A 144,179-nucleotide genomic window follows, 5' to 3' on the forward strand; every position below is an offset into this window, starting at 1 on the left:
ACCCTCCAGTGCTGAATGCCATGAGAGTGGGTCTTCAGCAGAACGCCACCAGCAGACACTGCCCCTGCTTCTCCACGGAGCACCACTACGTGCTGGCTCATCCTACAAGATAAAAAATATTTCCGTGAGGAAAATAATTCTCTTTTCCAGGAAAAGCTCTGGACCCAGAGCAAACCACCCTGGGTGGTTTGCTTACTCGCTGTAGCCAAAGCCTTAATGTATGCTCTTAGCTTCTGTACTCCAGATCTGTGTCATCCTAGAAAGGAGGAGACTAGTTGAGAAAGCTCCATCCTTGGGACATGGTTCCATTCGTTCTAGAAGAAGAAGTTACAGCAGTCCTAGCGTTGAGGAGTGTCATTCAAGAGAGGCAGCATGGCCCAGTTGACAAAGGATGAGCTACAAAGCCAGAAAGACCTGAGTTCAAATCCTAATTCAGTCCATTCATAGCTGGATAATCTTGGGAAAGTTACTCACCCTCTCTGGGCCAAAGGATCCTCATCAACAAAATGGGGGATACTTTCTATTTTGTAGGATTCTTGTGAGGATTAAGTGAGAAAAGATGTAAAGTGCCTAGCATGGTGCCTGGCACATTAAATAAATAGTGACTACCATTGGCTGGGATAATAGTCGTTTTCTACTTGTTAATTGTTAACGTCCTTGCCTTTCATGCAAAGTGACCCCCCAAAGCAACTCATAGACCCTTAGACTTTGAGTTGGAAGGGTCAACTACTTTAACATCCCCACCTTCCCAAGCCCGTTCCATAGAGAACTACAGAAAGCCAATTGGGCAGAATGTGGGGATACTTCTGAGACATCCAGTTGGCTTAAATCTAGACACATTAATAATAGTTTGCATTTAATGAGAGTCACTCTGTGTCGGGCACTGCACTAAAACCTTCATTAAACATGAAGTTATTTCTAAGTTAATCCTCAAAACAGTCTATGTTGTAATTCCTACCATTGCCTCTCCCCTATTTCACAGATTATGAAACTAAGGTTCAAAAGTGTTAAATGACTTTCCCAAAGTCACATAAGCCCATGAGTGGACTCAGAATTTGACCCAGGCAGCCTGATCTCAGAGACCCCGCTCCCAACCCTTATATTGTAAGGCCTTAATACGTGGCTGCAAGACACAGCATGGCACAACCACATTCCAGGATAGCTATTTGGATTGAACTGATGAATTAACCAGCAAAGCAAGGGATCTGATTGATTTGGGCATGCTGCCTCTACCAGAGATATAAGTATAATCACTCAGAGAGCTTTTCCAAAAGTACCAATTCCTGGACCTCACTGAAAGATTCTTATTTAATTGCTCTAGGGAGGAGTCTGGGTGTAGAATACAATTGAAGCTCCCCAAGTTGTTTTAATGTACAGCTGGTGTTGAGAACCACTGGTGTAGACTCTCCTTGCCCTTGATGGGCACTTGATGTTGCCACTTACTCTTGGAGTCCCTTAGGGATGGTCTGTCTTGACATTTAGTTCCGAATTACTCCTCATACATTAGGCAATAATACATTGTGTAAATTCTGACTTACGATACCGCTTTGCCTAGAAACATGAGAATTTCCAAGGAGAATATTTTTCTGTATTACTAAGTGTAGTCAAGTTTTCTTTGGAAAATGGCAACATCCAAATCCTTTCCTACTAATCATGTATTACAAAAAAATTGCTTTGAAACATTGCAAGGCAGCCAACCTCATTCAGTAAATTACACCATGTAACTGGCTTAGGCCTCATTAGGCTTGCCCTCTTTGGCTTTATCAAGGGAACAGCCACTTCTCTTTGCAATCCCTGATGGGAATGGATTTCTTCACTTTTCTTTGAAAGGTCAGTACATCCCGCTTTCCTGTATCCCTCATCAAGTAGTGGCAGCTCAGTCTTTTGTTACCTTCTTGTGCAGCTCCCTTGGGGATGCATTTTACTTACAAATAAGAGATGTTTGCAATTTTAGATAATCTATATTTGAAAAAGAAAGAAAACAATGTTATTTTTTTAAGATTTTTTTTTATATGGACCATTTTTAACGTCTTTATTGAATTTGTTACAATACTGCTTCTGTTTTATGTTTTGGTTTTTTGGCCATGAGGCATGTGGAATCTTAGCTCCCCGACCAGGGACTGAACCTGCACCCCCTGGCATTGAAAGGCGAAGTCTTAACCGCTGGACCGCCAGGGAAGTCCCCAGAACAATGTTATTCTGAACAAGGGTACTTCTGGTGAATCCTGTTAGTTCTCTATCCAGCATTTCCTTTCTTCTTTCCTACCAGGACATGGTTTTGTTTGGGTATCATTCCCCTCCCTTGAGCAGTCTGAGTGTGCTCAGTATTCCTTCGTGCTCACTATTCCAATTGCTCCTCCAACCGCATTTTATCCTTCTCCACTCTGACCTAGGGCCTGGGTGCCTGACCTGGTGATGGGCATGCATTGGTGGCATTAATGGCTCCTGGCACTGTGGCTTTCAGCAACTGGAAGACGAGTAAGGTTGGGGTATTTATTCTGTTGGCTTCATCCGTGGCTAAGTAGTTGCAGGTAGACAGCATTCCTTTATAAACAGACAAAGATCCTCTTGGTCAGCCCTCTCCATCCCATTCTCTGTGTGTACGCTCTAATAAGAGCTCCCTACTCCTCAGGCTGAGGGGCAGTAGTGGCTCTTTGTAGTTGCTAGCCCCTGGGCACTGCACCATCCCTTGCTGAGTTCCTTCAACTTTGCCCACAACTTCATAAACAGTCACTTTATTAAATTTTCCTCATTTACCTAGTTTTAATATGTCATCTGCTTCCTGCTGGGACCCTGAACTAAGACATCACGTGACTCACATCTCCAGTTTCAGGGGCTGGATCCTGATTAGTCTAATCTAGTCACAGTATCCCATTTGCCAGCAATCAGTTCAGACAACCAGGATTGAGGCAGTCAGTGCATGGTACTCCCTTAACAAATGTTTCTGATCCAGAGATGAGCACCTATCTTATGTAGGCCAATCAGATGGAAGGTGTTTCTTATTCTGTCCAGGCTGCTGTAAGAAAACACCACAGATTGGGTAGCTTATAAACAAGAGAAGTGTATTTTTCACAGTTCTGCAGGCTGGGAAGTCTGAGATCAAGGCGCCAGAGTTCTAGTGAGAGGGTTCTGTGCAAGCCCTCTTTCTGGGGCATAGCTGGCATTTTCTAGCTGTTTCCTCACATAGTGGAAGGCGAGGTGGATCTCTGTGGGGTCTCTTTCATAGGGACACTAGTCCCATTCATGAGGGCTCCACCCTCATGACCCAAGCACCTCCCAAGGGCCCCATCTCCTCATACTATCATCTCTGGGGGTGAGGGTTTCAACATATGAATTTTGGGGGGACACAAACATTCAGACCATGGCGGAAGGGAAGAACAAGGTCTTCAGCTTCTTTCAGTAACCATCCCGTGAGCATGAGGGATGTCATTGTAAAGACAAAGAACACTCATAGGGCAAAGCCAAAGTAATGTCACTGAGGCCCCAATTGTCACATCTGTGGACTTACTGTTATGGGAAATTATAAATCCTCTTATAGGTTAAGCCAGTTTTAGTCAGTTTTGCTTTGTAATTTGCTGCTGAAAGCATCACAACCAATATAGTTTATTAAGTATCTCTTTTATTTGTCTAGCAGCCATAGGGCCCATTTGATTTTACATGTCAGTAAACATGTGAATGATTATAATAGTAGTAATAACTAAGGTAATATGTACTAATAATAGCTATGTGCCAGGGTTATTCAGAGCACTCTATCTATAAATATTAATTTGGTTAATCATCACAGCAACTCTATTTGGTAGGTACTATTGTTGATCCTATTATCCTTTTTAGGATTATGCTTTTAAATGACAGACAGAAGGCACAGAGGTATAAAATACATACTTCAAGTCACCCAGCTGGTAGGCGGCAAAGCTGGATTTGAACTCAGGCAGTCAGATCCTGGGGTCTGTGTTCTTTATCACTATATTCCAGCACACTGTGGATTAGGGACAGTAGGTTTTATGCCCATATTTCAAACGGGGAAACTATGGTTCAGAGAACCAAAGAGCTAGTTACGAGAAGACTCAAGACTCACATTAGAACTAGTGCTATTTCCACTATGAGGCTTTTCCCTCCCAGTGAACTTTCCATCCAAGGTCTTTCTAATAATTTATGGAACAATCAATGCAAGTAAGAGTTCTCTACCCTTCTAAGCTGTCCTCAAGTGGAACTGGGAAGGGACTCCCTCTAGGGGCCACTAAATATAAGGCAGCCTACAGATAACACACAGTCTTTATTGAAACTTTTATCTCACACAATCCCTAAAAGAATTCTTTAAAACCATATACCCCATATATATATATATATATATATATATTTTTTTTTTTTTTTTTTTTTTTTTGCGGTAAGCGGGCCTTTCACTGCTGTGGCCTCTCCCGTTGCGGAGCACAGGCTCCGGACGCGCAGGCTCAGCGGCCATGGCTCACGGCCCCAGCCGCTCCGCGGCATGTGGGATCTTCCCAGACCGGGGCACGAATCCGCATCCCCTGCATCGGTAGGCAGACTCTCAACCACTGCGCCACAAGGGAAGCCCCCCCTTATATATTTTGAAGTTATTATTTTATCATATGTTGCAAAGAATATAATTCCTGGTGTATTAAAATATTGATATTTAAAATAAAACTGTAGACCATACTTCTATAGGTATCTAATGAAATCCGAATTCCACTGCAATTTGGTACTCATAATCCATTCAAAATATGTGAATAAACACTTTGCTCATAGTTAGAAAATGTATATCTTTCTGTTTTTTTAAAAAAAGTCGTATTTCCATTCCATATTGCATGCAGAATTTTATCCTAATGCAGTATACTTCATTTCTTAAAGCATTTTATTGATCTTTGCAACAAAAATATGAATATAAATTAAAAGTAAGTATGTTTTTTAAAAAATTTCCGGCAACTATAAGATCCTAAGGGTTAAAATATTTCTTTTGGATTGAGTAAAATGTACAAATATTATTAATACACAATTTATAAATAGTTAAAATCTACAAAAGTTCACTTTAATTGGAAACGCATTTATTAATTAGATAAATGAGGGGTTTTTTTCTACCTCCATTAGTTCATATAGACCTAGTTTACTTATTGCTAGAATGAGTCAGGAACCAGTATTTTTTTTTTTTTTTTTTCCGGTACGCGGCCCTCTCACTGTTGTGGCCTCTCCCGTTGCGGAGCACAGGCTCCGGACGCGCAGGCTCAGTGGCCATGGCTCACGGGCCCAGCCGCTCCGCGGCATGTGGGATCTTCCCGGACCGGGGCACGAACCCGCGTCCCCTGCATCGGCAGGCGGACTCTCAACCACTGCGCCACCAGGGAAGCCCAGGAACCAGTATTGATTCTATTTGTGTGTTTTAAAAAATGTTATAGTTGTAGGTACTGAGAAACCTTATTGATGTAAGTAGGCAAATGAGAATATGAGGTTTATTATAGTAATGTCCCTCAATTATCTGAACACCTTCAGATTATTTGCCAAAAGTATAGAGTGATCTATCATCAGAAATTATTTTAATGAACAATCAGATGTTTATTTTCTTCATAGCCCTTATCACACAAAATATTGGGTTGGCCAAAAGGTTCGTTCAGGTTTTTTCCATGAGACGGTACAGAAAACCTTGAACAGTGATTCTGTTAGGACAGGGGATGAGGGAAGATTGGATGTATAGGTGACTGGGTTCTCCATGAGCTCAACTATTGAAACTTCTTTCCTCTCCATAAGTAACCTCTTTGAAGTACACTGTTGTTTCAGTAAAACAGAGATTCTCTTCCCATCCTCAAATGTGAAGCAGGGGCAGCTCTCTGATTCTCCTATAGCTCTGGCCTCAGGTACCTTGGCAGCCCTCCCCTGTCTGCTCCTCAGTAGGTCTTCTTGATAGATCTCCCAGTAGACTGAATGGCCATCTATGGTGTCCTTGGGTAATTTTAGGGTGTCTGGTATGTCCACCAAACTTTGTTCATTTCCCTACTGTGTGCCACAGCTTCTAGAAGGCTCCACTGGTACCTTAACTTACATTCCCTTGCCGTTTGAAGGTCTACAAGTTGCATTGTCATATGTGAGTTTTATTCTTACCCTGGCTTTGTGAGGTGGACAAGACTGGTTTTATCATCCTTAATTTAAAGATGAGGAAACTGAAGCCCAGGGAGGTGGAGAAACATGCTCAATATCACATCATTAGAAGATGGCTGAGTATGGGTTTGAACGCCTAGTCTAGAAGCAGTATAGAGTTCAATTTAAATCTAGTCCGCTTTAGCAATTTACTAATGGGACTACAGTACTAGGAAAGTAACTTAGCTTCTCTGAACTTCAGTTGAGGAAATTAATGTATTTACAGCTTTACCACTCACAAGTACATTGCCTTCCCTGCCATGCGGTATGCGGGCCTCTCACTGTTGTGGCCTCTCCCGTTGCGGAGCACAGGCTCCAGACGCGCAGGCTCAGCGGCCATGGCTCACGGGCCCAGCCACTCCGCGGCATGTGGGATCTTCCCGGACCAGGGCACAAACCCGTGTCCCTTGCATCGGCAGGAGGACTCTCAACCACTGTGCCACCAGGGAAGCCCTATCCCCATTTTAAAGATGAAAAACTGAGGCATAGCATAGAAGGGTAGTATAGCCTCAAATAGTATGGGCTTTGGAGTCAAGCCAGCTGAGCTCAAGTCCTGTCTTTGTCACTAACTAGTTAACTCACCTTGGGCAAGTTACTTAAAACCTGCCTGGCACAAGGTAAAAGTCAATATATGTCAAATAATGTAATTAGGCAACTTGTCCAAGGCCAAAAACAAACAATGGCAGTGCTAGGGTTCAAAGCTAGTCAGTCTGATTCCAGAGATTATGCTTTGAACCATGATACTATGTTATCTTTAGAGCCAGAAATTTGGAAGGAGATAGGAAGGTAAATACGAGAGAGAGAAAGAAAAGTTTCACGGGGTGTGTGTTTGAGAGATATTAAGTACAGGAGAGAGAAAGGAGAGAAGTTTGTGGAGTATCAGGGTATTTTGTTGTAAGGAAAGAAATAGTTTCCTTTAGATGCCCTTTCCAAAGATTCCAGTAAGGAATTAAATTGCTCAACAGTGCTTCTTTATCACCAGTATGATGTTTCTTTAGAAAGCAATACTGTGATAAGATAGGCCATAAGGCAGTGCAGCTCTATTTGGGTTAAAATTTCTGAAAGAATTCCAGCAGTTCACTCTGAATAGGGCCTCAAATGTGGGCCTTTGGAGATAAGGGGCAGAAATTACTAGGGCAGATGCCAGTGTGTGTTCCACCAGCAGCAATGGGACCTGCGTATCATGGATACTCATTCTATCCTGGGAAATGATCAACCGGCCAATCAAGATTTCTACCCGGTAAGAGTGTCGAGGCAGAAGCCATGCTCCTTCTCTGTTCCTATGTACTTCCAACTCAGTGCCACACTAATGAAACCCACTCTTCCCTCTGGCAAGCTGCACCCAGAGAGCCCTGCCTCCCCTTCCAAGGTAGCTAGGTCCCTGCCCACATTCTTGGCCTGGAGAAGAGAGATGGTCTCCTTTTTTCAGCTGGTGCTAGGTGTTACCTATGGCTACTTGCTGGGTGAAAATGAATAGGCTCTGCACTGGCCTGTAGCCTTAATACCTTCCATCAACTAGCTCTACCTTTCGCTTGTAGTTCCAACAGCAACACCAGCGCCAACAATCATATCTAACACGTGCTGAACAAATGACTACATTTGCTTGCTGAAGCCAAATATGTGTGCTGTAGAGTGTTACCTCCCTTTATCTCAGAGGAATGCTGTACTGCCGGATGTCTATGGTCTCCTTCCCGTGTCCAGATTCTGTAAATGTATTGTATACTATACGGTCCTTTATGGTTCCTCTACAAGATGTTGTTATTATTATTAATAGTTAAAACGAGGGCTAACATTTCTTAGACACCATATGCCATTGTGTTAAGTACTTAATAGGTATTAGCATATTTAATTGCTAAAAAAAACCCTGTGAGCTATGTATGTATGTATGATTATCCTCAATTTGCAAATGAGGAAAACCAAAGTTTAGCAAGATTAAATAAATTTCTCAAGTTTACACAGCTGGTTGTGAAAGAGCCAGGATGAAATCTCAGCCTGTCTGACTACAGGCTACGAACTCTACTATGTGGAATTTTTCCTTCCCAGGAACTCATGAACAAGAGAGTTCAATTTCCCTTTATCTGTACGTCTGGGGTTAGAGTTTGTGCAGTACATGTACATTGGCCTAAATCCACGTTCACATTTCCAGCCTTAATATTAGGAAAGATAGGGGTCTGCCTACATGACAGATTCCTGCGTGCCAGGGACAATAATTGTATTTATTCTCAGTGCAGCTGAGAAGCCTGCCTGGAGTCCCATGTTAGAACTTTGGAGAGTGTAAATTGTAAGCTCTGGAATGAATTTCAGACAAACAGGGTGATAGTGGTCCAAACTGTGTCCATGCTTGGTTGCCAGATGGTGGCGGTTGTCGAGAGCTTATATTTTCCTTGGAATCCAAGCAAATTTAAGAAAGAGAAATGAAGACATCTGAGTAAAGCGAGAGCAATTACATCATAGAATAAGGTTTAAGGATGGTGATTGTGGAAGAAAATATAGAAGCTCATGTGAGCATCACATGGCACCACCATAGTCATCACTGAAACACTATATTCCTCTCTTACTTTGGGTTCTCCCAGAAGAAGAACCCGAGAAAAGGATTCTAGTGCAAATAGTTTTTAGGAACTGAAGATAGAAAATTAGGAAAGAGAGGTGGGGAAGGAAAGGTAATCATTAAAGGGAGTGTTATCGAGCAGCTCTTACTGTGGGCGACTGAGCTTAACCTCACTGAAGAAACTCTGAGAGCCAGTGTATATATACATTTTAAAAAATCCTCTACCAACTCTTATTGGTCATTAGTAGAAGACTGATGGAGGGTTATTAATTTCTAGGCATTTTTGTTCTACCATAGGGCAGGCAAAGTGCCTTAGAATCCAGTTAAAACTTTCAGGAAAAGAAATGCAGGAGCTGGCAGCTGGGAGTCAGCCTTCCTGCACTGAAGTGGATAGGGCACAGGGATATGGGTGGATCACTGAGAGTGTCTAAGCAATTTTGATTTTAGAGGGCAAGAGAAACATAGTAGCTAACACTTCTTAATGATTAGCCTCAATTATCACAGCCACTGTATAAAGTGGGCACTATTATTGTTGTCATTTTGTAATTAACGAAAGGTACAGAGAGGTAACATAATTGCTCGTATGTAAATAGCTGGTAAATGGTAAAGCCAGGAGTTGAATCCAGTGGGTCTGACTCTAAAACCCATTATCTTATCGCATCTAAGTAGGCAGACTGTAGCTTCAGGCTCCTTAATCAATTCCCATTTCTCTAGCTCCATCCCTCTTGGTTATGCTGGGTATTTTTATCCAGAAAAAAAAAAAATCCAAGTTGCTGCCAACAGTTTTCTATTGCCCCTTGATTAGCATTTTTCTAGGCAGCGCCACAGATAATTAATGCTGCCACCTAGCACTCTCCTAAACTCTTTAGAGGTTTACCCATGAGGCATTTCCTGTCGTATTCCCACCTTACTGATGAGGAAACAGAAGCACAAGGTGGTAATAATTTGCTTGAGGCCATATATTCAGTGGATGGGAAAACCCAAGTTTCAAACTGACTTGACTCCCTTGCTTAGTCGCTATGTTCTGCTGTCTTCTTAGAAAGATTTACAAGAATGAAGTTTTGAGTAGAGGCTGCGGCACTTGGCAATTCCAGGAACTACCTTTAAAAAGAGACAAAGTTAGTGAGTATAGCCAATCCAAGGAAATGGTATCTCTACTCAGTTTTGATTCAGAAAGTATGAACAAGGAAATACAATGATATGCCTCTGGGCGAACTTGTGTATTTCTGAGCTCTTGTTTTAAGGCATCAATAGATAGGCTGGGGGCTTCCGTGGTGGCACAGTGGTTGAGGGTCCGCCTGCCGATGCGGGGGACGCGGGTTCGTGCCCCGGTCCGGGAGGATCCCACATGCCACGGAGCGGCTGGGCCCGTGAGCCATGGCCGCTGGGCCTGCATGTCCGGAGCCCGTGCTCTGCGACGGGAGAGGCCACAACGGTGAGAGGCCCGCATACTGCAAAAAAAAAAAAAAGATAGGCTGACACTGAACTTAGAAATGTCATATTCATGTAAATTTCCAGCTGGGACAAAGCACCCTTAGCCTTGGGAGCAGGTTTGGATTCTAGACAGCGGATCCTTGTTTCCAAGGACTAAAAGGGAGAGATGTATCAGTAATTGACATCTTCATGTACTTGTTTTTTCTCATTTCAGTGGTATTTGTTTCTACAGAAAATATTGAAATAAAGAAAATAAAATCAACCAAAAAAGTTGAAATTTTGTCTTTAATTGCACCATCTTTTTTCTTTTCTTAAAGCCACTATATAAGGTGAAGAATGAGAGCAGTCTCTGACCCCCTATCCCAGCCTCAGAAGTAACCACTGTCAACATTCTGGTGCTCACGAGTCTGTTTTTTCCTCTGTGATCGTAAAAATATACCTATAAACTAAGTACACACATGTACACCATTGACAGCCTTTTTTAAAAAAAATGAAAATGTGATCATGCTTTTTTTTTCACTTAACCATATCTCCTAGACTTCCCTGATAGTCAGTATTTACAGATTTACCTCATTTTATTTTGAGCCCCTGCACAATGCTCCAGTATATAGATTATAGTTTATCTAAACAATCTGTTATCGATGGACATTTGGCTTGTTTCAAAATATTTATTAATACAAAAAGTGCTACAGAAATCACCTTGGTGTATTTTTTTACATTGCCCAATTCATGTTTTTTTAGAGCATTTAGCACTTGCCTGAAGGTGTCAGATGGTTGGGATTTCCACCCCCCTTGAACCACCCAGATACAGCTTAACTGAATATTTTCTTTTCAGAGTCCTAGACTCCCTTCCACAAATACTTCCTGCTTCTGATCCTAGTTTAGATGCCCACAACCAGTAGCAATAATTTAAATTATAAATCCCTAAAAGCAAGAGTGTGTCTGCATTCCCATTCTGACACCCAAACGGGAAGAAAATCCAGTGGGCATCTTCCCTCCTCCCTCCTCCCTTGTCTCTCCCCGCCCCGCTCAACCTGGTCATAGGTCCAGCCTTCCACCCTGACCACTGTCTCCTGGGCCAGCCCTGAGTACTTTTGGGGTTCGCAGAGATCAAAACCTTAGAAGATGCTGCTCAGTTGAACTGAAATATGCTTCCCGTGCTTCCTGCCATCCACCGACCCCAGATACACAAAGAAAGCTCCAGCTCCTTGAACAAAGGTTATATCGGTGGAAAGCTTCTTCAGACTTGTATGAACAGGAAGCCTTTTTCTCCTTGAGCTCTGCCTCTACACTTAGAATGGAAACCAGTAGAGAAGGCCAATCTGAAGCAGAAGGATCTCACGTTCTCTTCCCACCTTCCAACAAAAGGCAAGCACCCCCAGACCTCAACCCCCAGCTGGGCCCTGGTAACCAGGCCTCCCTCTCAGTTCTTTCTACAGGACCTGGGGATCCTGGGATCTGGAAAGAGAGGAGGTGGGCGTGAGGCAATCACCCAGTGGTTGGCGAAATGGGGACACTGGGACGAAAGACTAATACGGGTGAGGGAATTCCACACCTGGCCACCCCTCCCCACAAAGAGCCATGTTAAGAGGGATGGGGTGTGGAGGGGAAAACAGAGGGACTGAGCTTACCTGGGAAAGCTCAGCGTCCTGGGAAATCTCAGCTCCACTGCACGGAGAGGCTTCCAGAATATCTCTCTCCCTTCCCTCACTTTGAAGGGAAGGGGTACCTTGATGACTTGGGCAGCCTTTGACAAGGCAGCAGCCCTGGGGGGGGGGGGAAGCAAGGTCACCTTCACCCTGTCGTCTCCTGGGTCCTGCGGCCGCCTTTTCCCCTCTGTCATCTCCCTGGGTGCTGCCTCTCGGGCGCGGAAGCTGAGCTCCCAGCGCTGCAGACCTCGGTACTCATGGGGCGCCCCTTCTTGGCTCTCTGGTTCTGACCCTTCATAGGGCACTTAGCTCAAGGCGGGACTCCAGGCTCCCAGAAGTCACCGTTGGTGGTGGGGAGAGCAGAGCAAGAGAGGGCCGATTCCGGAGCCACAGTCCTCCCGGGTGGAACTGGAGACTGCCCCGGGCTGGGAGGACAGAGGGACCTGGAGGCGGCAGCTCTCCGTGGTCCTGCCCGACTTCAACGCGCGGATACTTAAGACCAACAGCATCCCGCCCATCTTCCGCTAAAACGGATGGAGTCCGGGGCTGTGGTACCGGAAATGGTTTTAATTAACCCGCTTGTAGGCGGGCTAATTGAAGTCTGCGTGCCGCGTTTCCGCACCCTCCCAACCGTGTGTCAATTGCCAGGGCGGATCTGAAAGTTTCTTTTCACTTCCCCCCCTCAGTGCTATCTCCCCTTGTGAACTAAAACCATGTGGACGCTTCCCACCCTCTCACCCTGCTTCCTCCTCGAAGCAATTCCGCCTCGGGCACCCTTACCTGCCCTGCCTCTCTGTGCAGGCGGAAAAGCGGAAGGTGAGGGCTGCGTAGCCACGTGCTCGTTTCCTGCTTTACTCGCGATCCCCAAGCCGCCAACCTGGTCCTGGAAGCTGCAGGGTGGAATGAGTCTGGGACTGGCTTAAAATCCACGGCCCTGGTCTGTGTGTCGGGGGATGCAACTTTAATTTCACCAAATAGAAACTAGATCTTTGGATCGGTGGGGTTTGAACCCCTTAAAAATGGAGCATGTGTTTCGGTTCCGTCCGACGGGAAGTGCTCCCTTTTAGTTCGGCGAGCTCCTGGGAGGGAAGAGAAAAGGAGGTTTGGAAATGGGGTGGTGCAAAGGTGGAAACACACCAGCTAAACCAGCTTCCGCGTTGTCCTCGCAGTAATCATTTTAATGAGCCTGGTCCCGGGCTGAGCAGGAAGTAGACAGGCAAATAAATACTTGTTGAATAAAACCCGAAAAGTGTAATAAATTGCGTTTTAAAGCTTTGTATATTGGTTGATTCTTTCTTCCCTCTGTCAAAGTATACAGCCGATGGCAGATTTTGGAGACATTTATTCTCATCTTTTATGACGATGCTTTCTTACAACGTCCGCATCTTTGAGGGACTAATTCATTCTCTTCTATTTTGCAAGAATTGTTATTTCCATTTGGCCCTCTACATTGGCTGTTTCTTGGGTCGGCTTTGGAGCAAAATGTTCAGAGCGGGAGATGGCTTGACCATAGTACCAACTACTATTATTTTAAAAATTGGTCTCTACTTCCTGCCCCTGGAAAGACAAAAAGCCTGCCAACTCCCATGTCCCAAGGCGACCTTAAAATTGGGCAGCAAAGTGAAGGTAGGTTTTCTTGTGTTGGTTCCTCAGTAAAACAACATATCTAGAGAATGACGATTTTCAAGACAATTTCGTTTATATTAGCCATGTCACGGAATGAGCACAGCAGGATATTCCCAGCAGAAAAGAGTGGCATTAGCAGCAGAGTGAATGCTGGCCTTTTGGAGGTTATGGTTTAAAAGAGTGCTGGTAATGCCATAGGTCCAGAAGGAAAAAGAGAGCACCCAAAGGTGTGGGAATGTCAGAAATGGGATTAAAGGAGTGAAGGTCTATTGCGAGCTTTAAACAGGAAATTTCCATCTCAATCTCCAAAGTTATCTTTTTCAAGAAATAGTTTTAGCTTCAAGTTGATGCACATTTCATTATTTTATTGCTCACAGCTTTAAAGTATATAGTATGTACAGCTGGATTGTGTTGAAAGATTTAAATTCTGCTTTAGTCAAACTCCTTTCTCAAGTGTAAGCCAAAGAGTCTTTATGTAGGGCACCTCCACAATCATCCATCTCTTTGGAATGATGGGGTCAATTGGGATCATTTTGCTGGACCCAAACAACCATAATAATAATAACCAGTTCTTATGGGAGTTCATTTGTGCTTTATGCCAGCATAATAAACATTTAAAATTGTTAGAATGTTACTGAAAGTGGTTGAGAGGCATCTATAAACAAAATATGTTGTTTGATTTTTGTGACAATCTTATAAGGTAGGCATTTCTCTTCCCCATTTTACAGAGGAGGAAATTGAGACTCAGGGAGATTAAGAGTCTGTCCAAGTAGGTTCAACTTGATGGAAAAACTGGCACTTGAATTGGGGTCGCCAGAGCAGTGCTACTGAAAGATGCTACATCTTCCGATCTCAAATAGTATCATGTGGGAGTGCACCACTAACAAAAACACGATACCCAAGTTTCATTTGTATAAAGTGCGAAACACTGGACGTTGTCACCAAGGGGACCGCATCACACTTGTCCACTTTGCCTTTCCAATATTCAGCCAAAATTTATTCAGAGTCTGTAATGAGGAAGACTACCATCAGAGTCATGCCTCTTGATCTTTGTACTTACTCCTTCTAGACTCTTTACCCCTCCTTACTTTTGCTTAGTAAAAGGATAGACTTCGGGCTTTTCCATCCTCTTCCAGGCCAGTAATTTCCATGCTGGGTGTGGGTACTGTCCGTGGTGCTGAGAAACGCGGCTTAGGGAGGCGCGGTTAGTCTGTTCCTCTCCCTCCTCTCCAGCCTCAGGCACGTTCTAGCTCTCTTACCTGGCACTTCACTGTCATAAAACCGCTCTTTTATAATCCCAGCCTGCCCTTTGCACTGGGAAGCGATTTTTTCTCCCTGTCGCCAGGACATTCTGGGAATGGAAAGTTTGGGAAAGGTTCTGTTTCCTCCTTCCTCACTCGAAAATTTGATTTTTTTTTTTTTTGGCCAATTTTAGATAGTTAATTTTTATTCTGTTTAAGGGGCAAAATTCTTGTCCATAAATATAGTTCCGCAAAGATCATCTATTTCTTTTTTTAAAAACATCTTTACTGGAGTATAATTGCTTTACAATGGTGTGTTCATTTCTGCTGGAAATTTGATTTTTTGTTAGGCCAAAGAAACAGAGCTCATTGGGCTCCACAGCTTTAGGGCTGGCAGTGTGAGGAGTATTTGGACACTGGAGGAGACTGAAAGCCTTCCTAGGCCAGCAGTTACCCTTTGCAAGTAATGCTGTTGTTCCAGGCTGATTCTCTACTTCTGGGTGGTGCCAATGGCTGGAGGCTCTCTAAGAAACAGATTTAAAACATGTTCTCCTTCAAATATGTTCTCTGTGCCTTCGTTGGCAGAGACCGCAACTCAGCCCCAACTCATCTTTTATAAAATCTCTTAGAGGTCAAAGGAATGGTGTGCGTATGTGTGTGTGTGTGTGTGTGTGTGTGTGTGTGATAGGATGAGTGACTTTTCAAAGAAACCCAAGGGCTGCAATTTTGAAAACAGAGACATAAGGGAGAAACTCAAAAACACAAAGGAATATACATTCCTGATCACTTCTTTTGAAGTCCAAACTCCACTCTCCCCTGACAACTCACAAGGAATAGTGGAAATCAGCCTTTTGCCAGCACTCTCTCCATTTGAAATGTCATTGCAGAAAAGGACAGGATGCAGCTGACATTTCTTTGAGAACCTTTAGGAATAAAGAGGCCTCAGAGAAGACTAAGTTTATTTCTTCTTTAATAGATATTCCTTAATTTGCTTCTGGGAAGAATAAACCATAGACATCCAAAGTATGCACTAATTTTAATAACCTCCATGAAAGAGACTGATCCACTTACTCTCATTGGGCATCACCCACCTCCTAAGAATGATCTGAGGAAAAATACAGACTGCAGTTCAAGCGAATCACCATTCACCTTTCATCCACTTTGACAAACCTGAAAATGAGCAGGTATTATGCTTCCTGCAGTATCATCTCCTTCTTCTGGAAGACTTAAGTCCATCTCTCAGAGAAGCACATCTTCTTGTCTCTTTATTTTTCATAAATGTTCTATTATTTAGAGATTGTTTTCATAAAAGAAACCATGTGCAAGAAATATACAAAACAAATATTGTTAAAGAGTACCCTGAACAATTATGAATAATGTTATAGAGGAGAGTTGTATATACCCTGGAGGGCTAGAATCCATCTTCTCCGCAATTGCTTATCACTCTGAGCTTATTCTTTAAAGCAGCGGTCCCCAAACTTTTTGGCACCGGGGCCGGTTTCGTGGAAGACAATTTTTCCACGGATGGGGGCGGGGAGCGGGGTGGGGAGGGAGGAGGGTTCAGGCGGTAATGCAAGTGATGGAGAGCGATGCGGGGCGGCAGATGAAGCTTCGCTGGCTCGCCTGCCACTCACCTCCTGCTGTGCGGCCCGGTTCCTAACAGGCCGAGTATCGGTCCTCGGCCCGGGGTTGGGGACCCCTGCTTTAAAGGAATTGTGCTTACTACAGGTGAGAAGGTAAATTGTGCCTTGAAGCTAGCGAAGTTGCAAGATTACAAATGAGGAGAAAATTCAAGGCACAGAAACTACTAGGTTCATTTATAGCATGTATCAAGCCTACTACTGTTTATGGTTTTTGAAACTGAACGGGAAAGCTATTAAAAAGCAGTGACTGTGTGTGTAGGTGCAGACTCCGTTGAGAAGAGAAAGGTTTGATCACATTTCTTTCTTTTTCTATTGAAAAGTCCATTTTTTACTAAGCTTTCTTCTTTTGTCTCCTCTGTGCTTTTTTGCAATTATTAGGCAAGTCGTTCATGGCTTTCTGACCATTTCAGCCCCACTGTGGATAACTAAGAAGTTTCACTGATGCAATTTTGTCCCCTTTATTCATTGACATTTATTAAGCACTACCATATGTCAGTTGTTGAAGCAGTATAAATACAAACTATCTAGCCATAACCTAGCCTATACAAGGGGTAATATCTTTCTTTAAAAAAGAAATCATAGCTTAGACTAAGATGCAAAACTTTCAATAGCTTTTAAAAGGGAAAATTGCACGTTTAGTTGTTTATCAATTTTTTCTTGCAAAGTAGTTCGTGAGAGACAATCTTCACTACACTCCCTGTGATTCAACTCAGAAAAAATTTTAAAAGATTTTGAGCACCTACCATGCGCTACGTGCTGAGGCTTTCAGAGGTGAAGAAGATAATCAACGCTGTTGTATTATGAAGCTGCTACTTTAGTGGTAGATTCTTTGAAGCACAACTAAATGATATAACTTAGAAATCTAGAATTAAAATCGTTTCCTCCTTTCAAAAACTCATTGAACACTAATGTTACACGGTTTTAATATTCTTCCATATATTCCTTTTGTTTGGACACACCAAGATTAGCTGTCAGTAAAACATTAATATTGTTTCTTTCCAAACTGCTCGCTTATTATATATTAAATAGATACTAATACTAACACATGGAAATATATTGAATTCCATCGCTATAGCTTTTATATCCAGATAAAAAGTACTGAGTAACACATGAAAATTTCAGAGACTATATCTTCCATTCAGTGTGTAACTTCTTCCTGCCAAAATTACAACCTAAACCTAAGCTCTGACTTAGAACACACTAAATTATCTTCAGTAGGACTAAAAATCACTATAAAATAAAATTTCCAGTCTAAAATACTATACAATATTTCAGTTCCAGAGTCAAGAAATTTTCTAATTTGCATTTAATGTAAAGAAACATTTATCAAAATAGTCCCTTTGCAGAGTGTTTGGGCACTAAAGGAACACCAGAGAAAAAGCCCGCTTCCACTTTTAGAATCAGTGCTTGTCAATGGGTTCTTCAAAGGCATGAGGAAATACATACAGACAAGAAAATCCCAGCTTCAAAGCAATGAAACCTCAGACACATTCAGACCAAATTGCTCTTTCCACCCTGCTGGCATACTTAGGCGGGTATTATTACACCCTATTAATACATTAGGGACAGTTGTTTAAAGACACATGTTAGCATGTGAAATGTATTTCAAGGCTGGAAGGGATCTTGAGTCATCCAGTTTAACGCCTCATTGTTAGAGTTAAACTGAGGTCCATAGAGGGGAAGTGACTTATGCAAGGTGACCTAATTGGCAAGTGGCAGAACTGACCACCAGAAGTCAGGTTTTCTCAAACTTGATGTACCCAGTAGATTTGACTGAGCATAAAAGAATCGCTTGGGGTACTTAAAAACACAGGTCTCTGTGTCCCATCCCCAGGTATTCTATTTGGGTAAGCTGGGATGGCACCTAGGATTTACTGTTGATGATGATACAACTGGTCTGAGAATCACACTTGAAGAAGTACTACAAAAATCCTTTAACTATTTCCAAAATAATACGGTAGAGTGGTGTGAAAATTTAAAGCAAAGCTTTTAAGGCATTGTTACTCTCCCCACTGTTTCTCATATTCGTGTGAAATGCACAACCAATAAAAGTAAAAATCTGTTGACCTGACTTGGATTATCACAATGAGCCCCTGCGATGGGTTGGAAATCTGGGAATCGGATCATTCTTTCAGCACAAGTTTATCCAGATAATATATTTCTAAGGGCAGTGAGAGGACTATTTCATTCCAGGAAATATTTGAAACTACAAAATTGTGTAACCCCTAAAGTTTTTTTAAACATAATTAAAATTCTCACATCTGTTGAAGATTTGATGTTTAATAATGCATTCCTCTATTCATTCAATGAATATTTACTGAATATCTACCAGCCAGGCTTTTAATTAACATCTATTGCATCTTAAGGGTCTTCAAAATGTCTCCAAAAGCAGACTTGACAATCAACTGGAGAGTGACACTGCACGTTGCAGGAGTTAGATGGGGAGCTCTACTACCCTCCACAGTAGCATTTATGATTACAATAAAGCATACAGAAATATTTTGATTTTACACTTTGAACTTTAATATTTATAACTATTTTAATAGGCTCCTGAATTAAAGAAAATCTCCACAGGCAAAATAACAAAGCAGTAATTAGAATCATAGTTCCCTGAAATAGAAAATGATCTTTGCCACAGGAATAAAGACGCAGACATAGAGAATGGACTTGAGGATATGGGGAAGGGGAAGGGGAAGCTGGGACGAAGTGAGAGAGTGGCATGGACATATATACACTACCAAACGTAAAACAGATAGCTAGTGGGAAGCAGCTGCATAGCACAGGGAGATCAGCTCGGTGCTTTGTGACCACCTAGAGGGGTGGGATAGGGAGGGTGGGAGGGAGGCACCAGAGGGAGGGGATATGGGGATATAAGTATACGTATAGCTGATTCACTTTGTTATACAGCAGCAACTAGCACAACATTGTAAAGCAATTATACTCCAATAAAGGTGTTAATTCAATTCTGACAGACTTGTGTTTCACAACGAGTGATATATACTCCTTTAGGAATTCTCTAGAGCAAATAACAAAAGTATTTAGGAAGGTTGAATGAAGCAGGTCCTGAATTTTCATTAACTCTGATGAAATGTGACAGGTTATTGATTTTTAACTCAACCGAGAGTATGGGATTATCATCTCTAAATCAAAGATGACCCCAAAAGATCTACCATTATGCTTTTGGGTATGTATTAACATGCTGTCATTTCAGATTATTTTGATTTATTTGTTGACCCTCCATCTTGTTCTAGAAAGGATTCAAGGCTGTTATTTTGAATTAAGGTTTGCTTTTCAGACTTTTTCAGATGAAATGAAAGAAGTAGTTGGATTTCCATCAACAGATTCTCAAGTTGACAGATCAGGTTCAGTGCATGGCTTCACTTTAATTTCTGGAGGGCACTGCAAAGGATTCCAACTTCACCTACAAAGAAAAGCAAAGGAGCCACTCATACCATGAACAAACACCCTTCAAGTGTCCACAGTGTGTAAAACACTAGGGGGTCAGTGGGGTGTGTGGATATACTAGGTACCACCGCAACCTTCAAGGAGCTGGCATCCTAGGATTTGGGTTGTCACAGGCGATTCCAAGTTGTAGGAGGCACTAGAGCTATTAATGTAATTAGTTTCCCTTTTCCATAGGCTGTTTCTCAGGGAAGGAGTTAATCATTCTCTCCCCGGGAAATCACTAGCTGTTCTGTTTCTCTTTTACATGACCAACCACAGATGCTTGCAAGGAGCTAAGCCACAGAACCTAAGCCACACAAACCCGCTGTGTCGGAATCACCTGGGGCCTTATTACAAATACAAACTCCTGAGTCATATCACGCATTCAGTGAATTTAGTCTGGGGATATGACACAGGACTATTAATTTCTAACTAGCTCTCCAAATGATTTCTAGCTCTCCAAGTGATTCTAAGGGACACGAGGTTTGAGAAGGCATGGTCCAAGCAGGTAAGTCAGCCTAGATTGCCAGACCACTGGACTAAGGAGGGTACGATGGAGCTGCTTCCATTCATGACATGTTCTCACATGCCAAGGGGCCACAGGGACACAGACTCTTCACAGAAGTGGAAGGGGCCTTGGAGACACATCAGCCTCCCTCCTTCCTAGATCCTGAGGAAAGTACAGAGTGGTGATGGGGCCTTATATTAGGTCACGCAGCTCTAAGGACCCTTCACCTCCTAAATTTGCTGTTCTGTGATTTTAAAAATTTCCTTATAAACAATAGTCTTTTGCTTCCTCGGGGGAAATGAGAGAGAGAGAGCAAACAGCTACGGCCTGACCCTTCCATCTCACACCCCAGCCTCCGGAGCCCTTGGCTGGCCTCTTTGGTGAGCAGATCTGTTCCAGCCGAGTGTCCAAACGGTGTCTATGGGGGAGAATCAGCCTTGGGCTTTTTCAAGATGGCTGATTGCAGGGGGCCATACCTAAGGAGGAATGACTATAATGGGCTAGCTCTACGTCTTAGAAGTGGCCTCAGGCAACATAAGAGGGGTAGGAGAGGGATACTTCAAGCCCACCTGCCCTTTTGGCCTTCGTTAGCATTGTTTGAGATAGAAACCTCCACTTGGCCTAGAGCTCCTCCCTTTAGGCTTGATCCTTTGGTGGTTTTAGCCATTTATTCAATAGCTCTTGAGTACCTAATATGATTTTTAGGAATAGGGCTAACTGCTAGGGGTTTGACAGCAAATCTGACGTGGCCCTGCTCAGGTCTAGTTGGGGAGACAAGTAAACAATTACCAAATTATAAAAAAATGTAATGATAAATGCTCTGAGAGAGGGATCTGTGGGAATGCCAAGATGTAGGAGGGACACCCAAACCAGTCTTCCTATCAGAAGAGATATCTATGAACGATTAAAAGATGAACTGGGGTTGGGACCACTAAATGAGAGTGGTAAGGAGACTATTTTAAACAAGAACTGTATGAGCGAAGGCCAGGGCCCAGGGGAAAGCATGGTGGGTGTTGCTGGAAGGGAGTCTGAAGGCTAGAAAAAAATCGGGCGATGAACAAATAACACTGTGATTTTTTAAGAGCAACTATGATAACATCCTCATTATCCAGGAAGAGTAAGTCAATAGATGAGCTACTCTATGGTTGATAAAGTAGATAGAACCTATTCCTTAGGGGTTGGTATTCCAGGCAGAGCAAGATCCAGTGGACACTTAGAGAGAAAGAGGTGAAGATGCAAAGGAGAAAGAAGGATGTGGCAGCGACAAGCCAGAGTGGAAAAGTGGTGTGATGGTAGGAGGTGGGGTGAAATCTAGGAAGGTCAAAGGAGAAAGGACACGCAAGGCAATGCTGGCCTTTTTGCCAAGTTTTTCTCTTTCAGTAAATCAGTGGCTTCCCTGGAGATGCTTTTCTTCTTAATTAAAGATTTAATACATCTCTTATCGTTCCTATGGTGAAGGTAAGAAGACACAATCCTCTAGTTATGGGAGAATGGCCTCAAAGGGTGTAAATTACTTACTATTGATGGAGTCAGCCAAAATCGTAAGTTGCTGGGTATTGTCCAAGACCTCGATCCTCTGGGCGTATGGGTCATAACGAACTGAGAAGGGCCGTGGGATTATAGCAGCAAAGTTCCTGAAACCAAACCCATAGATCTAAGTGAAGGGTACCATTCGGGGAAAAATAATTTTAAAAGGTTTTTCTGTTGCATTTCACTTGGCTCTTGGTAGCACTGAAACCTCACTAGAACAGGGGCTTTAGAACCAGGCTGAGAAGTGAAATGGAACTTTAGTGAGGTCCTCTTGGGAAGCCAGTGCATTTGTGGGCTAGCATTTTGCCTTTGCTCACCTAAGCCCAGTGCATTGAAAGCTGACATGCCCAGCTTCACAGGATCCCAGAGGCTTATACGCCTCATGCTTTTTATCCATCACCGATAAGGTATAAAACAAGTGGTAAAAAATGGCATCATGGTTGTCCTGTGCTGGTAGACCCTCTGCCTGGCCTGCCTCCTGCTGGGAGCAGAGTGGCTCAAGCAGGTTGATGGCAAGGCCATCATCGCGGAGGGCTGAGAGTCTTAGAGCCCTGGTACCACTCCATCAGCCTCTTGCTGAACTGCCTCTGAGACTGGTACATTCGTTAATTCCTTACTGAGGGCCGACTATGTGTCAGGCGCTGTGCTAGGGTCAGGGAAAGAGCAGGAAACAGAGAAGACCAAAATCCCTATCCTCGTGGACCTTAAATCATACAAGAGTTTAGACATTAATAAGTGCTAAGGAGGGGGCTTCCCAGGTGGCGCAGTGGCCGATGCAGGGGACACGGGTTCGTGCCCCGGTCCGGGAGGATCCCACATGCCGCGGAGCGGCTGGGCCCGTGAGCCATGGCCGCTGGGCCTGCGCGTCCGGAGACTGTGCTCCGCAACGGGAGAGGCCAGAGCAGTGAGAGGCCCGTGTACTGCAAAAAAAAAAGTGCTAAGGAGAAAAATAAACCACAGAAGGGGATAAGGAGTGCTGGCGGGAAAGGGCTGGGTCGTGACTGTAAATAAGCTGGTTAGAGAAAGACACACAGAGAAGGTTAAATGCCGGTGAAGATTGGAAGGAGGGGAGGGGACGAGTTATGCAAGTATCTGGGAGAATAAAGCGACAGGGACTTCCCCATGTTAGAAGACTTCTAGCGCTACTCGGTGGGCGGACCTCTGTGGCCGCCCTGTACATAGGAGAGTTCAGGTGTGGACTGGGGGGCGGCAATGAGCAAGGATCGGCTGGCAGGCTTGTCTGCAGGGCTCAGCACAGTTCAGCCAATAAGCTATGAAATAGGGTCCCGCGAGGAAAGAACTTCTCTCAACAGATAGTGAAAAGAGACAAAGGTGGGGAGGCTGGGAGATAACGCGGTCTGATGCATGCCCTTGCTATAGTCATTGGAGTCCACTCTCCAGGCCACCCACAGATCAGGGGCACTAGGGCAAATCAGGAGGGTCCCAAGAGCCGTTGACCCACCTTGGTCATCACCTCACCTCACTTTCTCCTTGGCATCATTAAAGCTCTCAGCCACGTAATACAGGGGCTGGAACTCTGTGATTGTGTACTGCTGGAGAGCCGTCTTCTCCAGTTCCAGAGGAAGGAGCTTCGGCTTGCCTGACAAGCAATACTGCAGGTCCCAGATGGAAAGTTTTCATGGTTAAATCAGGGCTGGTGGTCCCTGCCACATCCCAGAGGCCATTGGTGCATCCCCTCCCATCCCATCCTGATTCCTTCCATACCCCAGCCCAAATGCAGTAAACTAAATTATTAGGCATATACTAGATAACCTTTATAGCTCGTCTAAAGCCAGCAGTCAAGATAGAAAGGAGTATTTTACCCCAACCATTTTCAAGTAAGGTGATCAATAGACAACGTGGGGGCCAACCACATTTTCCGGCATGTGTTTGCATATATCCCAATGTACAGTTCAACCTCGGGCTCAGGAGGCCCCTCTGCACTGGAGACCTGTGTACTACCTCTAACACCCACAGTCGTGACCAAATCATAGCCGCTAAGAGATCAATCACTTGAGGAGAAGCCCCCAGGTTGAATTTCAAAGTGAATACAAATGGGTTTCAACAGCGCAAAGAGAAAAAGGATGGTCTGCTGCACCCACCGCTTTCAGATCCATCCTTGGTTTCTGTTAGGGTCATACCTGTAATTCACCAAAGGATGACAGGAGCCCAGCACCATATGCCTTTATGGAGTCTCCTTGCTTGCAGAGCCCAAACTCCACAGTAAACCAGTAAATCTGAAATGGAACGTCAAGTTGAGAGCATACCTCGTGGAAGGGAAAGGCCGCAGATGACCCAGGGCTAAGGACAGGACTGCCCAGCTGGGAGTTTGTGCAGGTCTGTTCTCTGAATCAGCATGACCTGGGGTCATGGTTTTGTGTCCTATGTCTTACCCTATCCAGTCACCTGTTGAATCAAGAGTTGGCTGAATGCAAGATGTGATGGGACGCAGTGGAGGAGTACTGAGGAAGCCCCCAGAGGATACTCCCAGCAAGCAACTCTCTCTGTGACAGGAACTCCTCCACCCCTTTTGCCTTCTCCATGGCATCAACTAGAGTGAGATGCTCCCCTAAGTTGGTTGGAGTTACCAGACAATCCCATCAGGCTCCACGGGGGAGGCAGGGGATTCGGTCATGATAGAATCAGTGAGGGGGCATCTTATCATCTGTGTGGCTGAACCACACTGACTCCATTTTGTCAGCTCCATCTAAGCCTGCAGTCCTAACCCCTCCCCTTTCTGCAAGACTGAGCTTTAGCCTATTCACAGGGAATGCACCAGACAAGTTCCTCATCTACTTTTACCCTTGCCTGATATAAAAACTTCACCTGATATGAAAAATTTTGCTGACGCAGACGGTTAATGGCTCACGAGGAATAATGGTCATGAGACCCCCTGAGGGGATGAAAAAACCCTGGCTCCTGACGGAGCAGACATCCTTCTCCCTTAGTAGTCAGAGTCTATCTTTAGTTTTGGTCCCTTTAAATCCCCCCTGTACCCTTCTCGTGTGGCAGAGTGAGGCTACAAATGCCTTTGGGCTGTTGTCCTCCTGGCCCTGCCTGTGTGTAAGTTACACACAATAAACTTCATCATTGCATTTTATGGAGTTTCCTGCTTCCTTTTTTGGCCTCAAACTTCCTTCTCAGTTCGGAGGTTATTATTTAATATCCCTACCATCCAACAATCTGTGTTAAAACCCTGTCAGTCACTGCACTTATCCTCCCCAAAAACCAAATCCTTTTCTTTCAATAGCTCCCAGTGCAACGTGCCCTAGATAAATGGCCTGGGCAATAAGGTCTTGGAAGTCTGGCACCACCCTACTGAATAGAGCCAAGAGAAAGCCAAGGCCCAGTTAGTGCTAGAGATTGTCACAGTCTTGGAGAATTAGCTGTGGGTTTCTAGTTAAGTCCGTTGATTGCACTAGAGAATGCTAAACCTGCGAAGGCTGTCAGAACTTAGTCTGACCTCCGCACATACAGATGAGACGTCTTTAGCCCAGAGAGGTCAAGCTACATGCATACAGTGGCACAGCATCTCAAGGGCAGAGCAAGGAGCCCAAGACTGTTTCCAGCTCAGTATATCAATAATAAGATTTTTTTTTTGAGAAGCTATGTTGGTAATGAGTACTTTTATCATTGTTACAGCAAGTAACATGATGCTCTGCATTTGAATTTCTTTTTTTCTTACAAGTGAGAGATTCTATCAAGCTCTGCAGTTTTCTTTGAAAGTTGCTTTTTGTATCACTACAGCATCTGGCAGTTAAAAACTCACATTCACACAAATTTAACTCTTCAGACCCTCAAGACGATCATGATATACTTTTGAGATGGGCAGAATATAAACGATTGTGTCTATTTTTAGAGATGAGGAAGCAAAAGCCACTTGCCCAGGGTCTCAGAGCAGCTGGTCAGTGAGAAAGGATCGGAGTTTTGGGCCTTCTGATAAACTGAATTCATAAACTTCTAAACTGATACATCTTCATGATATATTTGCATTCATCTGCCGTCCCTAATTCCATTATAAAGTTTTATTTCTCATCTTCCCAGCTGAGCACATTATAAGAAATGTGGCTTAGAGGCTGGGGAGGGATGCACGCAAGCTGGAAAGGGGTCTGTAGGAAGGAAAGCCCTGTGCAGAGTCTGTGCAGAGTCACTGCCTCCATGGCTTCAAAGGATGAGCCATCGCATCCACTGGGGAAGGAAGTGTTCAGTTAGAAGGGGAAAGCCCACCCCTTTTTCTACCTGGTGTCTGAGAAAGGAAAGATCTTAATGCTGGCTCCAGTGTAAAGGTAGAGAGTAAATATTCCCTCTTCAAAGCTGTGAATCCAGCTTCCCACCCACTTAGGGGGGTTCTCAAGGACTATCATTATAGGCTGTTGGTGTTTTCAAGACACTGTTTAAAATTAAATGTCTACATACAGTTGATTTCACGATCAAACCATTAAGAAGTCAAAATGTGAAATGTCACTCGTGCAAACGTAACCCAGGGCATTCTGATTTTTTTCCGCAAATGACCTGGCTTTCAGGGAAGGAGCAAAGCTTCAAAGACCTGAGGCCCTGACACCATCCACCAGGAAGAGAGAGAACTTACTGTTGCGAGTTTCTCAATGTACTCGTCGGGGGCACCCAGAGAGGCGAGGCCAATTTCCTGTAATTGTGGAGAAACAAAGTCACTGGCATGGCTGGGGTCTGCCTATCTTCAACCTTTACCCTCGGGTCCGACCTCATACTTGACCACAGGAAAGGGATGGGTGGCTAGATGCCTTCAGAAGGGCCCAGATAGACTCTCATTGTTCTGTCAAATCTTCCTTGACCACATTTCATAAAATCACAGATCTCTAGAATGGGGGAAGCCTTTATCCATCACTTGGTCCTTTGTATTCACTTTGCAAAAGAGAAAACGGAGGCACAGAGAAGGGAGACGACCTGCTCAAGGTCACACGATAAGTGGCATCTGAAGTTTCATGTCCTGATTATTATTCCATAGTTCAAGTGGAACATTCCTGGAGCACTAGATGAGACTTAATCATGTACCCTGAAGACACCACAGGAGACTTGCAGAGAAGTGCTTGACATCTGTCCAGGTATATACATAGCTGGAGAGTCTGAGATGTCATGGACCACCTCTCATCACAGCTCCAAATCCAGGATCCCCTAGTGGTCTCTGTCTCTTTCATGGCATTTGCTCCAGCCTACCTTGTATCAGACATACCGTATATATACAAATATATATGCTTCTTTCCTACTATATGAATTTATTTATTCCAAAAATATTTATCAAATGCCTTCTGTGTGGCAGGCAGTGTACCAAATGATAAAGATCCTTGACCTTGTAAATAGTGTCTAAGTGGATAGCGAAAGACAGAAATAATAAGCTTATACATAGGTATGTTACAAGGTGGTAAGTTCTTTGGAAAGAAGAAACAAAAGGATGAAGGGACAAGGGGGGACCCGGAGTACCAGGAAAGCGGGGGTGGGGTGGGGAGGCTGGGATTTTAAATAAGCTTCCAGGGTAAGCATCATTGGGAAGGCGATATCTGAGCAAAGACTTGATGGAAGAGAGGTTGATGGCATTGCTGATATTTGAGGAAAGAGAATTGTGCAGGCCAAGTGTACAGCCCGTGGAAAAGCTCGTGAAGGAGGGGCAATGCCGGTTGGTTCAAACAACGGGGAAGGACCACTGTGGCTAGAGCAGAGTAAGGGTTAGGGGTGGCAGGTGACAGCAAAGAGGGATCTGCAGCTCAATCATGTAGGAATTCCTTGGCTGTTTTAGGGCTTAGGATTCTCCTCTCTACAACACGGGGAGCCAAGGCAGGGTTTTGAACAGAAGGGTGGCAAGATCTGATTTGTGCCATCAAAGATTCACTCTGACTGCTGTGTGAGAGTTGACTGTAGGGGGTCAAGTGTAGAGGCATAAAGACGGGTTAGGAGGCTACTGCAGTCACCAGCATGAGAAGCGATAGGGCTGAGATGAAATTGGTAGCAGTGGACGTGATGGGCAATGGTCAGATTCTACATATTTTGGAGGTAAAAGACAGAATTTTATGCAAGATTGATTGTGGGGTATGTCCGAGAGGAGTCAATAATGCTTTCGGTTTGAGCGACTGGAAGGATGGAGTTGCCATGAGCTAATACAGGAAGAGCTGTAAGCGAAGAAGGTTTGAGTGGCAAGATCAGGAATTCCACTTTGGACAGGATGAATAGAGATGTCCATCAGACATCCAAGCAGAGATATTGAGTAGATGGTTGGATATGTAAGTCTCAGTTTTGGGACTGAAGTCTGGGCTAGATGTATAAATGTGTTCATCGTCAGAGTGGAGATGGTACTTAAAGCCATGAGATTGGATGGTGCTTAAAGCAGACAGAGAGAAGGACCAAGGACTGGGCCCACTTGGAAGCAAGAGGCTACATGGTCTTCATCTCTGTATCCCTCCCTGGCCAAGCCCATTACATGCAAAGAAAATGCTGTCTGATTTAGAGTAAATCAAATTCAGACACTGACTTAGCCTGGCTCCACTCTCCTGCCCCTTCCCCATCTGTGTTCCATCCACCCAGCTCAGACATGCCACGGTCCTGAATCGAACAGAAGTCATAGACAAATGCAAGGTTGAAAGAGTGCCCTGTTCTCATAGTCACCATTCTTTGTGAGCCCAGATCTTGCCTAAAACAAGGGGCCCAAAGTGCTTCATCCCCACTCCATCCTGCACTCCAGTGTCCTGCTTTTAGATCACAAAGGAATATGCTCAGGGAACTCAAAATGACTCCCTGCCTTGGAACTGTCCGGGTCAAAGTTGGAACCGTGAACACTCATGACCCAGTAGCTTCTGTCTGCTGACTCAGGTAATTGTCCTGTCTTCTGTGGGGAGTCCCCAAAATGGAACCGGCTTGGGGAGAATGGCCACTTGGCCTCTGACTGGGCAGAATAACCTCTGGTGATGAGAATTAAAGGTTCCTATTCCCCGAGGAAAAAACTGATCTTCCTTTGGCCGTGTTAACAAATCCTGGTTTGAAAGCTATCCCAAGCAATCAATGACATCTTAGAAGCAGGAACCGCACTTCTGAAAGTCAGCTGGTCGGCAAATAGCCTCAGTCCCATGGTGAGGCTTTCACAGTTAAAGTTCACCTAATCTCTAAACACTCCCACTTCTAAAAGTCCAACAATCTCTGAACTTCACAATCCCCCCAAACCCACAAAAAAGCAATCATTGTCTTTGTTTAGAGAGGCAGTGTCTAACAAGTGCAGTTTTCCCTTGGTTAGCAAGCAGTTAATTCTGCTTTCTGTTGGTTAGTTTGTTTCAGCTACTCAGTGGTAGCCTCTTCATTCAAGAGTGAAAATAGTTATTTCTTTCTGCTGAGGGGAAATGCTTGTGAAATTCACACACACGTGGCCCAGCCTTTGCTCATAGGTCATTCCATTTGATCCTCATTCTTCCTTGTGAGGAAGAAAACTGTCAGGGAGGGCTTTTATTGATCCACGTCTCTGTGACCCAGGCACAGGGTGGCCTGGCAACGTGCCCCCCCGGCAGCACCATTCAACTCTCCCATGATCGCAGTTACCCAGTCATGGTTTAGGGCTGCCTCTCAGTGCCAGGAGAGACTTACTAGGATCCTTTCACTCATCCAAAAAGCATTTTCGAGCCTGCTCACACCACTGTGCTAGATGAATCAAAGCCTAGCCTGCTGCTTTGATGATGGTGACGAGGCAACTGGCCCTTTATTTTTTGTCAGCTATGAGTCAGGCTATTGGCATTGGATTCTTGTCAAATGCCATCTTACTTAATGAAAGCATATACAAAACTGACTGCCGGACAGGGGAGAAAGTGGCAAAGGCCCTAAAGAGGACGGGAAAAAAAAATGCCCGGAGAACTTGGAAGATGGTAAGGTTACTTCTGCATGGGGATCAGGGAGGTTTTCACGGATGAAAAGGCTCTTAAACTACACCCGGTAGGACAAGTGAGATTAGCTAAGTCAATAACACACAATTCAGAGGATGACTGAGTCACCAATTCCATGCTGTGGTCCCTGGGATTGGCAATTGGCCAGCTCCATGGGACCACATACCCATCTGTGATGGGATCACAGAACTGTACCTGGTTTCTACCCTGGCAGAGGACATGAAGGCCCCTCCATGGATTCAATTTACCTTGAGCAGTCCAGGTCTCACCCCTGTAAGTAGAAGGCTAGAGAGATCAGTTCCTCACCTGCGAAAACTGGGCAAAGCTGCGATCTGAAAACAAGGGTACATGTCCCAACAGCTCATGGCAGATGTCACTGAAAAACAGAAAGCACAGAGCTTGGAGGGGAGGAGGGTTATAAGCCATGACAGACTCAGTCTCTCTACGTGAGGAATGGGTGCAAGAAAGGAAGCAACTCATTCAGTCTTACAAACTCATTCCTAAGAATAAGTGGTGTGTAAAGCTTGCTATCAGTTGAGACAAGGTACAAGAGAAAAGGGAGAAGGGGAAAGAAAAGTAAGGGACAGGGCAGGGCACGGCAGCCAGGGGGTCTTCGGTGTACGCCCAGTGGGATGCAGAACAAAAGAGGCAATATTCCTATGAGCATCCTCCCATACGCCTGCGCGAGCTGTGGATCACAAACACTTCCCATCCCAAGTCTTCTCGTTGGTATTGACATCCCTGGGCAGATACAATATGCTCAGTTAGTTATTCCTCATGGGAACGTAATAATAATGACAGAGTCCTCTCTTATTCTGGAGAGGGCAGCCGTTGGTCAGAGAAGAAAACTTAACGTTTATTTAACACTTTCGGCACCAGGTTTATTAGGAACAGGTCTTTTCTGGTTTACAGTAATGAACTTTGCAGGCTGGGAAAGATCATTTGGGGCATCCTGCTGACTTTTCATATCAATTGCTTAAGTTCTATCTGACTAAGAAGATGGCTAAAAGCATGGCGGCTAGTCATTCACTACCTCCAGCCAAGACACAATCTAGGCAAAGAGAGATTAGAATCATCTAGGTGTGATTCAGAAATGAGGAGGTGTTGAGACAGCCTGGCCGTCACTTGTTCCTGTTCCCCTTGGGCACTTCACAGCTCTGACTTCTACCGTCTCTTTGGAATTTGAATGTGAGCTCTCATTCTCTCATTCAGAGGAGATCTGAACCTTTGAGTCACAAGATACCTAAATTTCCAATCAGTACAATCTATTCCGACAGAGAAAATCCCCAGAAGAGATGAGTTTCCCTTGTCGTACTGTTGTCATCCAGGCAACTGGTCCCATGGACCAGCCCACAGTGTGCCCGGAGCAGGGAGAGATGGCACTCACTGGCTGGCAACTGATAGCAGAAGGACGATACTCACGGTTCAGGCGTATACATGGGCTTGGACCCATGTCTGATGTACTGAGTGCAGTGGAAGACTCGAAAGGCCAGGCCACCCAAGAAATCCCGAGAGGAAAGCAGGCCAGCCACAGGTCGGAGGCGGAAACCAGTACAAGCTGGGAAGCAAAGGAGAAAGAAAACTGAAAGCCCATCACAGGGAGCCAAAAGGGCCTAAAGACCTTTAGGGGGGGAACCAGTACACTCAACTGTCCAGGAGCATGGGTGTCGATGCCAAGCAGACTTGGCTTCAAATCTATGCCCCAGTACTTTCTAGCTGGGTGATTTGAGTCAAGGAGTTTCACTTCTCTGAGCCTCAGTTTTCTCATCTGCAAAATGGGGGTAGATACTTCTTAGGGTTAGTCTGAGAATCAGAAGAGCTAATAAATATAAAATACTTAGAGCCTAGCACATTGGAAACATCCAGTAAATTTAGCTTTCATTATTGTTTGTTAGGGTGGAATGCTTATCCCCTACTTCTCATGTTTCCAGAGTGGGGAGGGAATTTTCACTCTACTTCCCAAGATGGAAGAATATGAAAGGAACACTTCTAGCTTTTCTATATGTGCTTCACACAGGACACCCCTTGAGGAACAGTGACTTCTCTGATTGAAGGATCTGAGAAGAGGAAATGAATATTCTCAATTTAACCCTCTCTGCCCTTTCTCTCTTCACGATCCACACAGTAGCTCATTCTGGTCTGCTCTTGGCCAGGCAATGGACTACACACTGCACCAATGAATTGGCGAGTAAGTTTACCTAATCCAGGGGTGAAATATTAGGAAATCCATTTTGGTTGCACATCTATACCACATTCTCTAAGTAGCTTCTATCAGTAATACAGCTGACATTTTGATCACCCATCTCTCTGGTTCCTATATCTGTCTCTCAATTTGTTCCAAACCTGGAAGGAGAATAGTAATGACAGTGATAATGGTAATAATAGCTAACACTATATAATACCTACCACATGTCAGACACAGCTCTAATCACTTTATATATATTAATTAACCCTCATCCTAACTCTAGGAGGTAGATGCTCTTATTAGCTCCACTTTACAGATGGGGAAGCTGAGGCATACAGAGGTTAAGGCTCCTGCCCAAGGTCATAGCTACCAACAGTCTGGCTTCAGAGTCTGTTTCCTTAATTGCTACTCTATACCTCCCCAACTGCTAGTATTACTGCTGTATTCTTCTTGTTATTGGCCATAGCAACCTGCGTAATTAATCAAAGAATGTCTTTAAGACTCCTTTGTCCCTCCGCTTACGTGCCTTAGAACCTCAGGCTGAAGTTCATTCTGCTTGGGCTCCCCGCTCCTCTCTTTATCTGAGAAGTAAAGACTCTAAACGGAAGGGATTCAAAAGGTCATCTAGCCACCCCCTCTCCCAATCTATCCTAGCTACCACTTCCCTCCCTGCCACGTAGCTTCCCTGGCTTTTTGCCCCAGAGCTGGCCATAGCATCTCTGCATAGTTCAGAGGCACGGAAAACTCTTTCTATAACCCTGTGGTCTGTATCCCCACTTTCCCTCATTTTACCTGGCACGTAATAGGTGTTTAATATGTTTTGTCTGTTTATTTTGATTTTGCTGAGTCAACACCACCTGGCAGAAAGGAAAACATTTATCTCCCCTGGAAATGATGGGCAGGTCAACCCGATCACGAATTTACCCACTGAGTTACTCAGATTCCAACGAAGCCCAAATTCCATGAGCACCTGCCATAACACTAGGTAACACTATGCTTTCACATTCAATATCTTATTTCATTCTCACAATTTCCCTAGGAGAAAGGCTAAAAGGCTGACGGTCTCCATTTGACAGATGACTAAACTGAGGTAGTTTTTCCCAACTAGAGAGGATCAAAGCAAGATTCCAGATACCAGATGCATAGACTTAGAGCTCAGGTATCTCGGCACAAATCTCATTTTCTTACACAAACGCACACTGCAGCCAGCTCGTAAAGCAGCAGGAGCTGCAGGAAGAACCTGGACGAGGCACCTTGGGCTTTGAGTGTTAAAAAATCCTTTCAGGGGGCTTCCCTGGTGGCGCAGTGTTTGAGAGTCCGCCTGCCAATGCAGGGGACACGGGTTCGTGCCCCGGTCCGGGAAGATCCCACACGCTGCAGAGCGGCTGGGCCCGTGAGCCATGGCCGCTGAGCCTGCGCATCCGGAGCCTGTGCAATCCCGGTTTTCTTGGGACAAGCAACCTGCCTGCATCAGCATGAACACACTCACCTCCATTTACTTTTCTTCCCCTCCCCATCCTCCCCACACCGACCTTTTGACCCTGATGTGGACTTACTCTGCAGAAACTGAGAAACCTCTTCGAGCTGGGGGATGTTATCTTCGCGGAAGCCACAGTACTTTTCCAGAAGTGGGAAAATGTGGTTGTGCTCGTAGCAAGCATGGGTTTTGTACAAGGACTTCAGGGTCCTGAACACTATCCCCCATGTTTTCTTTTCTTCCTCCGTGTATTCCACTCGAGGGATGGGCTGCCCACTAGGATACAGACATGAAATATTTGTCTGCTGCAGGGCAGGTGCAAGAGTAGAGGATGAAGGAGCCGTAGCAGAGGGAGACGGGTTCAGAGTCTGTGAGCTGCCGCCCCCGACCACAGCGGATTTCATATTTCATAAGTGATTTGAAAGAGGGAAATTCCATTTCTTGATATAGCAAACATTCATGTGACTTGGTTAAGCAAGGATACAAGCTCTCACCTCATCCACTGCACCAAGGATTTCCTCTCACTTTGGGAAACCACTTGGCTTTTCTGTTCTCCTATCTCCTATTCTTTACCCAGTGTGGAAATTCACTTACCTTCGGGAGCCTGTAATATAAATGTGTGAAGTAGCAGGTCTAGATAGGAGGGCGGAGGCTGAGTCAAGTGAAGAATACATCCTCTTTCTAAACAAAGGCATCCAAGTTCAAGCAAACTAAAGCAATTCTACCTGTTGGCTAAAGTGGATTTAATATGTGTACCGTGAGTTTGAGATCCCTTGTTTAATGGGCATGTACTTGCTGGATTTGATATTTCTGCCCCTAGGAAGTTATAAAGGTACTTAAATGCATGCTAGGTGCAAGATCTGCTTACCTAGCATCTTCCGCTATGACATAACAAAAGTACGGGGAGCTTATTAAAGTATCTGCCCCTCAGATCCGGAACCTGTGGGGAAGGGGAGGGCCCGGGCATCTGGATTCCAATAAGCTCCCAGGTGACACATTATAATTTGAGAGTCATTAGTTCGATAGGTCCTTCTGAAAACCATCTAAGAGTGAGCTGTGTTCTGAACAGCAAAAACAAATGAAAACCAAACAAAGCCTGACTTCAAAGGCCCGTGACTGTTCTCTGGGCTACAGGCCTGTTTCCTAACAGGGTACACGGTGTCTGGGACAAGGCGAGACTGTTTACCTTAGAATTATGGATCATCTTCAGGCTCCAAACTAGGTCCCTCCTGCCCTTTCAGAGCTGTCGCTCTTCCAAGGACATTAAAGCAAAGTCATCATTATGTTCCACGGAAAGATGGGCAGGGATTAGGGGAAAAAGACAGACTGTTGCTTCAGAATTGAAAGCAAGACAAGCCCAGAGGGTTCTATAATGGCGTAGGGACTGAAAAGAACATCAGGAAAGCCCCTGCCTATGGATGCACCATTGTTTCAGGGCTAAGTGCCGATGCAGGGAAAGAACAGGCTTTGGAAACTGACAGAGATGGGTTCACTGCTTCGCTCCGCCATTGCCTAGCTGAATGGCCTCAAGCAATTTAGTAAACCTCTTTGAGCCTAGTCTGCATAGCCGTTAGGTGGGCTAATGCCAACTAACTCTTTGGAGGGTATGGAAGAGAGTTAACTGAAATGCTACGTATACAATACAGATGTTAAAAAATTAAAAAAAATTTAAATTAAAAAGAAAAGAAATGCTATGTATAAAGTACGTAACACTGGTGCTGACAATAATACCATTGGATAGTTGGTAATTATCATGATAATGGATTCTCATTTAGAAAGAAAGGTATCTGCTATTTCTGCAACAAATTTTCAAGAGTTAGTAACGTCCTAGGCACCGAGCTGTCCCCCTGGTTGACATTTACCGTGCCAGGGGTTCAATATCCATTCCCATTCTTCCAGTAAAGCACCCTTCTCCCATCTCAGTCTGCAGGTTCAGGTAAGAGGAGACTCCACCACTCCTACCTTCAGAGGTGGGCATGTGACCAGGCCCAGTCAATTAGAGTGTCTCATTTCCCTGGCCACAGTGACTGGCTGAGAGATGGGCCCATGTCCTGATGAGAGCCAATGAGACTCAATGAGAGAACTTTTGTTGATTGTGTTGAAAAGAGACAGAATCTCTGGTTGGGCTGTGGTGTCAGCCTGGCGGTGCTGGGGTCCACCTCCAAGAGACATGAGGCCAGTGCCTCTGAGCAAGGCCACTACAGAGGACACCAGAGTCGGGGGAGGGAGAGAGAATGAGACGCTGAGTCCCAGACCCACCTGTGCCTCAATTACTTCCCTTAAACTTTTCACTTATAGGAGCCAAGAAAAGCCTCCTTTTTGTTTGAGTTGACTTGCAGCTGAAAGATATAAATCCCTATAGTCCACTTAGCGTATTCTTACATAAAATTTTAAAGCCTAACCCCCACCCCAGTAACATAATCCAAACCTGCTGCAGCTGCCTTCTAGGTGATTCTCGGCACAATTCCCAGCTCCATCTCTGACTCACCGCTTTGAATCTTTACCGTATGGTCTCTTAGGTTCATGCATTCATTTATTCATTCAACAAATATTTATTGAACACTCATGATGCTCTGGGAATATAGCAGTGAACAAAACAGTCAAAAATCCCTACCACTTACAATGGAATGTTACTCAGCACTAAAAAAGAAGGAAATCCTGCCGCATGCAAACACATGGATGAACTTTGAGGATATTATGCTAAGTGAATCTAGCCAGTCACTAAAGGACAAATCCTGCATGATTCCACTTACATGAGGTACATAAAAGAGTCAAACACACAGAAGCAGAGAGTTGAATGGAGGTTGCCAGAGGCTGTGGGGAGGGAAAAACAGAAGGCTGTGGTTCAACGGGTATTAAATTTCAGTTATGCAAGATGATTAATTTCTTTCTAGAGATTTGCTGTACAATATTGTCTATAGTTAATATTATTGTATTGTATGCTTAAATTTTTGTTAAGAAACTAGATCTCCTGTTAAATATTTTTACCGCATCAAAAAAGAAACATCCCTGCCCTGTGGAGCCCACATTTCTAATGGGGGGGGGAGACAGAAAATCCACACAATTCTGTTAGATGATGAAAAGTGTAAGGGAGAAAAAGAAGAGCAAAGGTCCCTATGGGGGGTGTTAGGGAGGGGTTTCAGTCTTACATGGGACATTGGAGAAGACCTGGCTGAGAAGGTGCCATTTGTATAAAGACCCAGGGAGGTGAGGGTTCACTCTGGAGCCCTCCTTTCACCTGCACTTGCCTGTTTGAGGTTCTGACTCAGACTTCCTGCAGATTCAGCCTGACAGCACCCATCCTTACAGTCTGGGGCAGTGACAGCTCTGTGCTCTTTACATGCCTCCTGGGGCAGCTCATCCCAACCTAGATGTGAGTGGCCCAGGGGCCCCTGCTTTCCTGGGAAGAGGCAGGAGAATCTAAGCTGTAACTCTGCAGCTTCCCAGCTGTGTCAGACCTTGGGCAAGTTATTGCCACTCTCTGATATCTATATCTATATCTGTACCTGTATCTATATATTTTTTTCAAAATAAGGATAATCAAACCTACCTAGTAACATTGTAGTGATAATCAAGTAAGCAATGTGTGAAATGCTGCCTGGATATAGTAAATACTTCAGAATTCTGTTTTATACACACACACACACACACACACACACACACACACACCTCAGCTTCCATAGTCTACTTAGGAATTGAACTCAGCACATTTTTTCCATCTTCTCCTTCTACCAAGAGGCCTGAGATTCTACAAGTTCCTCAGTCTCTGAATACATCGTCAATTAATTTTTTAAAACTATGATCTCATTAAGTAAAATAAACTAAGATATTTTGGGAAGAGTATCAATTTGGCTTGAAATAAAAGGATTTCTAGTTCAGCCAATTAGAATCCCTCTTCCAAAAAAAAAAAAAACATGTTTTAAGGAGAAGACACTGCTTTTGAATTATTCCACCAACCAAAGATGGCATTCAAGGTACTCCAGCACCTGGCATAGCCTTCCTCACTCAGTCTTATTTTACACCAAGTCCCCACACATGGAATTATCACCAGGACAAATAATTTGGTGCCCGCAAAACACAACAGTAATCAGTGTCTCTTTAAAGTGATGTTTTAAGACTTTTGTTAAATATTCTTCTGGAGGAGAGTCAAAGCATCACACGGTAGATGGGCCTAGAAGAGGGTGGCAAACAGGAGCAGGGTTTAGCTGCTTCCTTACTGTCTCCAGTAATTCAGCTCTGTCCCCAGATATATACTGATACATCTACTAATAAAACAAAAGCCCTGTTTCTAACCAGACCTGCCCTCTCATCCACTATCCTCATTCTCTTCCGCTGAAAAACTCCTACTCAATCTTCAATTCTCAGTCTAAATATCACTTCCTCTAACCAATTCCCCCGGTCTACATTAAAGTTCCTAATTATGTGGCCTCATGACACTTGTGTTTTGACTTTAGTCATACCTATTGTGTTTATTGTTCTTTTTGTTATTGTCTGTCTTTCTCAATGATCCCCCAGAAGACACAGAGTCTGTTTGTCTTGCTCTTGGCATAGGTCCTGGAACACAGTAAACACATTGTATCAACTGATCCTGTGATTCTACGACTCAAGGGGCAGGAGTTTGAGCCCCATGTGGTAGGATGACTGGGAAGGCGCTAGAGACCAGAATGAGGGGCTGTTGGCATGGAGGGTGGCAGAGCCCAAGGAAGAGGGTCAAAGCTGAGTCCTGAAAGGCATGACAATTTCTGGGGTGGGAGGAGGAGGCCAGAGGAGACTGAGAAGAAGCCTCAAAGAGGAAGGAGGGAAACCAGCAGAGAGCAGAGTAGAGCTGATTCTCCTTTTTGGCGGCAGTTCTGTTCCATAAAGTCACCATGAACTCTGAGTGAGTACTGAACCATAGCTCCTGCGGGAAATGCAGGACACAACTGATAATCCCTTCCTTGTCTTGTATGTGCTTCTGGTTAAAGACACCTTGGTTAACATATTTGTTGATAGATTCACACTGAACTCACAGCCAACAGCACTACAACAACTCAGGCCTGAAGGAAGCGTATCTAACACATTCTCCCCATTAAGCACGTCAGAGCCATCCTGTACTTAGGAACACTAGCCAGCACTTCAGCACTACGCTGGAGGGCCATTTTAAACAGCAAAATTACTGACAAAAAGAACAAAAATTCAACAAATGTGGCAGGGGACACATTTTTCCCTGCTCTGTGCATGTCTGGGAATGAATGTGAAAGTGCCCCAAGTTTGGGGGTCTCAAATAAATTTAAGCAAGTAATCTTCAAAGAATGAGAATCAATTGTACCAGATACCGAGATAAAAGACAATTGCAAAGAAGGAAGGGGTAATAAATAGCATCAAAAGTTCAAAAGAGATGAGCTGAGATGAGGCTGGAAATAGGCTTTGAATTGGAGGACAAGTTCAGTCCCTAATGAGATATATGACCTTGAGTACATCACTTAACCATTTGGGATTCATCTATACAAGGTAAAAAATTGACTGGAAGATCTCTGGTATTCCTCTGAGTACCAGCCATCTATGAATAGTTTTCAAAAACCAGTTTAACTTATCTGATGACCATCCAGAATCAGGAGGCATTCAACCAATTCCATACTTCTTCGTCAGGTGTAACATTTTTATGGAAAGGAGGTGGATTTGAGTTTTTCCCCTTCAAATCCCAACAGCCAAGAAGGAGTGAATGTATCTCATAAGCAGCTCCTGGATTATGTGGAGAAGTGTGGTTTCCTGACTCAGAGATCCCCAGACACTCAGGGAAGTGGTTGAGAACAACTTTGCAGTTAAACAAGCCTGCGTTCAAAACCAGACTATGCCACCTACTAGTTCTATAACTTTGGCAAGTTACTTAATCTTTTTTAAGCTTTAGTTTTTCCACCTGAAAAATGGGGAGTTATTATTAAAACTAAATGAAATAATGTAAACTAAGCATTTAGCAAAGCCCCAGACATAGCAAGGAGATGATAAATATGACCTATTATTACTGACTATCTCAAGAAGACTCTTGTCTGTACCTGATTTGATGGTGTCTACCTGTCCATGCTGGGGCCACGGTGGGGACAGGGGAGAGAGGTCACCATGTTCTGTGATTCCTGCTTGCCACAAGCCAAGGCCCAGCTGGGTCTAGATATGACCAAGGTCTGCACTATTCTGGATCTTTCTACTACCAGGACTCTTTCAGAGAAAGGAATTTTCTCATTTTCTCTGGAAGTCTTTCCCTTTGGAAGGTAGGCTTTTATTCAGTATACAGAGCCCTAGCATCTCCTTTATCTCCCTCATATTCTAGCAAAGCTGTTAAAATACCATCACCTCAGTGTTCTGAACAACCTGTTCCTTTCTTCTTGGGCATGTCTTTTCTCACACTCTTAACTCAGGAATGGAGCTCAGGTCCCCAAACACTGAGTTTCTCATGGGAGCGTTTCTGAGGACTCAAAATAGCAAAGTGGTTCTCTTCCCAAATAACATATTTGACATTTGCATTTTCCTTTGACTGAAATCTGGTAGAGGAGGAGCACAGAACCCCAGATAGAAAAAAATAAACTCGTCCTAAAATTGCCCTTCACATCTGGGTCAGATCAGATAAAAGTAGAACCCTGAGGCTTGGCTCTCCTGAAACCTCCAATGCTTCACTTATTTCAGTAAAGCAGCCAACTCCCTCTTGAATGTAAATAATTCTCTTTTGCCAGCTTCTGGTTCAATGTGGAGAATACCAGAGGCTATTTTATTCAGGACTGAGGCCTTTTATAATTACTTCAGACATTCCTGCGTAATTACACAACAAAGCCTGGGAGAGAGCTGGGCCCTGGCACAGAGGGTAATTTTGTTTTGTGTTGCGGTCGATTTTTTAAAATGTGTGTTATTCAAGGGAGGGTTTAAATACACACACACACACACACACACACACACACACACACACACACACGGGAGGATTCTCTACACCGGTAGTTTCCCTTTGGGCGAGGGAGAGGCAGGCTAGGAGTTGTTCTTCTCACGCCCCTCACTCCCTGCTCCACCTCCCACCCTGAAGAGCAGACTTACTGTCGATAGCTGTAGGCAATGTCAGCAAATTCCTTCCGTCTTGCTCGGTACACAGGATCTTTAAAGCCCTAGGAAGAAAGGAGATACTTGATTTCTCCAGGCTTTTGTGGAAGAGACCTGGCATATCTATGCATGTTTTGAATGGGGGTCCTTGAGCTCTGACAGTGCATCTCTCCTTCCCCTGATTATACTCTGAAAATAAAGTCTCAGTTAAACTGAGGGTAAGCTCTCCCACTAAATATCGTGAGTGACGCATTACTAGCAATGCTTTCAACTCAGTGTGAGCCTCTGCCTTGGGATTCCAAAGTGCAAACAGTGTCCAGGTTTTAAAGATATTTCATCTACAGCATTCTAACTTGTAAACTTGCTAAACTCGGCAGAGTTATTAGGATGAATGCCTATGAAGAAGATATACAATAGCCGCTAAATTCCTGACCAATGGTATGTGTCTAGCACTGCCTCCTAACTTCTTGAGAGACAAACAGGTACATGATTACTGCTATTGCAATTTAGAAAAAAATGCCATTTATTGAGTGTCTATTATGTACTAGTCTACGCGTGCTATGAACTTATTTTATTTATAACTCTCACAACAAATGTGTAAGGTAGGCCAGTATGATTATCCCTTTCTTTCCAGAATAAACACTGGCTCAGAGAAGTGCAGTCCGGTGAAGTTGAAGCCAGGATTTGAATCACCCAGTTCTTGCTCTTTTCACTTCACTTCAGTAAATGTCAACCTTTACAACTTGGCAGGGGCTCAACTCACTGAGATCCTGCCTTAGTACATAGAAAGGATGATAATAATTTCTCCTCTGAGGCTGACTTGCAGGCAGCCTTTCCTCAGCAATTTGCAAGCACTACACTTCTGAGTGAAAAGAGGCCAAGTGTGTCTTTCAGTGTTGGGGGTGTAGGGGGAGGTCACATCCCTGAGATGGACATGATCCCAATTGGTTAAAAGGACATTTTCCTTATATTTTCTTCTTCGAGTTTTATTGTTTCAGGTCTTACATTTAAGTCTTTAATGCATTTCAAATTCATTTTTTGTGAGTGGTGTAAGATAGGGGATTAATTTCATTCTTTTGCATGTTAATATCCAGTTTTCCCAACATCATTTACTGAAGAGACTATTCTTTTCCCCATTGAGTATTCTTGGCTCCCTTGTCAAATATTAGTTGACTGTATGTGCATGAGTTCATATGTAGGCTCTTGATCCTGTTCTATTAGTCTGTCTGCTTTTATGCCAGTACCATGCTGTTTTGATTACTATAGCTTTGTAATATAGTTTGAAATCAGGACATGTGATTCCTCCAGCTTTGTTCTTCTTTCTCTAGATTGCTCCTTGACATTGGTCTAGGGAAAGAATTTTTGGATATGACACCAAAAGCACAAGCAACAAAAGCAAAAGTAAATAAGTGGGACTACATCAAACAAAAAAGTTTCTGCACAACAAAAGAAACAACTAACAAAATGAAAAGGCAACCTATAAAATGGGAGAAAATATTTGCAAACCATACATCAGATAAGGAGTTAATATCCAAAGTATATAAGGAACTCATACAACTCAATGGAAAAAAAATCAAATAATCTGATTTAGAAATAGGCAGAGGAGACATACAAATGGCCAACAGGTACATGAAAAGATGCTCAACATCACTAACCATCAGTAAAATGCAAATCAAAATCACAATGAGCTATCATCTCATACTTGTTAGAATGCCTATTATCAAAAAGACAAGAGATAAGTGTTGGCAAGAATGTGGAGAAAAGGAAACCTTTGTGCACTATTGGTGGGTATGTAAACTGGTACAGCTACTTTGGGAAACAATATGGAGGTTCCTCAAAAAATTGAAAATAGAACTACCATATGATCCGGCAATATCACTTCTAGGTATATATCCAAAGGAAATAAAATCACTTCCTTGGAGAGATATCTGCACCTCTATGTTCATTGAAGCCTCATTCAAATAGTCAAGACATAATAAACAACCTAAGTGTTCACTGACAGATAAATAGATAAAGAAAACGTGGTATATACAAATAATGGGATATTATTCATCCATGAAAAAGAAGGGAAACCTTCTGACAACACGAATGGAACTTGAGGACATTTTACTAAGTGAAATAAGTCAGACAGAGAAAGACAAATACTGTATGATCTCACTTATATGTGGAATCCAAAAAAGCCAAATTCATAGACAGAGAGTAGATTGGTAGTTGCCAGAGGATGGAGAGTGGGATAAACAGGGAGACCCCTTTTTGGTTAAGGGGTCAAACCTCCAGTTATAAGATGAATAAACTCTGGATCTAACGTACAGCACGACAATTATAGTTGACAATAGTGTTTTATATACTTGAAAATTGCTAAGAGAGTAAATCTTAAATGTTTTCGCCACAGGAAAAAAACGGTAATTATGAGAAGTGATAGAGTTGTTAACTGACCTTATTATGGTAATCATTTCACAATATATACATGTATTAAATCAGCATCAAGCTTACACGACGTTGTGTCAATTATATTTCAATAAAGCTAGAAAAAAGGTCATTTTCCCCCCAAAATTGATTGTGATCTGAGTTTTAGTAAGACAAGACACTGGTGTCACCACTGTGGAACTTTGCTTTGTTCCCTCCAAGCATTTACCGATAAACCATGCCGTCCATCACTTTAGCTTGAAAGTTCTCTGTCCCACCATTCCTCCAAACCAAGACATTAGTGAATCAAAAACAAAGGCTAATGTCGCAGAGAGTAATATGTAAAGACTTTTTTTAAAGCATAAATACTCCCTGACTTTCAGATATTGTTTTTTTGGTTTGTTTGATTGGTTGGTTGGTTATTTTTTTGTTTTTCTAAAATCCAGCTCCACCAATAATTCCAAAAACCCAGGTGTTCATGGATATAATGTAATTTCACCTGACAATCCATGGCATAGAGTCTGGCATACAGAAAGAACTACAAACACTTGCTGAAAGAGGAAAGGAATAAAAGCATAAGGGGGAGGGAGGGATAAACAAAGGGAGGGAGGGAGGGAAGAAAGGAGTTCCCTATTTTGTTTCCCAGGATATATCTTGAGAAACAGAGAAATCTAAATGTTTCACACTGGAAAAGTAAAGTAAAATTACCATACTGTTTAGTTTTTTTTGTTCTAAAACTAAATCCCAGATAAATTAAGTGATTATTCAATTTAGAAAAGATTCCAGGACATGGTCATTACAAAGTATAACTATAGTGTTTTCTCTTAAGCACTGAATGGTTTTGAATAAACAGGAAAGTTTAGGAATCTGAAAACTTAAAACTATGCTGGGCCCAGTTCTACTGGGTGAAGGTAAGTTGCTGTGGGATGATATAGTAAGAAGATTGGGCACTACCATTTGATTTCCAAGCAGCTCTAACACACCCTTTTAGGAACCTGTCTACTGGGCTAAACGAAGAACACATCTCCATACTTAGGACTCAAAATATAATGTTAATGTTTGTCAATCATTAATGCTTGACCTTTACAGTCATCCTCACCTACAAGTCTTGGCCTTCTCTAGCCCCTAAGTACAAAGCATAGACTTTTGCGCTTGTGGGGTGCCTTGGAGAATATCTATGTTTGTGTTTCGATCTAGACATGAAGAAAGTGAAGCCCGTAGAGCCAATTGCCCAGGGGCCCTAAACTGCAGAAGCTGTACCTCCACTTGGGTTTTCTGGTCCTAGCCAGGTGGTAAGTTGAGGTTTGAGGGCTGAGACAGGTAACCAGGGAGACAAGCGAAGAATTCCCTTACCCAGTGGATTTCCACTTCATTATACTGTCTCCAGAATGGGATGCCCATGGCAATTTCTCTTCCCATTTATCTTTAATCTTCAATGTACTTTGTCTGGGCAGTTTAAAGACTTTTCCATCAGTGAAAAAAAAAAAAGCTTAATATAAAATTATATATCCAGTAGGTATCAACTGTGTCAGAGGGATTATATAAATAGTATAAAAATTAAATGATGGAATAAATACAACCAAATCCAACAAAAGGTATGAAAATGGGGACTGTTTTATTCTTCTGTGCTGTTTAGGCTTTTGAATTTTTCTACTGTGAGTGTGGATTTCTTTTTCCTTTTTACAGTTTGAGTTTATTTTATTGTTTCACTTTTATTTATTTATTTGAAGTATAACTGATTTATAATATCATGTTAGTTTCAGGTATACAGCACAGTGGTTGTTATACATACATATACATATATATCTTTTTCAGTCTTTTGCCTTATAGGTTATTACAAAGTATTGATTATAGTTCCCTGTGCTATACAGTAGGTCCTTGTTGGTTATCTGTTCAATATATAGTAGTGTGTAGATGTTAATCCCAACCTCCTAATTTATCCCTACTCCTTTTATAATTAGAAGAAAAGTAAAATAATCTTAAAAATCCATCTCAGATGATTATGGGAGGTGACAGCAGATTCATACATTGAGCTACATCAACACATCCAAATATAATATAATACGAAGATTTTCTATATGGGAAGGTTTCTAACCATGGTCCTTTGCCAGCTCAAGTTTCTAAGAAGTTCATTATCAGCCTGCGAAGGGACCCTGCCAACTAGGCGGCACAGACTTTTGTTCTCTCAGTTAGCAGCGAAAATCTCCGCCTGCATCTCAGGGACTTGGTCTTGCATCCTCTGGGCTGCCAGGTGACCACGGGCCTCCGCAGACATGTGGAATACACTCTGAATTAAGCTACAGTTGGTGATGACTAATCACCCTGTCTCAATTAAGCTAATAGCAGCAATTTTGGTCGCACTGCATGTAACCAAGTATGTTTTGACAGGAAAATATATTGTTGGTGAAGGAGTGGGGAGGGGGAGGGGGAAGAGAGGAGAAATGGATGGGAGAAAGGGGAGAGAATTCTACAGGGTGCGAAGTGGTAACATCACCTGCGGTCCACAAGCAATCACTTTCTTTCATCTCAGCATTTTTGTTACTTGTGGTGTTGAAGTCTGTGCTTTTGCTTCAGCGGGGATTTTGGGGAGACTGTAACCATATGGAAAAGTCTTCCGAGTGAGTATTCTTCTAGACTGAGATCTTTATCATTTCTTGATATCATGGCGGAGATTAAACCTCAGAAATGCCATCTTTAGACTACTGAAGTTGAACACGCTGGGTTGGATTACTCACTCATTCGATCCCTAGGAGCATGGCCTGATGGTTAGTTCACCTCTCAGAGCCCTAGTTTCTTCATCAGTAAAATGAAACTAGTAACGGTAGTTACCTCGCAGTGTCGGGTGGATTAGATTAGGTAATGTAAGCAGGGTATCAAGTAAAATTCTGAGTACAAAGGAGACAGTGAAAAAATGATGCATTTGTGCACAATGGTGGGAAATCCGCAAGCTGAGAAGTCTGGCTCAGAATATGAAAAGGATGTACTCTGGAATGGCTCACTCAGTCCCGTCACCCATCCCTGGGCTTTTAAAAGAGCATCTGCCGAATTCTTACCTTGCGATTTATTTTGCATCTGGGGCAATAGTGAGAGGCTTTCTGCATTCTATCAGTCCCACACCAACTGGAGGAAGGATGGTACACAGGAGACAAGAAGTTCAAAGTCGTATTTTTTAAGCACCTGCCATCGCCATGCCGTAGACACTCACCAAAGACTTGCAAGTCAATAGACAAGGACAGTGCTGACCACAACCCCTCCTCTTGCCCACTCTGCATTGCTGGCCATGGTCACCACCAATAAGGCCAAGAAGACTGTCCTGGAAAAGATTCGGATACCTGACTTCCCAAGTCAGTAATATGGGAACTGTTTTACCTCTCTCCTCTTCACATTTGATAATTTTTGTCCATTTTTCCTTCCAAATATCTTGAGTTTATCCTTTTTACTTTAATCTCACTGCTACACTTTGATTCAGGCCCCCATCATTTCTCTCCTGGACTACTACAAATACTTTCCAAGTGGCCTTTCTTTGTCTGTTCCTCATAACCCCCTCCCTCACTTCAGCCCAAGGAGACTTACAACATACAAACCTGGTAGGGTCTCTCTCTGCTCTACAAACGTTCAATGGCTTCTTACCACTTTTAGGATAAAGTCCAAAATCCTTAACATTGTGCACAAGGTTGTACGTGATCTGGCCCTGCCTATGTTTCCAACTACAATTGCCTGTATACTACGTCTCCAAACTTATCCAAATCAGTCTTATTTGAATTCTTTGAACACACTATGCTTTTTCCCATGTTCGGGCCTTCACACATGCTGTTCCCTCTGACTGGAACACTCTTCCACACTCTCTCAGACTAACAAGCTACTGCTTGGTCTTTCCAACTTGGTTTCAGCTTTTAGGAACCTACCTTGATTGTCCTGAAGTTTATTGGTTTCCCTCTACAATAGGTTCCCTCGGCAAATTGAGTGTTTCTCCTTTCAGTCATTATATTTGTTAATAATTACTAAACTCAGGAATCTGTTTATCTTACTTATCACTGGATTTTCAGGGCAAAGCGTACTTAGCATACTCCTGAGTAGGAGCTGTTAAGAAAAATTACGCAAAACTTAGGCAAAAAAAATTACTGTGTGCCTTTTCAAAGTCCTATTAGATCACTGGCTAACAAGCTCACTGTATGCTCTGGGGCAGGTATATTTGTTTGATGTGCAATTGACTACTTAGTAAGGCCCAAACTCTTCAAACTTAGATGTTGACTTATAGAAGATTGGTAAGTTGCAAAACATTTATTTTATGATCAAGTTGCAAATGACTTCTTTCCAATAGAAAACACTCACGGTGATGGCTTACTGTTTTATAGGACGTTAATCATGTGTATTCACCTTTTCAGTCTCATTCTGGCGTCCTACTTTTCAATGACCATATATAGGCTTTGGTCTCTTGTATCTTCCTTTGCACCATCCTTGTCATCTTGTTGTTTCCCTTACTAACCGAGTCAATGGATTTTTGACAGATGTTCACTATCTACCTGTATCTCTTTAAAAATTATGCTTTGACAGAGCAGCTTAGTAGAAGTGCAAGAAGTCTTTGATGAGGGACTTCCCCGCTGGTCCAGCGGTTAAGACTCCATGCTCCCAATGCAGGGGGCCTGGGTTCGATCCCTGGTCAGGGAACTAGATCCCGCATGCATGCCTCAACTAAGAGCCCTTGTGCCACAGCTAAGACTCAGCGCAGCCAAATAAATAAATAATTTTTTTTTTTTTAAAGGAAGTCTTTGATGACTCAGCTAGCTGACTAATCCGTAGAACAGACTTTGACAGGGCTCTCGGGTGGAGAAGGATGGATGGGCAAAGAAAGAGGGAAGGAGAGAAGTACTGGAAAGACTTCCCTGCTCTTGGGGATGAGCGAGGCTCTTTTTGGAGAGCAGGGAAAATCAATATCCACGCCTTGAAAGATTGAAAAGCAGTTTGAGAGATTTAGATCAAGAAGTAGAAAGAGACACAGAAAAGCAGTTGTATTAGCTAATATTTTCTCCACCAGAAAGCCTCCCCTTGTGCAGATCTTCAGCTTAGACACAGGTGCAGGTGCCAGGGAAACTGGAGGAGGGAGCTCTGGGGTTTGGGTCTGTGTGGCAGAGGCTCCTTGTGCTCCCCAAGATCTGAGCCCCCTTACTTTCAGAGAACATTGCTAAACCACTGTTCCCAGCCTCCTTTGCAGGAAGTAGCAGCCCTGTGACTGAGCTGCAGTCGGTGGAATTCGAGTGAAGGTAAGTGAGTCACCTTGAATCCTGGATCATAAAAACCTCCCAGGCGTAATTTTTACTTTCTTCTCCCATGCCTGGGAGAATGGAGACAGCTTCCAGGACCCGGATGAGGGTTCTGCCATTAGATGGAAGGAGACTTGGTCTCTGCCAAGACTGCATGAAGCAATTTCCCTATTGACCAACACTGGAAATGAACTTTTATTGGGTTAATCCATAGAGATTTGGGGGTTGTTCGATAAACAGTTGGCCCTATTGACCTTGTTACTAGAGGGCTCACCTCAGACCTCCCTCTTTCCCAAAGTCCTCCCTAACCATTCCAGTCCCCAAACTGGACTGAACCTTAGAATTGATAGTGAACTTAGAACTGATACTGTATGCTATCTGACTCATTAAACCTGGTGTTTAATCATGTACTTTGTGTGTCATGATTTAACCAAATGTCACCCAAGCTGTGTTTCATGGAACACTTACCACTTAAGATAATACTGCATGGTATTCCGTGAAAAAGGGGTTCCATGGGTAAATAAATTTAAGGGGCATTGGTTGAATGGGTTTCATTTTTACAGGATTTTCCAAAGCCTCTAATGAGATAATGGGACTTGTAAATTCTTAAAATGAGGTTCTAGGATACAGCCTTCTCCCTTTGATCATGAATTTCTTTTCAAAGACTACAATTTGAGAATCATGCTCATGACCCTTGTAGAAGTCCTATGAGGTAGTGAATTTAGTTTGATCTGATACTCTGTGTTCAAAGTATAAAACACAGCGCACAGAGTTCTGCAGCATCAGTGTGAAAAGCTTGGCCTGGGGAAAGAAGTAGGGGGAAGGCTTTACGGAAACCTGGATATATGAGTTGGGCCTTAAAAGATGAAGAGAGGTTTGCCAGCAGGGAAAGAAGTGAGAGGATAAGGAAGAGTGTCCCGGAGAAAGGAAATGACATGAACAGGAGCACAGAGGCTGGGAGATGGTCAGAGAAAGGAGAGTCCGTTTTAGAAATGGGAATCCCGCAGACCCACTTGAATTCCGCCTGCCAAGCTGTATCCCAGTCCCCTCCGGCATCCCTTGGGAAGAGTGGGCACCCCTCCCTGCTCTACTCCACGACTGAAGGCCCCTGGAGGGCAGGAACCATGTCTTATGAATCATTTCAGCCCCCTTCCCTCTATGCGGTTTGGGACACAGTTCACATACACGTGAGGCCACACAGCCCTCTTCGTCTGAGATTTCCCCTCTGAAAATGAGAAAATACAATCCTCCCAGGATGGTTATAACGTTTAAATTTTGAAAATGTGGATAAAACATTTAGCACAGTGCCTGACATACAGTCCACGCGTAAGAAATGCTAGCTGTGAATGTCATTTGCTTAATAAATGTTTGTGGAAGGAAGAAGGGAAGGAGGGAAGGCGGGAGACTGCTGGCAGAAGAAAGAAGGTCAGCTACCCCATTTCACGGCCCCACTTCACTAGCGAGCTGAAAGGTAAATGCCCTTTACCCTGCATTTCAGGAACAATCTCCCTTGGCCTCGTTTCTCCAAGTGGCTGTTTTGGAGGCCCTGAAGTGAGTTGCTGGGTCCAATGCCAGCCCATGCTGCCAGGGCAGGGGGTCAGGGGGAGATCATCCTGAACACCAGGGGACCACAAGGAACGGAGGGTTCTTTCGGGGGAGGACATCCCAGCCACTCCTCACGGTGAGGCCAGGCCCTGTGAGGCCCAGGGGCTGCAGGGAAGCACCCTGGAGGGTTTACTCTTGGCATTGGCCCGTGAGTTCCCGGGATCTGATGAGAAGCCACAGGAAGGAACAGAGAGAGCCTGGCCTCCTCGTCAGGGGGACTGTGTACCTCATAAATTATAGTTTTATGATAAAATGCATGACATGGAGAGGCCAGGGACCCAAAGATATGGGCTGGATCTGTAAAGACAATGAATTCCAGGGTAGTTTTAAGCCCAGCCCTGACTGCCTCTGAGGAGACATGAGGATAAAGAGAGGGAACAGGCCATATCTGAGGACTGGCCTCTTCCCCCACTGTGCCACGTGAGCCAGGCACGTGGCCAACAGATGGGACGTGAGACAGGGAAGGAGGAGGCAGCTGGGGAAGAGGAGAAAACACCCCGACAGGCCCATACCGGTACGGGGTCAAGGGTGGCCAGCTTTTCTTAGAAACAGTATTTTTGGAGATGCTTTGCTCCCAGGGCAGAGAGGCCCGACACCGACTCGTCAAAGGAGATGTAAAGCTTCTCCTTGTACGACATTGGCCATCCCCAGGGCTCCATGGGACTGTGTTGCATCCTACCCAGGAAGATGGGACCGGCATCCAAATGCCCTGACTTTACCTCTAGTTTTTGCATGGAGAGGAAACTGTCAAACTCTTAGAGGAAAACATAGGCAGAACACTCTATGACATAAATCACAGCCAGATCCTTTTTGACCCACCTCCTAGAGAAATGGAAATAAAAACAAAAATAAACAAATGGGACCTAATGAAACTTAAAAGCTTTTGCACAGCAAAGGAAACCATAAACAAGACGAAAAGACAGCCCTCAGAATGGGAGAAAATATTTGCAAACGAAGCAACTGACAAAGGATTTATCTCCAAAATTTACAAGCAGCTCATGCAGTTCAATAACAAAAAAACAAACAACCCAATCCAAAAATGGGCAGAAGACCTAAATAGACATTTCTCCAAAGAAGACATACAGACTTCCAACAAACACATGAAAGAATGCTCAACACCATTAATCATTAGAGAAATGCAAATCAAAACTACAATGAGATATCATCTCACACCGGTCAGAATGGCCATCATGAAAAAATCTAGAAACAATAAATGCTGGAGAGGGTGTGGAGAAAAGGGAACCCTCTTGCACTGTTGGTGGGAATGTAAATTGATACAGCCACTATGGAGAACAGTATGGAGGTTCCTTAAAGAACTACAAATAGAACTACCATATGACCCAGCAATCCCACTACTGGGCATATACCCTGAGAAAACCATAATTCAAAAAGAGTCAGGTACCACAATGTTCATTGCAGCTCTATTTACAATAGCCAGGAGATGGAAACAACCTAAGTGTCCATCATCGGATGAATGGATAAAGAAGATGTGGCACATATATACAATGGAATATTACTCAGCCATAAAAAAGAAACGAAATTGAGCTATTTGTAATGAGGTGGACAGACCTAGAGTCTGTCATACAGAGTGAAGTAAGTCAGAAAGAGAAAGACAAATACCGTATGCTAACACATATATATGGAATTTAAGAAAAAAAAATGTCATGAAGAACCTAGGGGTAAGACAGGAATAAAGACACAGACCTACTAGAGAATGGACTTGAGGATATGGGGAGGGGGAAGGGTGAGCTGTGACAAGGCGAGAGAGAGGCATGGACATATATACACTACCAAACGTAAAATAGATAGCTAGTGGGAAGCAGCCGCATAGCACAGGGAGATCAGCTCGGTGCTTTGTGACCACCTAGAGGGGTGGGATAGGGAGGGTGGGAGGGAGGGAGATGCAAGAGGGAGGAGATATGGGAACATATGTGTATGTATAATTGATTCACTTTGTTATAAAGCAGAAACTAAGACACAATTGTAAAGCAATTATACTCCAATAATAAATAAATAAATAAATAAATAAAATAAAGGTGAGGAGCCTGAAATCCAATTTCTATCCTTAGATTAAGTAACTTCACAAGTAAGAATCAAAGAAGCTCTGGGAGTTCACACACAGGTGGAAGATTCACTGCCAAATTATCATAACAGTGAAAGGCTGAAAACCTCCTACAAGCTTGCTGTTGGGGGCTGGTTAGTAAGTTATGGCACTGCATTTAACACATATATATTCATGTCTGTCTAAATAAAGAAATAAAATATTGATTATTTTTGGACAGTGTAATAGGTGATTTTTGTTTTTTCTGTTCTGAAGCCTAGGAGCGGGGGGGAATTCACCTTTGCTTCTGTTTATAAAACACTTTCTCAGTGTAAAAAAATGCAGAATAGTACCAAGAGAAAAAAGAGAAATAAAAAATAAATAAGATAAAAAAAGAGATTATGGATGATCTTCATTCTCTTCCTCATGCTTTTCTGTACTTTCGAGTCCATTCTAAGGGGTTTACGATTTGAATTGGAACAACAACTGTTCATATTTTAAAAGGCCAGCCTACCCCCGAAATAGCTTGCTCTTTGTCTCTGTGAAGGGGTCTGAATTTCTGCCACTGGCTAAATGTTTGTCCTCAGGCACCGTGAGCACTGAGGTAAGAGTCAAAGGATCCAAAGTTCAGCATGGGACCTTAGAAAAGTTATTTACTCATGTTGGGCCTTAATGAATCTGTCTGTAAAATGGGAACGTCAGTTTTGCTTACTGAAAAGAGCCCTTGTGAAGAGCAAGTTCACAACCTGCTCAACTGTAAAGACCACATAAATGGAAGAAGAAAACAGAGTCCTGATGAAATGCAGAGGCTCCCAATAAGTTACAGTAACCATCGCTTTTGTGAAGGAAAACAGCTTCCATGTCATTTAAAGATTGAGGGACCATTTGCCTGGGCAGAGAATAAAAGACCATCAACGTGATGGTGGCATTTCTCACCTACTGGCTGCTCCTCCCTGGAACCCTCCGCCCTAGAAAAGGGGAATGATTAAGGTCCCTGACCCCGGTCCTTCACTTAGAAATATTAAAGGACACGGGACACAGTCCTAGTTCTCTGTCAGATACATCAGATCTTTTAAATTCTGACTACAACCCACCACCCAGGCTCATAATCTGACACTCTCAAACGTTCACACCTAACACGCCAGCCAGCCATTCCCCAAATATTCCGGATACTTTCAGAACGCCGAGCCTTTGCATATGCTGTACCCTCAGCTCATAAAACCTCTCAGTTCCTTATTGGACTAGCATCTTGTTCTCAGGCTTTGAAATCCAGTTCCAGTGTCACCACTCCCTATAGCTCCACTGTACCTGGCAGGGTTGTTAGTAGTTTAGTGTTTCCCAAACGCTTGATTTAAACCTCTGGAGTTGGACCAAGTCAGAAATAAAGATAATTTACATGTGTGTGTGTGTGTGTATACACATCACTTACATACATATATGATACATAAACAATAGTTTCTGGATGTAGATAATAATCTGTATTTGCTTCAACAATAGTAACCATGATAACGATGTTGCTGAAGATGTCTAAGTAGGCACTCAATAAATGTTTGTGGTACAAGCAAACAAAGACACATTGCTCCAAAGGAAGGGCGAGGAGTCTGGTGCGGCAGGGGAGGTACTAATAGAATCTCATCAGAGGGGCCATGGACTCACGGGGTGGTCTGCATCCAGTTCCGCTCCATAGCTGAGAATCTGATTGGCAAATCTGTCGAGCTCTTGAATGGTTCTTGGGAACCAGGGCACTGCAACACAGAAAGGGCAAAGTCCTGAGCAGCAGATTGGCAGGACACGGCCAAAGGCCTCACCGAGATCAGAAGCTTGGGACCAGCTCCAATTAAAGTCCATGGTGGTGGCAAGTGGGGTCCCAGATAACCCCCAAAAGTCAAATCTTATTTTCCTTGGAAACTAATTTTATTTACTTATTCAACTTTACTGAAGTATAATCAACAAAACTTTAAGGTATTTTAAGCATATACCATGGGGATTTGATAGACATATACATGGTGAAAGGATTCTCCCCATTCACATGCATCACCTCACATATGTATCTTTTGTGGGGGGATGATTCTACTCTCTTTGCAAATTTCATTGATGCAATACAGTGTTATCGACTATAGTCATTATGTTTTACATTAGATCCTCAGACCTTAGTCATCTTATAGCTGAAAGTTTGTACCCTTTTACCAACCTCTCCCTATTTCCCGACCCTTAAGCCCCTGGCAACCAGTTATCTACTCTCTGTTTCTATGAGTTTACCTTTTTTCTTTTTGAAGATTCCACCTAGATGTGATACCATGTGGTATTTAACTATTTTTTTTTTCTGTCTGACTTATTTCACTTAGCACCTTGGAAACTAATTTGAAAACACATTCCTAAACATACTCTCTTTCCTGGAAATTTTCTCTGAATTGTCTCAAAATTCATCTCCTTTCCACCTATCGTAGCATAGTGGAGTGGTTTTTGAAGGTTTACTGTAGCAGCAGAATATTTCATGTAATATGTGTTTCAGGCATATTCCGGAATATAAATTAGGTAAAACAGAGCTGTTCTACTGTAAGCACAGATGAGCCCGTGAGCTCTCTTCTCTTGACCCCATCTTCCTATCATGAGTCTCCCTCCCAAAAGGGCCCCCCAGGGACCCCAGCAAAACCGTTTGATGCCAAAGCCAATTTGAAAGCCACTGGTGACATAGAATGGATGCAGTCCGGCAGTTTGACGATGCCTTGCAGCACCTAAACATCTGTGGGCTTGTTCTGAAGCAGCAGCATAGCGGGAGAGAAGATGGGGTCTGCGTTGTGTGACCCACAGTGACTGGGTCCTGCAGAGGGACCCCAGGGCGAAGCCCAGGTGGTAGCTCCTAAATGGATGTGACCTTCAAGAAAGAAGACACACTGGGAGTGGAGCCATCCTAAGAATGAACAGACGAGGACATTTTGAACTGTAAGTTCCAAGCAGTCAGGAACCAGGCAGGAGTGCCCTGTAGTTCTAGGTGCATGGAGGGAAAGGAGGGAGGAAAGTTTAGGGGAAAAGATGCTGAACCTACAGCCAGTTAGGTCTGGCTTCGAATCTAGGCCCCAGCTGCCTATTCACCTCCTCTGTGTCTCAGTCCCAACTCCGTAAAACGGAGAATAGCAGCAAGAGCAATAGAAAGCATCCCAAACATTTTTTGAGACCTTACCATGTGCCAGACTCTATGCTTAGCATTTTTGGTGAAATATCTCCTTTAATCTGGGGATTGTTGCGGGGTGTAAATGAGAATGCAGGCAAAGGGTGCAGCCGAGTGGCCCACAAAAAGGTAGCTTTCCATCTCTTGCACGTTATTTCTGATTCTGGCCCTGCTCCGGTGGGGCAGGAAAGAACATGCATGCCATCTAGTGGCCAGAGTGGGGAACTGTCTTCCATGGTCTATAATAACGGCATCAGCCGGGAAACAGCTGCATTCCACCAAAAGAAGATGCTTATCTGAATAGCGGTAATAACGGTCCATTTAGAGCCTCGTTTCCATAGATCTGAGATGCTAAGCTTTCTACTTCCTATGTTAGTAATAAAAACTAACACTGAGTATCATTCTAAATACTTTACTTAGTATTTGTACTATTGGTGGGTACTGTGGGTCTCCCCATATTATAAATGAGAAAACTGAGATACAGAGAGGTTAAGTGACAAACCCAAATACACACACTGCTAGGAAACAATGGATTCAGGATTGGAACTCGGGCTTGGATGACTCTGTGGTCTCAGGTCTGGACCGCAAAATCTGTCCTGCCAGGTATGGGGGTGGGGTGCACAGTGGTTGTGAGGGCTGGAGCCTGACGGCCTGATTGTCTTTACAGTTTCCCACCTGAAGGCTTCCATGCCCCTAAAACCAGCCCACTTCTCAAGGTGAGCTCCCTATGATAGTAATAATGGGAACAGACGTAGTAATTCCAGCTAATGCTTATATAGTTCTTGCTGCGTGCTAGGCGCTGTCCTAAACACCTTACATACCGTACCGCACCCAATTCTAACAGACCCATGAGGTAGGAGTTATCACTATCCCCATTTTACAGAAGAGGAAGCTGAGGAACAGGGAGGGTAAGTCTCTTCAAGGACCTCTGCGGTCCCAAAGGCTAGACTTTGGAGTCTGGGATGACTCAGCGCCATGTTCTGCTCACTTAGCATGGGACCTGACTTCCCACTTTGTCACCTGAATTCTCCTCAAGCTTCTCTTTCTCCTTGAATCCAGTGCCTTCCCTTGCACAATGGACCTCTGTTATCAGCACTGAAAATGGGGTCTATTCCCTACCCGAGTTTGGAAGGGCTTGAGGAAGGACATCCTATTGCAGTCAGCCAGGACTCGGGATTTCCTCCAAGACCCTTCCTGGTTCTCTAGCATGTTGTCGTCCTGTTACCTCACTTCCAAGGCGGCCCATCCCCACTCGTTCATAGTCTCTCTTTTGCCTAAAAATTATCCATAACTCTGGCAATAACAGCTGCCCCCAGCCCTTTCCTGCTGCACCCCTTTCTGACTTGGGGGGGGGCGGCGTGGCCGTTAGCCCTGCCAAAGGCGTTTCCATGATTATGTACTGAGCATCCACTACTACCAGGCACTGGACGTTGAGAGGTGAATACAGAGGAGTCTTCATGCCTGTGGTGCTTATATTCTAGTGAGGGTGACAAGGAATAAACAATAAATAAATTTAAATATATAACAATGCCGGGTAGCTCCTGAAGAAGAACAAAGCAGTGCAAGGAGATGGGGATACTATTTTATATAACATCCTGTGGCTCCAGACCCCAGGGTGAGGGTCCTAGAGACATGACACGACCTTGCCATGGCTCAAAGGGACTGTAATAGCCAGAGTCTGTTCCTAGATCTGTCCCAGATCTGGTTCCCTATTTGCCTCAGGGAGACACAGACGGGTCATGGTTAAGGGCCTGGATAACAGAGCCACACAGGCTAGGCTTGAATGCTGTCTCTATATTTACCCTCTGTGGCATCCAGGACATATTATTCCTCTTTGCGCCTCAGTCTTCCCATAAGTAAAGTGGGGATAATAAAGTATACTTTATAGAAACAACATAAGTTTAAAAGAGTTAATATGTGTGATTTGTTGAGAACAGTGTCTGGTACATAGTAAATACAGACTCATGTTGGAAATATTGTGGGTCCGGCTCCAGACCACCGCAGTAAAGAGAATAGCACAATAAAGTGAGTCACGTGAATTTTGTGGTTTCCCAGTACATATAAGAGTTATGTTTACATTATACTGTAGTCTATTCAGTGTGCAATAGTATTATGTATGAAAAAACAATGTACATACCTTAAATAAAAAATACGTTATTGCTAAAAAATGCGAAGCGTCATCTGAGCCTTCAATGAGTCATAGCAGTGATAGCAAAGGTCACTGATCTCAGAGCACCATAACAAATATGATCATGAAAAAGTTTGAACTATTATGCGAACTACCAAATTGGGACGCAGAGACAGGAAGTGAGCCAGTGCTGTTGGGAAAATGGCACCAATAGACTTGCTTGACACAGGGCAGCCACAAACCTTCCATTTGTAAGAAACACAGAATCTGTGAAGCACAGTAAAGCAAAGCACAACAGAAGAGGTACGTCTGTACTAGTATTATTCAGCTGCAAGCTCCAGGGATTTTTTTTTTTTTTTCTTTTTACTCTGCCGTTAATATAGTGCAGGGAGCAGAGTAGAAAGTCTTTCCGCAAGGCCAGGAAGTCAACCACTTATTCTGTTGTGTAACTGAGTGCGTATTTTTATCGCTCAGAGCCTTAGTTTCTTTAGCCACGAAATGGATTAAAACTGTCATTCCCTATTATTGCCATCATTGCATACATTAAATGCTATAGGAAATGGGACACATCTTAGCAGAGTGACTGGCGCACACAGTAAGCGCTCAATCGGGGTTTACAATTAGGATGGGAAAAAGTTTAATGATGATGGTGAAGAAGAAAAAGGAGGAGGGGAAGAGGAGGAAAGAAGGGAGACTGGAGTTTGAAGCTCCTTTTCAATCTGGCTCTGATGTTACCAGGGTTCCTGATCTTGGGCCTCAGTTTCCCCCTGTATAAAATTCGAGCTGGGGGATTCACTAGCCACTGTAGTCCCTTTTGGGTTTCATATTCCAACTATGGAGGGCTGAGGCTGGCCAGGGGGCACATGAAAATATATTGATACTTCCGGTCAATTAATGTGTCGGCCTCGCTTGTTTCTGGAAGTAGAGCCACTGCATTTCTTCAGCATCCAAAATGCATGGCCCCCACCATTTCCCTTTCTCTCACCCAAGAAACAGGGCTTTACTCCGGAGAGAAGCTTTGTTGTCCCCGCCTCGGTTCACAGCTGGGTGTGCTGGCCGGCTCCCAACTGAACGCCAGAGGGCAGCAGAGCAGCACATTTTCAGCTTTGGCTGACTTTTTTTTTTTTCTTCTCTCCTCCAAAGGGAAAACACTTTGTAGTTGGGCCACATGGCTTCGTTCAGACCTCTTGGTGGAAAAGAATATCAGAGAACTTGAGAGGGCTGCAAAGACTCAAAGGATTCAAGTCTTGACAAAGAGAAGGCAAAGGTCGAAGCAGCTTAGCAAGCCCCAGGACCTAGTCAGGGAGACTGTCAGGGACCCCCAGGGGAGGGGGCACTGCGAGGCCATGGGGTGCTCACCCAAGTCCAGGGGCCTTCAGTGGCTTCTGGGCCCCATCATCATATAGAAAAGGCCCAGAACACAGCAGGCTAGAGAAGTGGCAAAGCTTTGTGGCTATAGTCACACAGACTCTGGAGCCAGACTGCCTGGGTCCAAATCTCACCACTGCTACTTTGAGACGTTGAGACTTTGTGCAAATTACTTAACCCCTTTGTTCCCCAGGTTCCTATCTGTAAAACGGCTATAATAAGAGTATGTACTTCCGAGTGTGTGAGGATTAAATGAGCTAAGGCAGGACTAGGACAGTGCTTGGCACAGATACTCACATTATGAGTATTTGGTATTATTATCACTAACGTGATCATTATTATCATTAGAGAAAGCCAGGTAATAAGGGGGGATGGGCCTGCTACACACTTTCTCCAGGCAGCAGCCCAGTGCTACCTTTGAATCGGTTCCCCCACCCCCTCCCCAGACCTCACGTGAGGTTAAGGTGTCGTCTCCCGGAGGCCCTTGGGTACAGCCTCTGTGGTAGAAAAGAGGACCCAGGCTGGACTTGACGATTAAGAGAAGTAGTTCACCAGCTGTCAGCCTGGGGAGCAGGGACGAGCAGGGCTTAAGGAAATGAGACCCAGGAGAGGCAAGTTCTGGGTGTTGGGGGGTCAGGGGGGACCAAGGTCCTGCCATGGCTCACTGCCTGGGGAAGAGGCCCAGCTGAGCACGGCTGGGAAGCAAAACAGGGTGCGGACCGCAAGTGCTAAAGGCAAGAGACTGCAGAGAACCGACTGGAAGCCGGTAGGTCTGCGTTCAAGTTTCAGCTTTCCTACCCATCCCTCCCACAGACAAAGTTCCTTGATTCCTGAGTTTCTGGCTTCTCATCTGTGAAACAGGTGCGGCAGCCAAGCGCTCACCTACTCTTCGGTTAGGATGAGAAGCCACTGACCCCCAGTAGGTAGACCTGTGTCATCATTACACTTGAACCTCTCACAAAAAAGTCCCAGGGACACTTGTCTGGTTAAGTAAGGTTCCGCAGGCCACTGGTGGCAGGGGCAGGGCTCATACTTGTGTCTCCATCCTCGACACCTGGGCTCTTCTAATTTCCCCAGCCCCAAAGTTACAGTTACCTATTTTTCCTTTAAAGTTACAGTTTTTGTGAGCTTCCCACACATCAAATGCTGCACTAGGCACTTTACCTCCATCGTCTGTTTTACTTCTCAGAGTAACCCTAGCGGGGTAGACACGATTATTTCCGCTTCACTGATGAGCAAACTGAGGCTCAGAGAGATGAAACGACTTGTTCAAGATCACAGCGCCGGCTGGGAGGGAATCCGAACTCTGTAGCTTGTGCACTGAACTTGTGCGCTGAGCTGTGCTAGGCTGGTTTAGAATAAGGTGCAGGTGAGCGGCCCTTGACTTTAGATTTCTGTTCTCCTGCCTGGAGAGGGGAAGGAGATGACAAACTAACACAGGAATTTAGAGGGGCTTGAAGAAAATCCCTAGGACAGCCTCGGGTCCTCACCACCTTCCATCCCGAGCCCCCCTGGCTTTAGGGGAGGTAACTATTTAACACCTAAGTCCTCGGTTCCTCAAAGACACCTTCACATTTCCTTTCTCTTCTTCAGTGACACTCACAGGCCCTTCCCCTCCCACGCAGTCTCACTCACAAAGCCGGGAATCCAGACTGACCCCAGCGACCCAGGCCTCTGTTTTGAAAAGTTAAATCAGATTAGCTCATTAATGACCTTTGCAAATACATCCGCGGTGGGCTGGCCCCTGTGAGCCCCTCCACGGGCTCTCGGGCTGCGGGGCTCCGCAGTTAATGAATGGCTTGGGCAGGCTGGTGCAACAGAGGCCCTCTGTGAAGAAAGAGACATCCGGGGTGGGGGCGGGGTGCGGATCATTAATAAATATTGATTTGGCTCCAAGGGAAGCAGCCCGAGGGAGAGCTGGCCCTGGACACCCACGTCGTGGTCTCATTAAGTCGGGGTCAACGCTCAGCCTGGGCGCCGAGGGGCGGCTGGCTCAGGGGTGCTCCTGAGCAAAAGCCTTCCGCAGCCCCCAGGCCTGGCTGGAGCCTGCTTCCCGGCCAGCGGGTCAGAACTGGCCCATTAAATTTATAGCAGTTCAAGGTGCAGCCTGGGTCCTATCTAACCCCTTCCCTCCACCAGCCCCAGGGTGTCGCCAACAAGGCACCCAGGCTTGCCCCAGACTTCTGTCTCCAGGCTGTCTCGGGGAGAGCCATAAATCCTCGGCTTCCTAGGCCCAAAATAGAAGGGTGTTTTGCACCCCTTCTTCCCAGGCTCCTGGATGTCCCCTCGGAAGCCTCCTACGGCCTCCAGCTGGGCAGAGAAGCCTTTGCTGTGCTGATCACAACAGATGAAGACTTCTGAGGGGGTTAGTTTTCCCTTTTAAGGAGCTTCTATTTTCTTTTTTGAAGAAGGAACGCCCTTCAGGAAGGTCTTGGCGAGAACGGGTGACCCAAACGCTGGCCGACGGAGCCAAGCTGGTCCCTGCCTCCTGGATGGAGTGCAGGCGTGGTAGGGCAGGGCCCACTTTTATCACTGACAGCCCAGGCAAAGCCTTTGATCTCTCCGTCCACATGTCAAAATGAGAATGAGAACCAGATGAATAAAAGGAACCTAGCAGGAAGTAAAGAGTGAAATGGTGTGGAAATGAATAAATGGATGGAATGAGTGAAAGATACAAGGGAAATAATGAATAAAGAAAAGGGCATTTATTCCAATCACCAATCTAACCTGGAGCTATCCTCCTCATAGCCTTTTTAAGATGTCACTTATCTTATAAACTTACCTATTAGCAGGTTGTCCACCATATTCCCAAATACTGAATTCTGTTTTCTGAGCGCTCACATTGCCCTGAGATCTGACTACTGGCTACTTACAGCTGGAGTTACAGTCAACCTCCATTGGATCAAACAGAATGCATCTAAAGCCTTTTCCATATGTCTGTCCCCCTCCAGGAGCCCCTCCTTGGCCCTGCTCCCCCTCTCCCCACCATGCCCAAGAATGACTTCAGTGTATCTCCTAGGTGCTCCTGACACACGCCCACTTCCCTGCTCCTGCATAGACATGGCCAAACAGCAACTACCTCCTACACCATAGGACATGTGAGTCAAGGCACCACGTGTGTTGTTTTCCGTACTGCATCCCTCCGTGTGGCTGCCACTGAATGGATGCTCAATAAATATGAGTTGCATGAATGAATGATCAACCGAATTAGGGCATAAATGTGAATGAAAGAGAAGAAGGTGGTAAAGCAGACTCTGGTTTTTGAGAAGGAGTAGTAATAGAAAAAGGAAGAAAACCCCAATCGTCAGGATTTTAATAGGTAAGAGCCACGTAATTCATAAAATACTAAGGAAAAAGAGAATTCTAGGGGGAAAATGGCGTCAAAGGCTACAAATATTTCAAAGAGGATGAAAACAAGAAAGAGGTTACTGCTTTTGGTAATGGATGTTGTCAGGGTGGTAAGGAAGAAGAGAAGGAAAAAAGGGAGGGGGGAAAAGGGAAGGAGGGAGGGAAAAAGCAGGAAATCTGAATGTGAAGCTGTTTCCTAGACCAGTGCTATTTCCAATATAACACATGGCCAAGTGGATAATGTCAAGCGTCCAAACCATGTTCACAGGAAGTCAGCTTTGGGAATGAGATACCATTCCCAGGGCCCCTCACATCCTCCCAAAGAGGAAGTTATCTCCCTGGCTGCGAGGTGAGGCTGGCCCCAGTGAGGGGGCGACTGCCACCAACTCCCTCTGTGTTATTAGCCTGGTCAGTGTGTCCACCCGATGGAGCTGGTGGTGGCAAATAGTCTGACATTAAGCTGAGGTTATAGATCATAAAGCTCCTCCCTTATTGAGGCTTAAGGAGGAATAATATCAAGGGCCTGTTCAACTCAAGCAAGTTCAACTCAACCCATCAAACACCCTAACACGCAGAGTGCCTTGCACGAAGACCCCATGAGCCCTAGAAGGTGGCCAAGTGGGTCTTAGGTCAACTTCACAGGTGAGGAAGGAGAGGTAAAGAGGTCTCCCAGCTGGTAGGGAGTCAGATGGGATTCAAACCTAGCTGGCAGTGTACAGAATAGGAATCCAAATCCCACCTCTCGACTCTAAACTAATTGCTCTTTTTGACTTCCTATGATACTCCCTCAATCCAGCATGAATGGCAACCTGACATTCAGTTAAAATCATTTCATATTCCTTTATTACCCCTTCAGTCGAGGGAACACACCTGTCACAGACAGAAAAGGGGTTCTCAGTCTGATTATTTGTAATTTTCACAATCCCAAAAGCACATCATGGTGGCCTTTCTTTACCAAAGATCAGGAGTTTAGGGATTCTGGCTTTGCCTCAACCGTAAGATTCACCGGGTGTCCTTAGAAAAGACTCAGGGACAAGTTTACTGACCATTTTGCATGGATCCTTTATGCCAGGCACATTGTGCAAAGTGTATCACAGAATCCACACAACCTCAATGGCACACAGATATCTTCATCTTACAGACGAGAAAAGCTAGGCCTACAGAGGGCGAGTAACTTGGCCAAAACAACTACAGCCCTGGAACTGAACTGGAAAAGTGAAGACTCCAAAATCCACACCACGGTTCAAGCGCACCACTGTCTCACTTCCTAATGCTGAGAAGGAGCATCATGTTACCTGTTGCCCTAGCTATCTGAGCTGACTGTGGCGAAGCTTCCACGAGACAGCCTAAGGGGAAAATCGTTTGGATTTGGCATGCAAATAAGGAATTCCTGTTAGAATGAAAGCCTGCTTATAACCTTATGATCTTCCTCAGCTTGAAGCCCTGCGCCCTGGCAAACAGACTGGCTACAAACACAGCATTTACTCAGGATCTTCCCTTGCCAGTGAACAGAGCTGCCTCTGACAGATTGCGAAGCAGCAAGCCCTGGACCGGCTTCCAGTTGCAGGGTTGATGCCACCTTCCCCTCAATGGGCTTATCCTCTCAGCTGCGAGTCTGCTTGTCTCGATGAGGCAGAGTGCAAACGGAAGTCCCGTCCTCAGCTGCCAGAGGACTTCCGGCAACATCAACACAGGCAGCAAGCATCCCGGTAGACTGGAAAAGGCTGTCAGTCATTCCTGTGTGTCTTTACAAACATGCCGACCCTGGGTCTCCTGCAGGCCCAGGGCCACGAACATCTACAGCCCTGAGGCACACTTGGGGCTGAGTGAAATGCGTGGGAGGAGGTTTGGAAGTGAGGAGGGGGACAAAGGAAAGATGATGGAAACAGAACAGAGGAGCAGAGGGAGAGAGAGAGGAAAAGCAGGCACAGGTGACGGAAATGGGGAAAACCCCCGACCATCTGGACCCCCTCCTGCCCTAAGCAGCTTCTCTCTACAGGGTCTCAACTCTTTGGGAACAGTGACCCTTTTGAAAATCTTCTCTCCTAAAAAATATGCATGCAGGTGCACATGTACCACTTTGCCCAAAATCCCAGGGGCTTTTCAGACTCCTCCGAGGAACCCTATCCTTCCTCCTCCCACGATGGATCTGAAACTGCAGACTTATCATGGCACTGCCTTTCACGGCAGCAATGTTGAAGCAGAAAAGGGAAAAACTCAAGAGGGCTGGGAGGGGAGAGGGGCATATACGAGGGAAGGAATAAATATAATGATGCTACTTTGTCGTCTCACAATTAAATCTTTGTCTTCTCCACTTAAATCATTGCTTCAGGAATTAATCCAAATAAGAAGACAAATAAAATCATAAGAGCCCCTAGGCTAGATATAGGTAGTAGGTAGAGAGATGAATAAATAAATAGATAGCCTTTCTACTCCCCACAGAAAATCGCAGTTGTCCTGGCAGTCTGGACTCCCTTTGTTTCCACAGCAAGACCCTTACAATCACCACCACAGCATGAACGAAATCTACTCAATGGCCAAATGCTCTTGGAAAATAACGCCAAACGGATAAATTTCTCAAAAGGTGATGATCCTACACCTCTGTCTAGCCAAGTCGTTTTGTCCATCTGCTTCTCCTGGCTGCAATCTGGCTCCATGTAGGAATTTTCCATTCCCCCCGCTCAATGTAATGTCATGCAGAAGACTCAAAGGGAAAGGTAAAAGGATTAGTACATTGATCGATGGAAGATATTAATGCTCTTTCATGTTGGGTTGAAGAAGGATTTGAGGTCATCAGGAGAGAGGGTAGCCGGAGAATAGACCTCAAGTATTCAAAAGACTCTCTGGATTAAAATCCTATTAAACTCCCATCAGCTTCTCTAGGAGGCATTTTAGAAGGTTGGGGTTTCTTTAACATGTCACCATAATTAGCCTTCCCTTAAGCTGTTTTGGGTGGGGAACTTTAGCAATTAAGAAACTGAAAACTTTCATTTTCTAGCACCCACACGGCCTTTTGAACGGTTTGAAAACTAGAATGGAAAATGGTTTAGCCTAATTGATTTGAGGGGTTCAGATCTCTCCCCTTCAACCTGCTGTCAGACTCGCCCCTGAGATCTGAGCCCCTCAATAGAAAGGGCATTTTGTCAAGTGAAAGAATCAAAGGTTCGGATCTATGATGATGCCTTTCTTCTTCTAATCATCCTCCCGTGGGGTTCAACGGAAAGAACAACTCTGCAAAAGGATGGTTGTTTCCCCTGAAAAGGTCTGTTTCTGGGCCCAGATTCCAGTTCACAAAAACTACCCCAGAAACCCAAAGGGCCCGTGTCTCTCAGCAGGTGCAAAACTGGGCTGTTTCAGCATCACTGCATGGAGATCAGCCGGTCCGTTACGTGGACATGAAGGTCAGGAAACCGTGTCAGGGAGTGGCAGCCAATATGGGACAGAGTGCACAACCATCCAAAGAAATAAGGGTCGAGAAATACGTGTTGTTTTAAAGGGTTAGTCTGAGCAGTGTTTTCCTCACTGGGTAAAGTATCAATCCAACGTTAAACATCAACGCCCTGCCATTTTGAGCCCCACCAGGGAATCAAACCTGTGTCACGTTCCACCTCTGACGAGCCCAACACCGATGACGTGGTGCCTCTGTGTCAGAACGTTGGCTTCTTCGCTTTCACGCTTGCTGGGTCCTCAGAGTCAAAAGTGGAGAAGAGGCCCAGTTCCGCCAGACGTGTCTCCATCACAGCGCCCGCCCCTCTTCTGTATTCACCTGGCTGTCCTGTCATCCTCGCCAGCCTGTGAGCTCACGAGGGACGGGCCGTGCTGGCTCTCTCTCCTTCCAGCTCCAAGCACGGTGCCAGGTACGGAGCAGTGTTAGGCATCCGCTTGCCCACAGCTGCACAGAACTTACTCTGTGCCTTAAGGCAAGTCACGGCCTCCATTTTTTATGATGAAAAATGAAGGAGTCTGCTGGGCCGCCTGACCTGTGAGGTTATTTTCTAGTTCCCAGAATCCCCGAAAACGTAGCTGCGTACAGGCTGGCTTTTCATGGCTCCCGTGCTCAGGTCATAATTTATAATAACAAGGATGATAATGCTAAGAATAGAGAACTTCTGTTAAGCCCTTAAACATGCTCAGTGCTGTCCTCAGTGCTCCACTGGTGTTATTTCATTAATCCTGTGAGGCAGAGGCTCGTACTCCCAAGTGATACAGTGATAGACTGTGGTGATCAGTAATTTGCCCAAAGTCACACCAAGTGTGTATCCTGGTTCCGGAGTCTGGGCTCCTAACTGTTCTTCCACATCCTATTTCTGAGCCTCCCGTTCAGGCTGCCAGCCCTTCAGCTGATCTCTGTGCATCTTCCCTGCCTCCCCAGGGGGCTGCCTGCCTGCCTGTCAGTTGCTTTGATTTCCTACCCCAGGGCCCCAGCTGGCCTGCCCTCTACCTGCTCTGAGCAGAGACAGAGCTTGACCCACGATTCGGCAGACCCTTTGCCCTGAGGGCCTGTGGCTCCTGTTGGGAGCAGGTGGCCGGAAGAGCGAGAGAAGGCCATCGTCATCAGGGCAGCAGCTCACTTGGGAGGTGGAAGAGGAAGGAAGGCAGATAGGGTTAATCTGAGGAGGAATTCCAAGTACGCGCCCCCAGTGACCAGAGACCGCGTGCATCGCTGTGCACCCTTGGCCAAGGCAGAAGCCCAGGATGGACTTCCTTGTCTTGGTTACAGCCACAGGAGGACACGAGCAGGAAGAGAGGAGGTCTCCTAGGATGGCCTTGGAGGTGTCTTTTGGAAAATGTTTCAATGGTCTATGCAAAGAGGTGGGTCTTGTCTCATTTTAAAGCACCTCTGCCTATTAACATACTATTTTCAGGTACAGAGCCTGAAATCCTCTTGAGCTAGTCGTCAATGTTTTGGCGAGAAAAAAAGCTTTTGATTTTACAGTAGAAAAAAATTTTTGATTATATGGGAAAAAAGTAGTTCATCTCAGCAATCACACTTCTAAGTATTTAACTTAAATGAGTCGAAAACTTTCGTCCACAGAAACACCTGCACGTGAGTGTTTAACAGCCTTACCCATGGATAAACAAGATGTGGTGCCTCTATACAATGGAACATTATTCAGTAATTACAAAGAATGAGCTATCGAGTCACAAAAAGGCATGGAGGAACCTTGCTAAATGTAAAAATAAAACAGCCTAAAAAGGATATATTCTCTATGATTCCATATTCATAATGCATGACATTCTGGAAAAGTCAAAATCATGGAGACAATAAAAAGATGAGTGGTTGCCAGGGGGAGGGGATAAGGAGGGAGGGATGAACAGGGGGAGAACGGGGCATTTTTAGGGCGTTGCAGCCATTCTGCATGAGGTGTAATGGTGGATACATGACATTATGCATTTACCAAAACCAACAGAACTACACAATACAAAGCATGATCCCTAATGTAGAGCCTTTAGTTAATAATAACGTATTAGCATGGCTCGTCGATTTAACAACCATCACATGCTCTCATTTATCCAGCTGGGCACTGTTCTAAGCACCGACTACGGAAGATCTCATTTAGTCCTCACAAAAGCCCTATGAAAAATTGAGGTCAGAGCAGTTAAAGAGACTTGTCAAGGGTCTCAAAGCCAATAAGTGGAAAAAGTAGGACTTGAACTGAAGCCTGTCCAACCCCAAGCCCATACTCCTAATTCCTTCGCTCTACTGCCCTACTCCCCTCCAGGGCACATCAATTACATTTTGTAATAGGGAAGAACAAATCTGACTCCATATTAGAGCTGTTTCTTTTACTTTAACCTTTGTACTCTGTTGCTTGTGCTTAGTCATGACGGCTTTGCACGTTTTGTAAAAGAATGTTAGTCATGGCGGCTTTGCACGCTTTGTAAAAGAATGTTGCCTATAGCCTGAAATATACAGGATAGCCTATTCTCAGGGCTCTGACCTTTAAGAGTTCATACATACAGGGATAACTAGTTGCAGAACAGAGAACAGTATTTGTTTTGTTGGAGGTTTATAGGAATATCATGACCTGACCTATGTGGACACCTGCAAGAACAAAGGATTCCTGCACCAAGAAGTTTGCAACAAACAAACTCTTTCACCTTTTTAGTTTCAAAGAAGGCCTGAATTCTTTGATAAGGTAAGATGGTTCTTTGAGACACTAGGCTGCTATGCTCTCGGTCTGAGGGCTTTCTGAATAAAGTCGTTACTCCTTGCCCTAACAACTGGTCTCCTGATTTATTGGCCTGACATGACCCGAGCAGAACAAGTTTGGACTCAGTAGCAATTTCAGTAAGTAAATAAGGGGGCAAAACAAGTCATGACAACTGCTCTGTTTAGCCATCACTCACAAGCATTTGCTGAGGGCTGTATATTAAACACTGTACTAAACTCTGAGGATATTAACATAGGCAAGAGACTCTCCCTGCCCACAAGGAGCTTGTAATCTAGTGGAAGAGACAGAGAGACAGTGAAAGACCTAAGAACAGAGCCAAGGAGCTCCAGCTCCAGAATTGACATGTCATGAGAAGGACTTGGGGAGAGGCTATGAGATGAAATGGAGGTAACTAAAGAATTTGTCTCGAAATTATATTTATATAGAAAGCACCCTGGATACCCTAATCATCCTACCTCTAGAAATCACGAAATTGACAGCAAAATAATCCACGAATGAGAAATATATGAAAATTGCAGCAGAAGACAACTAATATAAGAAACAGCTATCTTGAGGAAGGGGGAAAAGAACATTTATTAAATGTCTAAATATGCCAGGTACTTGTCTGAGTCCCTAACCTATATCCTCTCACTTAATCCTGGTCTTCCAGGGTAGAGATTATTATTATTATTATTATTATTTTGTAGTACGCGGGCCTCTCACTGCTGTGGCCTCTCCCGTTGCGGAGCACAGGGTCCGAATGCGCAGGCTCAGGGGCCATGGCTCACGGGCCCAGCCGCTCCATGGCATGTGGGATCTTCCCGGACCGGGGCACGAAGCCGTGTCCCCTGCATCGGCAGGCGGACTCTCAACCACTGCGCCACCAGGCAAGCCCGGTAGAGATTATTTTTGCCATTATTTTATGATGAGAATGTAGGGTCATCTGTGTTGCAACATTGCTGTCTCTTACCTGTGTCTTTCTTCTTATCCCGGGAAAGCTCGTGCACAGTGGCCCCAATTTCATGCCTCAAGATTCTGATGATGTTTGCCAGAGCGGGCATGCTGCGTTTATCCAGATAGGTGAAAAATTCATACTCATCTTTCTTTAAACGTGAAGGTCTTGATTCAATGTGGGTCAGGTTTATATCATTCTCCTAGAAAACAGGTGTAAGGGAGTATGTGAAGGGGGCATTCACTGGAACTGACACAGACCAAACACTCAAAACCAGAGCAAAACACAACGAAAGGAGAAGAGATGAGGAAGAGTAGTTCTTTTTTTTTTTTTTGTCTTTTATTTTTTAAATATAAGAATAGAAGAAAGTCTTCAACACTGCAAAAGTTGTTTACCTTTTCTTCTGCAAAACCAAATAACTAATCACAAGAGGTGGGGGAGATAGTTCAAATGCCACAGAATCTAATCACGTGGAAATCTGCTCAGGGCTTAGAGGGCTTGCAAACATAAGACTTCATTGGGTCAGTGGTCGCCAAAAATATTTACACAGGAAAACCTCCTTTCCTGAATGACATCTCACAGAATCTCAGTAACAGTACCTCAATAAATAAATCAATAAATACAAGCAACATTGTTCTGCTTGAATAGAGTCCACAGGAGTCAGGCTTCTTGGGTTTAAATCAAAGTTCTTAATTATATTGGCTACGAGACCTTATAAAATGTACTTTCACATTTCTAACCGTCAGTTTCTCCACCTGTAATTTGGTGGTACTATGGTACCCGCTTCGTAAATTTGTTGGAAACATTGGATGAGATGATACAAACACATTGCCAGGTACTTAGTAAATGCTCAGTTAAAATTATCCAGTATAATATCATTCATATTTTTATATAATTACTTTTCATTCAAGTTATGCCACAAATGTATATGTAGCACCTACTAGGTACTGATCACTCTGCAAGGTGGTTGGGATATATCAGTGAACAAAACAGACAAAGATATTTTCCTTTATAAAGCTTCCATTCAAGTTGTGAAGAGACAAACAACAAACATCAAAGATAACCGATTTGTGTATTATTTTATAATGATTATAATGACAAAGGCTAAGGAAAAAATACAAAGCAGAGCAGGATGAAGGGAACGGGCAGTCCTGGGATGGAATGAGGGAGATTACGGTATTTAATAGAGCGGACACATGAGGCCTCATTGAGAAGGGAAGGCTCATGTACAGGCATTCATTAAATACCACAAAAATAATACTCACTTAATAAAATGTCTCAACTTCAATGTCTTTAGCTGGTGGTACTTTAGTTATGATGGGGTTTGTCATTTAAGAGGAACTATTTATTTAAATTGGTCCTCAAATTTGAATGTGTGGCAGTCATCTGCTACTTATTCAAAGGTCTGATCTCATTGACAGCACTGCTCTTTGTGAGGAACACCAAGCCTCCTTACTTTATTAAAATAAAAAAAAAGGGGGTTGCTCCAAACATTGAAATGGACAAAATGTACCCAGAAAAAAATGTTTAACTTGAATAACTCTATAATTTCAAAGAAATGAAATTCATCGACCTTGTAGTTCAAGAAGTGTATCTTTCTTCTTGATGGTTAGTGGCATATGGTTGAAGAGCACAGGGGTACTTACAATAACAATACCTTTTTGCATTTGAATATCACTTTACAGTTTAGAATTATTTTCTGTGACCTTCCCAACAAACCTCTGAAGAGGTTAAGGAACATGTAAAAAATGAAATCAGAGATAAAGATGCTTTGTTAAAAGTGGCTGGAGAGGGAGGCCCTTTTCCTCTAATCTCAGACATTGGTCTTCTAACCACACAGCCTTTCCTGCCAGAGAGAACGGTGAGCATCCCTCAGATATCAGCTTTTATCGTTGTTATTGCTATTATGCCAACCCCCCCCCCAATGAAACCTCTGGGTATAGTAAACACAGTAAAAAGCATTCCTACGCAGGCACCCTTCCTGCTCTTTCTTCCTCATGATTTTCAGGCGTACGTGATGGAGCTATTATTTATGGGCACCAGCTGCAAAGAACACACCCCCTGACCAGGTAACCCAATGTGGGAGTCCCGACTAGAGACAGAGTATGTGGAGGAGAGAAGGCCAGAGAGATAGCGGTCGCTCCAAAGCTTTTTACGCAAACAGAGGTGACCTCCTAAACGCAGCCAAGAGCAGTGTCATCCTTCTTGGCTCATGATGATAGAGAATGGTTAAGCTCCGCCCGCTATTTACCTAAGTTGAAACTTCAAATGAAGAGATAACCAATTTCTGCCTTGTGTAGAGCAGAGAAAACAGCAAAGCCATGAGCCAGGAATGCACACACCTTCGGCATGGTTATTTGCGAGACAGTGTGGGAGGGCGGGTGGCGTAGGAGGTGAGAAAGGATGTAGAGTGAACAAAAGGCTGGCAAGGCAGACTACAGGCTGATAATGTTCCCCACCCATACCCCACCGCTCCCGACGTGACAGCACTTCCAGAGAGAAGACTCGCACTTTGGGAATAGCCATAAGACAATGTGTGCCCCGTGACTCGGTCTTTATAATCCTGGAGACCTAACTTATGGGAAAAATTTTTACCTCAATGTGTAAGCTGACTAAATTCCCATAATAGGGGAATGGTTAGGTGGACTGCAGTGTACTGATTCAGTGGAGGTTATGCAACTGTTAGAAAGGAGCCAACAGCCACGTGCACAAAACACAGCGCCAGTAAGCACTCCAGGATGGGAGTGACAGTCTCTAGGTGATGGGCCTAGGGGTGATTTTTGTCTCCTATTTTCTTTTTTATCACAGTTCAACTTTTCTAAAAACAACACTTATTACTTTTATAATGAAAATTTAACTTTCTGTCTTAAGTGGTTATAATGACAGCCACTTGGGAAAATACGGTGGATATAGATATGTGATCATTAAAATATGTTTTAAAAATGTATGCCCAGGCCAAGGAAAAAAAGACTAGAATGAAATGCGTCATGATGAGTTATGACGAGATTATGTGTATCTTCTAGTTATTTGCCAAATGTCTTATAATATTATGCATATAATGAAAATTAAATTATATCTTTGAAATGTGAGTGAAATTTCTGGCTAAGAATATCCAGCCAAATTTTTTAAACGACTTCTTTCCCATTTGAATCAATTTGTTAACAATTAACTCTCTAGCTTGGCATGAAATTTCCTTAGTGGAGTTTTTCCAGTGTGATAGTGTGGATTGTTAGATAGATACCAATAACTTTGGTGGCTAAGAGAGGCTTTAGAAATGAACCTCCAAACCTGATTATGATCTTAGTTACCTTTTAGTAAATGAATTTTTATTTTTAAACAAGGGCTCTATGCAGGTTAAAAATTGACCCCTACACACTCACCACACCTTGGGGGAGGGATAAAGAAAGAATTCTTTGTGTTAATACACGTGGACATCTTAGCAGAGGCAAGAAAGGTTTAGAGTTAGACATTCCGAAGACAATTTCACAATTTGTCCAGTACTTAATTTCTGCGTACAAGATGGCTGAGCAACAACTTGATTACTCAGGACTCTTGAACAGACAGTGTGGGGACCAGAGAAAAGCAAAGTGGAATGAACAGTCTACTTGAACAAGGATTGACCAGAAACCCGCTTCTGCTCCCATCCATGAGGAAATCTTCCTAAAAGGGGATTCGTCACAAGTGGATGAAGCTATAGATACACAGAATGAATATGATGAATTGTGGAAAACAGATTCATGCTTCTGGACCTTTTCTTGACCTCCAGCTTAGGGCCCCTTCCTCTCCTCCTCCGTTTCACTCCTCGAAGAAAGAATGGTACAGCGAAAAGCATGTGAGCTTTGGAACTAATCTGAGTTCAAATTCTGTTCTGCTACTCACTACCTTTGGATACTTTAGTTGGCCATTCTCAACTTTTGTTTGTCTGTGTTTAAAATAAAAATCATAATATTACCTGGCAGCTTAATAAGAATTAAAAAGAGGGAAAGTACCTAGCACAATTGTGGCTTCGCTCACAGATACTCAGTAAGAACTCATTATACACTACCTTTCTCAACCTGGTATAGAGACACATTTCCCTGGGAATTGAAACACATTAAGCTAATGAGTCATTTTACCCTTTCATATTTGCTTTACCTTAAACTTTTCTCAGCTTTTTCCCTGAGAGCATGTTTTAGAAAGGAGAAGGAAGTGCTGAGCATATTGTTAGATGAGACTAGACTGGAAAGGGGGAGTTTCTTGGACCCCCTACGTGCTGTTGCCTTGGCATAAGTGCAAATGAAGTTATGTCCTGGCCTGTTTCAGAGCTTTCTGGGGGCAACATCAAAGACAGTCGCAAACGATGTCCCACGTCATTGGTCTCAAGCAAACGGACAGGAGGCTTTCATAACTCAGCCGATCCAACACCTTCCTTGTGCCAAACACTGTCCTAGGTGCTGGGCTACAACAGCGAACAAACCCGGAAAAACCTGGGGACTTCCCTGGTGGCCCAGTGGTTAAGACTCCATGCTCCCAATGCAGGGGGTGAGAGTTCGATCCCTGGTCGGGGAACTAAGATCCCACATGACACATGGCGTGGCAAAAACAAAGAAAAAGAAAAACAAACAAAACAGCAGGAAAAATCTCCGTCCTCCTGGAGCTTACATTCTTGAAGGAAGAGACAAACAATGACTATGATAAATAAATAAAATATACTGCCTTCAGATGGAACAGACAGAAATAAGCAGGAAAGAGGGACAGAATATTCCAGGGTTTCAATGCAAGTGCCATTTAAACAATGGGGTCAGGAAGTCCTCAAACAATAAACAGGTGACATGTAAGCATAGACCTGAGGTCAATGAGGGAGTAGGACATGAGGGAACATCAAGTGCAACGGTCCTGGGGTCAGACATTGTGCAATATGACTGAGGACCATCAACGAGGCCAGCGTGACAGGGGCAGAGTGAGCACGGGACAGGAGGCAATAGGACATGAGGCAGAGAAGTAACCAAGAATGACCTATTGGCCGTTATCTTAACTTTAATTTTCACTTGGAGTGATATTAAGAAACTACAAGAGGTAATAGGGCAGAGAGAGAGAGACATCCTTTGACTCATGTTTTCAAAGGAGCAGTCTGGCAGCTATTTTAAGAATAGACTGGGGACTTCCCTGGCGGTCCAGTGGTTAGGACTCTGCGCTTCCACTGCAGGGGTCATGGGTTCGATCCCTGGTCGGAGAACTAAGATCCCAGAAGCCGCATGGCGCAGTCAAAGAAAAAAAAAAAGAAGAAGAAGAAGAAGAACGGACTGTTGTGGGACAAAGGCAGAAACAGTGTGGGGACTACGTCAACATTTGGGGTGAGAAATGGTAACTACAAAGGTAAGTCTCACGGAAGTACAGGCAGGGCTTCCTGTATATTTTTTACTGATCTCTGCTCACGAGAGGGCCAGCAACAGCCCTAGCTGACCAGGAGTCTGAAAATTAAACCCACTGGGCTGAACAGGAAAGCAGAAGAAGCACAATTAAATTCTAGAGGGAGCTCAAGATCATCTCCCACTCTACTGTGGAGGAGAGTTCTTGGGCAGGTTCCAGCTGAACTTTCAGAAGGATTCACGCCCTGGAGACCATCTTTTGGGATCCCACTCTTGCTTCTCCTGGAAGGGTCTCTGTTGTAATTTCTTGGTCTTTTCTTCCCTCAGTCTTGTCCCTCTTTGTTAGGTTATTTCTTCCCCCACCCTCCCTTTCATGTGGTCGGGATTGTGTCCAACTCGGAGGGAACCCCTTCCTGGAGAAGAGCCGGGCTAGCAGCTTAATCCAGGCTCTTTTCAAGGCTTTAGAGAAAAGAGCTTTCTTGTCCCAAGTTCCCCTTTCTCCCTTTTCTTGCCACTGGAGAGAGAAAATCAAAATGGCCCCATGGCCTGTTTCAGTCCAGGCTACTGATGTGCAATCACAAGTCATGTGCCATCAATGGACCACAGCACTCTGTCTACATTTTCACAGCGTGGGATCTAACTTCATGATGAAAGTTTAGAAAGTCAGCTCCGTGTTGCTGTTTCTCAAATATGCCCAGCTTTGAACAGGTCAGCAGCTGAAAACAGTGCCAGTTTTCCATCTGAGGTTCTTCTATTCAATAGCTAGATCATCAAACCTACACAAAATGTTTAGGGTAGCATCATTTGCATGGACAGATAATGGGAGCTAGCTAAATGTCCACCAACAGGAAATACGGTCACACGATGGAAGATATGGGAAAATGAGCAAGAATATATGTGCAATATCAAAATAATGTTCCCCACCATCTCCCCAAAAAGAAAACTGCAGAGGGATGGTTATAATATGATTCCAATTTTATGAAGATTAAAAGCTTGCAGGATAAACAACAAGGTCCTACTGTATAGCACAGGGAACTATATACAATATCCTGTGATAAACCATAATGGAAAAGAATAAGAAATGTATATATTTTTTATATATTTATTCATTTGTATATTCTTTTATATATGTAAATGAATCACTTTGCTGTACACCAGAAATTAACACATTGTAAATCAATTATACCTCAAAAAAATAAAACAAAACTTGCCAAACCATGCCATATATCTTAATGGATATGTTTGTATAACAAAAGTCTAAAAAGATGCATGGGGGGCTTCCCTGGTGGCGCAGTGGTTGAGGGTCCGCCTGCCGATGCAGGGGACATGGGTTCGTGCCCTGGTCCGGGAAGATCCCACGTGCCGCGGAGCGGCTGGGCCCGTGAGCCATGGCCGCTGAGCCAGCGCGTCCGGAGCCTGTGCTCCGCAACGGGAGAGGCCACAACAGTGAGAGGCCCACGTAACGCAAAAAAAAAAAAAAAAAAAAAAAAAAAGATGCATGGGAATAGTATGTATCAAATTCAGATTAACAGCTACCTCTGAGGAGGGACGTGCATGGGGAAGAGATACCCAGGGACTGTAGTCATTTCTGTAATGATGTATTTCTTAAGCAGGGAGTGAGTTACATGGGCGTTCTTTATATCATTATCTATATTTGGGGGGTTAAATAAGATGAAAAAGTCATCTGGGTTGTAAGAACTTTCTTCCCCCCAGTGGAACTCAAGGCTCTTCTTACTTTGATTAAAGATGGAACGTTCCCTGTAAACATTTTACTGCCATAACTGCTCTGGACCTAAGGCCAAAGGGGCAAAAGTAACCCTTGTGATTCACTCTTGATTCTGTCCTGCTCACCAGACCCAGGGGTCATAGGCAGGGCCTTAAAGTCCAAACTTTAAAGTAATAAACATCTCGTATCTGACCGAATGTCCCCTCTGCGATCCCACCTCTATCTCCAGGAACACTGAGGTTGGTAGATGGTGAGGGGATTTGAGGATTCTGTGACCTGGACACTTGTTTATTCTCTCAACTCAAGTCATCTGTTTCTTCATTCTGGAATGTACGTCCCCCCTTCCTCTCCCGTAGCCAACCCTCTAGGTTTCAGCTTAAACATTGTATCTGCAAGAAACCTCCCCTGGCCAATTTTTCCCTAAGCCTGGGTTAAGAAAGCTCATGGAAACTTGAGCTCTTCCACGTTCTAAAGGGGCAGAGACTGACTGCCTGGCTCTTCGCAGTCTCCTCAGCACCTATATACGGTCTGACAACAGCCGATACCTAGAGACTGTCATACAGAGTGAAGTAAGTCAGAAAGAGGAAGACAAATACTGTATATTAACGCATATATGTGGAACCTAGAAAAATGGTATAGATGATCTTATTTGCAAGGCAGAGATAGAGACACAGAGTAGAGAACAAATGTATGGCCACCCGGGGGGAAACAGGGGTGGGATGAATTGGGAGATTGGGACTGACATATATACACTGTTGATACTATGTATAAAAGAGATAACTAATGAGAACCTACTGTATAGCACAGGGAACTCTACTCGAGGCTCTGTGCTGACCTAAGTGGGAAGGAAATCCAAAAAAGAGGGGATTATATGTATATGCACAGCTGATTCACTTTGCTGTACAGTGGAAACACAACATTGTAAAGCAGCTACACTCCAATAAAAACAAATAAACAAACAAACAAAACCCAGCCGATACTCAAAGTACATTAATTGAATGCATAAATGAGAAAATAAGAGCTCATTGACTATCAGATGAGGGGAAGGCGTGGGTCATCTGGGCAGAGGTCACACATAGAAAGTGAATGCGACAAACATAGACTGTATATATCACATTTAGACTATAAACAAATATATAGATTTGTTTTCAAAAGACCAATCTACCATGAAAATGGAAGGTGAACTTGGAAGCAGTTTTTACCTCTAAGTGTCCAGTCTTGGGCGGCTTGCTTAGTCTGAACCTGTGTGTCTCCATCACTTAAATGATGACAACTGAACACACCCATGTATTGATACTTTAGATCTCTGTATATCTGCCTGTTTGCTTGTTCCCTCCCCTGGCGAATTCACGGTAAAACGATTAGCGGAGTGCTGGCAGAGGAAGGGAGACCTCTTCTTTGCAACTTCCCCCAGGAGCCTGCTTCTAATTTTATAGCCCATTACTAAGCCCATTACTAAGAGAGGTATGGAAAACGCAGAGAATTGAGAGATGAATCTTCTGAGGACAGTGGGATGTTTGTGGGTTGGCAGATAGAGGGTTGGGTATGTTTCTCATCGTTTGGCCCCAATTCACTAAACCATCTGCTTCACTGTCCCTACCACCCACCCAATACGTGTAAACACTATACATCTGTATCTTCATTATAATAATCAAGCCTATTGTGTTGCATTCTGATGTTGTTACTAGCTGAAGTCTAGTAGACCACAAGCCCATTGGCAGGCAACATCATCCCTTAATGGGATGATGACTTTGATGTTAATCATCTAAGGAAAAGACGGCAGTGCTCATTAAGCATGGAGGTGACTGCAGGAGTACTTAGCAAGGGACTCACAGGGAGCAGGTGATTCTCCCATAGGGAATGTTTCTCCTCCATTGCCAATCTTGGAGGAGCTGGAATGTTTTTTTTTTTTTTTTTATCTTGGCCATGCTGTGTAGCTTTCGGGATCTCAGTTCCCCCACCAGGGATTGAACCTGGGCCACGGCAGTGAAAGACCAAATCCTAACCACTAGACAACAGGGAATCCTTGGAATAGATTTTTATCTTCTGTCTTTATTAAGGAAAGGTAAGTTTATTTATACCATAATTTTTGCTTTGATTCTGCCCTGCCTTTTATTAGCTGTTTTGATAGTAATAATGCTTGAAATCAATGGCTTCCAGCACCCTTCTGCAGTAGAGATGTTTCCTTCAAGTGATTTGAAATATGCTTCCTATAATTTCTATGCTTTGCCCTTTTGTCACTGAAGTAATAAAAATAACTAATATTCTTCTTCCACAATGGCCCTTCAAATATTTGAATGAACCTATTGTTTCCTCACCCCATCTTCCCTCTTCAAGCCAATTAAACTTAATCCTTTTTTTAAAGAAAAAAATTATTAATTAAATAATTTATTTATTATTTATTTATTTTGGCTGCACCAGTTCTTACTTGAGGCATGCGGGCTTCTTAGTTGCGGCATGCATGCAGGATCTCGTTCCCTGACCAGGGATCAAACTTGGGCCCCCTGCATTGGGCGTGTGGCGTCTTACCCACCGGACAACCAGGGAAGTCCCGTTAATCCTTTTTTTTTTTTTTTTTTTTGTGGTACGCGGGCCTCTCCCCGCTATGGCCTCTCCCATTGCGGAGCACAGGCTCCGGATGTGCAGGCTCAGCAGCCATGGCTCACGGGCCCAGCCGCTCCGCAGCACATGGGATCTTCCCGAACCGGGGCACGAACCCGCGTCCCCTGCATCGGCAGGCGGACCCGCAACCACTGCACCACCAGGGAAGCCCCCGTTAATTCTTTAACTATTTCTCGTAGAGCTAAGAATTTAAGAGTCTCTGATGCTCCATGACTCTCCAAAATTATGGTGCATAGAAATAATGAGAGCAAACATTTATTGAGCTCTTACTCTGTGCCAGATACTTTAATAAGTACTTTGCATGTATTAATTCATTTAATTTTCACAACAGCCCTATAAAGCAAGCTTATTATTACCTTCATTTTAAAAATGAGGAAACTAAGCCACCAAGAGGATAAATAACTTTCCTAAGGTGACCCAGCTCACAGGTGGCACAACTGGTTTTTCAACCGAAACAGTTTTGTTCCAGACAACATAGTCTTAATCCCAATGCTGCTCTACTCCTCAGGGTCCCAAACCTATGTTATGACTGATAGTCTGGAGCTCCTAACTCTAAAATAGCATAAGTTCAGTGGAACACTAGTGCCTGCAAAATGGTAATAGGTCTTTCTTGTACAAGGTTCCATGACCAAAAATGTTTGGGAAATTCTGAGTAAGATAGCATTGAAGAGGTTTCCACTCTGCAGGGCTTTCCATCGTCTTTAATATTTTCACAGCCATGATGGCTTTCCAAAATCTAGATGCAGAATTTTCCAGCCATATTTACCCTTGTAACTCTCTAGTAAAACATCTACTAACTTGTGGCATTCAACAGAATATTGCTTAGAAAACACTGCCCAAAAGTTGTAGCTTAGGTTTTTCCTGTTTCTTTTTCTTTCTTTTTTTTGCCATTTATTACCTTTGATTTCATTTTATATGGTCTAGAAGTTTAGTGTCAACTACACAGTTTAAAGGGTTTGTCTGTAATTTTATCTAACACTTACTTCTCCATCTCGTTCAGATACCATGAAAGACATGAAGTACACAAACACACTGTGGCCACCATAATCCCTTGGTTCTACTAAGCTACTCTGCTTTTCTTTAATGGCGCTGCCCTGACTCTTGGTCATTGCCATTTGCTATAAATGTTCACAAAATATACTAAGTTTTGGGGTGTTTTTTTTTTACTTTTTTGGGAAAAAAATTTTTAAATCAAGGCTTTTGACTGTCTCTAGTCATCTTTCTCCTCTTCACATGTTCTCAAAGATTTCTGATAGGTTTCATAGAACACATGTGGAAAGAGTAAAGGAATAGATATCGTATGAGCGTCATCTGTGGGCTCAGTCATACCACGCATTTCACATAGCACACAAAATCTCATGGCCCCAGGGAGGTATGGATCATTAGCCCTACTTTATAGGTGAGTAAACAAAGGCGCACATGTTAAACAACCTGTCAAGGTCAATGAACTCTGGGATTCAACCATCCCACATACAGTCCATGCTCCTTGGGTGCATTCATCCTAGTAATTTAGCTACTTGTGGCTTATTTATTAGGTTGAAAACATCTTGTTAATTTACTATTATTTAATTTATTAACCCTGACTAAGGCCTGACCTCTTACAAGGAAATGCTAATGAACCGTATAACACAAAGACTAGAATGTGACATTCCTATATTTTACAGATATATTCTTTCTTACAACCAGCTTGTCATTCAGACAGCACTCTGTCTCTCTTTTCTACTCATCTACTCATTTCTTGCTCTCATTCAGGCAGACATTTTCTTCCTCCTTTTGGATATCCAAGTTTAATTTCTTTAAAATAGACTATTTTTTAGATCAATTTTATATTTACAGAAAAAATTGAGAGGATAGTACAGAGAATTCCCATACACTCTATATCCGGTTTCCCCTAATATTAATGTCTTGTATTAGTATGGAACAAGTGTTACAATTAATGAACCAATGTTGATACCTTATCACAAACTAAAGACCATACTTTATTTGAATTTCTTCAGTTTATATCTCATGTACTTTTTCTGCTCTACAATCCCACTCAGGACGCTATATTATGTTTAGCTGTCATATTCCTTTAGGTTCCTTTTCACTGTGACATCTTCTCAGACACTTCTTGTTTTTGATGACCTTGACAGTTTTGAAGAGTACTGGTCAAGTATTTTGTATTCTGTCCCTTAACTGGAGTTTGCCTGATGTTTTCCTCATGGTTAGACTGGGGTTATGGGTTTGGGGGAGGAAGGCCACAGAGGTAAAAGGCCATTTCTTCAAGTCACTCTCCATGGCCCAGACCTAAGGAGTGGGGAGCTATGCTCTCCTTCTCTGACTCCAGAGGATCTACTTAAATTATTTGGCATTCCTCTGCCTGGGAGATTGGTCTCTTCTCCATCTATTTATGTATTGCAGTCACCAGGTAGAATTTAATTAAAGTACTAGGGGTAAAAAATTACTTGCTTCAAAAATATTCCTTCTTAAAATCCAGGGCAAAAGTGTTGTTTTTTGTTTGTTTGTTTTTAAAGACCTTCTTGTTAAAATTAATTTTGGCTGCATTGGATCTTTATTGCTGCACACAGGCTTTCTCTAGTTGCAGCGAGCAGGGGCTACTCTTCGTTGCAGTGCGCGGACTTCTCATTGCGGTGGCTTCTCTTGCTGCAGAGCACGGGCTCTAGGTGTGCGGGCTTCAGTAGTTGTGACTCGTGGGCTCTAGAGCGCAGGCTCAGCAGTTGTGGCACATGGGTTTAGTTGCTCTGCGGCATGTGGGATCTTCCCGGACCAGGGCTCGAACCCATGTCCCCTGCATTGGCGGGCGAATTCTTAACCACTGCGCCACCATGGAAGCCCCCGAAAGTGTTTTTGAAAAGTCTAATTTCCTTTGCTCATATTTAAATTAAATTTCACTCTTAGTTGAACATTTAATATATATATTGAAACTGAGTCTGCCAGCAATCCCACTACTGGGCATATACCCTGAGAAAACCATAATTCAAAAAGAGTCATGTACCACAATGTTCATTGCAGCACTATTTACAATAGTCAGGACGTGGAAGCAACCTAAGTGTCCATCAACAGATGAATGGATAAAGAAGATGTGGCACATATACACAACGGAATGTTACTCAGCCGTACAAAGAAACGAAACTGAGTTATTTGTAGTGAGGTGGATGGACCTAGAGTCTGTCATACAGAGTGAAGTAAGTCAGAAAGAGAAAAACAAATACCGTATGCTAACACATATATATGGAATCTAAAAAAAAAAAAAAAGGTTCTGATGAACCTAGGGGCAGGACAGGAATAAAGATGCAGATGTAGAGAATGGACTTGAGGACACAGGGAGGGGGAAGGGTAAGCTGGGATGAAGTGAGAGAGTGGCATGGACATATATACACTACCAAATGTAAAACAGATAGCTAGTGGGAAGCAGCCACATAGCACAGGGAGATCAGCTCGGTGCTTTGCGACCACCTGGTGGGGGGGATAAGGAGGGTGGGAGGGAGGCTCAAGAGGGAGGGGATATGGGGATATACATATGCATATATCTGATTCACTTTGTTATACAGCAGAAACTAACACAACACTGTAAAGCAATTATACTCTAATAAAGATGTTAAAAGAAAAACAAACAAACAAAAAAACTGAGTCTGACACAAAGATGACTCACACAAGGCTCCTTGCCTGAAGAAACTATCCTCGGGGTCAAACAGAAACGTATACATTTCACAAGGCAAATAAGTGCTGCAGTTAAAAGTTAAAGAGTGCCTCGGGAACACTGAGAGGATAGCACAGGTGTCCTTCTGTATCCATGCAGAAACAGTTCCAGGACCCCATGGCTACCAAAATCCTCGGATGCTCAAGACCCTTATAGAAGATGGTGATAGTGGTACAATGAATACAGTCTGCCCTCCCTACCAATGGGCTGCATACCTGCGGATTCAGCCAAACCCAGATCGGAATTTTGGTTGAATCCGAGGGATGTAGGACTCGCAAACATGAAGGCTTGACTGTAATTAATTCAAGGAAATTTTGATGAAAGAGGAGTGAGTCCGACACTGGCTTCCCGGTGTGCAGCCAGTGATTGCGAATGATGCTCATTATGAAATGGAGAAGCCTTAGCTCAGAGAGAGTGAAAGACTTAACTAAGTTCACACAGTTGGGTCATGTATGCGCCTAAGCTGAAAATCAAGTCTTCCAATTCCAGATCCTATGTCCTTTTAGCTACATCAAACTAGAAGATAACACAGAAGTCTGCTATGCCATTATTCAAGGCGGAAATAAATAAAGCACTTACCTCAAATAAACGTAAGACTTTGGCCAGCGCACCAACTTCTTCTTTGAGTGAGAAGATCAGGGATATGGCACCATTTTGATTGGAGTTGTCTTCAATATAGCTTGTTTCCTACAGGATTAAATGCATTTGGGTAAAATGTTTTTCACAGCTCAGCAATTCATTCCTGTGAAGCCTCCAAGGAAGAGGCGAGCATGAACTTCCTCTTCTGGTTAAGTCTTGGAATACAATGAGCTACATATATTCTCTACAGAAGTATATGTGTGGTGGAAAATAAGAAATCAAGGGAAGTAAAATGTTCAGTGGTGCTCTTAGATCAGACTTCAACTTTAGAAAGCTCTAATTGTTCACAAATGTCACCAGTTACACTATAGATTCACTGCCTTTTTAATGAGCACCTACCAAGTGCTAGGTACAATTAGGGCTCTGAGAGAAACAAAGATGAATGAGAGGATGCCCCATTCATCAGAAGTTCAAATTCTGACTTAGTAGACACATACACAGCAAATGAGATAAATTGAAAAAGATCTTAGAGGTGGTATAATATGGTACAATAATTGTCCCAGGAAAACATTGAGAAATACAGGGTGGAAAATACTAAAAATAGAACACACACAGTCTTTTGAGTCCAAAGACATGGGTTGGAATCCTCTCTCTTCCATTTACCAACCAGAACACTTTGGGATAGCTTAGGCTTCTGAACTTCCTCGTGTGTGAAAGCAGGCTAATCTGTAATCATGACAAGCCCTGTCAAAACAGTATTCAGACGATGAAAAAGATAACATAGTTTAAATATAATATTAAGAGAAATATGTAAAAATGATGGAAATATTAAGAATACCCACGAATGATTTCTTGGCCTTTGGCAAAGATGTCATGGGAACATTAAACTTGTTCCCAGATGCTGGGATCTGAGACACCAATTGTTGAAAAAGAGTCACTAAGTACATAAGAGCACATATATAACTTATTGGAAGATGGATGCCTTAAAACAGCAAAGAATGTCAAGGATCTAGCAACTTTCTACATGCATGTGACAGCAAATTAAGGTGGAACTAGGGTTGCCATTCCAGAAAGGGTTTGCCAAAATCTTTTAAAATTTTAAAGTTAAGTGTTAAATTAAGTTTTACAATAATACATAGAGTTCCATGTGTGCTTTCAAATAAACAGCATATACCTAAAACTGGGGGGGAAAAAAAAACCCCATGCAGAACAATTACTCTCTTGTAAGCAAGTTAATGAAATTAGTGGAATGGCTGTTACATCATCTCCATGAGAAGGCTGTGCTGGGCAGGGTCTCAGTGACTTAGCATCATAAGCCCTGTATGAACACGGATGACCCTCAGGATGAAATTCTTTTCAGATTTTCCCAGAACCTTACCTGAAACAGAGGTGCAGGGGAAGAACCAGAATTATCAGCAAGTGTGATCAGAGGAAGCCTTAAATGAATTGCAAAACTGAACTGCTATATATCCTTATATGGACCATGATATTATCTTTCTAAAAATTTTTTTAATCTACCGTACATTAAAAGCCCCTATAATGTCCCAGATATTATAATAAGCACTTGATTTGGATTATCTCATTTAATTTTTTTTTTTTTTTTTTTTGCGGTACGCGGGTCTCTCACTGTTGTGGCCTCTCCCGTTGTGGAGCACAGGCTCCGGACGTGCAGGCTCAGCGGCCATGGCTCACGGGCCCAGCCGCTCCGCGGCACGTGGGATCTTCCCGGACCGGGGCACGAACCCGTGTCCCCTGCATCGGCAGGCGGACTCTCAACCACTGCGCCACCAGGGAAGCCCTATCTCATTTAATTTTGATAACAATCTAGAAAGTAGGTTTTACTACTTTCCAAGTGCCCCTTTTATTGATGACAAAATGAAGGTTTAGAGAAGTTAAGTAACTTGTCCAGAGTTGCATGGTTAGCAGTGGAACCCATGCCACTGGATCCCAGCATGCTGTCCATGATTCACAGCTTCCTGCAGGCTCTGCTCTACCTTCTGTCTCTAGTAAACTCTGCCAGAGACACGCAGAGCAGTCTCTGATGTCAGTCTTCTTCCTAGGAGAGGACACTGAGCCCTCAGTTCTTTCCAGTTTCCTTGAAATGACAAAAGATTTCCATTTCTAGTTCACTTGGCAACATTCTCCTCTCCTGTTGGCCTCCAAGAAAGGGAGCATATTTCTGACACACCTCAATGGATGTCACCTATGACTGGGGCAATTCCGACGTGAACGCACCGTGCTCGAAACTGTCATCCACCACTTTCCCACTCCTGTGTGTGTCCAGCCAATCACCAAGTCCAGTCTGACCTTCTCCAGAAATGATGCTCGGGGTCAGGTCCTTCTTTGGTTCCCACTGCCACCACAGTAATCCAGCTCTTACTGATCTGCAGTGATTGAGCCCTGCTAGCAGAATTTTGCTCACGTCCTTATTCTACTCAGTATTCTTTAGGGGCTCCCCATGGCCAACAGGATACAAGACCTCTTTGTGATATTCAAAAGTCCCCTTAGTACCCCACCTCCTGAGCTTCACCCACAGGAACCTCCCCTCCAGAAAACTGGTTCCTCCTTGCCCTTTCAACTCCTCATTAGAGTAAATGCACTGCATCCCTCCCTCTCCCCCTTTCAAATACATCATCTTTCCTCAAAAGCCCTCTTGGGTCTCACTTCTCTCAGAAAACCTATATACTCCTCAGCCAAGGTGAACAATCCCTCCTTGATCTGTTTGTTCCATTTGGCCTCTGATACCCACATGGGACTTGATAACTGACTCAAAGAGGTGGACTTGTCTTAAGAGCTCGTCTAGTTCCACACTCTCATTTTTCATATGGGGAGACTATGGGCCACCTGAGATCATCACACAGGCAGTGGGTGGCAGATTAAGAACTCAGGCTCCTGCTATGGAAAACAGTATGGAGTTTCCTCAAAGAACTAAAAATAGAATTGCCATATGATCCAGCAATCCCACTCCTGGGCATACATCCAGACAAAACTCTAATTCGAAAAGATACATGCACGCCAATGTTCACAGCAGCACTATTCACCATAGCCAAGACATGGAAACAACCTAAATGTGCATCAACAGATGAATGGATAAAGAAGATGTGGTACATATATACAATGGAATATTACTCAGCCATTAAAAAGAATGAAATAATGCCATTTGCAGCAACATGGATGGGAGCTAGAGAGTGTCATATAAAGTGAAGAAATTCAGACAGAGAAAGAGAAATATTGTATGATATCGCTTATATGTGGAATCTAAAAAAAAATGAACTTATTTCAGACTCACAGACTTAGAGAATGAACTTACGGTTGCCAGTGGGGGAAGGGTGAGGGGAAGGGATAGTTAGGGAGTTTGGGATTGACGTGTACACACTGCTGTATTTAAAATGGATAACCAGCAAGGACCTACAGTATAGCACAGGGAACTCTGCTCAATACTCTGTAACAACCTAATTAGGAAAAGAATTTGAAAAAGAATAGATACTTGTATATGTATAGCTGAATCACTTTGCTGTACACCTGAAACTAACACAACATTGTTAATCAACTATACTCCCATGTAAGATAAAAAGTGAAATAAAAAAGAAGTGTTATGATGGAGAAAAAAAAAAGATGTGGTGTATATATATATATACAATGGAATATTACTCAGCCATGAAAAGAATGAAATAATGCCATTTGCAGCAACATGGATGGATCTAGAGATCATCATACTAAGTGAAGTAAGCCAGACAGAAAAAGACAAATACCATACGATATCACTTATATGTGGAATCTAAAATATGACATAAATGAACTTCCAAGAAATAGAAATAGACTCACAGACATAGAGAACAGACTTGTGGTTGCCAAGGGGGAGAGGGGGGTGGGGGAGGGATGGATTGAGAGTTTGGGATTGGCAGATGCAAACTATTATATATGGAACGGATAAACAATGTCTTACTGTGCAGCACAGGGAACTATATTCGGTATCCTGTGATAAACCATAACGGAAAAGAATATGTATGTATATGTCTGGCTGAATCACTTGGCTGTACAGCAGGAACTAGCACAGCGTTCTGAATCAACTATACTTCAATAAAATTAATTAATTAACAAAAAAAGAACTCAGGCTCCTAAATGTCATTCATTCTATACAATTCCCTCTGCTGTGGACACAATGTCCACATTAAAGGCTCTGTTTCTTGCATAGTAAGGGCTGTACTCTGGTCCAATCACCAGAAGGTTACTCAATACCACTCCTAACAGCCTATACCTTACCCACGTCTGTCCCCTTTCACTTTCGTCATTCTCCCCATATACTTTCTAGATCAGGGTTTCTAAGTGGGTGTTCCTTGGGTCTCCACTCCAAAATTACCTCGTGATTCCTTGTTTGAATGCAGATTCCTGGGCCCCACCCAAACCTACCAAATCAGAATATTTGGTGTAGGATCTTAGAATCTGCATTTTCAAAAGCATCGCAGAGGACTCTTAACCATGGAAGATTTTGAAACCACTGATAAATATATAGCCTATTTTTTTAAATTATGACTTTTCTCATCTGTGTCTGCAAATTCACATTTACCATAAGGCACTACTCTTTATTGTTATTAATATTGAAAGTAGAGCCGGCCATGACTGAGTGCCCACCATGTGCCCGGAGCCATATCTGGTACTTTTAACAGCTAATAAACATCACCATTGGTAGAAACTAGCACTGGCAGAAAAAAAGAGTTTACATATAATAGCTTATTCAGTCCTCACGATTGCCCCATGAGATGGGTGCTGTTATTTTGAAAATGAAGGAATAGACTCAGCGAGACTAAGTGGCTTGTCCAAGGACACTCAGCTAACGAGTGGCAGAGTCTGCATGTGAACCCAGGTCCAACAACTCCAAAATCCTTAATCCACCCCCCAGTGACCCAACTGGGAAAATAGCTTCCCTTTTCAAAGCTTGAGGGACTTGAAATGAAAGGAAGCCCATGGAATTTTGTGAAATGGTGTGGCCTTGAGTGGATTCTGATTCCAGCATTGTTATGCGGATCAGCATGAGATCTTGGACAGACCTCTTCCAGAACATGTTTATAATGGCTCATAATCTATACTTTATTTGTTTCCAATAGACATATGAGTTGACTTAGAAAGACATGTACACTCAGGACGCACAAAGGTAGAGAAAAGTAGCTCCGAAACTAGAAAAGAAGGAAGAGCAGGGAGAAAAAACTTTACTAGCAACCAAGAAGGAAAGGATTTTGATCACTGAGCAATACCCTTAACAATAGAAATACATTCTCTTTGGTTGTGTCTAATAAAATACATTCTGTTATCTTTGGAAAAGAGCAGTTTTCACAATTACCAGCAATTTATCTGTAGCAAGGATATTCCAGCGGCACTGACTTTCAATTGTAGTGCTTTTTGGGGTCATGGGAGGAGGTGTGTATTCACATGTGTGATTATACATACACACAGCTACAGTGTAAGACACTCAAAAACAAGATGCAGACATCCTGCCTTGGACATACTCTGCCTCTGTGCTCCAGAGTTTATGTACAGGAGGAAGCAGTGTAGTGGAGGAGTGCACAGGGTGTTGGGAGTCACATCTGGGTTTGAAACCTGGCTTTGTGCCATTCAGAGCTGTGATTTCTGAGTTCCCTTAATCTTTTAATCCATCACCCTGTTCTATGTTCTTTACAGCACTTATCTCTACATGAAAGTATATGTTCATTTGGTGAATTTATTTTACTGTCTGTCTCCTCCACAAGAATGTAATTTTCATCAGGGCAGAGGTTCTACTGTGCCTGGCTCAGAGTAGGTGCTCAGTGAGTCTTTGCTGAGTGGATGAATGAGCTGAACATCTTTCGCAGGATTGTTGTGCTCGCGGGTGGAGACCAGCCTTATGTCAGGATTACATCTAGTGTGTTCTGTTCATAAATGTGTCTTTTTTGCAGATCGTCAGAGCTGGAAGGAGTCCTGAAGACTATTCTAGTTCAAAATCCGCACCCCACCGCCAATTTTACAGATACCAGACTGAGCCTCTCCAGCCCGATTAGGTGACTTTCCAGTACATAGCTTCAGTAAACCAAACACGAGAGCCCACAACTCCTAATTCCGGGTCCGGCATCTTTCCACTGCAAAGCTCCACCAGCCACTGTGCTTGACCCAGTGTGTGTTCCTCCTGCCAATGTTCTGATGCATTCTGTTGAACAAACAAATCATTTCTGGCTAGACACCCCTGGCACTTTCCTGTGCTCCAGGAAGTGTGCTAAGACCTTTATAGACATTATTTCACTTGATTCTCATACTAACTCTAGAATGTGCATATTTTTATTCCAATGTTTCATATGAATAGACCTGAGGATCTGCAAAGTTAAATCCCTTGCTTTCAACACACGGGTGTTACAGAGCACTCTCTAAACCCTCCTCTTTACCCCCAGTCACCGACAGTGACAATTTGTGGTTCTCCATCTTCTAAGTGCTCTACAAATAAAACTTTAGTCCCCAGAGCTCCCTAACCAGATTGCTGGCCCTAACCTCCCGCCATAGTCACGGGGGCCCCACGGCCAGCAGCACAGAAGCTAAATGATGGCAAAGCTGGCATCTGTTCCGGGATCTGACGCCCATGCCGTCCCTCTTCAACACGAAGTTCTGTCTCCCAAGCCCTACGTACCATTTTCAAAGGAAGTCTTTCTTTCAGGACTCAAAAAAAGTTAGTCCAAAGTTCTGCAGTCTCTAGTTATACTAAAACATCAATCATCCTCTCCTGTCCAGGCTCCCTGTTCTCTAGATTGTTCTCACTAATCCTACAGTTGACAGATGCCTTAGACCCACGTTATCTCCCAGGGCTGGGCTTTAAGTCTGAACCCCAGAATCCGGGAGTGTGATCAGTCGATTAGAGTGTGTTCTGCAGTCGTTCGCCTCAAGGGAAAGGCAAAAGTTCTAGCGAACGGAGTACACCCTGGACATTATCCCTGCCTGCCACGTTTAGGGCTCTCTTACATTCCAAGTCCAAGGCTAACTCTTGTGCATTTTCCTCTCTTTTTAATTTTCTTCTTCCTCAGGTCTGAGTAAGTGTGAGACGTCTTCATACCCCATTTTCTCCCAAAGGTGAAAAAAAGCTACAATTTCTCATAATTTTGCCATTTTGATACCTGGCTGAGAACACTTATAAACATCAAAGAAGAGCAGATCTGCATGGACCCCAACTGCCACTCCAGATTGTCAAGGACCAGTTTACAGAAGATACAGGCAGTGATTTGTCCAAAGACAGGCAACTAGCTGGTGGCAGCTCTGGAAGCCAGCTCCCTGACTCCTCAAGCCGTGCTCTTTCCCTGAAAGCCACACGGGACAGATGTCCTCTCACTGGGAAACATCTGTTGAGCACGTGTTATCTGTCAGCTTCCTAGACATTTTCATCATCTTCAAGTGAATTCAGCCTTCCTGGTGAGCTCACGGGAGTAGGAAAACCCAACACTCCTCAGACCTCTTTCCACCGGGGGCCAAACTCCCCTCCCTGCGCAGCTAAGGCCCGCCCTGGCTCACCTGTCCGAAGTCGCTGAGTTTCCTGACCGAGCCTCCGTTCTCCAGGACCACGGCTGACATGCTAGCTCCCGGCGCGTGCGGTCTCCGGAGCTCTGGGGCGTCAGTCGCAGGCGGGTTTGCAAACAGTGCAAACAGCACGTGGTGCTGAGGTTTTTAACCTGGCGTTAGGGAGGAGAGATTCCAAGGTGTCTCCTGCCGCGCTTACCCGCCACAGTCACGCCCCCGGTGGGCGTTGTCCTGACGCGGCGAGCTCCGGGTCACCCCCGCCTGGACCGCTCGGAGGGGAGGGGCAGGGGGAGCGGGCCGGGGAGGGTGTGGCTGGTGACGGGACTACGGACTTGGCTTGCCCGCCTTGGACGGAGGAAGGCCAACAAGAGAACGCAGGGCCAAATGTGCCCTGGCGATTAGACAGGTTTGGCACTTCTGGGACTCTCAGAAGCCTGGGCACGGGTTCTCTGCGATTGGTGAAAACCTGTGACAGCCGGATGATAACCTTTATAAGAAACAGAGCCAAGATCTCAACTGAGATGGGGGAGGGGGGATTCCTTTCTATGTTACCACTAAGGAAGCTGCCTTTTTTGTGCTCTGACTTCAGAACATTACTTATAGGTGATGCTGTGAACGCTGGGCACAGTGGCTAAGGAGCAAAGAGAATAATAAGATAAACGACCTGGGTTGAAATGCAGCCATGTGTCCCGGAGCTGTTTACATCACTGCTGGGAGCACCCAGAAGAGGACGCAAGCTCAGTCTTGCCAGGATGTTTTAAGAATGTGGATAAGAGAAAGAATGAGGTGATGCATTTAACACTTAGTACAGTTCATGCCATATAGTTAAACACTCCATAACTAGAAGTTATTGCCTAAAAGTATGCAACAACAAATGCTTACTGCGGACCCCTCTGTTGTATGCCAGGTGGTACTGGGGATACAGCAGTGAATTAAGTGGAGGACCCTGCCTCCTGCCCACACCCGTGCTGCCATTCTGGGAGGGAGACAGAAAACAAACAAATAAGTTTAGAAAGAGCTAAGACTTCTGAAGAAAATAAAATAGGGAGATGGGCTAGTAGGCAGGAAGATGTCATTCACCTCAGTTTTTTCAGACCCAGGAACTGAGACGAGGCATTCATTGCCACCAGGCAAAACAAAATATAAAAGAGCACTGCAGAGTCAGAAGTTCAGAAAGGATGTGAAAAAATCAAGGGCATCAAGACCTTGAGTGCCTGCCTAATATTTAGCCAGGAGAGGGCAATGGGCTAAGAGAAAACAAGCCAATAATAGAGGTTGCTAGAAATCCGCCCCCTCCCCTCCCATAATCCTTTGACGGAATGACCAAGCACCTTCCAAAAGAGAAAAAAAAATCTCAGATTCAGGATTCAAAACAAACAGATGAACTCCTGATTCCACCACTGATTAACTTTGGTCAAGTCCATGCCTCAGTTTCTTTGTCTTTAAAATGGGGCTTTAAGCGTTGCTGTTTAGGATTCTTTGAGCCTGTATGATGTGCCAGGCTTTCTACTGGCTGCTAAGAAGACAGATATACATTAAGTGTAATTTCTGTCCAAAAGAAGTCCTTGGGTGTGTGATTAATATTCTCTGTGGTAAGTTGGAAGATCAGTGTTTTTGAACATGGAAGGGCAAGACCTTGACTTCCACCCTCAGGAGAATAGGTATCCTTTATCTGACTCCAGTGGTTTTCTAGTGTGGTAGACATGAAATGAAGAGTTTTACTGCACCCTAGGATTGCCTTGCAAACATCACGTCAACCCTTGATGTTGCTGGCGTACTAAGGAGAGCAATGAATGTGACAGCGCCTGTTGTATTGCCATATAACAGGCATGCAATGAATGAAAACAGCAGAAACAGCTACTTACTTACATGCACATTGTATGTTAGACACTGCCAAGCTCTCCCCATGCATGATTTCATTTCTTCCCTCATAAACTTGAACCGTGCACCCCCACTTTATAAATAAGGAAACTGAGACACAGAAAGTTTAGATAAGTAGTTCAAAGTCAAACTACATTTCACCCAATTCCAAGACACTGGCTCATAAATACTCTTCCTTCCCTTTTTAAAATAAGACCAACACTGACTTTTAGGACAACAAAATAATAGCACACTTCTCTTTTCTTTTCACACCTACTAAAAATGGAATTCTTAATTTCCTCTCACATAAAAATGCCCCGGATCTGTGTTGGGAGGAGAGCACAACTAGTTGTCTGCTACTTCAGAGAAAATCACTTAACAGCTTCTTTTAAAAATTATTCTGGCAAAAAGGGAAAATGTATCCATGAAATAAGAGAAAAACCCACTTGGGATGAGATTGATGGTGACATGAATTTTGTAGATGATTTTCAAACTATCATTTTAATTGGGATGGAATATAATGTGTTGCTGTTATGAACAAGGGCAGTGCTGAGTCCTAAGAAAATTGATGTAGAAGGAACCTTCAAGAATTCAGCCTATAGACCACTGAGATATTGTGAATGGCCAGAAAGGGGTGGGCACCATGTCGCAAGATGTGCAGTTGTGTACCTGGTAAACTTAGGGCTGACCTTCATTGATTTGGAAGTTGAAGATTTCCCAATCACTGCATGTTATCAATCACTTTTCATTTAACCTCACAGGTAGAGAAGTAAGTTAATCATAACCTCTGAGTTCATGGCCAAAAATCAAAGCTTCCAAGGCTCCTCTCTTGTTTTATTTATTCATTCTCTTTTATCTTCATTCCCCACTCCCATTCCGTTACCCCAGAGGCCACATCCTTAACATGTTTTAATATTTAGCCATGGATTTGTTAAATGCAGGGAAATATTGGAGTGTGTATGTATTTTTCATGGATATGAGTGATGTCGTAGTATAGATTTACTATGGTATATACATGTACTATAGATTTCATGGTTTCTAACTTTTTTCTTTCAGCTATGTTCTTAGGATGTAGCCATGCTGCTGAATGTACTGGTTCTTTGTACTTTTAACTGGAGTAGAGTATTCCACCGTGTGTATCCACCACATTTGATTTCTCCATTCCCCAGTGATGGACACCTAGGCTATCTCTAATTTTCCACCACCCCAAACAATACTGCAGGAAGCATCCTCATCCTTGTCCACTTATATACCTGTGTGAGAATTTTTCTGGGATAGAAGGGTAGGTTCCTGAATCATGGGGAACGTGCGTTCGTAATTTCACAAAGTACTGCCAGACTGCCCCTTTGAACAGCTTGTACTCAGTCCACACTCCCACAAGTAGGGCAAAAGAGTTCCTGTTGCTGGGTATCCTCAGTATTTGGCTTTTTCCAAGTGTCTGATTCTTTGCCAGTCTACTCAGTGTGAAAAGGTATGTTCTTGCTGTTTTTAATTTGCATCCCTCCTCTAACGAATGAGTTTGAGTACCTCTTTCTACACCATGCCACATAAGATTTCCCATACTTTCAATAGTTCATTATCAAATACTTTGCCTATTTTTCTCTTGGGTTTCCTGGTTTTTGTCTTGATTTGCAGGAATAATTTGTATGGTCTAGATATTACCCTCGTGCCTTTCTCAAGTCACAAAGATACCATCTCCCAATCTATCACTCTCAGTTAACTGTCAGCTGATGTCTTTCCTTGGGAAAAAATATAATTCAGATGTAATAAAAATCCATCTTAAAATAATGCTGTGGTTTGTGCTATTGGGGTCTTTTTTAAGAAGTCCTTCCTCATCCCTAAGTTGCTAAGATATTCTCTTCTTCCTTCTGTCATCCTTAGAGTTTTCTCTTTCACATTCAGATCTTTAATCTTTCTATATCTCTTGTATATGGGATATGGTAATCACCCAGTTGTTTTTTCTTCTCCCTCCATATTATGAGTCAGTTTTTCAATAACATGGGCAAAGACTTTTCCCCAATTTTTAGGTCAGAATTTTCTGAGTTGAGATGAAATTGCCATTTCTACCTGAGTCTTTCTCTAAAGCTTAATTTTATTCCATTGGTTTATTGCATTATGTCTCCTCTTGCGTCCATATCATACTGCATTTATTATTACAATATGGTTTGGTAGTATATCTTAATATCTGGTTGTCAAGTCTCCCTTCTTGACTGTATTTTTTCCCAAAGTTTATTTGTCTATTAATGCACACTTATTCTTCCATATTTCAGCTGAGACATTAATTGCTTTAACTCTGAATGTATTGGCTAATCTAGGGACACTTGTGTTAAACAGGAGTAGTCAAGAGTAGACATACATGCTAGGTCCCAATTTGTTATGAATGCAGCCAAAGTTTCTCCATCAATATTATGCTAAATGTATGTTTTTGATGTTATAACCATCATCAGATTTATGAAACCCTCTCTTCCCCCTGTGTGCTGAGGCTTATTTTTATCATAAAGCAATGAATTTAGAAAATGCTTTTTCTGCATCTACTGAGAAAATTATGTGACGTATTCCTTTTAGTCTATTAATGTGATGAATCACATTGGTAGATTTTTTTAGATGTTAAACTCTTCTTACAAACTAGGATAAACCTTCCTTAATTATGATATATTAATTTTTATTACACTATTAGATATGGTTATCTTATGTTTTATGTAGGATTTTCCCATCTCTGTTTATTAGTGAAATGGAACTGCAGTTTTATTACTTGTACCATCATCATCCTATTTTGACATCAAGATTACAGTAGCCCTACAGGAGGACTTGTACAACTTTCCCTGTTTTTATAGTTTCTGGAACAACCTATAAGATAGAAATTATTTGTTTCGTGAAGATTTGGTAGGGTAGGACCTCTTGTAAATATACTGGACCTGAAAGTTTGGGAGGCAGGAAAAGTAATAGATTATAGTTCAACTTATTTAACTATTATTGGCATATTTATGTTTTCTGTTTCTTCTCATTTTATATTTTTTTCAGAAATTAATTCAGTCTGCAAGGTCTCAACAAAACTAACATATTATTGTTCAAAACATTCTTTTCTTATTTTGTGAAGTTCTATTGTGTCTACATTTATTTTTCCTGTTTCATTTTGTATTTTGTTTATTTGAATCTTCTCTTATCCTGCCAGATGTTTGTCCAATGTGAGTCAGCATTACATAAGACTGCTCCTCTTTATTTTTTGTGTTGTCATTTATTTCATTGTTTCTCCCCACTTTTCTTTATTATGCCTTTGTTTGAGCTTGTTTTGTTGTTCTTTTCCCAACTTCTTGAGTTGAACACTTATTTGTTTTCAATCTTCTTTTTTTCCTGATAAATGCATTTAAAATGAAATGTTTCTAAGTACTGCTTTGGCTGTGTCTCATTAATTTGATACAGTCAGTGTTTTTTACTATTGTTTGGTTCTAAATTTTGAATATACTTTTCTCAATAATCCAAGGGTTATTAGTAATCTACTATTTAATTCAAGGTACTTGACATATTTTTAACTTTCATTTTTTAATTTTTAACTGAATTACATCATGGTTAAAGAGGCCAGTCTTTATGATTATGATTTTTTGGAGTTTATTGAAGCTTTCTTGGTGGCCAAGCACATGTGGTCAATTTTTGTAAATGTTCGGGCATGCTAGCAAAGAATAGGTATTCTTTATTTCTTGGATATAGGTAGATAGATAGATATAGATATTTTAACATACTCATTTCAGAAGTTAATAAATCAGACAAAAATGATGTAGAACACAAACAATACATTCAAACGTTTACACATAGATTATAAGTATGTATGTATACATACATATCTTGTGTTTTAATCTAATCTGATAATTTCATCTTTTTATTAGAAAGTTTAACCCATTTACATTTATTATAACAACTTTTATGGTAAGACCTACTTCTGCTATTTTATTTCATATTTTCTATTTCCTGCACTTTTTATTTCATTTCCTCCTTTTAAACCTTTCTAACCTTTCTATAGAAGAATAGATCAAATTTTCTTCTTATGATTAAGAAGTTATCCTTTCTATTTGTTTTTCTTTGCTGATTGTTATGACCTGAAACATTTGTGTCCCCCCAAAATTTATATGTTGAAGCTTAATCCTCAATGTGATGGTATTTGGAACTGAAGACTTTGGGAGATAATTAGGTCATAAAGGTAGAGCCCTCATGAGTGGGATTAGTGCCCTTATAAGAAAAGACATGAGAGAGTTTGTTTCTTCTCTCTCTGTTCTTCACTATGTGTAATATAATGAGAAGATGGCTATCTGAAAACCAGGAAGGGGGCTCTCACCAAACAGTAGATCTGCCGACAGCTTGATCTTGGACTTCCCAGCCTCCAAAACAGTAAGGAAAAAAAAAATTTGCTGTTTTATCCACCCAGCCTATGTATGGTATATTTACTATAGCAAACCAAAACTGACTAAGATACTGGTTATCTCTGTTATTTATTTTTTCCATTGAGATATGATTTTTAATTTCATTTTTTGTGTTTGAAGAGTTAAACACTCATGTGGATCAAAAATCCAAAAGTAAAAGCATAAATAGTGAAAATTCTGTCACACTCCCATATCCTTCAGGCACCTGATTCTCTTCCCCAAAGACAGCCAATGTTATTATTTTCTTCCAGAGACTTTTAAGCAAATATGTGTTTGTATTTGTGTGTGTACATGTATTCTTTCTCCTCCTTTCAAATAGTAGCACAATATACATGGTATCTTGTCATTTTGAAATTTTAACTTAATAATATGTCTTGAAATTACCCTGTTTACTACGTATACCTTCCTCATTCTTTTTTAATAGCTCCATTGTACTTCTTTCTATGAATTATCATAATTTAATTGGTACTCTGTTAATTAACATTATTGTAGTTTCCAATCTTTTGCCATTACAAATAATGCTGTGATGAATAACTTTGTATATGCATCATTTTACACATAAGTTAGAATATGTCTGTATGAAAAAAAGACCCTAGGTAGAATTTCTGGGTCAGAGGAGTGGGACATTTATCATTTCAATAGATATTAAAAATTATTAATTATCCTCCAGAGGGTAACCATATAATTTATCATCCAAACTGGAATTTTTTGATAGTGAAAGGAGTGCTAGTGATAATTACACTGACACAACAGATATAAATTGGAACTATCCCAGGCAAATCATTATGTGTAGTTTCCCAATCCATATGGGTTCTACCAATTTATACACTACCAGAAAAATGTGAGAGTGTCTATTTCCTATAATTTTCCAACCTAATATGAGGTTGCTTACCTCAGTATTGACAAATCTTGACAAGTAGGTTCAGATACACAGAAAGACCAGACATCACTTGAGTAAATCAAATAAATCAGCTGAGTCAGGATTCACAGCAAAAAGGTTATCAACATTATCTAGGGAGAAGCAGGGCTATAGCCCTCACAAGTGAGTACACACACATGGATGGTAACATCTGAGTGAATGAGAGATATATCAACTTCATGGAAGCTTGGCACCCGCCTTCACACCAACCTGATGACCATGAGACTAAAACACGTCTGGACAGAGCCTTGCCTGGATCAAACAGAACTCATTGAATGACAAAATATTGATAATTACTGAAGCTAGGTGATAGGTAATTATTTTATTATCTCACTTTTATTGTATTTTTTGTCAATTTCCATAATAAAAACTTTTAAAAAGAGAAAAAAAACAGAACTTATTAACCTCATCCATACATTGCATAAGCTTATGAAGACGCTACAGCACAAAACCTAGAACCAACTTCCCACTTATCAATCTCTTCACACTAATATAAACTGCTTAAGCCAAGAACATTTATGAATTTATTGCTGTGGGAGCAGAACAAATGTTAGATACCCAGACATGTGGCCTTTAGGCCAGCCATGAGGCCTCTTCTGCACTTAACAAATTTTAAAATCCTTGACAATCTGGAGGAAAAAGAAACTCATTATGGTTTTAATTAGAATATCTTTTATTTTGAGCAGGTTTCTATTTACTTTTCTGTGAACTATTTATACCTTGAGTTATACCCCTGCCCTTTACATTTTAAATCATCAGGCAGCACAGAGGCTTGGGCTTTATCCCAAAACCCTGCCCCCAGCCCCAGTTACACTGCACTGTGGATGATACCTGTTCTCCATGGAAGCATCTATAGTTATAATCTGGTACTGTTGTTCTCTGGCACACACACACAAAAGATGTCCAAATTATGATTATTTCTTTAATGGGGAGTTTTGTATTTAGCATGAAGATTTCCCATTGGGGGATTTTAAACATGGTTCTGTGGTCTGGGTGATAGCTTCTGACTTAGAGAGGTTCAGCCCACAATAAATTGTCTCTTTGGGGTCATCTCACCATGCAGTCAAGTTCAAGTAAAACATACCCTTGTCCTGCCAGTGGTGGAGTCTAGCTTGCTCTCACTGTGGCCATCCATCCATGTTCAATATTCAAATAAGCTAGAGAGTTTCTTGCCTTTATACATGAGTTAGGCATAGTCCCTACATCCCCCAAATTCCAGAGAACAAAGGCCAAGCTCTCTGTTAGGTTCTTTTTAACCACCCTAACTTGGTATAAGGTGAAGAGGAAAGATGTCTGGAAAGAAAGGAGAAATGTGACAGCACACTTATCAATGGAAAGAAAAAATTTCACAGCACACTAACAAATCTCTCTCTAATGAAATTCTCTATTCCGATCGTTTGTGTTGGTCTCTTAGACTCCTCTTATAAATCCTTAAAGTGAGTGATGAGTTGAAGGTTGCAAAATGGGCCTCACCATCTCTTAGAGTTTCCCGTAAGAGTCTCAGACTCCAAAGCAACAACCACAAAACAATGACATTTAATATACCATTAGAGTAGTAGCAGAGCCTATGGGTCTCAAACAAATTCAGATGTTCCTTCAAGTGTGTAACTAGGGCCATGCATTTATGTAGAATTTAGAAAAGGGGAATGTTGGGAGGTAATTTCCCCGGCATTTCTACATGACTTGGACTACTTTTCCAAGGGTATTTGCACAGCAAACAGCCTTGGAAGTGGGAGATAGTATCTCCCTCTGGGTCAAAGGGCAAATTTGTTTCCTGATCAGCATAATAGATAGAGAACCTCTCCATCCCTGAAGAAATTCTATCATAATAAAATCTTTCTCCTCTCCCCAGAGAAGATTTTTGTTGTTCCAGGGTAAAGAGAATGCCTCTCTTTGGAGAGGAGGATGGGAAAGTTGCCATCAGCCCTTAAATAAGACCAGAGTTTCCTAAGCTCAGTATTCCTCAGCTGTGACACAGGTCCAGTGTGTGCTCAGCACCCACCCAGATTCACTCTGCTTTGACGCCCATGGACTTGAGGGACAAGGGGAGCCAATGTAAACCTGAAACATGTTGCCTATTTTGCTCCGAGCAATTTACTGCCTAAATTCATTTGGGCTTGTTGTTTCCTCACTGGCCAATTTCTGGAAGTTTGGCATGGTCTGGTAGTTACACTGATATTTGGGAACTCCTCAACCCACTTGATGCAGAAGAAACAAAGACGTGGCATATGTGGCGAGCTGCCCCATTTTCTTTCCTTCTCTCTCAGGAAATAGAAGCTCTGAATGTTAGCTAGCCAGCCCCAAGGCCTCCTAGAACAAAAGCATTTCCCAGGCTTCCTTGCAGCTAGATGTGATTACAGGCCTAACATTTGACCAAGGAAATGCAAAGAGAAGTGGTCTGTGTAACATCTAAGAATTGTTCCTAAAGGAAGCTGCCCTTCTCCTTCTATTTTCTCCTTTTTGTGGGTCAGAATGTAGAAATGCTGACTGTAGTTCGAGGAGCCATATTGGATTATGAGGTAAAAGTAGGAATAGGAGCCATGCGTTTCAGAGCAAAAATAGAGAAGGATCAAGATAGAAGGAACCTGGTTCTTGACACCATGGACCATCACTCCAGCAGCCTTGGACTGCTGACTTAGACATTGACATAAGAGAAAAATTAACTTTTATTTCTGTTTTGTTTATACCCATGTATAATTTTGAAATTTCTGCCACTCACAACCGAATCTACTTCCAGCAATAGAAGAGACGTGGGGATGTTCTTTAAGATGGATTTATCTGTCCAAGCACTACTCCTTCCTTATCAGATTTTAAAGAACAATGCAATGTCTCACTGGAAAAATGTAGGAATCCCACCCTTCCACCCCGCACCCTGCACAGGCAGCTGGCTGTGAGCTTCCTCAGAACCTCACTTCTATGGTCTGCTTCTTTTTAGTCTAACTTTTCCCACACAGACAACCCAGAAATCTGAAGATTGCTATCAGTCAATGCCCACACAAACTAACAATTAATGTATGAAGAAGTTTTCATCAAAATAAAAATGAAGGCAGGCTATTCTAGGAATTCTCAGCAGAACTTAGACATTTCCTTGGGGTATAATAAAATCAGTTGGTAAACCAAATGCACTTGATCAAATTTATTAAATGTACATATATAAAATCTTAAGACTCTGGAGCCATTACTTTAGCATCCTTCTTGGCGATCAGATTGAAGTCACTGTGCTGTCATTCATACACTCATTCATTAAATAAATATTTGTTGAGTATATTCTATATGTTGGTCACTGTTCTAGACAGTGATGAGCAGGACATTCCATGCTCTCATTGATTTCACATTCTATTAGGGGACATGACCAGTAAACAGGAAAAGAACAACAACAACAAAAAAACCAAGATACCCTCACTACTGATATGGCCAAGAAGAGATCAAGTCTTAAAAAGAGGTATTATAAAAGAGATAAACTGTTTTGAAGAGGCTGACTTAAGTCGGATGCACAAGGAAGACCTATTCAACAAGGTAATATTTGAAATGAGAACTGAATTATGAGACGGCGCCACTCCAGATGCAAAGATATGAGGGGAGAAGGGTCCCACTGGAGGAAACATCTGCACAAAATCTCTAATACAATGAACAGGGGAATATTTTGAGGAACAGACAGAGGGCAGTTGTGGCTGAAGTAGAGAGGGAAGGGGAGAGAGGGAAGAGCTGAGTCTGGAGAGGTGGGCAGGACCAGTTCATGTATTTATAACCAGCGGTGTCCTAAAGCCAGCTCATATAGTTGTGAGGGAGCTGATTCTTCAGTTCTGTGAGCCTGTTGCTAAACACATCCCTGATTATAAACTAAATTATATCAACTTAAAATTAAATAAATTACATTTAAGACAAAGGTTATAAATCCTCAAGATTTAATTATTTCATAATTACTTTACTCAGTTTTATCCTCCATGCTCTTAAGGTTATTTACGCCCATTTTATCTGGGTGGTAGAAATACTACATAATAATATGCTACCACACCTCTCTTCTCAACATCATACATACATTGATAGCTTGAAATCTGCCAGAGTGGGAATGTTTACTCCATGGAAATCAGCAAACACTACAAGTCAGGGGTGAAGTCAGTGGGTTGTTAAACATTTACCACCATCCCACCAACAATAGTGACAGCAGCAAAGCCACAAGTAGGACTGGATCGAAGTCAGATGCCTCAGAGGCAGGACAACAATGTCAGTCAGGGATTGAAGACACGTTGGGGCAGAGTGCGCTCAGCTACTGGTCAGTAGAGCTATGGCATCAAATCCAAGCAGATAAGCGTAAGATTCGGTTTAAGAAAAATCCAAGGTCAAAGCCAGGGGAAGCTGCCGCAATAGTGGGGCTTGGCAAGGGCTGGTGCTCACTCAGCTGGTCAACACAAGTACTGCCTCTTCCAAAAAGCACTTCCTCCAGGTGGGAGCCATCACCCCTCCTTGACTCAGCTAGCATCTTGACTTTTCTTCTGTAACTAAACACATAAATTCTCTCGTTGTCTTGTTTTCACTATTCTGTCTCCTCCTTCTAGATTAAGAACTCTCAGACTAGAGACCAAATCTTAGTCTTTCTAAATTCCAGGACTAAGCACGGTGTCTGGTGCATAATACTGAGTACTCAATTCATATTAGTTTAATCAGAAATATAGAAAAATATGTACAAAAATGTTCAGGTCAGAAAACTTTGCGGGGGGGGGTAGTGAAAACTTCATCAACAGGGGAAATAATCAAATTACATTTCATTCACATAGTAGCCATACAAATTATTTTTAAAATCATAAACATTTATCATACTTAAAATGCACACAATTCAACCCATGACAAATAAAAGTAAAATATAAAGTTTTGTATTCCCCATTGTGTAAATATGCCAGGAAGAATACAAAAACAACAAAAAAGAATGAGAAAGAGGCGTTTTCTTTAGACTGTGGGATTGGGAGAGAGGTTTTTTTTGTTGTCTTTGTTGTTATCTCTTCCATTTAAATGTCTATGAGGAAGGAAATTTGCAAAGAAAGAAGGTAGCTTGCCTAGCCAAGAAGGTAGCTTGCCTAGCTCCCAAAGCCATGTTGGATTTCTAATTAGACGTAAATGAGCTATCCTTCAGCTTTATTCTTTCCATCTCATCCTCTCTGGAAAGAGAAAGGGACAAATATTTATTCTGCATTTAAATATTTATTCAGTATCAGGCATATTGCAAAGGTTGTCTTACTTAATTCATTCTATTGTATAAGCCAGTGAGAGAGATTTTGAATATTCCCGTTGTATGGATGAGGAATCTGAGATATTGTGGTCTTGTAGGAGAGGAGGCAAAAGACCTGGGGTGGTGATGTTAGTCTTGAGAAAAATACTCGTCATCCTTTCCTGTTTACTCTTGAGTGACAGAAGAGCTCTCTGTGGAAGGTGAGGGTGGTATAAACACCCCTGTCCACTCAGAGACCCCTCTTCCCTGTAGAGCCTTGGTAGGTTTGACCATTTGAAAGCTAGGGTCTTGGTGGCTGCTGTCATTATTCATTGAGTGATAAATTTGGGAAACACATCTACTGAGGCCCACAGCCTACCAGACCAATGGGATGCTCAGTTTCTTGGTAAAACACATGCATGATCTTAGACATAGATTCTTTTTCTAATTCTTCTGCATCTGTCTCACCAGGGGGAAGCTGGCTGAACTCTAAGGTTGAGGAGACACTTGGGGGACTAGAAGTGAGTGAGATTCATCCATACAACCTAAAAATATATGTTAAGCTCTTGCTGCAATACTGGCACTGTTTTAGATTCAAGGATGTAACTGCCTCCCTGAGTTTCTGTTCTTTTTAGGATGTGGACCTTAATAAAATTACAGGAATAAATTCAAATTTACAGCTGTAACAGAGGACATGAAGGAGATGTACATGATACTGAAAGAGCCTTTCCCCAGGAGGTTTTCTTGATCTCAGAATATGAAGTAGAACATACCCAGATGAAAGAGGAAGGGAGGAACCTGGAACTGTCTGGAAATTTCCAGGCAGAAGGAGCAGCATATGCAAAAGTATGTGGTGGAAACAGTGGAGAACGTGGTTGAAGATGCAACTGGAGAGCTAGAGAAAGCCAGACCATGCAGAGCCTTGTAGACCATTTTAAGATTTTTTTTTTTTTAAATCTTTAGACCGAAAGAGTTGCAAAGCCATTGAAGTATGTAGTGAGAGGGTGTTCCTCTGAGATTTGCATTATCACGAGATCACTCTGGCTGAAGTGTGGAGAGTGGAGGTGGGGTTGGGGGCAGGGCAAGAGCAGTTAAGACGTGATTACATTTGTCCTGGTGAGAAATGGCCATGATTCCTTGGACTAGAATGGTACTGATGGTAGAGACGAAGAAAGTAGGATGCATTTGAGAAAGACTTAGAAGGTATCCATTTAGATATGGTGGGTGAGGGTGAAAAACAAGTCAAAGATGATTCCTAGGCTGCTGAGTCGATGGGGAGAGTGCCATTTGCAGAGATGGCTCCATGTTTGCTCTTGACAGACCAAAGAGATCCATTGAGTTGGGCTCTCCAGGCTAACCATTGAGAAGATGCCTGTGGAACTGAAACTCATTGGGATATTAAGTTAAAGGTGGAGAACCTAGACCTTCCTTTATGTGTGGTGTTTCTAAAAACAATTTTTCTATTTTGTATTTTATTTTTTGATTTAGAGAGTATTTTCACATACATTATCTGTAAGATACAAATTATTCTTTCCATTTTGAAAATGAGGAAAAAATTAAGTGATTTGTCCAAAGTCACACAGGCTATCTTGAGTCCAAATTCCATGCTCTTGTTCCTTAACTTCAGCCATTCAATCATTCATTCATTCATTCATTCAATATATGTCTACCATTAACTCACAGGCACTGGAGGCAGATTTATTATGGAGCTTATGAAGCTAAAGCATTAGGGTCCTGCACGTACATAGACTCCTTCACGGCTCCTGGAGGGACTCTAGCAATGGTTCATATATAGACATATATTTCTGTAAAATTTTCCAAAGAGTGTTAAACCACAATCAGGTAAGACTGCTGTCTCTTTCCACTCTGATGTCCTCTTCATCACACTTTTCATGCCCAGTGGCCCAGACATCATTGAGATCAAGCTAAGGAGAAGTTAAGATGAAGTTACACTTACCGAATAGTTTGCATTTAGTGGATGCATTTACGTCATCTGCAGTCATTTTCATGGATAGCTCTCGCTGCTTGTCTACCTGTAAGAAGTGTTTCAGGAACACTCCTACTGTTCACTGCCCTGGGTCACTGAGTCTTAAGGTTCGAGGCCAGAAGCCTTGAGAGTGTGGTCTAAGTGTCCAGTTTTCTTCAGCCCCTGGTCAAAACAGTTTCCTTTCCGGAGATCTAATGCACAACAAAGTGACTATAGTTAACAATACTGTATCATATACGTGGAATTTACTAAGCAGGTGGATCTTATGTGCGCTCACCACATGCGCCTGCACACGCACACACACACAGAGGAAAGAAGAAAAAGAAAATGGTAATTATGTGAGGTGATAAGTATGTTAATTAACTTGATTGTGGCGATATGAACAGCAAAACATCAAGTTGTACACCTTAAATATACACAATTTTAATTTGTCAATTAGTTATACCTCCATAAAGTTGGGAGAGATATCATATGCTTGGGCAACTCCCCCTAACCCCCCAATTTAAAAAAAAATCGAATTTCTTTCCTTGTTAGGAATATACTGGATAATAAAGCATGAGGATGAGAAGGAATCGATGGAAAGTTAAGATTTCCAAGGTGGAGCTTCTCTGAGTGCAGACAACACCCAAGATATAGCCTCGAAAGAGCATAGCCAGAGAGGAGTGGAGGTTAAGTTTGTTGGAGTCTCAAAAGTCGAGGAAACGAGAGGCTCTGTGCTCGGTATGTTGTTCCAACGGCCCTTTTCTTCCCACTGCAAATTTTTGCCAATTATTCAGGGCCAGCATCAAAGACCATCCTTTAATAACTTACCAATCCTCTCCACCCCCTTCAGAAGTCAGCAGGACGCCACTTAACCCGAAGAAAGTATATTCATGGGACTAGTGTAACGTCTTTATCAGAAGAGATTAATTCTTCATAGCTCTGAATAATGGAGACTGTGTCTTATCACCTGAAATGCCTCTAGAGTACTAGTTCTCCATCTTCAGTGTACAAAAGGACTACTCCATAGCTTGTTAAAAAGGCCAACTGGCCAGATTATGACTTGGTGGGTCTGGGATGAAGCTTCATAATCTGAACATTAACAGCACGTCATGTATTTCTAATGTAGGTGTTGTGTGGACGTGATACACACAGCACGGTGCTCTGTGCTTGAACTGAATTGTATGGGATAGAACTAGTAAAGAGTAAAATCAACTTGCAATGAAATGAATGGAATTACAAGATTTTCACGCAGTCTTCACTGCAGTTCAATAAATAACCGGCAGGTGGCGAGAGACTCACACAACCCACCTAGGAGGACTTGGAGCTTCCATGGCCGCCAAATCCCAAACCAAAAACTGCTCGGGCAGTCAAAGGGAATCCTGTGACCCAAGCAAAGCCGCCTTTAGCCAGAGTGGTGAGTTTCTTCTCTTTGCATGTGAATCCTGATGAGCCAATGGCCCATCTCTTACTCTGGCCCCCAGGGCTGAAGTTATGCTGACCCCATAATGCAGCCTCTGGCCCCTAGGAGCCATAATCCTGGCACTAGCAAGGACTGGTCTCCATCATGAAGTGGTACGAGGTCATGTGCCTTCTGAAGGTCCTTGCAGTAAAGATCAGCAAAAGATGTTTGTCTGCTCAAAGAGCGAAGCTGTTGCCAATAGAGGGTCATGTGGTCGTGCCTGTATTGTCTGTGTAGTCAGAGCTGAAGGGGAAGCATTTTACTCAGTCCCCTTATTTTTTAGATGGAGAATTGTCTAGGAGAGAGTAAGCAATTTGCCCAAGGGCACAGAGATAGAAAGTTCCAGAACCTGGAGTCTGTCTGACTTCAAGTGGCTTGCCTTTTCACTGCACTTGATACTACAGGTGTTAACGGGTGTGTGCGTGTGTGTGTTTACTTCATTAGTGTCTGCTCATGAATTACTGTCATACAGGAGAAGCTGGGGGTGACCATCTGGTTGGGGAAGAGGGGTTGGATGTGTTTGAATCAACAAGTCCACTTTTTACTTAGATCGTGTATTTACTTGGGGGTAACCTGGAGGATGAGGGAGGGTGAGAGTACACACTAACAGAGCATGAGGGGAGAGGGCAGAGGGCTCTCCACTGTTTTTAAACTGTGTTTTAATGGACCTTCTTGTCTTATACTCCTCCTTTTCTGTCTACTAAACTAGAAGCTGACTGAAGGCAGATTGTCTTATTTATCTCTGATTATATTCAATAGTTATTTGACGAATCAGTGAGCATGTCAACCTTGATCATTTTGGGATCAAAGCAATATTTTCTAACATCTGAGATGAATAGCACATACCTCCTGTGATGTATTTCAGTATGCTTATATTTACTTGAGAAATGCATATACAGTGTTCACTCGGTGCCCAGCACGGTTCTCAGCATTTTACAAATATTAACTCATTTAATTTTGTTTTTGTTGCTGTTTATTTAAGGTTCCACGACAACGAATAACCATGTATCAGAAATTATCCTCTTCCTCTCCCTCCACCTCCTACCCCAAAAGACTCTGCAAATGCTAGGTCTAGGGAAGGGGGAGCGGGGAGGAAAGAGTTCAACTGTCCCACTTTGGGGGCCCACAGTTGCCCAAGTAGACCCTGGGCCCTGGCAGCGGCCTCTTTCTTGCTAACCTGGTGCGAGCAAACTTTCCCCTTGGCCGGCTGGGGCCAGCGTCCAGGTCTGCACCGAGGTGCAGACAGCTCGCAGCCGCTGGCTGATTTATAGGCCAGAGCATTCCCCGGCCGCGCCGCAAGGAGTCGGGCTGAGCTCGGACTTTGGGGAGGTGATGATGGACACAGGACACGTGGCCACACAATGGGGACACACGACTGACCTCAGTCACTTCGGCAAACTGCCCCTGTTTTCAGGAGGCGGCAGGAGGGTTTCAGGAGCTCCAGCTCTAGGGCCCCGGGCGGCGCCTGCGTTCCTCTCCCCAGCAGGCAGCGCCCCTCGCCCGCCCCGGTGAGCGCAGAGGGCGCCCAAGGGCCTGCTGGGCCCCCGGAGCTCTCAGAGGCCTCTGACCCTCGGCCCCAAAGTCCTTCCCTCAGCATGCGAGCCTTGGTGCGTTCCATATTTTGTAAAGAAAGGCACACGAACCATCTCCGCTTGGGGGCTGAGACTGGCCAGGGCGCGCTGGGACTGAACTTTCCCGGCTGGTCAGATAGGGACAACCCGGGTATTTTGCGATGTCACCAGGCGCCCGGGCAGGGCCTGGGTGACAGAGGAAGGGTCAAAAGGGGGTGGAGTGTGCGTGTTGTGTGTGTGGCAGGAGGTGGGGGGCTGTGAGGAGAGGGAATCAGGGGAATGAATAGGGGGTTGGGGACGCCTGCATTTGAGAAGAAGCAATCAAGATACGGAAAAAATAAACGGATTTTTTTTTCTTCCCTGCTATATGCAAACTGTCACTTCGAGTTAGACTGAGCCTTTATCTGGCTCATTAGCATGAGCTGTGGCTAACGCGCTTAAACCCTCTAATTATTTATCATGCCGTCACGGAGCGGGTCACCAGCCCGGGGCGCATCGCCACCCCGGGGCGCACTTGCGGGGACCCGGGGCGCAGCGCGCAGTCTGGCTGTGCGCTACCGGGAAAGACCCTCCCCGCCAGGGCCCCGCGGGGCGCTGCTCCACGAGACAGCTTTGCAGAGTTGTTGGGGTGTATCAGAAGTGCCCTGTCCCCAAAACTCACCCGCGGGGAGCTGATGCAGCACTCAACTCTCGTCTACACTCGCGCCCGATCTTCTCTATTGCCACCCGAAGCTGGAGCGACGGGGAACAGGATTTTTGCAAAACTGGAAGGCAAATTAGGAGCTGGGTGGTGTGTTGGGTGCACTCTTTAGAAGGACCTCGGGGAGAGCTCAAAGGCTTTAGGAGTCCTCCTTCCAACCCTCCTCCCCACCGAGTTCCAAGAGAGTTCAGAAAGTCGCGGGTGGGCGGGGGTGGGGGGTGGGGAATGCGCTGGGCTGACAGCCGGCCCACTCACGTCCAGGGTCCTATTCAGAAAACAGTTTCAAAATAAGTTAACCTCCATCGGGTGTTTTTTCCCCCCTCCCTTTCTAATTGTCCCCCCTTCCCCCTCCGTCTCTCCGTTCTCATCTGTTTTATGTTCCTCTGCGTTCTGCCAACTATTTTATCTTTATTCCTTCTCTTTCTCTCTGGCCATTCATTCCTTTTTTGTGTGTGTGGCTTCCCCGGCTGATGTGAGGGCTCGTTACCACCCACTGCACGCTCACTCCTGTAGCTGAGGTGTTTCTATACAAACTGGAGCGTCCAGTTGTCATATTAATTATTACACTGAGTAATGACTGAAATGGTCAAAATAAGGGGAGAGTCGAGAGCGCTTTTTCTTGCTGCTCAAAGATTCAGCAAAGAAGCCGTGCAACAAAGCACTAATTGGTCCCCAGAAACACTCCGACAAGGCATGGAAGATAGGTTTCATAGAACCCGGCGATTGTGAAGGGGGGAAAGCGCTGAATGGACCCCACGCTCCTTTTCTAAACTCTCTTGCTGAGCAAAAAATGGACCTCTGTTTGAATACTGCCCTGATCCTTGAATACTATACCCAGCAGAGAAAAAATGCACCATTTATTGTAAGTTTTTTTTTTTCTTCTCCAGCTATTCATGGGTTCTCTGTGAAGAATCAGCTGGTTTTGTTTACCGTGAAAGACCTTTACTTTATTTCCTTTCTTGGAGGAGGTGGGGAAGCAGGGGGGAGGGAAGGAGAGCCATGTGCCTAGACAGAGAGGAGCTGGTCTACTGTAACAAAATAGGGTGTAACAAATCCTACAAAAGTTTCGAATGTATTGATTCTTTGGAGAGCTATATAGATTAACGACTTTCTTTATGCTTATCCGAGGAAGGTATTTAATCATAATGTAAATGGGGCTTTAGAAAAAATAAAGACTTAGCAGCGTTATTTCTCCTTATTTGAAGAACTTCAAAAGGATTTGTGAGGTTGGCTGCAAATTACCCCCTCCCCCTCCCGACCTCCCCTCCTTCACCAAAAAGCCACGAGAAAATAATAGTTTGTGCTTTTTTTGTTTTGTTTTTCCAGTTTTTCCCCCCCCTTTGTAAGGCATATGGAAAAAGCAAATAGATTGGTTTGGAGCATGGATTCCTTAATGCAGGTGCATGCCTGGCTGCTGTGACCAAGAAGCTCAGCCAGGTCTCTGGTTTGTGTACTTCTGCCCCCGACTGCAACAGCCCATCCCAGGCTGGTCAGACTCAACCCAGGCTGGGCAGCGCCGCTTCCGAACTTACCTTGGGAAGGGTGTATTGGAGACAGCAGACTTCACAGTAATGAACTTCTCATTTCCCCTGGGTAAGACAGTGTCAAGCACAGGCTTGGAGCCGCATACATCCCAGGACAGAGGCCCTGTGTTACAGCTACTGGAGGTGGGTGTCTGCTCTGAATTCCTTGCACGCGCACTTTTCTCAAAGAACCCCGGGTTTATGGGGCTTAACACTCACCAACATTGAAGGCTGCACCAAAAATCTCCTGTTCAAATCAAGGCTCTGAGGCCTGCGTTCATCTTTGTACTCCCTTTGCCTTTTATTCAGGATCCACTATAAATATAATTGTATTAAATGATTCATTCAATGGGAAACCTAGTTTCACTTTCAATATGAACTCCCCTCCCTCCAGAGAAAAAGCACCAAAGGCACTTTTAGAAAGGAGGCCTGTCTCCTTCCCACAGAGAGAAGGTGCACAATTACGGAGCCTGAGGGTAGCCTGTGAGCAAAGGTGGCCTGGCCTTCAGCTGCGGGTGGAAAGAAAGTGGCGGGAGATTTGGGGCCTCAGCACCTCAGGTCTCCCGGGCAGCCGATTGCTATGCATCACTAGGAAAGTCATCTCCCCATGTAGATCCTGGTGTTGAATGCAGTTTTAATCTAAGGTATGGTCCAGCTTCAGGGTTCCCTAACATAGAAGAGGGGTCTGAAGGTGCAGAAACTGAGGCCTTTATTGTACTGGAGGAGAAAGAGGAACCTCCCCATTTTTCTGGGATATCTATATTATGGGTAATACACACCAAAGAGGGTGAGTGTCCTGCCTCCCCATCACAAGAATGGTAACCCCTGATATGCGTGGAAGAATTTGCAAAATGAATTCACAAAAAACAACAGATTTAATTCTCCTGCAGGCCTTGACAGATAAGCAAAGGGAGTGCCACTACTCCATTTATGAATGAAAGCATGGAACCCTCCTTTTGTGAGTTGTTTTCTTCTCCCTCCACTTCTAGATAAATGGGACCTTGAGTGTCCTGGTCAAGAAAAGCCTGGAAATTTGCTCAGAGTCAGGTCCACTGGGTGTCAAAGGAGCCACAGACAGCTGGAGGGCAGGGCCACTGGCTCTGCTGAAGCCCTTTCCCTCTGCCAGCCATGAAGCTTGTCTGTATTCCATCTGACTTGTTACTGTTTGTGTTTAAAACAAACAAACAAACACTTGGTTTCTATCTTTATCACCCCAGTTTGCCAGCAAGCATCACCACCATTCCTCAAAAAGGACAGGAATTACCCATTCCCAGGTTCTGGGACAGTGGGACAGGGTGGCATTTGACCTCCAATGGCTGGAGCAATTAGCACAGTGCCGTTCCAGGAAGCTGACAGCCAGGCGTCCTCTTCCCACAAAACCCTTCCTGGGTGGGTTGTGTGAGCAGGGCCTTCCTCCTCGTTTTGGAAAAGGCCATTCCTGTTAATCCCTTTCCATTTGACCTAGTTCTGAGAGCTCCACGTACATCTCTTTGAAATCTCACAACTATTGGAGGTAGGTGCTATAACCATGGGCATGTAAGGATGAGGAAACCGAAACTCAGAGTGTCGGCTCTTTGCTCAAACTCCCAGCTCTGAAGTAACAGAGCCTGGATACCAAATTAGCCTCTGCTTTATCCCCCAGTATAAGGTCTGGAGTTCCCTGGGCCTGGGAGAGTATGTGGCAGCTCTCTTAGGTGTGTGAGTGTATGTGCTGGGGAGGTCAAATGTAGGTCACAGAATCAGAGGCAGGATTCTAATTGGCCCTTGAGCCTCAGCCCTTTGCTCCAAATGGGTGAAACAACCAGAACGCCAATTTCAGTGGAAGAACATGTTAAACTACCCCTGAGGGCTTCCCTGGTGGCGCAGTGGTTGAGAGTCCGCCTGCCGATGCAGGGGATGCGGGTTTGTGCCCCGGTCCGGGAGGATCCCACATGCCGCGAAGCGGCTGGGCCCGTGAGCCATGGCCGCTGAGCCTGCGCGTCCGGAGCCTGTGCTCCGCAACGGGAGAGGCCACAGCAGTGAGAGGCCCGCGTACCACAAAACAAACAAACAAACAAAACAAAAAAACAAAAAAAAAAAACTACCCTTGATAGTGCACAGTCCCCAAGGGCCGAGGCTAAGCCCCTAAGAAAAGATTCTAGACTGCTCTACCTTAGGGTTGGAGAAGGTGGAGAGGACAGCGTCCGGCTGGGAGCACTCTTTGTGTTGAGTGGGAGGAAGAGAAAGCCTGGGTTCCTGGAGGTTCTGCAAAGCATGTAAGGAAATAGGCTGAGGATGTGGGAGTGGGGAGGGTGAGGACGGGATTTTGGCTCGGGGCTGGGGCGGGAAGAATAAGGACAAATGTTCCGTGGCTTTGGCCGGAAGGATCCCAGCGCCCGCTGTCTTTTCTCCTGGGCGGAGGCCAAAGCGTAGGCCCGCTACAATGCGCGGCTTCACTAGTTGGCCCTTCTCTTTGAACGCCCATTACATGGCGCGCGTCTCTGTGTGTGTGTGTGTTTGTGTGTGTGTGTGTGTGTGTGTGTGTGGTTGGGAGTAGGCTCTGGCCTTGAAGTCCCTGATAAGGAGCATCTCTGTGCACCCGTGGAGCCCGCACCCTAGAAGGATACTGAGAACACGTTCTGGCCATCAACAAATTTCCCCCGCTCGCAGATACGGTTCGAAATGAGCTGGCGGACGCCGCTCTGGCACAGATGGGGAAACCGAGGGCCTTAGCGGTTGTTTAAGTTTACAACGCGAAATGGTGGTAGAGCCAGGATTATGGGCCTTTGTAAAGTGTGGAAGGATAGAGTCTGAATTGGAAGGAATACAGCTTAATGTGAAGGAAAGTGCCCTTTAGATGCGTTGATATTGACGACCCGCCCCGTACGCCACGCACGCCCCGCCCCCCCCAGCCCCTATTCTGCTCCGGAGGGTGGATGCCTCCTAGCGGCCCGCACCCGGGGCGCACAGCTGGGGCAAACGGGTTGCGGAATGTGCCTGATAGCGGTATCCTGCCAGGTGGTCTGAGGCTTCCTCCTGTTGGAAAGCGGGTAATGCGACTCTGCTTTAGGCTTCATGGCCCCCTATACTTCCTGGAAGAGGAGACATATGTAATCTGGAGCCCTCTCATCTCCTTTCCTGGGGTGGGGGAGTGGCGGGGGGAGAGGCCAGAGGTGTAAATCCCACGGAGTTCACCCCGGTCCTTTGGGGTCAGCAGGCCATAGGCTACTGTAGGGGAGGGGGCCGTGTGGGTGGGAAGTTTACAGAACTGATCTCTGTCCTATGCTTCCTAAACACATCTGTTTTAAAGAAGAAACTGAGGCTGAGATGTGATTCACCTCGGGACCCGACACCACTGCCCTCACCACCACTATTGTTCCGACAGCACTCATAGCCACTCGCCCATACCAGAGGAGGTTCCCCGGTCACCCACACGATCTTTTAGAGAGAGACCCATCTCCACAAAGGGAAGTTCAATGAGAAGCAATTATTGGGATAAGTCAAAACGAGCATCCCTGTACCCAGGTCTCTAACCCAAACTGCCTATTTCTAGTGGACAAATCAACCGGATGGTGACACTCTGCTTTTTCCCGGCTGTGTACACGCCACCTGAGACGCGCCCCAGTCTCCTTCTTCTCCGTCCACCAGAGCGGTACAGTTTGCTCCGTTTGCTCCGTTTGCTCCGTCCGCTTTCTCCGCAGCGCCGCGTCCCAAGGAGCCCCGAAGCTGGACCAGGCTCTGGCCAGACAGGGCCAGGGCCGACGGCCCAGGAAGGGCGCCTGGGTGGGCGCCGTCCAAGCGGCCGAGCGACGGCTGCAAGCGCCTCCTCCTCCCTCGCGGCGCCAGCACGCGGCCCGGCCGGGCTCGGCTCCCAGTCGCCTGCCACCGGCCCGCCGGGCACACGCCTGGGGCGGGATGGAGGCTGAGCCAAGGCCGCCGAGATGCCTGCAGCAGCGCCGAACAACCAGCGAAGCTGCTCCGCCCCCACCCCCAAGCTCCATCACCTCCCCCCATCTCCTTTCTCAGATCCACCCTGGGAATACCCCAAAGAGCTCCTCTCTTTATACACCCCCTTAGCCGGTCCGGAAATAATCCTTTTTTTGGGGGGGGGACGGGGCGCGGCGGTGATGCTACAGGCAGCTAGGTCATCCTGGAAGAGTATCCCGGCTATACACACCTGTCTCCCTACAGCTCTGGTTACCACCACCCCTCAAAGCGATCACCTCCCTTCTTCTTGGCCTCCTCCACACTTGTTCAGTTGTAGGGGGCATATCCTAGATTTCACAACTGGATGGGACGATAGAGACCATCTAATCCAACCTTCTGTTGTTACAGACGAGCAAACTGAGGCTCAGAGTGGATGTCACTTACTAAGGGTCACGGAGCTAGTGAGAGGATGCACTGGGACCAGAACCTAAGTCTTAACAGTACTTTAACAGTCCCACGGAGTCCTCCCCATCTCTCTGAACTTCAGTAGCAAATTTCCTTCCGCTCCCAAGAGCATCGAAAACCCCCAAGAGAGTGACAGTGGGGTAGGAGAAGAAAACAGGGAAAAATGGAGCCTTACTGCCCCCAACTTCCACACCGCCCCGTGTCACATTTTCTGCCCAAACCCTTCCCTGTGATTTTCCCCAAGTTCTCAGGAGAATCCCGGGACACTTCACCCCAAACCTTTCCACCCATACACCCCCAATTTCCAGAGCTATTGGCCCGTCGGCGACGCTGCCCTCCCCTCCCCACCCCCCCTTCTAGAACCACCCCCGGCTGCCGCCCGCCCTGAGCGCGCCGCCTGTTTATTCAGCCGGGAGTCCGGCACGCGCCAGGCGCACGCACTGCAACAACAAACCCGGCTGAATGGAGAGTTTGCAAGGAACGGGCTCGGGGGACGGGCGGGGGGAGGGAAGGGGAGGAGGGAGAGTTTAGGGAGGGGGTGGGAGGAGGAGGTAAGAGGAGGGGGGCGGGGGGGCTGCAGCCGCTCGCTGCAGCAGCGGGGAGTGGGGGGCGAGGCGGGGCCAGGGCTGCGCGTGGGGCTGGGTGTCCCATTGAAAAGGCGGCCGCACTCCAGCCGCCCAGCACTCTCTCACTTCTGGCCAGGGAACGTGGAAGGCGCAGCGACGGGGAGCCGGCCAAGGAGGGCGAGTGAAAGAAGGAAATAAGAAAGAAAGAAAGGGGGTTAACAAAATAATACAAACAGCCCTAGCCGCGGCTGGAGAGACCGAGACCCGGCGCAAGAGAGCGCAGCCCTAAGGGGAGAGGAACAGAAGACTCAGCAGAGCGCGCTCACCACCGACTTTTGCTTCTTCTGCTGTTTTTTTTTTTTTTTTTTTTTTAACAAGAAGGCACTAGCGGCAGCCTCACACGCGAGCGCCACGCGAGGCTCCCGAAGCCAACCTGCGAAGGGAGGAGGGGAGGGGGGAGGAGGAGAAGCAGTTACACCTTCCTTGCTCCCACCCTAAGAAGTCTCCCGGGGATTTTGTATTTTTGTAACTTCTCCCCGGGCTCCCTCTTCATCTCTCCCCTTCTCTCCCTCTCTGTTCGTGGCCCTCCGGTCCTGTCTGTGTCCCCCCAGCGCACGCCCCGCACCTCGCGTCCCCGGATCGCTCCGATCCCGCGACTCCTCGCCGGCCGCTGCGCATGGAGAGCTCTGCCAAGATGGAGAGCGGCGGCGCAGGCCCGCAGCCCTTCCTGCCGCCCGCAGCCTGCTTCTTTGCCACGGCCGCGGCGGCGGCTGCGGCGGCAGCGGCGGCGCAGAGCGCGCAGCAGCAGCCGCCGCCGCCGCCGCCGCAGGCGCCTCAGCTGAGCCCCGCGGCCGACGGCCAGCCCTCAGGGGGCGGTCACAAGTCAGCGCCCAAGCAAGTCAAGCGACAGCGCTCGTCCTCGCCCGAACTGATGCGCTGCAAACGCCGGCTCAACTTCAGCGGCTTCGGCTACAGCCTGCCGCAGCAGCAGCCGGCCGCCGTGGCGCGCCGCAACGAGCGCGAGCGCAACCGCGTCAAGCTGGTCAACCTGGGCTTCGCCACCCTTCGGGAGCACGTCCCCAACGGCGCGGCCAACAAGAAGATGAGCAAGGTGGAGACGCTGCGCTCCGCCGTCGAGTACATCCGCGCGCTGCAGCAGCTGCTGGACGAGCACGACGCGGTGAGCGCCGCCTTCCAGGCGGGCGTCCTGTCGCCCACCATCTCCCCCAACTACTCCAACGACATGAACTCCATGGCCGGGTCGCCGGTCTCATCCTACTCGTCGGACGAGGGCTCCTACGACCCTCTCAGCCCCGAGGAGCAAGAACTGCTCGACTTCACCAACTGGTTCTGAGGGGCTCGGCCTGCTCAGGCCCTGGTGCGAATGGACTTCGGAAGCAGGTAGGTTGCACTATGGAGGGAATGGGGGGAGATTTTCTTGCATTCATCCTTTTTCTTCTGTAGGAGGGGGACTGTCTCCACGGAGATGAGGGAGGGGGGTTGATTTAAAGGATTTGTTAAAGTCCGTCGATTTCAAATCCTGGTATGTTAGTTTCAGCCTTGGCTTCTGAGAGTGGCTTTGTCCAGGTCTCCAAAACTGGAGGGTAGAGCTGAGGCGGGGAACAGAGTACTAAGACCTGTCAAAAGAGGCGCTCTACCTGACAGATCTCTCTCCAAACCTCCTTTTGCTCCCACTACTGGCCTCCAAGTGCACACTAACCTCTCCCGTTTTTATGTTACAGGGCCACCGCGCAACCTGCATCTTTAGTGCTTTCTTGTCAGCGATGTTGAAAGGGAGAAAAAAGAAGAAAGAGGAAGAAGAGAAGAAGAAGAAAACAAACAAATCCAGGCAACCAACCCCTACGCCAACTAAGCGCCGCGTGCCTGAGAAGCAAGGCTCTCGCAAAACAGGAATGCGCTCAGAACAGTATCTGTGCACTCCAGTCATTCACGGAGATAGAAAGAGTGACTAGGACCCGAGTCAATGCACAAAATGCAGCTTGTGTGCAAAAACAGCGGGCTCCTGGCGGAAGGGAGCAGCACACGCCCTGTAGAAACTCCCACCCACCACTAACAGGCAGAGCTGACCTCCCCGCCCCCTCTGAAAGCGCAGTTCTTAGCCCTCTAGAAATGGGTTGGTGTCTTTCGTCTCTGTATCCTCCATCCCGATAAGCTGTGGACATTTGTCTGCAGTGAAAGTATGCTCTTTGAAACCCCAATCCTCTGCAGGGGGGGGGCTCCCTCCCCAAGCTCCACTCCCTCACACCATCTTTTCTACTTTTTTCATCATAGAATGCTTCCAATCTTTTGTGAATTTTTTTTATTATAAGAAAAATCTATTTGTATCTATCCTAACCAGTTTGGGGATATATTAAGATATTTTTGTACATAAGAGAGAGAGAAAAAATTTATAGAGTTTTGTACAAATGGTTTAAAATGTGTATATCTTGATACTTTAACATGTAATGCTATTACCTCTGCATATTTTAGATGTGTAGTTCACCTTACAACTGCCATTTTCCCTATGTGGTTTTGTAAAGAACTGTCCTCATAGGTGAGATCAAAAGGCCACCAGATGTACTTCAGCACCAATGTGTCTTACTTTATAGAAACTTTGTTAATGTATTAATGACGCTATTAAATACTGTTCAAGAAGAACAAAGTTTATGCAGCTACTGTCCAAACGCAAAGCGGCAGCCAGTTGGCTTTGATGGGTTGCCTTTTGGGAAATTTCTATCACTGCCTTTTTTTTTTTTTCTTACTGTTTTATTACAAACTTACAAAAAAAAAACCCCATGTATAACCCTGTTTTATACAAACTAGTTTCATAATAAAACTTTTTCTTTTTTTACAAATGAAAATGATCAGCTGCCCCTGAGTCTTCTTTGATGCCACTGCCCCTGCCCAAGTTATTACGAAAATGCCAAAGGGAAAGACGGGGGAGAAGAAGGCGGTAAGAAACATGCTAAGTGGCAGAAATGACAAAGATAAGTGCTATGACCAGTCCTATCCGAGATGATTCTATGATGAATGTACATATATATATATATATATATATATATATACACACACGTATATGGTTTTTCTCCACGTTCGTGTTGCAAATGTACACAGACACCTAGAGGATGGGTGGTGATTAATGGCTACATCGCCTTTTGATAACATGACTTTACACTGAAAAGATACCTCCAAAAGTGAACTGGAAAGAGAAGGTCCTCAGCCCAGTTTCTAACCCTTACCCCCATTCCGAGTTTCTCATCGTGAAACTGTGGAAGGGCTGGATGAGATAACGAACACTAGGGGTGAGAGAAAGGGTGGTGGTGCCTGAGGCTGGGCCTGGGGGAGGTAGCCCTGTCCACGCTCCCAGTGGTAGGTGTGTTCTTCCTTCACTGCCAGGCATGCATTTTCCACTCCTCTTCCCCACAGCACACACTTTCCACATTGGTTTTAAGTGAAGGGCACGTATGATGTAAATTTCTTACCGGAGTTAGATTTAAATAAAAGCCTTAGAAATGTGTGGTCGCTTTGAGACACTGGCCTATCTAAGCTTGTGACTCTATCCGAATGGCGTGAGCTGCGTGTAAAAGTACCCAATTACCAAGATTCAAAAAGAAATTGGTGGGTTTTTGGCTGGCTTGCTTCTTGTCAGTTAGCAAGGACGTGATCAGAATCCTACGCCGCCTCTCGCCGGCTCCGCGCTCGCCGCTTGCATTGCTTGCAGATTCAGTGAGCGTGTCTCCAGCCAAGCGGAAAGCCGAGCGCAAAATGCATCTTACAAAACCCAACAAAGAGCAGGGAGCCAGCACGTCTTCCAGAGTTAAAAATCTAGTCTGTGTTGGTACATCTATACCATTTAGTGGCACAGAATAATCATTTTTTAAAGCCGCGATGCGCGGAGCACGCCACAGCGTCTGATGTCATTTTGCTAAATGACCCTCTATAGAATGCACATTGAGGCTTCAGTCCCTTTCAAAGAGATGAGCGTAATTAAGGCGAAAAAAAAAATCAGTAAATTCCTCATCGCCATAAATAATCGGACTTTCTGCCAGCAGTGGGCCAATTTAGAGCTTACTTGAGGGAAGTAATGCTTTTGTGATGCCTGCTTTATTTTTTATCTTCTCATTTGGAGGACCAGAGCTGGGTCCCCCTCTCCCGCCACCCACCCCCGCCATGCATTTCTTATTCTTTTAATTTAGCTCCTTTGCAAGTTTCCAGATAAGGTACGCAAAGAAAGTGTAGCAAGTCATTTATGGCTATGAATATAGCATTAGGATAATGTTTCAGTCCCCACAAAGGGGATGTTTCCCCCCTTCTCCTTGTGAAGACAGGTGTTCTTTTACTCACTTGTGAATGGGAGATATCCAGTCTCGTTAAACTCGGGGCAAAGTTAGCCGTTGTTTGCCACAATGCGGAGGCAAACTCTAAAAATTCACAAACACACACACAATTTTGCCGAAGCTAGGAAAGGGCAAAGCGGGGATTGGGCAAAATCTCATTACATCTGCTCTAATCGCTTAGCAACACAAAGCCGGGGCTTGTGCGGCGAAGGGAAGCCATTCAGGGCGCTCTGACAGGCCGCATTCAGCCAGCATTAGTCAGCTCCATAAATCACCGCAGCCCATTGGCTGCGCGGCGGGCTTTGGAGCGGCCCTGGGCTGTCAGCGAAATACAAAACGTAGACCCCAGCGGCTAGCAGTCGCGGCCTCTCCCCCGTCTTAGCCCCAACTCCCGCTTTCTTTTCTGGGGGGAGGAGGGTGCTGGGGAAGAAAACTGCCTTGACGTTATTGACTGAGAAATCTTACCTATTCAAAAAAAAATGGCCTGGAGACCACCGAATTCAGACTGGAGCCGCCTGAAATTGACCAGGAGGAGCGGGGAGTGCCAGAGAGAAAGAAAAAAATAGACCCGCCGCTGGCTGCAAAACTGTTGAATGCGAGTATTATCAGAGGCTGTGCTGGAGCTACTGGGACACACGTCTCACCTCCCTGACTCTGCCTTTCACATTGTTAAATTGGGAGTAGGGGGTTATGCATGGAGAAATATCTATGTCAAGTTCATATCAGACGGGCCCACCGAAGAAGGAAGACACCGGCCCGCCCTCTGCCTAGAGCGTCAAAGGGCTAGGACTGAGGCTAGCAAGAAAGAGAGAGTAGAGCATGCATTTACACTTCGCTGTTCTTGCAGGGCTTGGGATGTTAGAGCAGGGAATCGACATCCCCTTCCTTCTAAGCTTCAGTATTCTTGTTTATAACATGAGGCTGATGGTACCCACAGCAGCAACAGGAGGCTATATGAAGGACTTAGCACAGGGCCTTGTAGGGGAGCTTACAAGTTATTTGTAACTATGAGCACTTGGTGGTGTTATTCTAGTCTCTCATCTTCATGGGGACTGGTTAGTTGATGCATCTAAATCAGCCTAGATTTGAGGCTTACCCACAAACCACATAAAAAGAAGTCTGGGAGTAGATGTGGAGTCAAGGTAGGCTTCTCGGGGAAGTCCAGGTCACCTTACCTCAAACATCACCTCCTCTGAGAAGCCTTCCTTGATCATCCTATCTAAAGCAGCTTTCCCCTGGCCACAGTCACTCTTTATCCATTATGCTGTTTCTCCTTCCTGGCATCTAGTACTACCCAAACAAAACAAGACAAAAAACCCAACAAACAAACAAAAAAATACCTGTTTGTTTATACAATTGCCCCCTCCTAGAAGGTACACTTCATGAGGACAGGGACCTTACTTGTCTTGTTCACTGGAATCTCTCCAGCTCCTGCCCTGCTCTGCATCTCAGGAAGCTGATTTTGTGGACCTGTTCACTAGGTCTCTCTTGTCCTCTGGCTTCCTGCTGGGTTTGGCCACTAGGAGGCACCACTAGGAATTTGTGAGGTAGGAGTGGGGGTAGGTCAGGACACTTTTATCCCTGCTTCTCCCTGCAAAGCTCCTCAGTTGCTTTGGCGGTGGCTCTTGGTCTCAGGACAGCTCTTGTCAGGAGGCTTCTCTCCCATCGCAACAGCTCTTGCTGAGGTAATAGCTTCCTCTTCTGTCCCCTGCAAGCCAGAGATGGTAAGGCTCCCCCTCGTTCCTAGTCTCTGGGTGCTGCAACCTTTTGATTCCTTTAGTTCCACCCACCTCCGTCTCTCCATTAAACTCTTTTCATTTGCCCTTTCAAGTGTGCTACCGGCTCCTGCTGACCCTGGCTGATACCCAGGTTATTCTCCCACAGGACCTCAGGGATATACTCGTTTTGTGTAAGATTTTCAGGGACTCATAGAAACTTCGTAGGGCAGAGGTGAACTTAGCTCTGGAAGGTCACTTTACCTTTTGGCGCTGGGAATGACTTACTTGAAAGTTTGTAAAAGAAGTCAGTTTCACTTCTGGAAAATGCCTTCCCTTGCATAGCTCACCAGATGAATAGAAAATGAAAGGGCTTTAGAGCTGTCCCTGACTATATCAGCACAAGGGATACCACTTCTCATGAGCTTTCTGAACCAGGTAGAGAGATGGTGCTGGGAACTTTCCACCAAGATAAACAAAGACCATGCTGCTGTTGGGCAGCCATTCATGCTTTCATTCACCCATTCATTCCCTCATCCATTTACGCACTCATTTAAAAAGGGAGGGACACATGATTAAGTTTTGTCAACATTTCTAGGACTTGTCTTATTTTATATCTTCTAGAGCGAGCTCTCCGAGCTTGTTTTACGGCAACCTCTTTTTAAAACACTATGGATGCTTCTCTGATGTACTAAATGCCCTCAACGCTGTTTCCCTTTTCCTATTGTTGAGAAGTCTCTGAACTTTTTTCTCCCTCTCTCCACTCCTGGACCAAGAAATGATTTGTTTTCGGATTTCCTCAGAAACTCCCGGTTATCCGGACTCAAAGGTAAGGAGGGAAGTGCGCTGACACTAACGTTCTTTTTCCCACTGCGAATGCCAAGGGCTGGGCTACAGCGCAGGTTGAAGTTATATTCCTACTTCCTTTGTATGCAAGATTAGGTTGTTACAAAAGAGGGTGTGTAGGTTAATGGCAGGAAGCAAGTTGCAGCGCAGAGCGCGGGCCCGAGCGCGTGTCAGGCTTAATGATTTATTCAGGCAGCAGCGCATCCGGGCATTGATTGGCTGCAGGCATGCGTCCGCTGTCAGCTGCGCGCGCCTGGGCCTCGCCCGGCTACCTGACGGCAGGGATGGGGGAGGTGGGGGGGGGAGGGGAGAGAAAGCTTGGTCCCCCGCTTGGAGGGGAGAGGTGGGGAAAAGGAAGAGGACGGAGGTGAGAGAGAAAGAGAGAGAGAGACAGGTGGAGGAAGGGAGAGAGGGAGAAGGGATGGAGAGAAAAAGGAGAGCGAGAGAAAGAGATTGGAAGAGAGGGAGAGGGAGAGAAGGGAGGGGGGAGAAGAGAGGAGGAGGAGGGAAAAAACGAGGAAAGGTGGGGGAGGGGAGGAGAGAGGGAGGGATGGAGAGATAAAGACGAGGAGAAAAACAAGAGGGAGATAGAGACAAAGCAGGAGAGGAGAGAAGAATGAATGAAAGAAGAGAGAGAGGTTGGAGAGGGGAGCGGGACGCGCTCCCAGAACGTCCCACGTGCGCCCCCCTCCAGGCAGCCTGCAGGCGGCCGCTCACAAAGCCGCCTTTGATGCGCTGGCGACCAGGGCTATTTTGGGGACGAGATGGGGGGAAAGGCGCCAACCCGCACTCCTTGAAGGGAGTCACTTTCTGCACAGTACGTTGGAGAGGACTGGGCCCTGGGTCCGGGCTGTCCGGGCAGGAAGTGGATGCAGGGGACAAAAGCTTGGCACCTGCCAAAAGCGAGAGCACTTGGAGAGCACCTCGCGCCCAACCCACTCCCTGCTCCCCTGCAGGCAGGGAAGCTGCACCGCCGCTGGGGCCTGCCCAGCACCACCGCCTCTGGGCTCCTAAATCCTTTCCTGGGCGCAGCACTTCTGCCTGCCTTTCTTTGGGTCTCTAACGATCATCCGAGTCACCTTCTCCCTCTCCTTTCTTCACTTATTTGCTCTTTGCCGTCGTTATTTACAATAATAACAATAAAAGACAGCACCACCCAAACACTTGTAGACTGGAACCTTCTCCAGCCAGTGGGCCCTTTGGAAGGAGGGAGTGCAGTGGACAATCGTAGACTGGAACCTTCTCCAGCCAGTGGGCCCTTTGGAAGGAGGGAGTGCAGTGGACACTCGTAGACTGGAACCTTACTCCAGCCACTGGGCTGTTTGGAAGGAGGGAGTGCAGTGGGGAGACAGAGCAGAAGAAAGCTATTGGGAGGGGAAGGGAGTGTGGCATTTGAAGAGCAAACGGGAGAACCAGCAGCTGTGTGCACTTTCATGGATGAAGTTGTAGAGCCTAGAAATTCAGCAGTCAGAGGGTGACTGCCTGTGTTGGGGGGAGCTGGAAATTCTATCAGTAACCACCCCTCTGCCCAAGATCGGGACAGAAGTAAACCTGCCCCCCCCGCCCAGCCCTCCCTTCCCACCCCCAGGACACACAGCCCTCGGCCTCCCCCAGCTCTGCTCTTGTACCAGGAAAAACAGTCTGCGTCCATTGTCCAGGTGCCAGCGGCGCCTTTGGCGAAAGGGAGGCCGGCCAGCCCTCTGATCAAACTCAAAGTTTAGTTAAAAGACAAAAACAGCTGAAAATCTTCATGAATAATGCTGGGCCAGCATCGGCCCCCGGACCCCCCTCCTCCCCCCAGCTCAGTGTAGTGCAAGCCCGGCTCAATGCCCTCCCATTTTGTTATGCCGCTCGCCTAAGTCAGAATTTCACAGAAAGCCCAAGAAGAAAAGCTCCCACAATTAGGGGTCGCCTGTCAGAAAACATTAACGCCTTCCTCTCCCAGCCTGTCAGCCCGGCTGCAGATACAAACCGCCATGGCGAATTGGCCCTCCACCGCTTGAAGCGCCCGACAGCCAAAGGAGCAGGGGTTTCAAAGCCAAAGAAGCCGGAGGCCACCTGAGTGCGGTTTCAGCAGTGTCAGATGCGAGGGGATACTCCCAGCTTCTTCTTTGGAAGAATCAGTACAAGATGCCTGGGAGAGGTCATAGGAGATGGGTGTGAGGATGGACAGATGAGCAGACCTCCCGGCGCAGAGCAGGAGAGCGAGGCCTTTTCCTGCAAAGGACATAGTTAAAGTGGCTACACCCTCATCTCCTGTTACTGAGCATTTTCCAAGCGCCGGGCATCTTATTTTGCTCATAATCAGGGCAATCCTATAAGGTGGTGGATTATTATGTATATTTGCCTTACGGATGAAAACACTGAGGGGCTGAGGGACGTTACGTGACTTGTCCATGATCACAAAGCCAGGTAGTGGCAGGGTCAGAATTTGAACTCACGTTTGTCTGACTCCAAATTCCATGTTCTGTCCACCATAATCCAGCCCATAGTTTCTCCAATGAGATCCGGAGACCAACTCGATGCTTGTCTGCTTCTGAAAACCCCACCAGTACGAGAGCATGTTCTCTGCCATCTTCCCTGGATTGCCAAAAATATTCCCTGCTTTCAGAATGTTCTGGCACATGCCTGACACTCGAAAGCATGTGGAAGCAAGGGAAGAGGGAAGAAAGGGAGAAATGAAAGGAGGGAGGAAGGGAGGGATTCCTTAGATTCCTTTTGATTTTCTTTGAACATAATTTTGTGCTGGAAGATACTTGATTTGGGGATCAAGAGACTTTGCTGGGATTCTCCATGCATCATCACAAATCTTTGTTTCCTCATCTGCGTAAGTGGAGATAATAACACCTCTGTGTGAGGCTAATTATAAAGATAGAATGAAATAGACTATGCAGAAGTGCCTAGCATAGTATCTAGCACATAGTAGGTGCTCAAGAAAATTCTGTTGAAAAATGAAATAGGATTTGGCCTTTTGTTTTTGTGTATCAGGAAGTTATATGTCACATATGCAATTACATTCGTGAAACATATATAGTGAAAACATCAGGGAATTTTGTCTTCTGTTGTTCTGTGGTGGTCAGGCCACAAGGATGGTGTGAGCTAAAGTAGAGTCCATGTTCATGGGTGTTAGGGAGACTGCCTGGTGGCGTGGAAGTGTTTCAGTGCCTCTGAGAGGTGAGCGGTCATTCTCTGGTTTTTCTGTTGCTTACCACCCTTGGTGAGGCAGGGAGGAAATCTCAGCCCAGTTCGTGGGAGACAAAAATGAAGCTCCAAGGAGTGATGGCTTTGCTGGGAGAAAGTGAGCGCTAGAGGCTAGAACTGGCCACTGGGCTCCCCTCCAGGAGCCTTGTTGTCTCAGCATTCTGAAGTACTTCTGAGCTCTGGCCTCTTCCCAGGTCTTAGAAGGAAAATCTTCAGAAAACCATTCATAGAAATTCAAGGAATGGCCACCACTTCCATTGCATCTGTCACAATTATTTAGATTATTTAGATGTGCATCAACTCCCAAACCTCCAGGCTTGCTGTTGCCACCCAGCAGTCAGCTCTTCCAAGTTCCAAGATACCAATTAAAAATAAAAAAAAAAAGCAAGCAAGCAAGAAAAGTTTATAATCCAGGGAATGTTTCCCAATTCTGCAACAGGTGGTCAGCTTCCCAGTGATTGTTTTTCCACTGATTCCTGGTGTGAATGGTTTGGTTTCCAGAGAGTAGGGATGAGCTTCATGGCCTTCTTTGTGTCTCCCACATTTTCCTGTTTTCCTCCTTCTCTGAGTAACCTTCTTCATCTTCCCGAAGACAGATTCTGTCCTTGATATACAATCATTACCTCACAGACTGCTGGCCATGAATAATGGAGGAGTGTAAACACAAGGTCTACTTCTGAGGTATTTTATGAAAATATTCCATTGGTTAAAGATGTTTAGAATGCAATCATGTTTGAAATGCAGACCAGCTGTATGAACACGCCATCCCCCCCAAGCATCTAATGTAAGACTGCTGAAGTGAAAACTGTACAGTTTGTCTAACCACAGCAATGTAGCCAAAGGTGGTTTGTATAAACTAACGATGGGATCTTTCCCATGAAAAGACAGAATGAGCAAACACCACAGCCCTAGGAGGGGGCCAGGCTGGACCGGTCCCGCATCAGCATACAAGGAAGGGGCCAGGCTGGACCGGTCCAGCAACAGCATTCAGATAGTTCATAATATCTCCACTTCCCAAGAGCACGGAAACTAAACTTGGGAGAGAAGCCACACCTGTACCAGGCAGTCTCCTTCCCCAGTCTTTTCCTGTTGGACCAACCAAGAAGAGGCCTACACCCATCTCCCCCCATCTCCCCATTCTCAAGAATATTACCCTGCTTCTCTGGGACACACAAATGAAGGGGATTTATTCTGTGGCATCTGAAGAGGGTATATATTTCAGAGAACAGCTAATTAGTTGCTAGAGAGCCTCTACAGATGAAAACAGACATGCTAATTCTAATTCTAGGTACTTTTTCTAAGGAAAACCATCAGACGTGCTCAAAAGACACACAGCAAAGAGTGTCTGTTGTTGTAGTAGTAGTATTTTTTATAGTGTTGAAGAACATAACACAACCTGAAACTTCAGTGTGGAAGTATTTGTTCAAATATATATTGGCAGGCTCATAGAAAGCTATATGGTACAGAATTTTAAATGGTGATGTAGATTTATGTTTAACAACATGGAAATATATCTGTGATATAATAAGTATCCTGTTATAAGTGAAAAGAAGAGAATAGCCATCGCCTATAACTCTACCAACCAAAGGAAACCACTCAGTCTAATTATCTATATATTTTTTGACAAAGTGGCATCCTACAATTCACTTTTTAAACTATGAACATATTTTTAAAAAATATGAACATTAATCAGTTTAGTCATTAATTCAGCAAATATTTTCCCAGGCCCTATTCTAGGCCCTCAGGATACAGTACTGGAAAAGACCAACACAATTCCAGCCCTTACGGTTTATGAGGTAAGAAAGACACTCCAAAATCTGGTAGTTACACATTTCTGAATCCTCAAATAGTCTTCTACAACATAATTTTAAATGTTGGTAGAATAACATCTTAAACAATCTGTAGTTTTACACAGAGAGGTTTCTTTCTCTTTATTTTATTTTTTTGCTATTTGTGAATAAATTCTGAAGTGAAAAACCTTATGACCAAACAATTACACAAGATTATGTCCCCGAGACACATCTGAAGGAGAACTGTTTTGTTAAAGGAAACGTGCTTTCTGAAGGCTTTTGGATTCATATCGCCTACCATTGCTTTCAGACAGGTGGAATCAGTTACAATTTCACCAGCAGTGATGAGTACCCACTAGATATTATTGTATTTTAAACAAACAAACAACTTTACCAATTGTAAGTGATGTCGCATTCTTTCATGCTGCTTGTTCCCCATCCCAGTGACGTTCAAATACTTTTTTATATCTATTTACATCAGTGATTCTCATACACTGGACCGAGACGACGGCTTTATAATGAACGCAGGAGGATGTCTGCTTGAAATACGTGTTCCTGGAGATCCTGATTAACTACATGCTCTGGACAGTGGTTTTAATTGTAGCCCTTCTGGAGATATGTCAGATAACTAACTTTAGAAGCAACAACAATGATAAAACCGCCAGTTGGATAAAGGTGACTTCTATTCCAAATTTACTTTTCCCAGGTGCCGGGGGTCGAATGTCCCCAGTGGTAATCCGTGCATGGGGAATACAGAGGATTACTCTAGACTCTGACTCCCTTCCATTCTCTGCCTATCCATGCTGACCTCCCAGCCCTGCCCCCCACCTGCTGCTGGCCTAGAGAAGAAAGCCATTTCCATTGGCCTTGGCTGCCTGGGGAGATCTATATTACTCTGGGGAAGAAGAGAGCTGTCCCCATCTTGGTAAAGTGTGAAATTCGGTTTTGATTGCAAAGGGAAGCCATTTCAACGGGATTACACCGTGACCATGTAGATTAAACTCAGCCATATGGCCTGGGGACGCTTCTTCCTACTGTCAGGTAACAGTGCATTGCTAATGACGTGGTGATGACATTTTCAAATGAAAAAATAAAGCCACCTGGACTTAGAATAAAGGAGGTGAAAAATGACAAGATGCTGGTAAGCAGAAACAGAGCTTTCAGCCCTCTGTGGGCTTTGAAGAAGAGAAGGGATTTGTTTAATTGATAAGTGAAACCGATGAGCATGTGCCTGATGTTATATAAAAGGAGTTCTGCCTGTTTGGCACAGTAGAAAGGGATTCCAGTGTTGACTCAAAGAGATCGCTTAACCTCACTTAGCCTCAGCTTCTTCATCTGTTAAGTGGGCATAAAACCACACTTCACAGGGTTGTCACAAGAACAGAACAGGTTATGCGATGCTGATTTGTAATCTGCTAGTTGCTCTACGAACATTAGAAAGAGTAGATGTTTTTATCCATCAGAGCTCACAGTTGCAAGCAACAGAAATAAACTCTGGCTGATTGAAACTGAAAAGAAATTTATCAGGAGGCTTTGAGTCATTCCTGGAATTACTGAAAAGGCTAATTTGAGGGTCAGAAAGAGGGCTAGAAAAGGTGAGGCTGAGCAGAAGCCAAAATCATGGATAAAACCATTCCCCACAATCGCGGGATGAGGCTGCCTCCACTCTGCCTCCAGCCTCTGGACATCACTGTCTATACTGACACCATCTCCAGGACTCGACACTGGATGTCCTGCTGGGACTGATGGGGCCACTGCTGCCTAGAAACTGGCTGGCTGTAGCCGTAGCCCCCCAGCTGCCATTGTGACAAAGGTGGATTCTCTGCTGTCCTTGCTTCTTTATGACACTAGCTATCAAGTCTACATCTGGACAGGGAGCTTCTGATTACTTGAGACATATTATAGATGCAAGGGAGGCCAGGAAGGTGGTGTCTGACCTTGCCCACTTTTATAGTAGGAGACAGACTCTGCTTTCTACCAAAATGCTGAAGAACCTCCAATGGAAAAGTGCTCAGATGCTGGGCAGCCGCAAACAAAACCAAACCAAATAACAAACAACAACAGCAAAAAGACAAGCAGCTTTTAGAGCAGGGGTCGGTCAACTATTTCCATAAAGGGTAGCAAGTAAATATTTTCTGCTATTTTAGTACAAGAGCAACAGGAACAATATGTAAATTTAAAAGTATGGTTGTGTTCCAATAATTTTTTTTTTAATACAGAAACAGGCTTTGGCTTTCAGATCATAGATTTCATATCCTTGCTCTAGGGTGTTGATGGTGGTGACAACTTAGGGCAACTTGAGAAACTTGCCTTTGAGTTACGGCTGGAGATGGATTCATGTGGTGATAGCCACAATTCTTTAAATTGCACTGTGGCAAGACATCTCTCATCTGATGATTTTGCTCCTGGTAACTGCTGGTTCCACTATGAAAACTCTTTCCTAGGTAGGGGGTTAATATCTTGTAAATAGAATTGTAGTTCAGATCTGAAGTTCAGTTGAGGCCCCTCCAGGTGAGGAGTGTGGAAGAGGAGAAGGAGAAGAGCCTCCTTCATCTTCTGTCCTCCTGCACGATCACCCCAGGGCGCCCCTGGGTCTCCCAGGTACTCCTCTCCTAAGCTCTGCTGCACCGTCACACCTTTTAGGGAAAGTGTCATCATAGCTGGGTATGGATGGTATCAGAAGGGCATTTAGTTTACTCCAGGAGCCTGGCTATTAGTTTTTCCTCACGGACATGTCGGCCACACTGGTGAAATAATCAATAGCTTCTTATGTGTTCTATGTGATGTCCCCATAGACTGGTTTTATGTGACCTGGGGAGGGAGGAGAGTCAGTCCAATGGACTTAATGGCAAATCATCAGGTGTGAATGTTTGCTATCATAGAGGTAAAATAACTCCTTGGTGGGAAAAGATGGTTTCCTCTTTTCATCATTAATTTAAGTCATAGAAATTGTGACCCTGAAGTATGCCATGTCTACACTGAGCAGTGGGGCTATGAAGATGAAGAAAACATGGTCTCTGTCCTAGAGGACATTCAATTAGTTTTGTCTTTTTTTTTTTTCTGGGGGCACTCATTTATTGTCTCTGTTTCTCCCCAGCACATGTTGCAGAGAAATGGGCTTAAGCATCCCTCTATGAGGGAGGTCAGTCATCACTTTTACCAGAAATAGGTTTGATGGTGTGTGCAGGAAATCCAATCTGTGATGGTAAAACGAAATGTGAGGGATCTTCCTTCCTCCCTCCCGAGGAAGAAGCTGGATATAGTAATCGAGGTTAGTATGATGGCCCACAATGCTCTCAGGCCACAGGTGCTGACTAGCTTTCCATCCTCACTTAGCGTTGGCTTCGTGTCTTGTGGTCCCAGGATGATTGTTCTGGCTCCAGATCATGTCTGCTTTCTAGGCAAGAAGGGGAAAAATAAAGAGCAGAAGGGTTGTGCTGGCTAAAGCTGCTCTCCTCTAAAATGCTTTCCTGTAAGTCCCCTCAGTAAGTCCCAATTATACCTCTTAGGTCAGAACTATATCCAATGGCTAATGGAAGGGGCCAAAGAAGCCAGGAATAGGCTTTTAAAGCCAGGGATATTGCTGCTTCAAGCACAAGTGGGATTCTGTTAATAAAGTAGAAGATGAGGATGGATACTGGGTCTCAAGGAGATTCAAGGTCCCTTTACGGTAGATTTTACCCCAGGAGTTGCTTTGCACCAGTTCGTGAACCCAACCGACAAGCTGGCATCCGCTCCAAATCCTTTCAGTCTTCTTTATTTGTTTGTACTTTGAAGTTGGAAAATAGGTCAGACTTCTCAACACAGTGTCATCAGTTTTACTTATGGAGCCATTGCATGTTTAAAGGTGGAAGCACTTAAGAGGTCGCCTCAATCTCTTGAGCTACAGATGACGAAATGGCATCCTGGAGTTATCAAATGACTTGCCCAACATCACACAGCTAGTAAGGGGTACACCCAAGATTAGAATGCATGGAGAGAATGCCAGGTATATCCTTTTGAAATTATGTTCTCAGTCAGATTGCAAGGATTTCAAACCATCAAGACTGTGAGAATCTGGACTTCCCTGGTGGCGCAGTGGTTAAGAATCCGCCTGCCAATGCAGGGGACACGGGTTCAAGCTCTGGTCTGGGAAAATTCCACATGCCACAGAGCAACTAAGCCTGTGAGCCACAACAACTGAAGCCCCCGCGCCTAGAGCCCATGCTCCGCAACAAGAGAAGCCACTGCACCGCAACAAAGAGCAGCCCCCGCTCGCCGCAACTAGAGAAGAGCCCTTGCGCAGCAACAAAGACCCAAAGCAGCCGAAAATAAATTAAAAAAAAAAAAGACTGGGAGAATCTTTTCTAACTAGTTCCTTTCGTTACTACAATCTGCATTTAAGCCCGTAGCACTGGCATTGATGTTTGAACTATATTCTCAGTCTTTCCTATTTTTTCCCATTCCTATCACTTCTAAGGGTCTCAATCCACCCCTCATTAGGCGTTTAGTAGGCTCTGAATATGTTGGTTGAAAGAACATACCAGTTTGCTTTCTAAATCTTGGTTTCTGATATTGCCACTCACTCAGTATCTTCAACCAGAAACTCAAGAATCATTTCTAATCCTCTCTCTCATCCTCTCTGACTGGCACCTGCTGAGCAACCCTAAATCCAAAAGATTCTATATTATAATGTCTGAAAATCTATAAAAACAGGGAAAATATTCCATTTTTTATTGGACTTTCCCCCCAGATTAATGATTACACCCATGAGGCTTTAAATTTAGAGATATTTTGCCTGTAAAGGTATCTGGAGGTTGAAGGAAACATACGAAGCATGTTATTTGAAAACGTAACAAAAGTATTGATTAAATACATTTTTTTCTCTGTTTCCAGACTTTTAATATACCCTCTATTTATTTCTTAGATTCAGCTCCTGCTTTCTCAGCCCCATTGTTTCTGCCTCTGATCAGGACCTTACCATTTCTCCCTGGACCTCTAACTCTTAAAGAATCTCCTTGTTCTTGTCACTCCAACCCATCCTCCACATTGTGGCCACTGATTCCTTTAGAAACGATATGTAGACACCAAAGTGATCTTTCCGACACGTGATCATATATATATCTCTTGTTTAAAACGTTTCTATGGTTTCACCACTGCTCATGAAAGTAGCTAATTTACTGACTCTACAAATATTCATGGAGCTTCCAACTACGTGCCAGTATCAAGCTAGGCAGTGTCCATACAATGCTGAATAAAGCAAACATGGTGGATACTCTCATGGAACTTCTATTCTAATGAATGGTTGACGACCTAACTTCTGTTGCAGCCCCACCCAAATCTCCGTCATCCCTGTTGACCTTTATATCCTAGCAATACCAAACAGCTTGTAGTCCTGCAAACGCCCTGCTTTTCCTTCTCACCACCTTTGCACACATCCTCTTTTGTTGGTCTGGTGTATTCATTTGCCCTTTAAGTTCCAGCTCAAACATCACTTCCCCCAGGAAGGCTTCCTTGACCTAACCTTACACAGATTAATCACTTTTTCTCTGGAACTTTTACATATTCTATTGTTATTTAGTTGCCCTTATCACAATTTTCCCTAACTTATTTGATTACAGTCCTTCCTTTTTTCTAAGAGTGGAGAAATGAGAAAAATAAAAGGATTGTTATTGCATTTAAAATCCAGAAAAATTGTCAGAATCACTTTTTTTTTTTTTTTAAAGTAGACCCTGCTGTATCAAGAAGAGAAATGTTGACAATTTTTACATTGACCACCAGGAGTTTCACTGAGCATTTTGCAACTCTGAGAACAATAGCTTTTAAGAAAAGGAGCCAGGAAACTCCATGATGTCTCATCTCACTCAACTATAACAATTTGTGAATTCTCATTAATTGTCTAACAATGTTTCATGAGCCTTAAAAGTAACTGAAATAAAAGGGATTATTAGCGTGTGCTTCATAATAGGGAGAAACCCTCAATTTTCAGAACACAAAAAGAGAACTATTCATTTTTTTCTCTTTAGGTGTCAGAAGGTCTAGGGAACAGAAAGAATAGCCTATAGCAAAATGCAAACTGACTTGGGACTTTTATTTCTCAGCTTAAAAAAAATCCTAGCAGGAAAATAAGCATGTGGAGGGAAAATTTAAGGAAAACTGATTCATGTAAAGGAGAAACTCATATTTCTATTCTCGTATGTATGTGTATATATATATATTTTTTTTTCTATAAAAAGGGGCTTTTATATTTTGTTTTCACACTAGACTGTTAGGTACTTGGGAAAGAGACTGTGCTTTATATACTCAATGCTTAGTGCAGACACATAGTAGGTGCTCAGTAAATGCAGATTTTAATTAAATAACATTGTAATGCTGGTGACTGGTTTTGATGGAAAAAGATCTAAACTCTAAGAATGATAGAAATGGCATGAAAAAATACTCGCTATGTAAAGCCACAGGTCACAAGGGATTTCCTAGTTCTATATTTGGGGCAGGCAGGACCTGGGCCCAGCAGTGTACGTACACACAGATAGCACAAGGCAGATGGGCCATAAACATATGTACATATATACGTAACTTAAGACCTGTTTATCTGGAAGTCTCAACAATCCCCTTCTCTTTTGCTGCCTTTGTCAGTGACATGGAAATATATTCCCGCATTTTATTTTCAACTTTTCAAACAGTCCAGGTGTGAAAGAAGTGGAGAAGTCCTCTGCTTCGCTCTGGCCCATTGGGGCAGGGTTTCGGCTTCCATTCTTTCCATCCCTAATTCATAATTTTTCATTTTGTTCTTGGAGCCCTCTTCTTTATAAATCCATTCAGCAAAAAAAAATTTTTTTAATTTACACAAATTCAGTGTGTGTGTGGGTTTTGGGTGGGCTGTGGAAATTGATTTACGAGTCAACCACTTTTTTCTTGCCATCTCCCGCTTGAGTGGTTTGTCGGCTCCGGGCCTTTCTTTCACTGGAGGAGAATAAGGTTGTCTGTGGAAGAGGTCAGCATTTCAAATTGGTGGAGTTCAACTGCACAAATGACATAGAACTGACAAGAAAAGACAGGGGGTTTGGAGGTCACAGACTGCATAGGTCTTGCTTAGGGTTTTTGCTTTGTGATGAACCCTGGCACCAAAATGAATTAAATAACAGGCTTAAGGACTATTGAGAGAGGACTGAATGCAAATCAAAGATAAGTAGAAGTTTTCTTTCCTAAAAGGGGAATGATTTTTTTCCTTCCCTTTCCCCCTTCCATATCTATGCCGGCAAGAGCTGCATGTTAAACGTGATTTCGCTGGCATTATGCTGGGTGCTTTCACCGCGCTTGTGGCTGCGATGGCCTATCTTGGCCTATGATTAATGACCTGCTAGGCAATTTGGAAGCCATAATAACTCCGCGGTCCACACACAAACTATATAGTCGCATTCCTTTTGCGGATTTGCCAAGCTGTTACCAAGGGGCCCGCGTAGGAGCTGGATTGCTTGAGAGATAGTGAAGCATTTCTGCAAATGCCATTTGGGCCTTATCTTACTGAAAAGTGCGATGAGCAGCGGGCTCATTTACAAAATCCAAAGCGCAGATCTCAGGGCTTTTTTTTTTTTTTTTTCAGCCCAGATTAAGGAAAACAAAAAACCAAAAATTGCTCCAAAAAAAAAAAAAAAAATGCCTGGTAAAAACTGATCTCTAGGTTCTGAGTGATTACAGGGACAGCAGACAGCAGTGTTCCCAAATCTTGAATCGGATTCATCAAAGCCTAATGCTGATAATGCCCTCCAAAAGCAAAAAGTGGATTTTTGAAAACTCTAGGCGGAAACAAAGGCTCCTCTTCCGGGTGTGCTGTTTCGAAGTGTTTGCACATGTCGAAACGGTAAACCTGTGTGTGGGAGTGAAAGTGTATAAGGTTGGTCGTGCGTTGAGCCACTGCCTTGCACTGTGACCCTGGATACATTTCTTCTCCTCTCTGGGCTGCAATTTTCTCATGAGTTCAATGAGAAGGTTGGGTTTAGCAAACAAGCCAGTAGGCTTTTTCTGGCTCTAATTTTTATTCATGTAGCAAATATTTACTGAGTGCCCACCATGTACTTGGCACTCTTCCAGGCTCTTGAGTTATTTAGGGAAGAAAGAAGACAAAGATCCCTGTACCCAAGAAGCTTACATTCTAAAGGGGTGAGACAATCATTAACAATAAAGATAATTAATAAGTAAATTGTATGTGTAGAAGATAATGAATACTATGGAAAAGGAAAAATTAGGACAGAAAAAGGGTGAACAGGAGCATCATGGGGTGGGCATTGGAGGTAGACTGCTTATGAAACATGGTGGTCAGGGTAGGCCTTGGCAAGGAAGTGGAATTTGGCCGTGATCTTTAGGAGATGAGAGAGTCAGTCAAGCATATATCAAAGGGGCAAAGCATTCTGGCAGAAAGAACATTCTAGAACAAAGTCCTTAACAGTCTAAGAGTCTACTGATGCTGTGTCACTTTCTTTGAGATTGACTGGCCTTCAGTTACTTAGCTAGCTGGTGACAGTTTTATCGCCAAGCTCCGTGTTTTTCAGCTTTGGCTGCATGTTGAAAGTACCTTGGGAACTAGAAAAATATCAAGGCCTGGGTCCCACTTCCAGACATTCTGAGTTAATTTGTCTGGGGTGTATCCTGGACATCAAGAGTTTATGAAGCTCCCCAGGTGTCAAGGTCAAGAACCACGGATCTAGAGCAAGCAGGTCAACTCCACCATAACCTTTCTAGGGCTGTCATTGAGGAAAGCCATCTTACAATTCGCAGTGTCAGAACAATTGTCACTCAGCACACAGGCAATATCTCATTAAAAATCTTCTATGCACAGGAGAGCGAGCCATCCGAAGGAGAGTGGGATCGTCCATGCCTTTGGGGAGTTCACAGAGTATGGAGAAGACAGGTGTAAAAACGATTCTTCAGACACTGAGTTTGGTACAGAATAATAGAGCCTGTTGTATAATGCTGAAGGTCAGTTTTTTTCAAACATAACTCATTCAATTATGACTTCATTACATTTGCCGTATCCATGTAAAATTGACTCATGCCTTTAATTTAAATTTTTACTTTATCATAGTCCTAATTGATAACATCCGTAAGATCCCTTGTTTGATGTGCTAATTATATATATATTATAGGTCGGTGTAAATGAATCGTCTCACTAAAACAAAATAGCTGCATGAAGTTTCAAAGTATGCATCTACATCCTAAAGACAGATGTTGTTTGTCCATGTTGCCCGAGTATCCATGCAAATACTCCCCTTAGCACATAACCTTGTCATACATTGATGAGTTTGTCTCTAGGATAGATACTGAAAAGTAAAATTGCTGTGTTATAGGGCATTAGCATTTTTAACTTTAATATATACTGCCAAACTGACCTCCAAAATAACCTAACCAACTCACACCAGGCTGTTAGGGTCATGTACCATTTCTCAGTTGTGTCTTTCATGCAGTGCCACTGTTTATAGGTGACACACTCATTGAAGTCTTCTCACCTACTATAGTTGGGATTTATTCATCCAGATCTATCCATGTTCTCGTTTGCAGCACAGAGGAGTTTGCTAGAGGTGGTTGGAAACGGTGTGGAATTATCTAGCCCAGGCAGGGGTGGTACTCCTGATCTGAGCACTGTGCTTTGGCCAACTGAGCTAAGCAGTGGTCCAGCATCTTAAGAGTTAGGGACTGAAAATCGCAGTAACCATGACACCTTCTTGGCACATACGCGTTGCACTAATAAAGATATAAGATGTTAGGATATAGAACAGAGACCCAAAATAATAGTGGCTAAAATAAGCTTAGAAAATGAATTCTCTCACATAACTGTCGAAGTATAATAAGTTTGGGGATGGTACTGAAGAGTCACCTCTCTTAAGGTGTTGTCCTGATTCATCTGGCCCAAGACAGTGCATGGCCACATCCACGTTCCAACCAAGGTGAAGAAGAGGGCGCACCCAGAAGTCACATTCGATCTGCTGACGCACAGAGTTTAGTCACATGGCCACGTCTATCTGCAAAGGGATCTGGGAAATTTTTTTTGATAACCATACACTTGGCTGAAAAAATCAGTGGTTCTGCTATTGTGAAAGACAAGAATTGGTGGACAATCGCTGTCTTGCTGCATATGTCAAAAGGGCCATTGCAGGTACATTTTTACAACGCATTTTCATATATGTGGTCTCATTTTACTCTCACATAGTCCTGTGAATTAGAAAATCAAAGAGGGGAGAAGTCAAGAACCAACAGAATGGATGGTTCAGAAAATCACAGTATGAGCAGCCATTATCAACTGCTACACCTAACTCAAAAGCCTCATTTGGTCCTTAATGAAACACACACCTATTAGCCAAATACTTGCTAATGCCGGAAAAGATAATATTTCTGAAAGTAGTGGAGAGCTTTCTTTTCAGGATGCGGAAATGAAAGCTAGTTGGAAATAACTATGTAAGGATGAGAGGTGGAAGATTCAGGGATCATGATTTGAGGCTCTCAGCAGACAGACAGGACCACAGACATGGATGGCATTTTGAAGAGATGCACCGATTTTGTTCTGAAATTTGTGGCGGGTAGAGGGGCTGAGCAGAATCTACTGGAGATCCCTCCTGGGCAGCAGCAGTGGCTTTCTGTACCTCTTGAGGTGGATTCTCGGTAAAGGGGCCACCATTGTTCCCCTCCCTGTGTCCAAGCCCCTTTACCACATGACTTTGCCATCTTCCCATCAAAAGATGGATTTTATTTCCCCGGTTTGAATCTGGACTGGTCTTGTGACTTTTTTGGCTAATAGAATATGGCAAAAATGCCTCGCCAATTCCAACTCTAGATCTTAAAAGGCTTTGTGTGTTTCTGCCCTGTGTGCCTCTGGAACTCTGTCCTTTTGCCATCCGAAGTAAACCCCGCAAGGCTTCTGGAGGTAAGAGACCCAGTGATGCATCAGAAGTAAACCAGGAAGGCTTCTGGAGGATAAGAGACCCAAGGCTTCTGGAGGATAAGTAAACCAGGCAAGGCTTCTGGAGGATAAGAGACCCAGTGATGCAGGGAGTCAGCTACTTCCTAGCTGACTCAGCACCTGACTGCACATGCATGAATGAGTCTGCCAGGACTAGAAGAACTGCTCAGCTGAGCCCAGCCCAGATTGCTGACCATATAATCAGCTAAATAAATAGCTGTTGTTTTAACCCACTAAACATTGTGCTGGTTTTATTTTTCAGGCTATATATATATATATATATATATATATATATATATATATGTTATATAATATATATATATATTATGCTTAGCTCAGTATCTGGCCATAGTAAGCCCTCAATGATGACCTATAGTTAGGTATTTAAAAGCATTTTCTAAAGTGCAAAGTTCTAATTAATGCCAATTTTTAAAATAGCATTGTATTTTGGGTTTGATGGGATCATGTGCTCTCTGAGGCCACAGCAATTTCTCTGGGTTTTTTCCTAACTGAACATCACCCAGGTTTGACCATCGATTCTGAGTCAACCTTAAAGGCAGAGCTACTCTCTTGGTTGGAGATTGGCCACATAGGAGGACGAAAGCTCTTGCCACAAAGTCCTGAATGTTCAACTCCTGGGGAGGGGGAGGGCCGTCGGCTCATCATAGGCTCTGCAAGGTCTCAGGGTCTCTAACAAGTCCCTCATTAGTTCCTCCTTGTCTGCACATTTTGTGACCTGCACAGCCTCCATCAGTCTGGGGTTATTCCAAGTTACCACGTGGCTGGCTTCTCTAGACCTCTTTCAGCATGAGCAGCTAAGGCAAGACAAACTATCTATCAATGTGTTCTCCAGGGTGCTCTCTAATCAGCCTTAAAACATTTGCCTGGCTCCCTCTGCCGATACCCCTGGGGATCCCTCATTTGTGAACTTGGCCTTTTAGCTTCCATCTCCAGCCCTTCTCCATCTCACCCTCACTTCTTTCTCACTCAGACAAGGGCTGGTCCATGTGCAGTGTTCAGGGATGCTGCTGTACCAACAGCCCTCTCTGAGGGAAGTCACTTTACACAGAAATCTTGATGCTTTCTAGCCATGTAAATTTGACCACAGCTATTTAGATCAGGGATCAGTGCTGCCCCCAAGGGAAGCTATCTGTAGGCAGTCTAAGAAGTAGCATGGATTAAGATTTCTGACCAGCAAGGGAGCTCTATACCTTATGGTGACCCCAGCACCCAGAGAACTCTTAACTCCTGAGGAGGTTAGATTGGAGACACCCGAAAAGAAATATGGACAATGAAGTGGCACCAGCCAAGGGAAAGCAGTAAACAGAAGCCACTAGGAAGCAGAAACTAAGAGACAGAGGGAAGTCCTGTCCTGAGAGAAGTGGAGTAGAAGTAGGCAGAAGGGGAGTGAGCCTTGAATACAGAGGAGTTGTGAGTAGGACCATATAAGGAGACTGTAAGTCACGTGGCTTTTGAGTCGCCAGAAACTTTTCAAAGCATTACTGAAGAGTAATCTAGAGTAATCTAGAGTCTGTTATTTTGTTCTTAGATGGCACGCAACACAAACGAACTCTGGTAACTTGAAGAAACCGGAAGTGTGTTGGAAAGATGTGGGAAGGCTTCTAGAACTAGAGTCGCTAAAGACATAGGCTTGGTGAAGAGCACAAGGCAGAGGTCTCCTGAAAGCCAGGAATCAAGACCCTCCTGAGTTTTAACGCTGCAATAAGTCAAGTTCAACTCCAACTTCACTCTGCCTAAGAGTTAAAATCACTGAGATAGTCTGAATGCCTCATCTGGACCTGTCTATGGTTGGAGAATTGTAGGAAATCTTATTTGACAGAAATTAGGCTTCTTTAACTAAAATACAGGGTACTGGATGATGGCAGGGCCAATGAAATAGTCATTTTGTCCTCTGAGGGCTGGCTCTGTGGCTGCTGACACTGATTGCTGAGTTTTCATCTTTTCATTTGCAACCTCCTGTCACCTGAGATTACCTGAGCCTGTTTCACAGAAGTGGTGCTCCTTGATCTTCTCCAGTTTTGCAAATCTTACCCATTCCGAAATGGTATTTTCTCTTTTGTTTATTGGTCAGTTCTTTTCCTCAGGGGTTTTACCATCTTATATTCCCACTAGCAATGTATGAGTTATCTAGTGTCTTCACATCCCTACCATCATTTTTTGTTGTAACAATTTTAAATTTTAGTCATTCTTGTAGGCCTGTAGTGATATCTCCTTATGGTTTTAATGTGTATTTTTCTGATGGCTAATGATTGCTTGATTACTGGTAAATTTGGGAAGTTTCTTACATATTATACATTGCTGTCTTTTGTTGGGTATATAGTTTGCAAATATTTTCTCCCAGGCTGCAGCTTGTCTTTTGATCCTTTTCACATGGGCTTTCACAGAGTAGAAATTTCTAAGTTTCTAATTTTGTTGCCGTTTGATTTATTAACTTTTCCTTCTATGGATCACACTTTTGGTGTCAAGTCTAAGAATTCTTTGCCTAGTCCTAAGTTGCAAAGATTTTCTCTTATTTTTATTTCTAAAAGTTTCATAGTTTTACATTTTATGCTTACATTTATGATCTATTTTGAGTTAATTTTTATATAAAGTGTGAGGTTTAGGTTAAGGTTCATTTTTACGACTATTGATGTCCAGTTGCTCTAGCACTGTTTGTTGAAAAGGCAGTCTTTCCTCCATTGTGTTGTTTTTACACCTTTGTCAAAAATTAGTTGGGCATGTTTACGTGGGACTATTTTGAGGTTCTTTCTTCTGTTCCATTACTCTATGTATTGATCTCTCCATCAGTACCGCACTACCTTGATTACTATTATATGTATATAGTAAAACTCAATATTGGGTAGAGTGGTTCTTCCCACTTTATTCTTCTTTGTCAAGATTATTTTAGCTATCCTAGAATTCAGAGTCATGGTTGATCGTTTTTCCTTTCAGCACTTCAAAAATGTTGTGCCCCTTCCTTCTGACCTCCACTGTTACAGATGGTAAGTCCATTGTCAGTCAAATTGGTATTTCCCTATAGGTACCGTGTATGTTCAAGATTTTATATTTGTGTTTAGTTTTCAAAAGGTTATATTGTGTCTTGGTATGGATTTCTTTGGGATTGTTCTCTTTGGGTTTCACTCAGCTTCTTAGATCCATAGATTTGTGTCCTTTGCTAAATTTGGGACATTTTCAGAGATTATTTCTTCAAATCCCCTTTAAAACCCCTCTTTTTCTCCTCTCTTTCTGATAGGAATATTGGATCTTTTGTTATTGTTTCACAGGTCCCTGAGGCTCTGCTCAGTTGTTTTTCAGTCTATTTTTATTTTGTTGATATAATTTTTGATGTGATCATAAACAGCACTGGTTTTGTAAAATTTCAATTTCTATTTGTTCATTGCTAATATATCAAAATACAATTAACTTTTGTATTTTGATTTTATATTCTACAACCTATTAGTTCTAGTTTATTGTAGCTTTGTTGTAGATACTGTCTGATTTTCCACATTGACAATTATGCCATCTACAAATGCAGATTTACATTATCCTTTCCAATTTAGATGCTTTTTTTTTTCTTGCCTTATTGCACTTGCTAGAACCTCCAGTACAGTGTTGAATAGAATGCCCTTTTTTTCTGATCTTAGCAGAAAAGCATCTAGTTTTTCCCCATTAAGTATGACATCAGCTGTAAGTGTTTCATAGATGCCATTTACCAAGTTTAGGAACTTCCTTCTAGTCCTAATTTTCCAAGGGTTTTTCTTTTTTAAATCAGGAATGAATGTTAAATTTTGCAAAACACTTTCTTTTGTTATCTATTGACATTATCATAAGTTTTTTCTGTATTAGTCTATTAATATGGTGAATTACATTGATGGATTTTAAAATATTAAGCTAACTTTGCATTTCTGGGATAAATTCCACTTGGTCATGATCTATTGATAAATTTGTTTTTGAAAGAGATTTCCACCAAGTTCAGAATTCTGGGTTAGCAGGGTTTTTTTTTTTTCTTTTTCTTTCCCTTTTAGTACTATAAGGATGTTAGTCCATTATCTTCTCATTTATATTCTTTTCTGATGAGTTTTCTGATGTAATCCTTATGTTTGCTTCTCTGTATGTAATGTGCCTTTTCCCCCTCTGTTTGATTTTAAGATTTTCTTCTCATAACTGGTTTTAAACAATTTGATAATGATGTGCCTTGGTATCGTTTTTTTCATGTTTCTTTACTTAGGACTTGTTGAGAGTCTTGGAACTTTGAGTTTATAGCTTTCTTTAAATTTGGAAAAATATTGGCCATTATTTCTTTAAATATTTTTTCTAGATACTCTCCTCACCCAACCCCTGAAATTTTGGGACTCCATTTATGTGTGTATATGGCCACATGTCTTTTCTCACGACCTATTGATGTTCTATTTATTTTTCTAGTCTTTTTTTCCCTCTCATTTCATTTTAGTCGCTTCTATTGTTATGTCTTCACATTCAGTAACCTTCAATGTCTAATCTGCCACTAATCCAATCAGCGCTTTTTTTTTTCACCTGAGGCATTATGATTTTCATGTCTCGAAGTTCAATTTAGGTTAAAAGTAAATTTAGACTAAACCTTTTCTATTCCTATGCTTGACTCCTCACTTACAGTCTAAATTCCTACAGATCAAGGACCAAATATAATTTCTTTGTGTCTCTCCTTGCAACTAAAAGCAATATATGGCTGAATGACTTTGGAAACATTTAAAAAAATACTTTTTTGAGTCTCAGTTTCTTTGTTTATAAAAATGGAGATAATATTATCAGGTTATTATGATGATTATTAAATGCCATAGTTTATCTAAAGTATGTCCTAGTGCCTTCACATACTATGGTCTTAACAAATATGAGTCCCTTTTGTCTCATGCATTGTAAGTAGTCCAGTAAAATTTTCTATAGTCCTGGAGTCAGGATTCACTAAGGATGTTCTGGAAAATATTTAACAATTGGTTCTTTAGCAGGGGGGAAACAACAGCCTGATTTGTAGTATTTTCCATTATCTGGAAATCCTCTTGTTGCAGCTGATTTCAAGCAATCAACATGACATCACTGAACACAGAGTTGGGAAAAGTTGAATAGTAACACAGCATTATGTAATATTTCCATCATAGAGCTACAGATACAATAGATGAAAATAACCTCAATAGCATAGATAATAATATGTAGTAAAATAGGAAGTAATGAATTTTGGATATAACTTATTTTGATATAATTTTGGTGTAAGTTAATTTAACTTTTAATAGTGGCTATATTTAAAAACTGGCTCACCAAATTCAGGAAAATTTAGCAATTGGCTCTTGTAAGGCAGTACCAGCCAACTTTCATACCCTATTGTATTTCATCTCCCACTTCCCCAGCCCACCTTTCTAGGGCTTTCTTCCTTGAATATATAGTTGGAAAAGTGGGAGTTTTCCTCGGAGGTTTCTCTGCAACTGAGCTTTGGAATCTGCTGCTCAGTGTCCTGTATTTTTCTATCACCCCCACTTCTACCCTGTGTCACAGCTCGATTTTCTGCAGAACACCAAAGAAATGGGTGAGGGCAGACCACTCTCTTCTCTAACTGTCCTTCCCCTTTAACCTCCCAGCACCACTCCACACAGAGCTGCAGGGGTGATTATGGCTTCCCTTAACGAACAGTTAAAGAGTAATTAGGAAAAATTATAATGTTGGAAGGGAAAAAATCTAAAAGCTGTATGATAACTGTGACTTCTCCCGAGTCCAAGAGAAAGCATATAAAACACTAAATCCTTCACTTTTTAAATTCAAGAGCTATTTGACATTTGCTCTGTGCTAGGCATGGTGTTAGATCCATTTAATAAGGGGACACATTCCAAGGTTTGAATTTGGCTATCCTATTCTCGGTTTTTATTCTCTCCCAAAGAAGCTATTTTTTCTAACCTCCCTAAGGTGAACTTCTCCTCTCTGCTGTCCAGGAGGAATTCTATTCCCTGATAGCCCCACCTTCTGCAGTCCTTTTCTCTAATTTGGTATCAAACTGTCTCAGTCTCATACTAGATGAGGTATGAGGGCGATGGGGGCTTTTCAGAATGTATATTGATGACCTCTCACATCTGGGATTCCACCAAAGACACTGGACTAAGGTAGGTTTGGGGCTCCGAGTTTATAGAGAATTGCAGAAACCTTCCAGGTATAGTCTCCTTTGAGATATTCCCATCAGTGAAAATTATAGTCATACCTATTTATTCTCTTTAATATTTTGCATGCAAACATTAACCTATTTCATTAAGCACATAAACATATCTCTGAAGGACAAACACTAATTCTCAGTGCCAGCAAACCCCAAGCCCCTAAGGAGGAATAAAATGTTTACCCAGTGGTCTTACAACTTGCTAGGAACGTCTTGTCATGGAGTCAGAAAACCTTATTGTTATGCAGAGGAGTTGAGTTCCTTTGTTTTACCCCGTTATTCCTAAATACACCTGCTCATGCCTTCCAAGATAAGGAACAAGC

The 144,179-nt window shown here is 43.9% G+C and overlaps 2 protein-coding genes across 2 annotated transcripts; one reads left to right on the top strand and one right to left on the bottom strand.

Moving 5' to 3' along the window:
* Positions 1-21,676: 21,676 nt before the first annotated feature.
* PAH (phenylalanine hydroxylase) lies at positions 21,677-90,369 on the bottom strand. Its single transcript, XM_022599827.3, has 12 exons — positions 90,310-90,369; positions 82,789-82,896; positions 68,832-69,015; positions 53,350-53,438; positions 40,378-40,445; positions 33,401-33,597; positions 31,082-31,217; positions 29,966-30,035; positions 26,356-26,412; positions 23,909-24,004; positions 23,247-23,380; positions 21,677-21,871 (listed from the first exon to the last, which is right to left on the bottom strand). The coding sequence occupies exons 1-12, from the start codon at positions 90,367-90,369 to the stop codon at positions 21,748-21,750; spliced, it is 1,323 nt and encodes a 440-aa protein (XP_022455535.2). The 3' UTR covers positions 21,677-21,747.
* A 25,175-nt stretch (positions 90,370-115,544) lies between these two features.
* ASCL1 (achaete-scute family bHLH transcription factor 1) lies at positions 115,545-116,222 on the top strand. Its single transcript, XM_089920058.1, has one exon. The coding sequence runs from the start codon at positions 115,545-115,547 to the stop codon at positions 116,220-116,222; it is 678 nt and encodes a 225-aa protein (XP_089776184.1).
* Positions 116,223-144,179: the final 27,957 nt, after the last annotated feature.

The sequence above is a fragment of the Delphinapterus leucas genome, chromosome 11 (assembly GCF_059928025.1).
Source record: "Delphinapterus leucas isolate spDelLeu-1000000601 "Yukka" chromosome 11, BTC_Dleu_Yukka2, whole genome shotgun sequence".
Lineage (NCBI taxonomy): Eukaryota > Metazoa > Chordata > Mammalia > Artiodactyla > Monodontidae > Delphinapterus > Delphinapterus leucas.

Coding starts and splice junctions, on each gene's coding strand:
- PAH (XM_022599827.3), bottom strand. CDS start 90,369: ATGTCAGCCGTGGTCCTGGAGAACGGAGGCTCGGTCAGGAAACTCAGC. Junction 82,897..90,309: donor AACTCAGCGACTTCGGACAG/GTGAGCCAGGGC, acceptor TTAATCCTGTAG/GAAACAAGCTATATTGAAGA. Junction 21,872..23,246: donor GATGCCAAGGAGAAAGTGAG/GTGAGGTGATGA, acceptor GTTTGGTTTCAG/GAACTTTGCTGCTATAATCC.
- ASCL1 (XM_089920058.1), top strand. CDS start 115,545: ATGGAGAGCTCTGCCAAGATGGAGAGCGGCGGCGCAGGCCCGCAGCCC.